This window comes from Epinephelus lanceolatus, chromosome 21, assembly GCF_041903045.1.
Source record: "Epinephelus lanceolatus isolate andai-2023 chromosome 21, ASM4190304v1, whole genome shotgun sequence".
Classification (NCBI taxonomy): domain Eukaryota; kingdom Metazoa; phylum Chordata; class Actinopteri; order Perciformes; family Serranidae; genus Epinephelus; species Epinephelus lanceolatus.
Window position 1 is genome coordinate 39,895,001 of NC_135754.1, and position 139,588 is coordinate 40,034,588.

Genomic DNA, 139,588 nt, shown 5'->3' on the forward strand with positions numbered 1-139,588 from the left:
GTCCGTCTGTCCGTCCATCCGTCCGTTTGTCCGTCTGTCCCTCTGTCTGTCTGTCTGTCGCTCTGTCTGTCTGTCCATCTGTCTGTCTGTCTGTTTGTCTGTCCCTCTGTCTGTCTGTCTGTCTTTCTGTCGTACGTCTGTCTGTCAGTCTGTCCCTCTATCTGTCTGTTTGTCCATCCGTCCGTCTCTCTGTCCCTCTGTCTGTCTGTCTGTCTGTCTGTCCATCCATCCGTCTCTCTGTCTGTCTGTCTGTCCATCTCTCTGTCCCTCTGTCTGTCCATCCGTCCATCTCTCTGTCCTTCTGTCTGTCCCTCTGTCTGTCTATCCGTCCGTCTCTCTGTCCTTTTGTCTGTCTGTCCGTCCGTCTCTCTGTCCTTTTGTCTGTCTATTTGTTTGTTGTTTTGATGATGAAACCTATTTAATGAGCTGCAGTCGTCATGGCAATATAACTCCACCTGTCAGCCAGCTGTGATGGTAAAATGTTTCCTAAAACACATTAGGTTATTTAACATTAGACTCCTCCCCCTCTCCCCTCCTCTCCTCTCTCCTCCTCCTGTCTCCTCCAATCTCCTCCTCCTCCTCTCGTCCCCTCTCCTCTCTCTTCATCCTCCTCCTCTCTTCTCGTCTCCTCCTCCTCCTTCTCCTCCTCCTCTTCTCCTTGTCTTCTTCTCCTATAGTGTTACCATGGAAACACAGCTGTTTCTAAAAGTATCACCAATGGCTGTCGTGGTGAGGACAGATGTGGGACTGAAGATGAGATGATGATGAAGGAAGAAGAAGAAGAAGAATTACAGTGGAAACAGAGCAAACACATGTCAGTCTCAGCTTTGTTTGTGTGTTTGTTTGTATGTATGATGTCAGAGAACAACCACAGAACATTCAATTCAATTCAATTTTATTTATAAAGCCCAATATCACAAATCACAATTTGCCTCACAGGGCTTTACAGCATACGACATCCCTCTGTCCTTATGACCCTCACAGCTGATCAGGAAAAACTCCCCAAAAAATCCCCTTTAACGGGGAAAAAAAAACGGTAGAAACCTCAGGAAGAGCAACTGAGGAGGGATCCCTCTTCCAGGACGGACAGACGTGCAATAGATGTCGTACAGAACAGATCAGCATAATAAATTAACAGTAATCCATATGACACAATGAGACAGAGAGAGAGAGAGAGAGAGAGAGAGAGAGAGATGCAGGTAATGACAGTAGCTTACAACAACATTAATGAAAGTAATAATATTATAGTTATAGTTCTGGCTACTGTGGTACAATATGTTGAAAGTATGTATTAATATCAGACAGTATACTTGTGTGACAATAGTCATATGTGTATAATAACAGTAGAAGTATGACTAATGACTAATGATGGCAGCAGCAGCAGGAGGCATCTGGCAGGACCACGGCAGCAGCACAACCACACACGTCACACTGTCCAGGCACCTGTGCGGTATGAGTTATTCTGAGAGACAGTGGAGCACAAAGGCTCCGGAGAAGAAGCCGAGTTAGTGACATCCAGAATGGCCGAGTTAGCAAGATGCAGTAATAGAATACGAGAGAGAGAGAGAGAGAGAAGGAGAGAGAGAGAGAGGGAGCCCGGTGTATTATAGGGGGTCCTCCGGCAGACTAGGCCTAAGTCAGCCTAACTAGGGGCTGGTACAGGGCAAGCCTGAGCCAGCCCTAACTATAAGCTTTATCAAAGAGGAAAGTCTTAAGTCTAGTCTTAAGTGTGGAGACGGTGTCTGCCTCCCGGACCGTAACAGGAAGATGATTCCACAGGAGAGGAGCCTGATAGCTGAAGGCTCTGGCTCCTGATCTGCTTTTGGAGACTTTAGGGACCACGAGTAACCCTGCGTTCTCAGAGCGCAGTGTTCTGGTGGGATAATATGGCACTATGAGCTCTCTAAGATATGACGGAGCTTGACCATTTAGAGCTTTATAAGTTAACAGTAGGATTTTAAATTCAATTCTGGATTTTACAGGGAGCCAGTGCAGAGAAGCTAAAACAGGAGAAATATGATCTTGTTTCTTAGTTCCTGTTAGTACACGTGCTGCTGCATTCTGAATTAGCTGGAGAGTTTTTAAGGACTTACTAGAGCTACCTGATAATAGAGAGTTACAGTAATCCAGCCTTGAGGTAACAAAAGCGTGGACCAATTTTTCTGCATCTTTTCGGGTCAGGATAGGCCTAATTTTCGCAATATTACGCAGATGAAAAAATGCAGTCCGTGAGGTTTGCTTTAAATGAGAATTAAAAGACAAATCTTGATCAAATATTACTCCGAGGTTTCTTACGGTAGTGCTAGAGGCCAGAGCAATGCCATCTAGAGAAACTATGTCATCAGATAAAGAGTCTCTGAGTTGTTTGGGGCCAAGAACAATAACTTCAGTTTTGTCTGAATTTAACATCAGGAAATTGGTGCTCATCCAATTTTTTATGTCTTTAAGGCAGTTATGGAGTTTAGTTAATTGATTACTTTCTTCTGGCTTCATCGATAAATACAACTGTGTATCAGCCGCATAACAATGGAAATTTATAGAGTGATTTCTAATGATGTTACCTAAAGGAAGCATATATAGAGTAAATAGGATTGGTCCGAGTACAGAACCTTGCGGAACTCCAAAACAAACTTTGGTACGTAAGGATGATTCATTACAAATGTCAACAAATTGAAAACGATCAGATAAATAAGATTTAAACCAGCTTAGTGCTGAACCTTTTAGGCCAATTAAGTGATCCAGTCTCTGCAGTAGAATTTGATGGTCAATTGTGTCAAACGCCGCACTAAGATCTAATAAAACAAGAACAGAGACTAGTCCTTTGTCTGAAGAAATCAGAAGGTCATTTGTAATTTTAACTAGTGCTGTCTCAGTGCTATGATGCACTCTAAATCCTGACTGAAATTCCTCAAATAAATTATTATCCTGGAGAAAATCACACAGCTGGTCTGCGACTACTTTCTCAAGGATCTTTGACATAAAGGGAAGATTAGATATTGGTTTATAGTTGGCTAACACCTCTGGATCCAGGGTGGGCTTTTTTAGGAGAGGTTTAATTACAGCTACCTTAAAAGACTGTGGTACATAGCCTGTTAATAGGGATATATTGATCATATCTAATATATGAGTGTTAACTAAAGGAAAGACCTCCTTAAGTAGCCTAGTTGGGATGGGGGCTAAGAGACACGTTGATGATTTAGATGAAGAAATCACTGCGGTCAATTCTTGAAGAGAAATTGGGGAGAAGCAGTCTAAATATATATTAGATTCTACAGCTGTGTTTGAGGTTAGATAGGTAGGCCTACCATCTGAGGGCAGGAGGTCATGAATTTTGCCTCTAATAGTTAGAATTTTGTCATTAAAAAAGCTCATAAAATCATTACTGCTAAGGGCTAAAGGAATACTAGGCTCAATAGAGCTTTGACTCTCAGTCAGCCTGGCTACAGTGCTGAAAAGAAACCTGGGGTTGTTCTTGTTTTCTTCTATTAATGCTGAGTAATAGTTTGCTCTGGCATTGCGGAGGCCCCTCTTATAAGTTTTGAGACTGTCTGTCCAGATTAAACGAGATTCTTCCAGTTTGGTTAATCGCCAATTCCTTTCAAATTTTCGCGATATTTGTTTTAACCTACGGGTTTGAGAGTTATACCAAGGAGCAAACTTTCTTTGCTTTGTTAACTTCTTTTTAAGAGGAGCTACAGAGTCGAGCGTTGTTCGCAGCGAGCCTACGGCGCTATCAACAAAATGATCAATTTGGGAGAGGTTAAAGTCGGCAGGGGAAACCTCTGTTACTGAAGGTATTGGTATTGAATTTAACGACAAAGTAATCTTTTCCTTAAATTTTGCGACAGCACTATCTGATAAACATCTAGTATAGTAACTGTTGCTGAGTGGCGTGTAATCGAGTAAAAAGAAATCAAAAGTAATCAGATAATGATCTGATAGCAAGGGATTCTGTGGAAAGACTTTTAGGTTATCAATTTCAATTCCATACGTCAGAACTAGATCGAGGGTATGGTTAAAACAGTGAGTGGGTTCATGTACACCCTGACTGAAGCCAATGGAGTCTATTAATGAGATAAACGCGGTAGCCAGGGAGTCATTATCAACGTCGACATGAATGTTAAAATCGCCTACAATAATAACTTTATCTGATTTAAGAACTAAACTGGATAAAAACTCTGAGAATTCAGATACAAATTCAGAATACGGGCCAGGAGCACGGTACACTATAACAAAAAAAAGTGGCTGCGAGGTTTTCCAGGTCGGATGTAAAAGACTAAGAACGAGGCTTTCAAATGAATTATAATCTAGTTTAGGTTTAGGGCTGATTAACAGACTAGAGTTAAAAATGGCTGCAACTCCCCCTCCTCGGCCGCTGCCTCGAGGAATGTGGGTATTATTATGACTGGGAGGAGTGGACTCATTTAGACTAACATATTCATCTTGACACAGCCAGGTTTCAGTGAGACTGAGTAAATCAATATGATTATCTGATATTAATTCGTTTACTAACACTGCTTTAGACGATAGAGACCTGATATTTAACAGTCCGCATTTAATTCTCCTGTTTTGTCTTTCTGTCACAGAAGAGGTTTTAATTTTTATGAGGTTGTTATGCACAACTCCTCTTTGTTTAATTTTAGATTTAAATAATTTAGGTGGTCGGGGGACAGACACCGTTTGTATAAAACTATGAAAACTATGGCTGGGTAACTGAACTAGAAGCTCAGAGAGGCGTTTAGGACTGCAACTCTCTGTCCTGGTCTCAACTCTGAGTTGTCAGGGATTTAAATTACTAATAAAATTTGCCAGGTTCCTAGAAATGAGAGCAGCTCCATCCAAAGTGGGATGAATGCCGTCTCTCCTAATAAGACCAGGTTTTCCCCAGAAAGTTTGCCAATTATTAACAAAACCCACATCGTTTGCTGGACACCACCTGGACAGCCAGCGGTTAAATGATGACATGCGGCTAAACATGTCATCACTGGTCAGATTTGGGAGGGGTCCAGAGAAAACATCTGATCTGTTTGTTGTTTTTATTCTGTTGGTCTCACCAGGTTCACGATTCTCATCATCAGCGACTCTGTTCACAAACACTGTGTTTAATTATGTTTATTAATGTTTGTTTGGAAAACACTCATCAATGTGCCTCTTCAAAGCCTGCCCAGTTACCATGGCAACCACTCAGTGTACCTTGGTAACCAGTGAGTGTAACATAGTAACGAGTGAGTGTACCGTAGTAACGAGTCAGTGTACCGTAGTAACCAGTGAGTGTACCATAGTAAGCAGTGAGTGTACCGTAGTAACCAGTGACTGTACCATAGTAACCAGTTAGTGTACCGTAGTAACCGGTCAGTGTAACATAGTAACGAGTGAGTGTACCGTAGTAACGAGTCAGTGTACCGTAGTAACCAGTGAGTGTACCATAGTAAGCAGTGAGTGTACCATAGTAACCAGTGAGTGTACCATAGTAAGCAGTGAGTGTACCGTAGTAACCAGTGACAGTACCATAGTAACCAGTTAGTGTACCGTAGTAACCAGTCAGTGTACCGTAGTAACCGGTCAGTGTAACATAGTAACCAGTGAGTGTACCGTAGTAACCAGTGTACTGTAGTAACCAGTCACTGTACAATAGTAACCAGTCAGTGTAACATAGTAACCAGTGAGTGTACTGTAGTAACCAGTGAGTATACCAGAGTAACCAGTCAGTGTACTGTAGTAACCAGTCAGTGTACAATAGTAACCAGTCAGTGTAACATAGTAACCAGTGAGTGTACTGTAGTAACCAATCAGTGTACCAGAGTAACCAGTCAGTGTGCCATAGTAACCAGTCAGTGTACAATAGTAACCAGTGACTGTACCGTAGTAACCAGTCAGTGTACCGTAGTAACCAGTAAGTGAACCATAGTAACCAGTCAGTGTACCGTAGTAACCAGTCAGTGTACAATAGTAGCCAGTGAGTGTACCGTAGTAACCAGTCAGTGTACCATAGTAACCAGTCAGTGTACCGTAGTAACCAGTCTTTGTACCATAGTAACCAGTCAATGTACAATAGTAGCCAGTGAGTGTACTGTAGTAACCAGTGAGTGTACCGTAGTAACCAGTCAGTGTACAATATTAGCCAGTGAGTGTACTGTAGTAACCAGTCAGTCTACTGTAGTAACCAGTGAGTGAACCATAGTACCCAGTGAGTGTACCGTAATAACCAGTCAGTGTACAATAGTAGCCAGTGAGTGTACCGTAGTAACCAGTCAGTGTACCGTAGTAACCAGTCAGTGTACAATATTAGCCAGTGAGTGTACTGTAGTAACCAGTCAGTCTACTGTAGTAACCAGTGAGTGAACCATAGTACCCAGTGAGTGTACCGTAATAACCAGTCAGTGTACAATAGTAGCCAGTGAGTGTACCGTAGTAACCAGTGAGTGTACCGTAGTAACCAATCAGTGTACAATAGTAACCAGTGAGTGTACTGTAGTAACCAGTCAGTGTACAATATTAACCAGTGAGTGTATCGTAGTAACCAGTCAGTGTACTGTAGTAACCAGTCAGTGTATCGTAGTCACCAGTCAGTGTACAATAGTAACCAGTGACTGTACCATAATAACCAGTCAGTGTACAACAACTCAGGGCTGAAATACGCTGATAGAAAATTTTGAAGCTGAACTGAAAAATGATCAATGGTTGGAATTACCTGAAGTCTATGTCCCTTCAGATCATAAAGCCAAACCCTGTTCTTTTCTCCTAAACCCAACCATGTCTGTCTCGAACAACATCTGTTGGTGGTGTTGTACTGACGTAGCGCTTTTATTTTGAAAGCGACTTGATCTAAACTACATTTCCTATGAAAACATAAGTGTATTTTGAAAACAGATACGATCTGATTTCTGGTCTCAATTAACTTTGAGTTCTGTGGCAGCAGTTGGTTTCACTTTTAGTGAGTAGTAGTAACCAGTGAGTATACCGTACTAACCAGTCAGTGTACAATACTAACTAGTGAGTGTAACATATTAACCAGTGAGTGTACCGTAGTAAACAGTCAGTGTACCATAGTAACCAGTCAGTGTACTGTAGTAACCGGTGAATACACCATAGTAACCTATGACTGTACAATAGTAAACAGTGAGTATACTGAAGTAACCAGTGAGTGTACCGTAGTAACCAGTCAGTGTACAATAGTAACCAGTGAGTGTACTGTAGTAACCAGTCAGTGTACCACAGTAACCAGTGAGTGTACCGTAGTAACCAGTCAGTGTATCATAGTAACCAGTGAGTGTACCGTAATAACCAGTGAGTGTACCGTAGTAACCAGTCAGTGTACCGAAGTAACCAGTGAGTGTACAATAGTAACCGGTCAGTGTACCATAGTAACCAGTGAGTGTACCGTAGTAACCAGTCTTTGTACTGTAGTAACCAGTCAGTGTACAATAGTAGCCAGTGAGTGTACCGTAGTAACCAGTCAGTGTACAATAGTAACCAGTGAGTGTAACATAGTAACCAGTCTTTGTACCGTAGTAACCAGTCAGTGTACCGTAGTAACCAGTCAGTGTTCAATAGTAGCCAGTGAGTGTACCGTAGTAACCAGTGAGTGTACCGTAGTAACCAGTGACTGTACCATAGTAACCAGTGAGTGTACCGTAGTAACCAGTGTACCGTAGTAACCAGTCAGTGTACAATAGTAACCAGTCAGTGTACCGTAGTAACCAGTCAGTGTACAATAGTAACCAGTCAGTGTACCTTAATAACCAGTGACTGTACCATAGTAACCAGTGAGTGTAACATAGTAACCAGTCAGTGTACCATAGTAACCAGTGAGTGTACCGTAGTAACCAGTCAGTGTATCATAGTAACCAGTGAGTGTACCGTAATAACCAGTGAGTGTACCGTAGTAACCAGTCAGTGTACCGAAGTAACCAGTGAGTGTACAATAGTAACCGGTCAGTGTACCATAGTAACCAGTGAGTGTACCGTAGTAACCAGTCAGTGTACAATGGTAGCCAGTGAGTGTACCGTAGTAACCAGTCAGTGTACAATAGTAACCAGTGAGTGTACCGTAGTAACCAGTCAGTGTTCAATAGTAGCCAATGAGTGTACCGTAGTAACCAGTGAGTGTACCGCAGTAACCAGTGACTGTACCATAGTAACCAGTGAGTGTACCATAGTAACCAGTGTACCGTAGTAACCAGTCAGTGTACAATAGTAACCAGTCAGTGTACCGTAGTAACCAGTCAGTGTACAATAGTAACCAGTCAGTGTACCTTAGTAACCAGTGAGTGTACCGTAGTAACCAGTGACTGTACCATAGTAACCAGTGAGTGTAACATAGTAACCAGTCAGTGTACCATAGTAACCAGTGAGTGTACTGTAGTAACCAGTCTTTGTACCGTAGTAACCAGTCAGTGTACAATAGTAGCCAGTCAGTGTACAATAGTAACCAGTGAGTGTACTGTAGTAACCAATCAGTGTACCAGAGTAACCAGTCAGTGTGCCATAGTAACCAGTCAGTGTACAATAGTAACCAGTGACTGTACCGTAGTAACCAGTCAGTGTACCGTAGTAACCAGTAAGTGAACCATAGTAACCAGTCAGTGTACCGTAGTAACCAGTCAGTGTACAATAGTAGCCAGTGAGTGTACCGTAGTAACCAGTCAGTGTACCATAGTAACCAGTCAGTGTACCGTAGTAACCAGTCTTTGTACCATAGTAACCAGTCAATGTACAATAGTAGCCAGTGAGTGTACTGTAGTAACCAGTGAGTGTACCGTAGTAACCAGTCAGTGTACAATATTAGCCAGTGAGTGTACTGTAGTAACCAGTCAGTCTACTGTAGTAACCAGTGAGTGAACCATAGTACCCAGTGAGTGTACCGTAATAACCAGTCAGTGTACAATAGTAGCCAGTGAGTGTACCGTAGTAACCAGTCAGTGTACAATATTAGCCAGTGAGTGTACTGTAGTAACCAGTCAGTCTACTGTAGTAACCAGTGAGCGAACCATAGTACCCAGTGAGTGTACCGTAATAACCAGTCAGTGTACAATAGTAGCCAGTGAGTGTACCATAGTAACCAGTGAGTGTACCGTAGTAACCAATCAGTGTACAATAGTAACCAGTCAGTGTACAATAGTAACCAGTCAGTGTACCTTAGTAACCAGTGAGTGTACCGTAGTAACCAGTGACTGTACCATAGTAACCAGTCAGTGTACAATAGTAGCCAGTGAGTGTACCATAGTAACCAGTCAGTGTACAATAGTAACCAGTCACTGTACCATAGTAACCAGTGAGTGTACCGTAGTAACCAGTGTACCGTAGTAACCAGTCAGTGTACAATAGTAACCAGTCAGTGTACTGTAGTAACCAGTCAGTGTACAATAGTAACCAGTCAGTGTACCTTAGTAACCAGTGAGTGTACCGTAGTAACCAGTGACTGTACCATAGTAACCAGTGAGTGTAACATAGTAACCAGTCAGTGTACCATAGTAACCAGTGAGTGTACTGTAGTAACCAGTCTTTGTACCGTAGTAATCAGTCAGTGTACAATAGTAGCCAGTGAGTATACCGTAGTAACCAGTCAGTGTACAATAGTAACCAGTGAGTGTAACATAGTAACCAGTGAGTGTACCGTAGTAACGAGTCAGTGTACCATAGTAACCAGTGAGTGTACTGTAGTAACCAGTCTTTGTACCGTAGTAACCAGTCAGTGTACAATAGTAACCAGTGAGTGTACCGTAGTAACCAGTGTACCGTAGTAACCGGTCAGTGTACAATAGTAACCAGTCAGTGTACCGTAGTAACCAGTGAGTGTACCGTAGTAACCAGTGACTGTACCATAGTAACCAGTCAGTGTACCATAGTAACCAGTGAGTGTACCGTAGTAACCAGTCAGTGTACAATAGTAGCCAGTGAGTGTACCGTAGTAACCAGTCAGTGTACAATAGTAACCAGTGAGTGTAACATAGTAACCAGTCAGTGTACCATAGTAACCAGTGTACCGTAGTAACCAGTCAGTGTACAATAGTAACCAGTCAATGTACCGTAGTAACCAGTGACTGTGCCATGGTAACCAGTGAGTGTAACATAGCAACCAGTGAGTATATCGTAGTAACCAGTCAGTGTACCGTAGTAACCAGTGAGTGTATCATAGTAACCAGTCAGTGTACTGTAGTAACCAGTCAGTGTACCGTAGTAACCAGTCAGTGTACCTTAGTAACCAGTGAGTGTACCATAGTAACCAGTGACAGTACTATAGTAACCAGTGAGTGTAACATAGTAACCAGTCAGTGTACTGTAGTAACCAGTAAGTGTACAATATTAACCAGTGAGTGTATCGTAGTAACCAGTCAATGTACCGCACCCCAGCCTCCCTACCCATTGCATCATGCTTTAAAAAAATAAAGAATCTGAATTTAAACTCAATTTGTCTGACTTACATTTCTTTCATATCATTAACACATCTATGCTTTTGATGTGATATGCAGCCTGCCTGACTACATACAGTAGCCTTGGCATCCAGGATGTTGTGTCCATCCTGCAAACCTTGCAGCCCCAAACCCGCTCCATGCTGTCGGAGGTGGAGAAGCTCATTAAGCTGTCTGGCCCTGCCCATATCTGTCGCGGCATCCGAGCGCTCTTTTTCAGCCTTGCGCAGGCTGAAAACCTGGCTGTGCAACACCTTGACGCAGGAGAGACTAACACATTTGGCCATTATGAACGCTCACAGTGACCTTATGGATGAAAGCGATGTCTTGACCCTGCTTAAAATCTTCTATAGTTGGTCAACTGAGAGAAGGTCCACTTTTGGAAATGCATGAAAGCCCTGAGTCAGGAGTGCAGACTTTTCTTTTTTGCATTCAAGGTTACAAATAATGTTATGTTCCTTAAATGGCTTGATTTAGTTATCAAAGTTTCATTTTCTTAACAATGAAGATGCCATGTTCATCCATTTTAGTTCTCTTATAACCGCATGTTATTATAAAATAACTTCAAATCAAATCCTTAATCATTGATAAGTGTGCGTGCTTCCCTCGCCCCTCCCAACAAAAATCCTGCCCTCCCCTTCAGAAAATAGTTCCGACGTCCATGCACTCAATGAGCACCTTGGAGGCGGAGATGGTTATCGTGAAGATTGAGGTTTAGATTAATAAAGAATGCTGTGAAGATCTGAGTCCTAGATCTCAGTGCTGCCCCCTTTGAATCATGGGAGTGAAGGAAAGCAAGGAGAACGGTGAAATAACGTCCCTCTTTGTTGCTAACCTGCTTAAAGTGTCACTGGTTCTTGAGAAGCCTCCACTCCTGGATCAAACTCACTGCAGCCTACGCAGCCAGCCAACCAATGAAAACACAACGCCAGGGGCAACAGAGATGAGGTGCCACTACTTCAGTGAAAAGGACATGATTTTTCAACAATGGCTGCTGACAAGATTTCCATCCTATTCAACCACACCCAGGCAGTAAGTAAATGGTGAGCAGCATTCAACGAGGTGAGATCTCTGCTACGTTTGTTACAGCCTCATTTACCCAGCTACTGAGAATTTTGGCCCTGGACAGGAGGGATGTCCGCTTTAGGAGTCCTTCACAGGCTAACGGTTTCATAACAAAGAATCTCACTGTGGGAGGAGACTAAACTGAAGGTGATGTGGCAGATGTAAATCACAGGTGAACACAGACAACATTGAATTTCCCCTCAGGGGGATTAATAAAGTGAATAAACTTAAAATTAAAAACTTAAACATGTCAGAGAGACAACCAGACTGATGCCAACAGTGACTGTGAGCCGGCTGGTAAAGGACTCGTCACACATGACCGTGGTTGCTTATGTAAAAACTTTGCGCCGTTCCTGAGTAAGAGTATGTGCTTTGGTGTGTTTCTGACGCCTATGTAAAACCTTCTCTGGACACCACCTGCTACCTGTCCTCCATCCAGGACTTCTCCACCTCCAGAGTTAGAAACAGGCAGGCACTGTAGACCACCACACCCTGGACACCACCTGCTCCGGCTTTCTCTACTTTGTGTAAATAATTGAATCTGTTACGTTAGTCATCAGTATTTATTGCTGTACTTGTTAGACTAAAACATTTCTGTTTACAACAACAGAATCAGCCTGTGTTATATATAGACATTATTTACTATTGTTTATTGTTGATTCTTGATCTATTGATCTATCAATTGATAAACAGATCATTTATATTTGTATTACTGATATTAAAACCTCTCTCTTTCTGACTCAAAGTAACAGGAGATACTACTTTAAAATGTTTAATTTAAAAACCTGATAAAAGCGAAATAAATAAATGAAGTACATCCTCTTCATTGTGGAGGAAACAGAGGTCGTTCTCTGGCTCAGAGTCTAAGTCATTAGCAAGCGTGACCGTTCGTTAAGCTTCCAGACTCTCGTTAACCAATCAGCGGCAAAACACAGACTGTCCAGCTGAAATTAGACTCGTCAGTAAAACTTCCTCCGAACAAAACATCATCTGAACTACTTTCAGCCCTGAAGAAAAAATTTCAGCAGAGCAGAAAGAATCAGCCAACGAGGTGAAATAATTATTCTGAGAGCAGCTTCTGTTGTTTCACAAAAAAACTGTTTCTGTAATGTCATTAAAATCTGAGTTTCTATGACGACGCTGCAGCGAACTGCTCCTTTAAAAGGTTGGTTTATTCTTTTTTTCATGACATCATCAGGCTCAGCTGCCTCTGACACACCTGTTTTTGACAAAGTGATCAAAGGTCCAATAACAGATTCAGAGCCGTTGGCCATGTCAGATCTGACACGTGTTAATGACACACATGTCGATATAAACCTCTGCAGAATATTTCTGCACTACAGTCAGGAAGTGACCACAGGGTGTGTTATAATGAGCAGCACACACACACACACACACACACACTGCTGTCTATTATTTTATGTTTTCAGGCAACACACACACACACACACACACTCCAGACATTGTTGTGGTGAAACAGTAAAAATATTATGATCAACAACTTTGACTGAATCACTTTGTGTTTATGGAGAGAAGACAGTAAGGGATCTGTACTTGTTTCTGATTGGTCCGAGGAGTTCAATCTGAACCTTCTAGATTTTACAGCCTCCAGGCGAAACTGAGCAGGGACAGGTGAACACACCACCGCAAAAGTAGTGAGTCCACAGACAGGTGAGTCCAGACAGTTGATCCACTGACAGGTGAGTCCACAGACAAGTGATCTACCCACAGGTGAGTCCACAGGCAGGCGATCCAAGACAGTTGAGGCCATAGACAGGTGATCCACCGACAGGTGAGTCCACAGACAGGTGATCCACAGACAAGTGAGTCCACAGACAGGTGAGTCTACAAACTAATGATCTAGAGACGGGTGAGTCCAGATAGGTGATCCACCGACAGGTGATCCATTGACAGGTAAGTCCACAGCCAGGTGATCTACCCACAGGTAAGTCCACAGACAGGTGAGTCCAGACAGGTAATCCACAGACAGGTGGGTCCAGACAGATGATCCACAGACAGGTGATTCCACAGACATGTGACAGGTGAGTCCGCAGACAGGTGGTTCACAGACAGATGATCCACAGACAGGTGAGTCCACAGACATGTGAGTCAACAGACAGGTGAGACAGCAGACAGGTGAGACAGCAGACAGGTGAGTCCAGACAGGTGATCCACCGACAGGTGACTCCACAGACTAATGATCCATGGACAGGTGAGTTCGCAGACAGGTAAGTCCACCAACAGGTGAGTCCGCAGACTGATGATCCACAGACAGGTGAGTCCACAAACTAATGATCTAGAGACGGGTGAGTCCAGATAGGTGATCCACCGACAGGTGATCCACTGACAGGTGATCCATTGACAGGTAAGTCCACAGCCAGGTGATCTACCCACAGGTAAGTCCACAGACAGGTGAGTCCAGACAGGTAATCCACAGACAGGTGGGTCCACAGACAGGTGAGTCCAGACAGGTGATCCACCAACAGGTGACTCCACAGACTAATGATCCATGGACAGGTGAGTTCGCAGACAGGTAAGTCCACCAACAGGTGAGTCCGCAGACAGGTGAGTCCACAGACTGATGCTCCACAGACATGTGAGTCCACAGACAGGTAAGTCCGCAGACAGGTGATCCACAGACAGGTGAGTTTGCAGACAGCTGAGTCCACCAATAGGTGAGTCTGCAGACAGGTGAGTCCACAGACAGGTAAGTCTGCAGACAGGTGATTCACAGACAGATGATCCACAGACAGGTGATCCACAAACAGGTGATTCCACAGACTGATGATCCACAGACAGGTGATTCACCGACAGGTGAGTCCACAGACAGGTGATCCACAGACAAGTGACTCCACAAACTAATGATCCAGAGACAGGTGAGTCCAGACAGGTGAGTCCACAGACAGGTGATCCACAGACAAGTGAGTCCACAGACAGGTGAGTCCACAAACTAATGATCCAGAGACAGGTGAGTCCAGATAGGTGATCCACCGACAGGTGATCCACCGATAGGTGATCCATTGACAGGTAAGTCCACAGACAGGTGAGTCCAGACAGGTAATCCACAGACAGGTGAGTCCACAGACAGGTGAGTGCACAGACTAATGATCCAGAGACAGGTGAGTCCAGACAGGTGCGTCCACAGACAGGTGAATCCACAAACTAATAATCCAGAGACAGGTGAGTCCACAGACAGGTGACACAGCAGACAGGTGAGTCCAGACAGGTGATCCACCAACAGGTGACTCCACAGACTAATGATCCAGAGACAGGTGAGTCCACAGACAGGTGAGTCCACAGACAGGTGAGTGCACAGACTAATGATCCAGAGACAGGTGGGTCCAGACAGGTGCGTCCACAGACAGGTGAATCCACAGACTAATGATCCAGAGACAGGTGAGTCCACAGACATGTGAGTCCACAGACAGGTGAGCCCAGACAGGTGATCCACCGACAGGTGACTCCACAGACATGTGAGTCCACAGACAGGTGAGTTCACAGACAGGTGATCCACAGACAGATGATCCACAGACAGGTGAGTTTGCACACAGCTGAGTCCACCAATAAGTGAGTCTGCAGACAGGTGAGTCCACAGACAGGTGAGTCCACAGACAGGTGATTCACAGACAGATGATCCACAGACAGATGATCCATAGACAGGTGAGTCTGCAGACAGGTGAGTCCACAGACTGATGATCCACAGACAGGTGAGTCCACAGACAGGTGAGTCTGCAGACAGGTGAGTCCACAGACTGAAGATCCACAGACAGGTGAGTCCATAGACAGGTGATCCACAAACAGGTGAGTCCACAGACTGATGATCCACAGACGGATGAGTCCACAGACAGGTGATCCACTGTGATCTATCCTCCAATCACATTCTACTACAAACTGCGGTGGGTGGGGCTTTGTGATGTCATAAACTTAAAACTGAGTGGGACATCATCAAGACAACATCTGTCACCGTAGTTACACCACATCCAGACCCACATCTACATCCAGCACTACAGGAAACGAAAAGCTAAGTGAGAGCGTGTGCTTCTGTGTGTGTGCATGAATGTGTGTGTGTGTCAGCCAATCAGTGTTGCTTTGTCTCAGAGGAGGAAGTGACATCACTGCTGTCTTATCACTCACAAACAGAAACAGAAACTGGAGCACGATGTGTTTTCATCTGTTTGGCAGCTCTGACTGTTAACAAACAAACAATAACTATCTGTTTTACAGAGCGTTTGTGTCTCTGTCTGTCTGTCTGTCTGTCCACCTGACTGTGTCTCTGTCTGTCCTCTCAGGACTCCTCAGACTGTTCGTCCTTCCCGTCATCTCTGCTGCAGTCACATATTCAGACGATGATGAATCCTTCGTGTGATGGAAACATGAAGCCATGAAGGATGATCCATGAAGACAACGCTGACACGTGTCTCTGTGACGATGTGGTGGCGGACGTTGTTGAGGTCGATCCTAAACTAAAATGTTCTGACGTTAAACTGAACATCATTATTATTATCATCATCATTTTTTATCAGTTTTATTTCTTTTATGACTTATCTGTTTTATTTTACTTTATCTGTAAAGTAGATTTTTAAAAGTGCTCCATAAATTAAGATCATTTTGATTATAATTATAATTATTATTTTTATAATAATTATTATTAGGAGCATCATTATCAAGTCATTAATATTAGATACTTGGATCTGTGTGTTCTTATTGTGTTATTTTATGCAGACTAAATAAAAAATATGACTATGACTGACGTTTTACTTTGAATATTAAGAAAAAAGAAAACAGGTTGTTGGTCTTTACTGGTCTCACTGGGCCTCAGGACCTGAGAACCAACCCAGGACATGTACAGGTTCAGGTCTTGGGTCTGCACATTTAAAACAAAATAGCAACAACATTGCGCTCATTCGCTGGAAGACAGCACTCATTTTACTATGCATGGCAGAAATACTGGTAAACAATGGTTAGCATAGCCAACAGTCAACACCACAGAGTAAAGACACACAGCTCACGCAAATACGGCCAAATCAACACAACACTGTGACTGGTAGCATTGCGTAAAGACACACAGTTAAACAGCAGCGTGGCCAAAAGCATCACATACAGGCACCAAAAACCACCACAACAACAGCTGTGTTCAGGCCGTCCAGTAACACAACACACTGATTAGACAAACACTAAAATCTACGGTGATGACTAACGGACATGAGATAAACATGAGAATAGTTTTCTCACCCTCCCAGTCAGTGCTGCTCTGCTCCTTGTTGATGCTAATAAAGCTGAAGATGCCATTTTCCTGTGGAATGTAAGCTTCTGAATGCAACACATGGTCTGTTAAGTTTACTCAGAATTACCTGAAACAGAGAGACAGGGTAAAGGTTTAACAGTTACTTCCTGAACCCTAACCTGGACAGAAGAGTCTAGGTGACCCCAACAGAACAGGTACAGTACAGGCCAAAAGTTTGGACACACCTGCTCATTCAATGCGTTTTCTTTATTTTCATGACTATTTACATTGTAGATTCTCACTGAAGGCATCAAAACTATGAATGAACACGTGTGGAGTTATGTACTTAACAAAAAAAGGTGAAATAACTGAAAACATGTTTTATATTCTAGTTTCTTCAAAATAGCCACCCTTTGCTCTGATTACTGCTTTGCACACTCTTGGCATTCTCTCCATGAGCTTCAAGAGGTAGTCACCTGAAATGGTTTTCCAACAGTCTTGAAGGAGTTCCCAGAGGTGTTTAGCACTTGTTGGCCCCTTTGCCTTCACTCTGCGGTCCAGCTCACCCCAAACCATCTGGATTGGGTTCAGGTCCGGTGACTGTGGAGGCCAGGTCATCTGCCGCAGCACTCCATCACTCTCCTTCTTGGTCAAATAGCCCTTACACAGCCTGGAGGTGTGTTTGGGGTCATTGTCCTGTTGAAAAATAAATGATGGTCCAACTAAACGCAAACCGGATGGGATGGCATGTCGCTGCAGGATGCTGTGGTAGCCATGCTGGTTCAGTGTGCCTTCAATTTTGAATAAATCCCCAACAGTGTCACCAGCAAAACACCCCCACACCATCACACCTCCTCCTCCATGCTTCACAGTGGGAACCAGGCATGTGGAATCCATCCGTTCACCTTTTCTGCGTCTCACAAAGACACGGCAGTTGGAACCAAAGATCTCAAATTTGGACTCATCAGACCAAAGCACAGATTTCCACTGGTCTAATGTCCATTCCTTGTGTTTCTTGGCCCAAACAAATCTCTTCTGCTTGTTGCCTCTCCTTAGCAGTGGTTTCCTAGCAGCTATTTGACCATGAAGGCCTGATTGGCGCAGTCTCCTCTTAACAGTTGTTCTAGAGATGGGTCTGCTGCTAGAACTCTGTGTGGCATTCATCTGGTCTCTGATCTGAGCTGCTGTTAACTTGCGATTTCTGAGGCTGGTGACTCGGATGAACTTATCCTCAGAAGCAGAGGTGACTCTTGGTCTTCCTTTCCTGGGTCAGTCCTCATGTGTGCCAGTTTCGTTGTAGCGCTTGATGGTTTTTGCGACTCCACTTGGGGACACATTTAAAGTTTTTGCAATTTTCCGGACTGACTGACCTTCATTTCTTAAAGTAATGATGGCCACTCGTTTTTCTTTAGTTAGCTGATTGGTTCTTGCCATAATATGAATTTTAACAGTTGTCCAATAGGGCTGTCGGCTGTGTATTAACCTGACTTGTGCACAACACAACTGATGGTCCCAACCCCATTGATAAAGCAAGAAATTCCACTAATTAACTCTGATAAGGCACACCTGTGAAGTGGAAACCATTTCAGGTGACTACCTCTTGAAGCTCATGGAGAGAATGCCAAGAGTGTGCAAAGCAGTAATCAGAGCAAAGGGTGGCTATTTTGAAGAAACTAGAATATAAAACATGTTTTCAGTTATTTCACCTTTTTTTGTTAAGTACATAACTCCACATGTGTTCATTCATAGTTTTGATGCCTTCAGTGAGAATCTACAATGTAAATAGTCATGAAAATAAAGAAAACGCATTGAATGAGAAGGTGTGTCCAAACTTTTGGCCTGTACTGTAAATAAGATCAGACAGCAGGTAATAAATCCAGAATCCAGTGAAACTCAGACAAACCTATGCATGGCACAGACAGGACTTTACTGCTTGGATTAACAGACAATATCTGCCAACAACACCCTGCAGAGCACACAGACACACTGACAGACAGGCGGACAGACAGACAGGAAAAAAACATGATATACAAGAGGGAAAAAGAAGGAGGAGAACTGTTGATGCCAATATGGTCCTTTCAGTCATCCTTATATTTCTGGGTCAAGTTCTTTTCCAAGCCAAGTTAAATGAGGTGTCAGTGGATGATGCATACTTCTTCTGTGATCTCTAGACACGTTTTTCAAGGTTCCCGAGCTCTCACATATGGCAGTGGAGGCCCTGAATGTTTAAAGCAGACTCAGACACCAACACAACTCTTGTCATTGCCTCAAGGATTTTGCTGAAGGTGATAAGAAGTCTTTACATGGTCCATTTACCTGGCATCGGTGGTCATGGTGGTAGCCAAAAAAAAAAAAAAACAGGTTGGGTTCAAATATTCTTAAAAGTTCTCGGGGCCATTAGTGTTGTTGTATTTGTCATTTTAGACCAATTAAGACTTCTGATGAAGGTTACCAGTCACGAAGATGAAACCAAATGGTTGTCACATCGTTGCTCACACTCATCCTCCTGTCTGCTTACATTTCTTGACATGAATCCCAATAAGTATGAGTGTCTGAAAACGATTAAGAAATTTAATCGAGATAGGCATTCCTCTTTTTTTTTGGTGAATGTCCAAATGGTGCGTTTCTTTAAGTGTTGCTGCCACAAGGAATCATAGGACATCACTATCTGCTGTCTCTTCATGACGGATGGACCGTGCTGTAGGAGACAGAAAATAAAGCCCCTTTTACACTGCCAGATTTTCCGCGAATGTTGGGCATTTTGCTGGCAAGCTGCAAGCATTTAGACACACAGAGCCAGATTGGCAAGTTGATCCGAGGTGCCTAATTTTCCACCTTGTAGGGTAGACATATTGGTGGAACCTTTTAGTTTAAACAGACCGAGGCAGCCTTCCACAATAGGAGGGGCTGTTGAAGACTTGTGGGAGGGGCTGTTGATGACTTGTGGGAGGAGCTGTTGATGACGCCGCACGTGCGAGCCACTGGCGGTAGATAAACAGGAAACAGCTGATAGCAGGAATTAGCGAGCAGCTAGTAGCAAGAGGGAAACACAGACCTGACAGACACTGTAAAGATGAGCAACTGGGGAGACAAGGAATTGTGCGCCCTCCTTGTCCTCGCAAACGAAGAGGCCATTAACCGTCAGATGACGGGGACGGTGAAGAACGGGCCGACTTACGAGAGAATCGCCGAAGGACTGACCAGCCGCGGCTTCCCTCCCACGTCACTGTTTACGTCACACGCTGAGCTACATGTTTTGTTACTTGCTCACGCCCCCCATTGCCCCGAAAAAGGCACATTCTGTATAAACAAAAGTAGGTAGGCGGCATTTTGCTGCACTCCCCGATTTTGTTTTTATACTGCCAATGCTGAAAAAAGACTGATTGGGCTTTCCTGCAAATTTGCACAACTCCTGTTTAAAAAGGGCTTAAAGCCCTGAAACACCTTTTCTTCATCAGTTAGAAAACATGACCAGGTTTGATCATGGCTGCTTCTCAGATACGCCCACAACATTCCACCCAGGTAGGAACCTTCCTAAGCAAAAACACTGATCATTGATCACAGTACCTTATTTCACATCCACGTTTCCCTCACTTGTGTCACTTCCTTGTGCCTTAGCTCCGCCTTCGAAAAACAAGTGGGACAGATACAAGGAGAGAGGAATCGAGGAAATATGTTATTTAGAAAAATGAATCTTTGTTTCTTCTGAAAATGTCACGTGAAGCAACGTCTGTTTCAAATGACGATGATAGTTGATAAGAGCTGCATCAGCTGTCAGTCAGCTTTACTCACAGCTGAGGAGACTTTTAATGGACTTTGTCTCTGCACGTGCATAATATGTGCGCGTGCACACACACACACACACACACACACACAGAAACAAAAGGCTGGAACACTGGACACACACCAAGTACTGTGGTAAGAGGAAAGATAAGGAGACACAGGTGAGGCTAATCAGGGCAAGACAAACAATCAGACACAGGTGAAGTCATTTAAAGGGCGGGAAAACACACAGAGACAGGAAGTGAAGTGATCTGAAACTAGAGGAGATGTGAGTTTCAAAATAAAACAGGAAACAACATGAATGGATGAATGAATGAATAAAATAAAAACATAACTGAAGAAAGTTCAAGCTGTGACAGCATCATTACCATAGACATATATACATAGACGCCGCATCGAGCGCTGAGCCGTACGTCAACGTCGCCGCCATATTGGATGTGGCAAGGCTGCGCTGTAAACTAATACAAGTGAATAGACTTAATTTCATAAAGCGCCTTTCTTCAAAGAGATTTACGTTAATGCCTCTCGTTTATTCATTCACACACGCACTAATATACTTGGGAAACAGTTAGGCACCAAAAACAATGTATTTGATCTTCTCTGATGGCTAAGATAAGAACTTTATTGATCCCACACAGGAGTAATTCACCTTACATCAGCTATAGAGAACAAGGTAGTGCTGAAAAACAATGCACAGTAGCCTATACATATATATATTTATATGTATACATATATATATGTATATATATGTATTGTAGCAACCCTGCAGTAAATGTTCTGTTATAATGTCAGTGTTCTGTGAGTTAATGGCATGTTTGGGATTGAATGAGTATAGGTAGGGGGCAGAGCATGTGAGCGGAGCAGAGCGGGTGAAAATTTCCGCTCCTCGCTCGCAGACCTGTCACTTTGCACTGCTCGTCCACTCTGTTTGGTTCTACGCATTCTTCACTCCGCTCCACTCCATCATAAATTTTATCCCGCTCCACTCGCTCACCACTCCGCTCAAAACAACTGCGTCATACTACCCTAACCTGTAATCTTCTATTCACAAATAAAACGGGGTCTGCCCATTTTTCCGACAGGCCATTGGTCTGACAGCCCATTGTTCCGACCATATTAAACCCATTGTTCATGATGCCCTGTGGTTAAGGTCTGGTTAGGTTTAGGCACAAAAACCACTTGGTTAGGGTCAGGAAAAGATCATGGTGTGGGTTAAAATGAAAAAGAAAGTGGCAAACACATAAGTCGTGAGCCTGCTTCACCTCAAGCCTTTCCCAGCTGACCCAGAGCCGGTCACAGAGCCGCCGCCGGGAGCCGTTCAGCACCGCGGAGAGCTCCCCACACAACCCCGACCCCAGAGTTAATAACAGGAGGTTATGGTGTTTCATTCTCTTCTCTCTATGACACTTGTATCTCGACCAGTAGCCTACTTTTGTTGCGTTGCTGATCCTCTATGGTACACAAATAGCTACAGTAATAATCACATATCAGAACAACGGGACGTCTGACTAATGAGAGATCGGAACAATGAGAGGTCAGAACAATGAGAGGTCGGAACAATGAGAGGTCAGAACAATGAGAGGTTGGAACAATGAGAGCTCGGAACAATGAGAGGTCGGAACAATGAGAGGTCAGAACAATGAGAGGTTGGAACAATGAGAGGTCGGAACAATGAGAGGTCAGAACAATGAGAGGTCGGACTAATGAAAGGTGGGAACAATGAGAGGTCGGAACAATGCTATGGCACCAATAAAATATGAGCTTGGTAGATTCTCCGGGGAAGCCCTCTCCCCACAGTTAGGGACCGTTCTCCACGGTACCGCTGTCGGCAGGGTGGAAATAGTCAAAGTGTAGAGGAGACGGACCGGGTTAAGCAGCCGACCTCCAAAGCCCTCTCGCCTCTCCCCGCAGTTAGGGACCGTTCTCCACGGTACCGCTGTCGGCAGGGTGGAAATAGTCAAAATGTAGAGGAGACGGACCGGCTCAAGCAGCCGACCTCCAAAGCCCTCTCGCCTCTCCCCGCAGTTAGGGACCGTTCTCCAAGGTTCCGCTGCTTCTCTTCTCAGTTTCTTTTCTGAAGTACACAGTAAACTCCATAGTTTTGAAAGAAAATAGTGTGGATGTGCGCAGGTGCAAAGATGCATTCTGGGTGGGGCATGAGCGACCGGAGCGAAATTGGAGCGAGAGATAAGGCTCCGCTCCACCTTTTAAAAAAATAGCCGCTCCTCACTCAACACAAAATCCTCCCACTCCCGCTCTGCTCTGCTCCCCGCTCTGGTAGGGGGGCGGGGTGTGAGTGTGATGGGGATGGGGGCAATGTGTGAGGGTGCTGGTGTGTGTAGGAGCGAGCTGGAGGAGAGAGCAGGAATGCACAGTTGGACTTACAACTAAGTTCTTGTTTGTTGGTTGTTTTGGTGTGGTTACGGCCAACAATAACCTGTACAGTTCAGTAATAAACGGTGGTTTGCCGAATAACTGCGTCATCCTTTCCACACGTCCTGGCGGACGCTACAGTAGGCCTATATATATATATATATATATATATATACAGTACAGGCCAAAAGTTTGGACACACCTTCTCATTCAATGCGTTTTCTTTATTTTCATGACTATTTACATTGTAGATTCTCACTGAAGGCATCAAAACTATGAATGAACACGTGGAGTTATGTACTTAACAAAAAAAGGTGAAATAACTGAAAACATGTTTTATATTCTAGTTTCTTCAAAATAGCCACCCTTTGCTCTGATTACTGCTTTGCACACTCTTGGCATTCTCTCCATGAGCTTCAAGAGGTAGTCACCTGAAATGGTTTCCACTTCACACGTGTGCCTTATCAGGGTTAATTAGTGGAATTTCTTGCTTTATCAATGGGGTTGGGACCATCAGTTGTGTTGTGCAGAAGTCAGGTTAATACACAGCCGACAGCCCTATTGGACAACTGTTAAAATTCATATTATGGCAAGAACCAATCAGCTAACTAAAGAAAAACGAGTGGCCATCATTACTTTAAGAAATGAAGGTCAGTCAGTCCGGAAAATTGCAAAACCTTTAAATGTGTCCCCAAGTGGAGTCGCAAAAACCATTAAGCGCTACAACGAAACTGGCACACATGAGGACCGACCCAGGAAAGGAAGACCAAGAGTCACCTCTGCTTCTGAGGATAAGTTCATCCGAGTCACCAGCCTCAGAAATCGCAAGTTAACAGCAGCTCAGATCAGAGACCAGATGAATGCCACACAGAGTTCTAGCAGCAGACCCATCTCTAGAACAACTGTTAAGAGGAGACTGCGCCAATCAGGCCTTCATGGTCAAATAGCTGCTAGGAAACCACTGCTAAGGAGAGGCAACAAGCAGAAGAGATTTGTTTGGGCCAAGAAACACAAGGAATGGACATTAGACCAGTGGAAATCTGTGCTTTGGTCTGATGAGTCCAAATTTGAGATCTTTGGTTCCGTGTCTTTGTGAGACGCAGAAAAGGTGAACGGATGGATTCCACATGCCTGGTTCCCACTGTGAAGCATGGAGGAGGAGGTGTGATGGTGTGGGGGTGTTTTGCTGGTGACACTGTTGGGGATTTATTCAAAATTGAAGGCACACTGAACCAGCATGGCTACCACAGCATCCTGCAGCGACATGCCATCCCATCCGGTTTGCGTTTAGTTGGACGATCATTTATTTTTCAACAGGACAATGACCCCAAACACACCTCCAGGCTGTGTAAGGGCTATTTGACCAAGAAGGAAAGTGATGGAGTGCTGCGGCAGATGACCTGGCCTCCACAGTCACCGGACCTGAACCCAATCCAGATGGTTTGGGGTGAGCTGGACCGCAGAGTGAAGGCAAAGGGGCCAACAAGTGCTAAACACCTCTGGGAACTCCTTCAAGACTGTTGGAAAACCATTTCAGGTGACTACCTCTTGAAGCTCATGGAGAGAATGCCAAGAGTGTGCAAAGCAGTAATCAGAGCAAAGGGTGGCTATTTTGAAGAAACTAGAATATAAAACATGTTTTCAGTTATTTCACCTTTTTTTGTTAAGTACATAACTCCACATGTGTTCATTCATAGTTTTGATGGCTTCAGTGAGAATCTACAATGTAAATAGTCATGAAAATAAAGAAAACGCATTGAATGAGAAGGTGTGTCCAAACTTTTGGCCTGTACTGTATATATATATATATATATATATATATATATGTACTTATTGTGTAATTTTTTCGGCACTACCTTGTTCTCTATAGCTGATGTAAGGTGAATTACTCCTGTGTGGGATCAATAAAGTTCTTATCTTAGCCACCTCAGAAGATCAAATACATTGTTTTTGGTGCCTAACTGTTTCCCAAGTATATTAGTGCATGTGTGAATGAATAAACGAGAGGCATTAACGTAAATCTCTTTGTAGAAAGGCGCTTTATGAAATTAAGTCCATTCACTTGTATTAGTTTACAGCGCAGCCTTGCCACATCCAATATGGCGGCGACGTTGACGTATCGCAGCAGCGGGCAAACCCACTCTACGTATATATGTCTATGATCATTACTACTCAGGTGTGTGTTGGGACGGTCACTCTAAAAGGTGACATTTTGTCACAGATAACACAGCTCATCGACTGACATAAGAAATACCTGTTATCATTTTCACTTTATTAAATATCATCCTGGTTATTAATAATATGAACTTTATTAAATTCTTGCAGTGACCACTGCAGCAGAAACTGTGCATACAAACATCAATTATGTTGAAACTAAATGTTTAGTTTTTCTTAGTCTGAAGTTCAGAGGACAGACAGTTATTGCATTGGGACTTTATTTATGATTTCCAGGTGACAAGCTGGGGATCAAGAAGAGAGGAAACTGAGAGGCAGAAAATATAGAAATGTGAAAGGCCTACTGTTTCATCACCCATGTCTGCATCACATGAAATTCTCCTCCTTACAGTATGTGCCACACCTCCCGACACTATTTGACATGGATGGTTTCTGAATCCTGGGATCAACACTGCTGAAGATAATCGCCATTTGTTCCCCTCAGTGTGGAGTCATGGTGGGTTCAGCCTGAGTGTGTGCAGAGACTCTTCATCACCTGATTGCTCCACCCATCTACTAAACAGGTGAGTAGTGTTTAGTGAGTGAGTGAGTGTAGTAATTAATGTGTGTTTAATGTGTGTTTATTGTGTGCCATATTTTGATTGATTGATTGATTTTATTTATTGAAGTGTTGTGCACCAAGTGGTGCCCAGCCCATATGGGCTTACAAGACACTAAAGAGAACAACAGCCTGGATGGCCACATGACAGATCAATAACATGAAGTCCACAAAAGGAAAAACAAATTTCCAAGCATTTTCTATAAATCTTGCCAAGGCAAAGGTCTCCTCATCAAAAAGCCAATGCAACATCTATATGGAATATATATATATTATATCGCAATATTCTGTATGGAACCCCACTTTGATTTGAACGTAGTTTCTGAGCTTTGGTTTGGACCAGATCTCATCTTTCCATTGTTCACTGTGAATCTTAACTAGTTTTTCTTTCACTATATTTATATTACACTGCAAATTGTTCCTAAATATATAATTCAAATCAGAAAACAAAAATAATACAGAAACCTCCTTTGCCCAAGGATGATTATGAGTTCTATCCCAGTTAAAATATTTTTGGTCAGCCTTTCCTCTGGCAATTGAACAAGGTGGTTCCACAACCGAACTATTTCACATCTCTGTTTCACAAGACACGACACCCATCTTGCGACCCCTTCAATAGTCCCTTTAGCAGTATATGTGTGAACCCAGAGAAAGCACCTCATGGCTCAAGTCTAAATAGCATTACTGTCAGGGCTATCTTTAAAACCCCACACACCTGCTGCATAAAATAAAACTGAGCCAACCACTGAGCCATAAAGTTTTGAAAATGTCAAAAAACCAAGGTCGAGGCACACTTTCATTTTACATATTATAGACCCTAAAGCTCTCCCTGCTGCCTGCTGACTCTGCCAATGATTTTCTTCCATCGGAGAGGGTCATATTTTCATTAAAAACAAGACCAAGATATTTATATTAAGTAACATACTTTCAGGGCCTTAATCCAAACTGAAATATGTGGTCGCTCTGCTGCTCACAAGGTCTTCTAAAATACATAATCTGAGTTTTTCATCCACCAACACTCCAAAGGACTCCACATAATTATTAAGTCTATTATTAAGGACACCCAAATATAATTTGTATACTGTGCTGATCAGACTTATGCCTCTGAAGTTTAATGGAATCCTGGGATCTGAGATTGCAGATTTAGGGATGGATTTGATTATGGATTTATTCCACATTGATGGAATAAATCCATACTGAAAACAGTTTTGAAATAAACAGTGTTAAATATTCAACATATTTGAGTTTTTGAGGACCACATTTGGATCCTCTATACCCACAGCTTTATTTAATTTAGCTTTATCTACTACCCTCTGCACCTCCTCTAAAGAGATATCACTATTCAGCATATGGTTCGGACAATATGCAGTGTTACTCATCCCACACTCAAGCTGATCTTTCAAGTTTTTGCTTTCAGTTAAAAAATGACTATCAAATAAAGAAGGATTTCTACAAGCATACAAACTAGTATAGTCCTGTTCTCTCTTCCTTAATATTTGGTCAGTCTCAAATGAAGATTCACCATTTTCCATTAGAATCCCCATAGGAATCAGCTTACTCTTTTTGGGACCAAGTTTATTTATTTTCTTCCAAAATTGCTTAGGATTGGTATTTTGCAGTTGTTCTAGCTGGAGAGATTGCCCTCTCCTAAAACGCCTCTTGAAGAACTTAAGTCTTCTATCAAAATCAAGTTGACAATGTTTAAATGCATTTTATAAATCCCTCCTCTTAAGCTGGTCCTTACATTTAAGAAATATTTTCTCTGCAGAGCGCAAATTAAGCCTCATTTAATTCGTTATTCCAGTATGGTCGCTTTGTTCTGTAAAACTCCTTCTCTACATCTTTTTTTTACTGCACCATATTTATCCATTTCCCTATGGAGAACATATCATCTACAACAGTATAATCTCTCAAATCTGCAATACAACTGTTCACTTCACCACACCCATAAACAGAGTCTACATCGGTGGAATATATCAGGGCCAATAAAGGGCTAAAGAAAAAAATCAGCGTTCAGACCCCACGTTGAGGATAAATAACAAGTGATTATAATGAAGGAATATTGTGAACCCCGGTGCTCAAAACGTAAACAAAGAATTCCATCATATGTTTTATCTACAGTGTTAACAGAGAGTTGGTCAAACACACGAAAATACCAACTCTGTCGGAGACTTGGACAGCTCTCCTGTGTGTGATGCAATTATGGTCAAACCAGGTAAATCCATCAAGTTAAAGTGAGTCACTGGCTGAATGAGTCTCATTTAGAGAAATGAAAAGAGAACAAAGCAGTACTTTTCTAAGTTCACAGTTTGTCGATGTCCATCCATTAACATTCCGATGGACTAACCGAAACTGCTGAGTACTTAAAGGCTGGGCCTGCTCCCCTCACCCCAGCCCACCTGATCCACCTGAGGCAACCCCGCTATTATCAGCGAGACATCCAGGTCAAATTGTTTCCTCTGAGTGGCTTTTTCGGCTATTTTCAGCTCAACAGCCTCCATTCTGAAGCTCAGGATGCCCACCTCCAGCTCCAAATTCAGACACATTTCTTTAGCTGTCTTTTCCAGCTCTCTTTTCAGCGCATTTTAATTCTCTGTGATTAGCCTCTCCAACAAACCACGCAGACTGTCAATTTTACTGTCCACGTTTTTCCATTGCGTCTTGTGTGTGATCTATTTTCACATTAAGCGTCTTCAGTTCATTCATTAGTACCAGAGTGCCGCTGCAATCAAACTCGGCATCCTTCAACTTTTGACTGCGCTGTCTTGTGTTATCTGCCACGATCTTACTCAGATGGAAATAGTTCACTCCTCACAACAAACATACAGGCTTTTACAAACCAGTTTACAAACTTTCAGTCCTACTTGATCAATATTTCTGAGTTATTTATAAATTTGCGCGGACACTACAGACAAAGGTGCACATGCGGCCATCTTTTTTGCATTGCAAAATGTGTGTTTAATGTGTGTTTTCAATCAACTAAACTTTACAGCACTTCACAGAATCCTCACTGCCCACTAGTGTTTTAGAGGTGTAACTGCAGAGTGACACAGACACACCACCGCACAAGTATAAATGCTCACAACGGCGTAGACTACTGATAGAGCTGGCGTACGGGTATAAATCCCTCTTTAGATGAGTCTACTTTACCCATACAGCTGCTGTAGCTGACGTCATGAGGTGAATTCATTTGTGGGGTGGCCCAGCACTGTTATCACCAGTCAGGACATTCATACTAGAAATAACTTGTTGAACTGTGTTTCCCACAGAATTAGATTATATTTGTGGTGATATCTGACAACTGTGGGGGACTTTCCTTCAGTTAGCGCCCTGTAACAACTTAGATTCAGCCACACACACACACATTTTTAGCATGGATCCTACACACTGTTTTATAAATGAGACCCTGATGTTTATTACAGACTGACTTACAGTTTTTGACACTTTTAATTCATTCAAATTAATTGCTGTCATAACCCAGAGAAGAATAAAGTTTCCAATAAAACATTTTTAATAAATATTTATTTGGGTTTAAATTGAGCTTAAATTTCCCAGAAATACTAAATTTATTGTTTTGAAACCTTTTTTGATGAGTTGTTACCTTCTTTTTCATGACGATGACCTCTGTACAAACTTTAATATTTATTCTTTTATTTAACTTTATACAAGCCTACATTTATAAAACAGAATATGGAGAACATATTTTGTCTGTTCTATACAGACCTTTATAACAAAACCAAATGTCTTTTGTCTGCAGTGATTTTTAGCCCTGAGAGTTCAAACATGTCGATGACACACACACATCTGATGTCACTACCGTTTTAAACATGAACAACAAACATTAACAAATCTATCTATCTACAGATACATCTACAGATTTTATTTCATAAATTCAGCTTTGGAATTCTTTTAAAAAAAGTTTCATGTAGCCTTCTATCTAACGTTCATGTTTGGAGTCTGTAATAAATAAAGCTGAAGCGTTGTGTGTTGTCAGTTCAGTCTGGTGATGTTTGGAGTCTGTTATGAAGGGAGTTGAAGTGTCGTGTGTTGTCAGTTGAGCGTCAGTCCCTCACTGACGGGCATGTTGATGTGGGCGGTCAGCAGCGGCGAGCTCTTTCCCTCGTGCAGGATGAACACCTTGATGATGTCAGAGATGCCCTTGTCGCTGGTGCACTCCACAAAGGTCTCGACAGGGTAGATGAGTCCGGGCACCAGCAGAGGGATCCTCATGTACGGGTTCCTCATCCTGTACAGGCTCTCGTCGTACAGGAAGCTGATGGCCAGGTTCATGACGGGCCTACACACCGCCGTGTTCTGGACGTTTAGGGTCAGTTTGAAGGACGGGCCCAGGCCCTGCACCACCGCGTTCATCTTGAGTGGCTCGGTGAGGCTGGAGGACATCGGCGTCAGGCTGGACTCCAACACCTTGACATAAGCTTTGGCAGCGGCCAGGCGCAGGCGGCTCAGGTCCATCTGGAAGGCCCGGTGCATGGCCAGGCCATTCTCGCGCTCCCTCAGCGTCTGGTCCACGTACAGCTTGGTCTTCTTGGGCACGTTGAGGCGGACGCTCTGGGCCAGTGGTGGCCCCGGGGCGCTGTCCCTGTCGTCAAACGTCGCCATCCTCTTCAGGATCTTCACCATCAGGCCCCCTCCCTTGGTGGTCATGATCAGGGTCCCATCCTCACGCCCGTACCGGCCAAAGCAGATGCTGGTGACAACATCTGATGTCTTGATGGTGCTCAGCAGGTTCTTGTCTCGGTACAGCTGGACCTCACAGTTGGCCAGACCCACCAGAACTGCCTGGAAGCCCCTGGTGGGGAGGTCCATGGCAGCCATGGCGGTGATGGGAGCGGGGAGGACAGCCGTCCACAGCTTCTTCCCCTGAAGACACAACAACAGTTTGACACAGCTTCCTCCTCGGACATCACTTCATCATCACGTGAGCTCAGTTTACCTTCTGTGTGAAGCCCTGCAGGCTCTCGTCAGTGCAGCCGACCACCACGTTCTTCCCAACTCTCACTAGACCCACCGGGTGAGACGACAGCTCGATGCAGTACTTGGGTTTGTCCGACTCCCTGAAGCAGCAGCACAAACATCAGTCAGACCTGAGTCTCCTTTCATGTTGTGTGATTGTTTATCTGAACCACCAGCAGAAGTCTCAAACAGGTGAGTTCTCTCAGCCAGGTGTGTGTCTCACCTGCGCAGGATGTAGATGTTGCCATTGCGACACGCCACTGTGATGCGAAACTCCACGTCAAACTGACCCGTCACGTCCATCATGGTGGGAACGGCCGGCAGCGACATCTTCAACAGAGACAGATAGATTAGATAGATAGATAGCCTTTATTGTCCCATGGGTAAATTTCTTTTCACAATCTGTCACAACATTTGGATACACAAAACACCGCCAACAAACACCATGCACAAACACCACCAGACATTGAACAACATATGAATACACACACAATGCACAAACACCACCAGACATTGAACAACCGACACATATCACACTCAGAAGGGCTGGGTCCATACAAGGTTACTGGGGGAGGTTACTGAGTGCAGAGATGGCAGAAGGGAGAAAGCTCTTGTTGAAGCGTGCCCGTCTCCACCTCAGGGTCCTGTATCTGCGCCCAGACGGCAGCAGTGTGAAGTGTGGGTTGAGAGGGTGATCCGAGTCATTGGTTATTGTTCATGCCAAACATGTGACAGCTCGGTGGTTGAGCTCTGTGAGGTTGGGTGTGGGATGGCTGATGATTTTGGATGCGGTGTGTGTTATTTTTGTTAGTTTGTTCCTGTTAGTGGTGGACAGCATGTTGTAGAAACAGGGGCAACAGTACAGAAGGATGGGTTGAATGATACTGGTGTACAGTAGTGACAGAAGGTGGGGGGCAACAGAGAGACACGTTTCTTACTGAAGTTTTCAGCCACATCTCATGACTCTCCTCAATTTCCTCAGTTGTGATGGAGATGGTTTCATTTGTAATCGTGATCTAATATTCATTTCTTATTAACAGTTATCACATTAGCAAAACTGCATACTTCTGTCACATGATAACAAGTAAACTATCTAGATGCAGAAAAATTGGTCCACGCTTTTGTTACCTCAAGGCTGGATTACTGTAACTCTCTATTATCAGGTAGCTCTAGTAAGTCCTTAAAAACTCTCCAGCTAATTCAGAATGCAGCAGCACGTGTACTAACAGGAACTAAGAAACGAGATCATATTTCTCCTGTTTTAGCTTCTCTGCACTGGCTCCCTGTAAAATCCAGAATTGAATTCAAAATCCTACTGTTAACTTATAAAGCTCTAAATGGTCAAGCTCCGTCATATCTTAGAGAGCTCATAGTGCCATATTATCCCAGCAGAACACTGCGCTCTGAGAACGCAGGGTTACTCGTGGTCCCTAAAGTCTCCAAAAGTAGATCAGGAGCCAGAGCCTTCAGCTATCAGGCTCCTCTCCTGTGGAATCATCTTCCTGTTACGGTCCGGGAGGCAGACACCGTCTCCACATTTAAGACTAGACTTAAGACTTTCCTCTTTGATAAAGCTTATAGTTAGGGCTGGCTCAGGCTTGCCCTGTACCAGCCCCTAGTTAGGCTGACTTAGGCCTAGTCTGCCGGAGGACCCCCCTATAATACACCGGGCACCTTCTCTCTCTCTCTCTCTCTCTCTCTCTCTCTCTCTCGTATCCTATTACTGCATCTTGCTAACTCGGCCATTCTGGATGTCACTAACTCGGCTTCTTCTCTGGAGCCTTTGTGCTCCACTGTCTCTCAGATTAACTCATATCACAGCGGTGCCTGGACAGCGTGACGTGTGTGGTTGTGCTGCTGCCGTGGTCCTGCCAGATGCCTCCTGCTGCTGCTGCTGTTATCATTAGTCATTAGTCATACTTCTACTGTTATTATACACATATGATTAGTGTCACACATGTATACTATCAGATGTTAATATATTATTATTAATTATAATATTATTATTTTCATTAATGTTGTTGTAAGCTACTGTCATTACCGTCTGTCCTGCATCTCTCTCTCTGTCTCATTGTCTCATACGGATTACTGTTAATTTATTATGTTGATCTGTTCTGTACGACATCTATTGCACGTCTGTCCGTCCTGGAAGAGGGATCCCTCCTCAGTTGCTCTTCCTGAGGTTTCTACCATTTTTTTCCCCGTTAAAGGGTTTTTTTGGGGAGTTTTTCCTGATCAGCTGTGCTAACATCAGCTGATGTTTAGCAGGTGTAATGTTTACATGTGTATCAAATTTCGAGCACGCCATCCAAATACTTTTTGAGATATTTGAGGGAAAAAAAGATTGAGTTTGTGCTGTGGAAAATGATATATTTACTACATTTAACAACAGTTTAACAGGTGAACATGGAGGAAGTGTTCGATCACATTAAAGGTCAAGTTTTTCAGATTCAGGGGAAATTTACAAAAGAGGCCATTCGGGTAAATAAATCTGCTGTGAATTATTTTAGGATTTATGGTACATTAAATAGAAAGGGGCCCGAGTTTTGAACCCTGTGGCATTCCACAAGTCAGGCTGACCAGCTTAGAGGTCAAACTAATTAGACAAAATAATATATTCCCGCTCTCCCAGTAGGACCAGTTCAAACCAGTTCCAGCAGCAGCAGTGTGTGATGGGAGTTTACTTTGGAGAGGATGATGAAGGCTTCGGGATCCAGGACGAAGACGTCGTTGCTCTCTGTACCAATCACCAGACAGCTGACGCCATCCTCGTCAGCTGTGCTCTTCTTCAGAGTCCCGATGCAGGTGATGACGGTCTGAAACACAGACGAGCATTGACCACCACGGTGTGAGTGAGGGACGGTACTACTTTGACCATGTGATGAAATACCCAAAAATAATGTCAGTTTTTTAGACTTAAAATCAGCTGTTCATAGGTCTTTGCTCTCACATTTGTTTGGTTGTGACATTCCATTATCTTCTTCTCATTATGCATCATTGTTACCATGGTAACTCTTTTTATATAAACTGTTCTACAGCATGATACTGATATTATAATGAGCTTTACCTGGCGCCTGATTGGTTGCTGTTTGTGCAGCTGGACAAACTCATCCATGTCGTTGGTCTCCAAAGACAGGAACCTGAGCGAGCGGATGGACAGCGGGACGTCGGCCTTCTTCCTGATGCTCTCCAACATCTCCTTAAGGGTCAGAGGGTCGATCTGACCCTCCCTCACCTGCTGCCACACGTCCTGACCAATCACAGTGCCACAACATGTCACAGGTGCAGTCAGCTTTATTTACAGCGCAGTCTGAACACATGGAAGGAATTCAAGGGTGATTCTGCTCTTTCTGCGTGTTGATGTCTGTTAACTGAGGCTCCTTCACACATCATCTCCCCGCTGATCATTTACAAATCAGCTGTCAGTATCCATGAGTGAAGTAGCTCAGATATTTTATATATATATATATATATATATATATATATATATATATATCACTTTATTCATCCAATAATTTAAAGATTGTGTGTTACTGACTTTGTTCTCTCTAATGTAGGACGTTGCATCACCTGACACTTTCTGATAGATAATATTGTTTTTTATTATATTCATTGTTACTTGGTGTCTTTTTTTTTGGAAAATATCAACTATATAAAAAATATTTTTATTTATTTTATTCAATGAACTTTAACTATACATATTTGCTTCTGATTTACACTCAGTGTCCACTTTATTAGGTACAGCTGCACAGTCTGATGCAGTTTGATCCAACAGCTGCAGCTGACCTTAATGATGCCTATAATGTTCTGTTTCTGTTAATTAGGAGTTATTTAATTATTTGTTTGTTGTATGCTTTATTTATCCTTGAAGGGGAATTCAGCCTCCAGCAGCTCATAAAAGACAAAAAAAAAAAAAACACACTTCCCCTCATCAACAATAACACAGTGGTATTAAAATAGACATAAAATAAAATGAGTGCATAAATAGAAAATAAATGAAAATAAAATTGCTCATTCCACCGTCATTATTGTTGTTTGTATATTTATTCTTATTTATTTCTTTATGTTTATGTACTCAATTATCCTTATTAAAATTAATTTACATTATTTGAATATTTATTTTATTTATTCATTCATCTTTCAAAGGAATTATTTCATATAATTTGAATATTTATTTTATTCATTTATTCATGTTTATGTATTAAGTTATATTTAAATTGTTTGACATTATTTGTGTTTGTACATTCATTTACTAATTTATTTTTTCTATCTGTCTTTAACAAAGATTACTACATTATCTGTATATTTATTTCATTTATTTATGTTTATCTTTAACAGGGATTATGTTACCATAATTGTACATGTCTTTTTCTAATATTTATTTATGTTTTCTGTATTTAGTTATATTTATAAAACTTATTTTACATTATTTGTTTATGTATGTGCATGTTTATTTATTTATTTCCTTTCTTAGTCTGAGTTGTATACCCTCTGAATGTTGTGATGGGTGGGGGAGGTGACTATCCATCAGTCATATAAACAAACATTACTAAATAAACTTTTTCATGTAAAATCATCCATCCTGAACTGACCAGTGTGCAGTCCAACCTGTGTGTGTCCTGACACAAACACACACCTGCTCCAGTGTGTTGACCTCCAGGCCGGGCAGCGTGAACTTGAAGTACGGCCGCAGGTTCTTGTAGACGTAGATGCAGGGTCCAGATGCCACGGCGACGGCGGGGATGCGCGGCTCGTGCAGGTCCATGAAGAAGGCGACAAGGCCGGTGGGCAGGTCCAGCAGGGTGCTCTCGCTCATCAGCGCCGTGCCCCGGTACACCTTCAGCTTCATGGCCGAGGAGCCAGAGCCCAGATCTCCGACCACCAGCCGGCTCTCCCCATCGCCGCTCAGGTCCGCCAGGTCCACGCAGGACGTGAAGGTGTACAGACCCGCCACCGGGTCATAATGAGCGTCCAGCCACTTCCCACCGTCACCGCTCGACTCCACAGACGACATGGTGACAGCAGAGAACACCTGCTGTGCTGCACAGGTGAACTCTCATTAAACACACATCAGGACTCAGAGCACTCTAGGACAGGACTTTAAATATGGCTGCTATGATCACATGACTCACTGAGCCACAACAATCAACGTGAGTGAATGAGAGTAAGCTGTTTCACAACATGTGTGACTGATGCTGACTGGAAGAACTCTACAGCCATTATCATCATGTCGGCTCTGACATATTTAACATTAAATATTTAGCTCATGTTTGGCTTTAATATATTCTATAAATTATACTTTATAATCTGTACATGTTTTATTGGAGTTACGAACAGCAGCTATATACTGACATGATTTTTTATTAGAATATTTCAAGTTGTTCATTTCACCTTAACTCAGCCGTACTGCATGTCACTAACTCGGCTTCTTCTCCGGAGCCTTTGTGCTCCACTGTCTCTCAGATTAACTCATATCACAGCGGTGCCTGGACAGCGTGACGTGTGTGGTTGTGCTGCTGCCGTGGTCCTGCCAGATGCCTCCTGCTGCTGCTGCCATCATTAGTCATTAGTCATACTTCTACTGTTATTATACACATATGACTATTGTCACACATGTATACTGCCAGATATTAATACATACTTTCAACATATTGTACCACAGTAGCCAGAACTATAACTATTACTATATTATTACTTTAATTAATGTTGTTGTAAGCTACTGTCATTACCGTCTGTCCTGCATCTCTCTGTCTCTCTCTGTCTCTCTCTCTGTCTCATTGTGTCATACGGATTACTGTTAATTTATTATGTTGATCTGTTCTGTACGACATCTCTTGCACATCTGTCTGTCCTGGAAGAGGGATCCCTCCTCAGTTGCTCTTCCTGAGCTTTCTACCTTTTTATTTCCCCCATTAAAGGTTTTTTTGGGGAGTTTTTCCTGATCAGCTGTGAGGGTCATAAGGACAGAGGGATGTTGTATGCTGTAAAGCCCTGTGAGGCAAATTGTGATTTGTGATATTGGGCTTTATAAATAAAATTGATTGAATTGAAATTGACCTTCATTTATTACACTCAAAAAAATATGTACATTTTATTATTGCAGATTAAATGTGTCTGAACAAATTTAACTTGTTTTACCAATTACTGAACTACTGCTATAGAATATTTAATTTATAAAATAGTTGATAGAGTAGCTAGTTCGTAGTTATAGCATATTTAATTTACAGATATAGAATAGTTGATTATTGATTATTATAGTTGATATTTACGCCCCCGACTATAGTTATTGATGCATTAATGTGTTCATCACTTAAATGTTGCAGCTGGAAAAGGTGATCATTTTAATGACTTTATATCCTGCTGGGTAAGTTCATCTACAGTAATACATCATTGTTTGTTTTATTGAGTATCAATAATCTGAATCTGAAACGTAACTAAAGCTGACAGATAAATGTGGTGGTATAAGAGATGTTGCCTGTAAAGTTGATACACTGGAAATACTGTGCAAAACATGTACTTAATACAATAACTGAGTAAATGCATTTAATTTCCACCAGCTGTCAGAGAGCTGTTGGAAAGTAGAAGTGTTAAATAATATAAAATACAAATACTCGTAAATTAAGAGTACGGTGAAATCAGGTAATATGGGACACTTTTTGGTAGAATTACCAAACCAACACCAAAAAAGTGGTTACTCACTCTAATAATGTTTTTATCAGTTATCATAGATCTCTACAATATTTCTGTTTTGAAATTATGTTGTAATGTATATTTATTTAGAAACTACAGACCTATAAACTCACTGAGACCCCCTTCTCTCCCCATTCTGCATGTTCAGGTAAAATGGGACAGGTATTATGGTAATATGGAACATTAATTTTCAGTCTAATTTTCTCTTCTTTATTTGAACATATTAGTGGTTCAGGTCAGTTTTTGAACATAGAAATTAATAACATAGTTAACAAACAGTACACCAAGGAATTCATCAATCAATTCATTATAATTAAAAGAACATTTGTTGAATACATGAATACTGTTAATTGCTTAAAACCTCTCTTTCCTTGGGAGAGGTAATACAGAGCAACCTAATCCCTAGATTCACAGTGTTAGCATTTGCTGGCCTATACTAGCCTACAGATTAATGTAACTGTGTGAGGCTAAATGTGTTCACAGTTGAAAATTATACAAAAACTACCTGTAACAGCAAAGCTTTTCAGCATAACTGCTTAAATCATGATTTTACCTTTTGGCAATATGGGACAGTGCCTCAAATGCTAATTCACAAAAAAACAATGTGTATTTGGCAAATGTACTCATGAAAATTGTAAGACTTCATAAAACACTTCATGAAAATACAAATTTTCAGATACTTAAATGGTTTGTTTTTTGTTTAGAAGTCATATTTTGCAAAAATGACATCCCACATGTCACTGCACTTACCATGTGAATTTCCCTCCAAGATCTCCTTCAAAGTTTCATCAACAACTTCCTGGTTACCAGTGACCAATCAAATTGATTGTTTTCTGTCACGGGGTGTTATAACAACAACTCAAAATCGTTTTTTGTGATTGGCTGCTAATAACGTTATTTGAATTGCAAAATACCTCAGACCTTAAATGCTCCGTATTAACTGATGTCCCATATTACCTGACTTCACCCTACTGAGTACAGTAATGAGTACAGTAATATAGCGTTACTTAGTTACTTCCACCGCTGGTACTCAGCGTGCCACAACATTAATGATCCTGGATTAAATAGTAACAGTACATCACGTGTTATTATTGATCTGTTATCAGCAGCTGATCGGCGATGACGCTCTCTCACCGTTGTCAAGGAAACCGGGTTACTGCGTCTCCTCGCGGTGAATCCTCTTCTCTCCTTTTATTTGTTGTTTATCACGTAGCACTATGACGTGTCTTCGATGTAAACAACACAAACAGTTTCGAGGAGTCAGATTTTATCCAGACAAAGTATTGAAGTGGCAGCTAGCTGCTCTCTGTGACGATATAATCCAACAAATCCGCTCCAAATCCTTCTTCTGCTCTCTGCTTCCGCTGTCGCCGGCTGATGACGTCAATCTCACACGACGGTATGCTTCTTCTTCTTCTTCTTCTTCTTCTTCTTCTTCTGTTTGTCTTTTAACGGCGGTTGGCAACCAGCGTATTAGGTATTTTTTTATTTTTATTTTTTTTTAATGATTTTTTTTTTACAGTCAAAAAGGACATATGACAGTTGAATACAGGTTACAGTATTACTGTGACTGAACCAACTGTAAAGTAGACATAATAATAAAAGATAAAACAAAAATAAAAAACAAAATATAAGTGATCACTCAGGAATAAAGTTACACAGATATTCATACAATTTTACAGCATTTCACACATTTTTATACAGATTGATCTCATTTAGAAATGTGGGAAAGGTGGAGCTAGTTTTCAAAAATATTATTATCATTATTATTATAATTATTATTATTATTATTATTAACAATACATACATACATACATACACAACAGATTCAGGGAGTAGTACACAAATAGAACAATAGGTAAAGAGAGGGGTATGTTACACTGGACAACAACAAATATATATATATATATATTTAAGCAATATCACACGAGAGGGAGTGAGATCGTGATGTTGTACTGTGATGATATAACAGTACAACATCACGAGCTCGAGTGTGATATTGCTTTTATACAACAGTTCAACAGTTAAATAAGCAAGGCTGATTAAGAAATGTTTAAAAATGAGGACAAAATAGATAAGTTAAGCATTTTATTTGTCTTCCGCCAACAAAAATAGTTCCCTCAGGACTCCGCTGTCACCGTTGCTATGTAACGCAGACATGGTGCACCAGGCACTTACTCTTTATACACATTTATCTGCACATTTCCATTAATTGTGCAGCCAGTGAAATAAGTCTCTGGTGACTGCATGGTGGACTGTTGCTTCACAGGCACAGCCGACTCTGCCTTCTGATCTGACAGTATGTTGCTTTTCTCCAAGTCATTGAGCTCTGCTGATAAAACGCTGACAAACCTGGATGTGTGCTCAGATGGATTCAGCTTCTCCTCTCCCTCATCTTCCTCTGATGACCATTCATAGTTCAATTCAAAACTTATTTTAGGAAATAAATCCATATTTCTGGCTGTTTGACAGTGGATGAATTAATTAGCCTACAACGCAACTGCTGACCTAACTGACACTAACCGTCAGTTTTGATTTGATTGTTGATTGCAATCAGCTGTGAGGCGGAGTGATACATACACAGTGAAATAACTGTGATGTTCTACTCCAATATCATCACGGTTTTACTGTCTCTCGACCAATCAGATTGCAGGGCCGGAACTAACTGTTGTATAAATATATATATATATATATATATACAGTACAGGCCAAAAGTTTGGACACATCTTCTCATTCAATGCGTTTTCTTTATTTTCATGACTATTTACATTGTAGATTCTCACTGAAGGCATCAAAACTATGAATGAACACATGTGGAGTTATGTACTTAACAAAAAAAGGTGAAATAACTGAAAACATGTTTTATATTCTAGTTTCTTCAAAATAGCCACCCTTTGCTCTGATTACTACTTTGCACACTCTTGGCATTCTCTCGATGAGCTTCAAGAGGTAGTCACCTGAAATGGTTTCCACTTCACAGGTGTGCCTTATCAGGGTTAATTAGTGGAATTTCTTGCTTTATCAATGGGGTTGGGACCATCAGTTGTGTTGTGCAGAAGTCAGGTTAATACACAGCCGACAGCCCTATTGGACAACTGTTAAAATTCATATTATGGCAAGAACCAATCAGCTAACTAAAGAAAAACGAGTGGCCATCATTACTTTAAGAAATGAAGGTCAGTCAGTCCGGAAAATTGCAAAAACTTTAAATGTGTCCCCAAGTGGAGTCGCAAAAACCATCAAGCGCTACAACCAAACTGGCACACGAGGACCGACCCAGGAAAGGAAGACCAAGAGTCACCTCTGCTTCTGAGGATAAGTTCATCCGAGTCACCAGCCTCAGAAATGGCAAGTTAACAGCAGCTCAGATCAGAGACCAGATGAATGCCACACAGAGTTCTAGCAGCAGACCCATCTCTAGAACAACTGTTAAGAGGAGACTGCGCCAATCAGGCCTTCATGGTCAAATAGCTGCTAGGAAACCACTGCTAAGGAGAGGCAACAAGCAGAAGAGATTTGTTTGGGCCAAGAAACACAAGGAATGGACATTAGACCGGTGGAAATCTGTGCTTTGGTCTGATGAGTCCAAATTTGAGATCTTTGGTTCCAACCGCCGTGTCTTTGTGAGACGCAGAAAAGGTGAACGGATGGATTCCACATGCCTGGTTCCCACTGTGAAGCATGGAGGAGGAGGTGTGATGGTGTGGGGGTGTTTTGCTGGTGACACTGTTGGGGATTTATTCAAAATTGAAGGCACACTGAACCAGCATGGCTACCACAGCATCCTGCAGCGACATGCCATCCCATCCGGTTTGCGTTTAGTTGGACCATCATTTATTTTTCAACAGGACAATGACCCCAAACACACCTCCAGGCTGTGTAAGGGCTATTTGACCAAGAAGGAGAGTGATGGAGTGCTGCGGCAGATGACCTGGCCTCCACAGTCACCGGACCTGAACCCAATCCAGATGGTTTGGGGTGAGCTGGACCGCAGAGTGAAGGCAAAGGGGCCAACAAGTGCTAAACACCTCTGGGAACTCCTTCAAGACTGTTGGAAAACCATTTCAGGTGACTACCTCTTGAAGCTCATGGAGAGAATGCCAAGAGTGTGCAAAGCAGTAATCAGAGCAAAGGGTGGCTATTTTGAAGAAACTAGAATATAAAACATGTTTTCAGTTATTTCACCTTTTTTTGTTAAGTACATAACTCCACATGTGTTCATTCATAGTTTTGATGCCTTCAGTGAGAATCTACAATGTAAATAGTCATGAAAATAAAGAAAACGCATTGAATGAGAAGGTGTGTCCAAACGTTTGGCCTGTACTATATATATATATATATATATATATATATATATATATATATATATATATATATATATATATATATATATATATGTTGGACAACAATATAAAACATAAAGATATTAAGGATCTTGATGCCTTTTTGTTGGTCAAATTATGTAGTTTCAAGTAATGCTAAACATTCTTCAGGAAAACAAGAAAATAGTTTTTTATTGCTAAATTTATATTTATGGATACAAATTTCATTGTCATTATCAAATTCATGAGACAATAATATTTGTCTTCTTTTCTTAGGTTTTTGTAGAAACCAAACACCAGCTTTTCCCACAATAACATAAAGCCTCTGAAGACATGGCTGATGACAAATTTGCATAAGTCTTGCCAGAATTTCTTAGTGTGAGAACAATAACAAATAGGTTTTAAAAAAATACCTTTGTTTTCTTTCATGGCAATAAATGCTCCACATCGGTAGAGGAAGTATTCAGATACTTTATACTCCACAGTGTAAAAGTAATAAAGTAAAAAGTAAAATTATTAATATCACAGTGTAAAAATACTCAAATAAAAGTAAAAATATGTAAATATAATCATAAAAGACTACTTACTGTTCCTTTTCAATGGAGCATGACACGCTTTGCATATAAAAATACAAATAAGGACAAATGTTATACATTCATGTGTTTGTGTGCATTTTTTCTGTTCTTCTCATTCAAGCCGCATAGTCTCGCGATATTATATCCGAGCTCTACGTGACGTCTCCCTGTGCCAGCCATCTGATTGGTCCTCCGATCCCAGTTTAAAAACTAGACCGCGTAGACTAGAGAAACAGCCAAAGCAAACGTTACTGAATGTCTATCGATGTTTCCTGTTTTAAATACTCAGTCTGGTGAATAAAACACGTCAGCAGTAAGTTGGAGTTTGATTAAATGTCGGTGTTAGTTGTAGAACTGTGATGCAATGTGAGTTTTTATTCTCAACGGACGTTAAAACTAAACAACTGACGCGTGTATGTGAGGGTTAGCTCGTGTGGCTAATGCTAACTACAAAGCTAACAGGAGTGTGATCTGTTCTGACTATTAACGTTAATCAGTCACTGCTAATAATGTAAATTATGTGTTCAGTGCCGATCTGATTGAACCCGAGTGGGTGTTTACAGCTAACTAGTCCGGACACGTTCTGTTCGTCATTGTTGGAAATCACGCTGAACCCCATTTAAATATTTAAACATTTAACGCTCTTGTGCTTATCTGCTCGCTACAAACGAGGTAGATCGTGATTGAAGATTTTCTTTTTAAATCATCAGGCTCCAATGTTAAAATCGGCATAGCTATAATGACCATCACACGTACGTGTTTGGAGATGTCAGCCTTCAGAATGAGTTCATCAGCAGTTGAGTAATAATGTGACTGATGTGTGTGTTCGCAGAAATGATGGAGTCATGTTTAGGTGGGAAGCCCGAGAGAGTCGGGCCGGTGGTGGTGGATGACATCAAGAGAGATCTGCTCGGCGAATTCGCAGCTCTACCTGCACAGGTCTGTCTGTCAGTGATGCAGTCAGGAGGATGTTGCTGAGGTTGTCAGGGTGACAGATGTTGATGTTGACTTCAGAGCAGAGAGTTTACAGATGTTTTGTCTTTCATCAGGAAAGTGTTCAGTCGGAGAACCTGCAGGTGTACCTGAGGGTTCGACCTTTCACTGCAGCCGAGAGCGACAATGGGTCACAGGTAACACACACACACACACACACACACACACACACACACACATTTAATCTGTGGGACTGATACTGATTTAATGTTAAACTGTTAAGCATTGTGTTTTTTAATGTTGATGCAGAGCAACTATTGTGATAAAGTCTTGGTCATAAAGGACATTTTTCCCTCTGTTAAATATGAGTAACACTCGTGGTCAACATCCAATAACATATGTGTTCAGTTCACTTTGAACTGGTGTGAGATGGAGGTGTTAATCACCAGAGACCCCCTGATATGACCGCGATATTTAGGTCATGATACAATATTGTACAGTGACATATAGTGCGATATATTGCGATTTATTAGCCTTTTTCAACTGCAAATTAAGATAAAACTTTGTCAACATCTGTTTTTTTCCCAATAAGTTGGTAAGTTTTCAGTCTGGTCATCTCACTCCAGTCATTTAAATTGCAGCAACATGTATCTAGTGGACTGAAAAAGCAACTGATGTTATCATTCTAGGAGGCAACCAAAGTTTAATTTGTATTTTCAGTATTAATAATTCATATGATTAATGATCTGATGCTCAGTATCCGTGTATTGATACAATAATGCCTCAGAAAATATCCCAATACTGTGCTGTACTGATTTTTTTCCCTACTCCTCGTGTGAGATGATGTGTGGAATATGATTTGTAGGCCGGGGTGTCTCTGTAACAACACAGTGCCTCATTTATAATGGCATGTTGTAACACATTTTAATTTTGTCAAAGAATTGCAGCTCCTGTGATCTGGATAGTGTGATTTCAATAACACAGTATTTTGAATAATTGTGCAGCCCTAAAATTATAATAAAAATAATGTAATTAGCTGCAGATCTGATGGTAAAGCTACAAATGAACAAATTATCAAAACTCCTCAATAATTCTCATCCTTAATTTTGATTATAATAAATGAAAAAAATTAATAATAATATGATTTGGCCTGTTAACAACTGTAGATGTGGCAGGATATCTACTGGTTGTTTTAATGCATTGGTTTCTTCTTCTTCTTTCCTCTCTGGGACATTACAGCTTTACTCTGCTGTACAGCGACTGTCTGATACTTTAAAGTCAGATATCTTTTTCTGTTTATTGATGAAACCTGCAGTTTTCATCATCATCTTTTATTGGTGTAAAAAAAAATCTGTTTGTGTATTTTGCTCTGCAGGAGTGTGTGACCATCGAGGGACCGGACACTGTGGTCCTGAAGGCTCCCAGGAGCTGTCAATCAAACCGACAGAGTGAGAAGTCCCTCCCACAGACAGCACAGAGGTTCACCTTCACACAGGTAACTCTGACATCACCTGTCTGTCATATCAAAGACTTGTTCCTTACCTTTACAAAGATACAACTGTTCATGTTATGTCCCGTTTATTGATTTTAAACCTGACGTTAATGTTAAGCTCTTGTCGTCGTCGTATTTTTGAGGTGTTTGATCCGGAGGCCAGTCAGAAGAAGGTGTTTGATGGTTCAGTTCGCGGTTTGGTCCGAGACGTTCTGGAAGGAGGAAACTGTCTGGTGTTCACGTATGGAGTCACCAACGCTGGAAAAACCTTCACATTCCTGGGTCAGAAACATCACCTGTTTCTCTGTCTGACCCTCTTTCTACCTTCCTCCTGGTCTCTCTCTGTCTGTCTCTATGACCATCGAGCCCTTCTTACCCATAGATGGCGCTGTAGTGCTGCTGCAAAGCTCATTCTTTATGCTACCTTTACATTTTTACACCGCACCAAACAACGGCCACATCATGCAGCTTCAGTGTGTGACTTTAGACAGCGTGCTGGCATCATGGAATCAAAGAGGTGTGACATGTAACTCATAGGCCTCTAGTGTGACATATAACATACGTGTCAGCAGGGCTTTGTAAACAATACCAATGGCATTAATATGTCAATAACTATCATTTACCATCTCTGTTATAAGGTGGCTGATCCCATTTTCTGGTCGGAGGGTAAGGCGCTGCCTTAAAACACTGTCCGTCTCTGTCCAAGCAGCGCTCAAACATTTTTTGAACTTATGAGACTGAATAAGTAACAGATTTTCAAAAGTTATCCCTATATCATTTCCACTGGCCTCCATCATTGACCCTGTTTTCCGGCGTGTTTGTGACATCACACCTGACACAACAGAAAAAACAGACAGACAAGTCTCTGGTCTACTGGCAGTGGGAAAGCAGCCTATCCCTGACTCTTGGCAGATTTTCCCGTGTTTTAAAAAACCTGCATACGTGTACTGATTTTGGTGAGAAACAGTATTTGACTGTCTGTCTGTCTCTCTGCCCGTCTGTCTCTCAGGTCCAGACCATGACTCAGGTCTGCTGCCCAGGTCTCTGTCAGTGATCTTTAACAGTGTTGAAGGTCGTCTGTACGGTCGGGCCGATCTGAAGCCTCAGCGCTGCAGAGACTTCAGCAGACTGACTCCAGACCAGCAGGCAGCCGAGTCCAGCAGCAAGAGGAACCTGCTGAGGCTGTTTAAAGAGGTCCCACAATATAAATACAACAACACCTGCGTACTGCTGTTGTGTACTACTGTGTACTAGTGTGTGTCTCATCTTTGTCTCTGCAGAGTGACAGAAGTCAGACGTCAGGAAGATCAACGTTTCTTGACGGTCTGTGACTCTGAATCAGATTATTTTAAAAAGTGAAAGTTTTACCCAAATTACTCAACATGTGTATGTTTTCTTGTGTCTGTATATTTGTGGGGTCCCCACACTGGGAACTTTGTTTGAATCAAAATATGGGACCCCACAAGAATCACTTTTGATCTTACCCGATAAAGATTTTTTAGTTATGTCTGACCCTTAGAAATGGTGGTCCTCACAAGTGACTGAAAAAAAACTGTGGACCCCACAGCTGATAAAAACAGGTGTGTGTTTTTTCAGGCTCTTCTCTCAGCACTGACAGCAGCGTGAACAGTGACTCCGAGGCTGACAGTTTCTGTCTGGACGTCGACTCAAACATCCGTTTCTCCATCTGGGTTTCATTTTGTGAGATTTACAATGACAACATCCACGACCTGCTGGAACAGGTAAGACACTTACTGCACATGTGAGGAGCCTGCGTGGTGTCATCCTCAGCCCTGACTTCAAGCCTTAAAGCTGAATTTGTAGCTGTGTGGTGGTCGATGGACTCTTTCTTTTGTGTATCTCGTGTCACTGTCAAATGTCTGTGAAGACCAGACAAAATGTCCTCTCTTGACTCAAACTGTCCAAGTGAAGAATAAGTCGTCCAGCTGTGACTGATCATGTGATTGATCGTGTGATGTTTAGGTTTCCAGTGGACACCAAAAGAGGACGGTGCTGCGTCTGTCTCAGGATGTCAAAGGAAACTCCTTCATCAAAGGTAACACAAATTTTAACTTAATAGATTCAGTATTATTATTTATTATTTTATGCACCATGTTTGCACAACCCAGTTACTAGAAGAAAATGTTGGCATTGTACGTTTCTGCAGATCATGTCACATTTGTACGTTAATATGTAGCAAATATGTTAACACTTGGTGTTTCTTTGTGTTTCAAACGTCATATTTTCTGCTATAACAGTGATCTGCAGTCATGTTTAGTTTTACGTGACAGAGTTTAATAACAAATATTTAGCATATAACAAGATTTAACTAATACATGAATGTAGGGCGTGGCGATATGGCAAAAAATATTACCACGATATTTTCCCTGTGTTGATCAATATCGATATTTATCACAATCTACAATTTGATAATGCTGCGAGTTTGAAAAGTATCCTGATGACGTCTGACACCTGAAGAAACCAAATGATTTTCCAGCTTCCGTCGCTCGTTGTAAAGCTGCGACAGAGCAGTTTGGGAAAAGTATTTCCTGCGTGGGAGCTCATACCTGTAGTCTCACACTTGTCTCTCCACGGTGCTCATGGGCATCACGTCTCTGGCTAGAAAGTACGACACTGCATCTGTTATATCTCTGCTCCTTTCTGAATGCTTCTCATACGAGGTTACGGTGGCAAAAACAGACACTATTGATTGGTGATTTGGTGCCACACCGCTAGCCCCACCCACAGCAGCAGAAGTGCTCGATCATTGAACACTTGTTGGTGGACGTCCTGCAGTTTGGGTGGATTTTCATGCTCTCAGTGTAGTCGCTGGGACGCCACCTTTTCAAAGGTTTGTTGTGTTTCCCGTCCTGGTTGGCACCAACCGACCACATATTATGCAGACTGTCTTTGTCTGTGTCGTCACCTTTCATTTTAGTTTTATTTATTTTATTTTTTTATATTTTTCATTTTTATTTCATTTTTTTCTTTTATTGACATTGTGTGACCTTTTTTACCCACAGTTTTGTCCGTTTATGAGGAGAACACGAGCTCTTCTTTAGCTTCACCGCCACTTTGCCCCTCACTTCCACTCATTTTCCCCTCTTTTTGTTACGTCCACGCTTCTTTCACTTCCTCCTCACCTCAGACAAACTTTGCAGTGAAAAATGGGCGTGTACAATGACTGATTGACTGACAGCTGTCTGTTAACTTCTGCTGTTTAGATCTATCAGGTCTGTCCACATCCAGAAAAAGTAACTATAGTTTATCATTGTCTTCAACGTACATATTTATTGCAATCCTGTTTTGAGATTGTTTAATCGCCCAGCCCTGTGTGGATGCAACATTAGAACCGTGTCTTAATGAGAAAATGAAGGTGCTAGATTTACTTCAGCCAATATAGAAATATAATTTGGCTGATAAACTTGGCTGTGCTGATGTCAGGCTGTAGTGTAGCTGCAGTGTGTGTGTTGATATATGTGTGCTCCATGTTTCAGACCTGCGGTGGGTCCAGGTGAACAGTTCGGAGGAGGCCTACAAAGTGATGAAGATTGGAAAGAAGAACCAGAGTTTCTCCTCCACTAGACTGAACCAGCTGTCCAGCAGAAGGTCAGCTGCTTCACACCATCGCTTTTTAAACCCTTGCACAAAATGCCTTAAGTTTTCTCCTTAAGTATGACACTTAAAGCTTAATTTCTCCTTGATGGACTTACAGAGCTGCACAGAATCCCTTAAAAGGTATCCTTTGTTAAGGAAAAATGTTAATTCACTAACTGGGTTGAAAGAGGTGTTACGGGGCTGCACGATATTGGGAAAAATTGACATTGCGATTTTTTTGCCCCCAGTAATTATATTGCGATTTATATTTTTTTTAAAGATGCATTATTTTCCACCAGATGACTTCAGTAGCTCTACTTGGTGAGAATTAATCATTCTGGAATTTTTAGGCTAATATTGCTTTGAATGCAACGGCATAAAATGTGCTGAAAATAGGCATTTGTTAAGTGAAACCACCATCTCTGTCAGTGTTTCCCCTATATACAACTAGCAGCGGCACACCATGCTGCTGATTGTTTATTTTTTATTTTTTTGTCTTAGCTCTTTAGAAACTGCCGTTATATTATTTGGCGCTACGGACGCTTCATATCCAGGTCAATTCACACACTTGTGAGTAAAGCATATAAGAGGAGAGGAGAGGGCTCCGTCTGATCTCTTCAAAACTAAAGTTATATTATTTTGCATAACGAATGCTTTATATAATAATATAACAATATTCTTATATTGTTTACACAACGGCATGTCATTTCTGTCTCTACATGGTCGCACCTCTACATTCTCCTCTGCTCTCTGTTTTGCGCACGGTGGAGTTAGGCCCCGATGCGCGTGCACGCATGCACACACACAAACACGAGCGCGCGCGCACACGCACGCACACACACACACACACACACACACACACACACACTAGAGTGTGGCTCGGGCTGCATTTTTCCGAGTCCAAGACATTTATAACCGAACCTGGCCCGAACCTGCAGCACACAGTCTGTGGAGCGGAGCCTGTGTTGTGTTCAGGCGTTGTCACATAAATAACAAATTCCAACAACTGAATAGGCCGTTTAGTCTTTATTCCACTAATTTAGACATCTTTTGTTGGTCAGTCATTAAAACGTAAGCGAGTTTTACGTGCATCACTCAGCAATTTAAATGTGCATGCTTAATTTAATTAGGTCAAGCCACATTGCAAGCCCCGCGATATAAATATTGCACAAGTGTGCATCGCGATGGCGATGCTTAAAAGATATATCGTTCAGGCCTAGGACAAGTAGAGTTGCAAATCCTAGTACAACCCAAGTCCCATGGGTTGTACTAGAGGGTCGCCGGTTCAAGTCCCTGTCCGGACCAAATGCGGAGCGTGGACTGGTGGCTGGAGAGGTGCCAGTTCACTTCCTGGGCACTGCCAAGGTGCCCTTGAGCAAGGCACTGAACCCCCCAACTGCTCAGGGCACCTGACCAAGGCAGCCCCCTCACTCTGACATCTCTCCACTTTGTGCATGTATAGGTCCTGTTTGTGCATGTGTGTGTATTTCGGACCTGTGTGTTAATGACAACGGAGTGAAAAAATTGAATTTCCCCTCAGTATATAAAAGTATATAAAATTAGAATTAGAAATTAAAATTATTGTCTCACAAACTTGGCTCATAGTTAGTGAAAACATGGCAGAAGAAAAGAAGACAAGAAAATCACACTGGTCAGAGGAGGAAAAGATTAAACTTCTGGAGGAATACAATCATAGAGAGCACAAAGTAAATCTGATCTTCAAATACCAGAAAACAATTCACGCTGAAGTGAATGAGGAGGTGTTGAACAGATCCTGTATCAGCTGTTTCAGTGTGGAAGTGAGAGAAGAGGAGTCATTGGGATTTTTGTATGTCTCTGCAGTCACAGCATCTTCTCCATCAGGATCCTCCGAGTGGATGATGTTGGAGTTCCCAGAGTCCTCAGCATAAGCGAGTAAGACTGACGCTTTATTCACACTGTTTATACTGTACATGCGTTTACAGTGTGCTCACATCAGAGTTAGATATGAGTAATAATTTAGTGTCTGTTAGGCTGTCTCTGTGCGACCTGGCCGGCTCTGAGCGCTGCTCTCGGACTCACAACACCGGAGAGCGTCTGAAGGAAGCAGGAAACATCAACAGCTCTCTGCTGACACTCGGGAAGTGCATCAACGCTATGAGACTCAACCAGCACGCCAAGTACGACAACACCGCCAGTCTGTGATGTTTGAATGTAAATCCAAGGCACCAGGATGACAGATGTAATCTGTTTTTTTGCAGGTTTCAGCACCACATTCCCTTCAGGGAGTCCAAACTCACACACTTCCTGCAGTTTTTCTTCTGTGGTGCTGGACGGGTTACGATGGTTGTTAACATCAATCAGAACTCTGCCTGCTTTGATGAGACGCTCAACGTCCTCAAATTCTCTGCCCTCGCCCAGAAGGTCAGCACACACAAACACACAGAGTCACCTGTACAGTGCTAGAGCTGAGTACTGGACTTCAGAGAATCAAACAATGTCAGTTACCAAAACATCAACTGTCAGCTTTTTCTATATAGTATAAATCCCGCATTACTCGATTATCAGAAATAGTTGTCAGGTATTTTTCTGTTGATAAACGAATCAATTAATTGACTGAACGGTTGTTGGTTGTTATATACCCCCCTCAGCTGTCAATTGGGGATACACCGAAATGAAAACTTGTGGCCAAAGCCAAATAATATTAAACGCTTGGCCGAATACCGAATACTGACTACCGAGTACCGAATACCAAATGCCGTTGTTTAGTTTTTCATTAGTTTCTGCAGATGAACCCTCCAGATTAGTGTTGTCATGGTAACAAAATTTGGACCCACGGTACGATACCAATGAAAATATCATGGTTCTGAGTAGTATCACGATACCACAGTGAAAATGAGGCAGATGTGCCTTTTGTCATTTATAAAAAGATAAATCACTTTTCTATAATACATCAATGATATTTCAATGGAATAAATTACTTATTGACTTATTCATACTTCAAAAACAGCATCAATAAGTGATTAACATAGGGGGGATCAAAATAAAATAAATAAAATAGAAATCAACCAGCCACCCTCCTCCCCTGACAAGTTAAGAACAGTCCCTTCATAAGTAAAGAACAGTCCCTAAAGTGCGGTGAGGTTTGTGGGCCGTTACCTGACACAAAGAGAGAAATGTGAACGGCTCGTTTCTCCTCTGACACGTCACATACCTGTGTGCCGCCACGGCTCGGCTGTTCAGGTATTTCTGGGCAGTCATGACACCAAGAGGAGGAAATTATTGGACCTGGAGCAGGGCTTCTCCATTGCTGGTAAGCCGTTATCTTCTTAAATTGGGACTTCTAAGTCTGATGGTCTTAAAAATTTCTGTGTCTCACTGAACTTGGGGATCTGAACTCAAATTGTGGATAGTCCCACCCGTCCTAATAATAAATTTCATGAAAAATCATCTTTAATTGATCTGATGTTAACAAATGTTCCTCACAAATACTCTACAGCTGGAGTATTTACTAATGATGTGAGTGACCACTGTGTTAAGATAAGATAAGATAAGATACACCTTTATTGATCCCACAATTGAGAAATTCCAGTGTTACAGCAGTCAAGGGGAAAGAGAGACACTTAAAAACTTAAAAAACCTAGGCATGCAAAATAAAATACAAAAATACAAGAAACAGCGATATATAACAATAATAATAATAATAGTAATAATAATAATAATAAAAATAATAATAATGATGATGATAATAATGAGAAGTGACTAAAAATGAGCAGTGGATTAAAGAGAGCACATCAAGTGCAAGTGATTGTATGTGCAAAAAACAGCAGACAGCTGTGGTGTTTATAAAGTGTCCATAGTGTCCCTAAAGTGTCCATGGTGCAGTTTACTGTGAGCAGTGCTGGTAATGTAGCCTGACAGCAGCATGCAGGAAGGACCTGCGATAGCGTTCCTTCTAGGGCTGTCAATCTTCCCCCACAATCAGATTAGAATTTTTAATGTTTTTTATGTTAAAAATTTGAATAATATTCAGATTTTTCCTTGGTATAGGCTATAGCCTAGGCCTACCACCGCATTTTTATATTTCTTGTGTTATAATGACGTTATTTTAATATTTTGCATCACATGCAAAAGTGAGCGTCTGCGCTTGTCAGCTGGAGACGTGTTGCTCCTCCTCACTTCAAGTCGCTGTCATTAACTTTAAAACTGCAAAGGCGGCAGTGCCGCAACATTGTAGGAATTTATGAAAGCCCTTGTGAACGTTTCAATAGTTACACATTAAAACAATATTTATTTGCAAATACTCTACTGAACGACCCCGAAGCATGAGCAAACGGGCTGTGTCACTTTGGATCAAAGAGATGCGCCCTTGGGGATGAGTGGTATGCCTCCTTGGTGTTGTCATAAAATAAATCCAGTGTTTTATTGTCTCTGGTGTGGCAGGAAATCGTGTCCGGTACTTCCGTGTTCAGCCATGTCTCTGTAAACACCAGCACGCTGCTCTGCCGGTACCCCCTCCAATGGCGAGTCAGCGCCGACAGCTTGTCCATCTTGTTGGGGAGCGATCTTACGTTCCCCATGACAACAGATGGGACGACGAGTTTGCGCGACATCCCTGTTTCCTTCTCCACAGCTCGCGGGGAATATCGCGCCTGTCCTCGGGCTGCACCGCCGTGTGATGCAGCGCCAACAGCTGGTCCTGGGTGTAAACAATGGAGCCACGGCTGGGCACTGGGTCCCTGCACTTGATCATGTCCGTGGAAAAATAGGAGACAGACCGCTATAAAGAGAGCAGTCTTCGTGTCCATAACAAAACAGAACATAAGTGCTAGGTAGCTAACTGAAAAAAAAAACTCCAAATAAGAGAGTTAAATGAAAAAGAAATTGAACAAAGCTCAGCTGTGAGCAGGAGCTACTGTAACAGGCGTCCGCACTGGGGGCGCCGTCTTGAAAAAAACAAAAAACAAAAACAAAGGAACAACTCGTAGCCACATGATTTGTTTCACTTTGATTGGGACAACATTTATTTGATAGATAATGTTGAAACCGCATGGATATATTTTTAAATGGTTTTAAGGAAAACATCGAGAGGAGCCAGTTGAGGTGGTTCAGGCATCTGGTAAGGATGCCTTCCGGACGCCTCCCTTGGGAGGTATTTCGGGCATGTCCAACTGGGAGGAGACCTTGGGGCCGCCCCAGAACATGCTGGAGGGATTACATCACCCGGCTGGCCTGGGAGCGCCTTGGGGTTCCCGCGGAAGAGCTGACGGAAGTGGCTGGGGAGAGGACTGTCTGGGCTTCTTTGCTGAGGCTGCTGCCCCCGCGACCCGGACCCGGATAAGCCGAGGACTACGAGTATGAGTACGGTTTTAAGGAAATAATAGATAGACATGCTCCTCTTCATAAATACAGGGTGAAGGGCCGGGATAACCCCTTGTTTGCTGCAGAGTTATTTAATTTCCTACACAAGAGAAACAAAGCTTTGGGCAAAGGCTAGAATGACAGGGTCTGAGAATGAGTGGTGCTGTTTTAGGCAGCTAAGAAATTACTGTACATCACAAATCAAAAGCTCAAATGCCAAGTCCTATCTTTCAGCTACTACTGAGAATTTGAATTGAATTTTTGAAAGTCATTAAATCTCTATCTGCCTCTGGAAGTTGTAATGAGTTACCCCCTTGCTTTTCCACTGCCTCTGGCACTGTCTCAGATAGGTCCTGTGGTTCATTGTTTGATTCTGTGTCAACGTCTACATATGCAAATACCGCAGGTTTTGATCTGAGCTATGTTGGTTCAAATCAAACATTCTGTTTTTCACCATTTTCTGTTGATGAAGTGTATGAAGCCCTAGGTAACTTGGATTCAAAGTAGGGAGGCACCGAATATTCGGTAACCGAATATGTTCAGCCGAATATTGCAAAAAAACACACATTCGGTATTGGGTGGAATAAGTTAAAAGCAAGGCTGAATAATAGCGGCGCGGTTTTGATAACGCAATCAAACAGCGTGCCGTGATGGGCGGATTAAAATGTCAGCAGTGTGGCGATCTATCCGTCACCGCACTCGCATTTGCGACTAAAAATAGTTTTGAGCGAGCAAAATAAATCATTCAGCACACTGTGCGAGTACAGATTTCAACCAGCAGCAGAAACGAAAGGGGAATCCTGCCGGTTGTGGGTTGAACGGGGGTCACAGACACAGACAGGAATACGTATTCCTGTCAAATACGGCGGCCATCGGCTTACCAGCGAGGAGAAGTCGGCTCCAATAATATCCTCTTCTTGGCGTCATGACTGCCCAGAAGTACCTGAACAGCCGAGCCAGCCGAACACAGGTATGTGACGTGTCAGAGGAGAAACGAGCCGTTAACATTACTCTTTCTGGCAGTAACGGTCCACAAACCTCACCGCACTTTAGGGACTGTTCTTTACTTATGAAGGGACTGTTCTTTACTTGTCAGGGGAGGAGGGTGGCTGGTTGATTCTTATTTTATTTATTTATTTTATTTGGATCCCCCCTATGTTAATCACTCATTGATGCTGTTTTTGAAGTATGAGTAAGTCAATAAGTAATTTATTCCATTGAAATATCATTGATGTATTATAGAAAAGTGATTTATCTTTTTATAAATGACAAAAGGCACTTCTGCCTCATTTTTGCTGTGATATCGTCATACTACTCAGAACCGTAATATTGTCACTGGTATCGTACCATGGGTCCCAATTTTGGTACCGTGACAACACTAATCTGGAGGGGGTTCATCTGCAAAAACTAATGAAAAACTAAACAACAGCATTCGGTACTCAGCCAAGCGTTTCATTTTAGTGTGGCTTCGGCCACAAATTTTCATTTCGGTGCATCCCTAATTCTAAGAAAGCTGCTGGTACTGACAACTTAGAACCATTCTTCCTAAAAGCAGGTGCAGAGTTTATTGCACCTCCCCTTACTTACCTTTTTAATCTTACATTAAGCACCAATGTGATTCCCAAAATATGGAAGTCAGCCTATGTCCTCCCTCTACTAAAAGGGGGGGAGGCCACTTTATTAAATGGTGAATGATATGATTGGCATACTGGATAAGAAGCAGAGTTGTGTAGCTCTATTTATTAACCTGTCCAAAGCTTTTGATACTGTTGACCATCTCATCTTGAAACAGAGTTTGACTAAAATTGGTGTGTCTGACCAGGCAGTGGGATGGTTTTTGAACTACCTCTCTGAAAGATCTCAATTTGTCCAGTTTGATGGGCTCTCCTTTGATTGTTAAGTGTTCCACTGTTATTTTCTATCTATATTAATAGTTTAGGTTGTAATGTGGATGGAGCCTATCTTCATTTTTATGCACTGTGATCTATTGTGCTGGTCCCTCCATTGCTGAGGCTCTTGCCAAACTGCAGGATGTTTTTAATATTATTCAGATGTTTTTAATATTATTCAGATTCAGCTTTCGCAACTAAAGCTGGTTTTGAATGTTGATAAAACTAAGGTAATACATTTTTCAAATGCTCATAAAAAGCCTGAGAAGACTGTTGACATTATTTCTGCTCAGGGAAGAAGTTGTCTACAGTTTTAAATATCTCGGTATTTGGCTTGATGACGGTCTTTATTTTAAACCTCATGTTGAAGATCTTCTTAAAAAGCTGAGACTGAAGTTGGGTTCTATTTCAGAGATAAGTCCTGCTTCTCTATGGAGGCCAGAAGGAGACTGATCTCTGTTACCTTCTTACCGGTTCTTGATTATGGTGATCTATTGTACATGAATGCATCCGCACACTGTTTGCACATGTTAGATACTGTATATGACAGTGCCCTGAGGTTTGTTACAAACTGTAAAGCCCTCACTCGTCATTGTACTCTTTACTCCAGGGATGGGTGGCCATCTTTGACAATGCGTAGGCTCAATCACTGTTATTTGTTTATTTATAAAGCCATTTTGGATAAACTACCATCGTACATTTGCACTTTGACCGCTCAGAGATCTGACTGTAGTTGTAGACAAGGACCACACTTAAGTTATTTAGATAATAACCTTTATTTCAGTGATGGCTGCTGCGTTGGTTTGTTTGATGAAGAGAGCTGAGCCTCCGTCTCTCTCCGTCCAGGTGGTGGTATTAAACTCCAGACCAGCGGTGCTGGACGACGCCCCCCACAGGTCGGCCATGGAGCTGTCAATGATCATTGACGAGGCAGACCGGCGCAGAAATGTATCAGGGCGGGTCAGGAAGAGCTCGCTGGTTGCCTGGGAGACGACCCTGGAGGACGTGCTGGAGGATGAGGGTGGTGAGGAGCGGGGGGAGGAGGATGAAGATGAGGAGGAGGAGATGGAGGAGAGTGGGATGGAGGGAACAGTGCTGGAGGCAGGAGGTGAGGAAGACGAGGAGGAAGGGGACAGGACCATGGAGGTAGAAGAGAAGGTAACAGGATTATTTTCATTTCTGAAGATGTTTTAGTTTTTTAATGAAGCTGAAGAAATGTTTAGTTAAACTCTGTGTGTGTGTGTGTGTGTGTGTGTGTGTGAGCAGTCAGACAGAGAGGCGGCACTGCGTTTGGTTTTGGAGGCTCAGATCAGAGAAGAAGTCAGCGCTGAGTTCATGGATCTCTTCAACAAGATGGAGAAAGACTACAGGTAACATGATCATGTGACCAAAACACAGTCTGCAGCGAGAAATGACAACAGACTGTACAAAATAACCGATCTGCCAGTGTGAAGTCAGCCATTGCTTTAGACTCCTGTTCTGAAACCTTTGGAGTTTGGCTTTTTGGCTGTCACCATTGTGGATTTTTGGAGCCACATTTGGACTATTAGCAGTAGATAACCCTCACGCTAATGTCAGCTACTAGCTTAGTTGGCACGGTGCATTTACAGCTAACTGCGATAATGCTAATGCTAATTTTTGTGATCAAAAATAGGCTTTAAACCAATAAAAAAAATATTACCAGCAAAACTGAATATCTGACTCCTTAGAAAGTGTTTTAGTACAACCAAAGACTGAGCAAGATTTTTTTAGCTGACAAAGACATTGCAATTAATTTTCATGAGCTGAAAACACACTGAAATAGTGACAGCTACACCTGTACTCTGCATCTGGGGTTACACCAGGGGGAAATAATCGATTCTTAAGTCCAGTTCAGACCAAAGACTGGTTTACGGTGTGAACTGTCGGTCTGACCTCAACTCAAGCCAACTGATGGTGTCACCTGACATTCAGCTGGCCAAATGGCCAGCGGCTGGTTTTAAAGCACGTCACCTGTTTCAACAGCCAATCAGCTTGTAGTGAAGTCAGCTGGTCAAGTCAAAATGACTGGCTATATTTGCTTATGCCCCGCCCACACACACATTCTCATTGACTGATGAATTGGCGCTGGTTATTTATATCAGTGGTTCCCAACCTTTTTTGTCTTGTGTACCCCTTGAGCCTTTTTGTCATACCATGAGTACCCCCTCACTCATACGTGTTCATGATTCTCCAAAAGTAGAACATAACACAACTGAATATTCAACGCAAGTCATTTTATTTCATCTTCTTAAATTGAATAATTAATATTCAGGCATTATCTTCTTATTTAACTCAAATTAAACATAAAATTATGTTGCCTTCAAGGCAATAAAAATGATAAATATAAGAAATAATATTATAGTAAACATTTGTATTTTTAATACTGTATTATTAATACTAATATATTATGATTATATTGTTATTAAAGAAAAATAATTAAGTTGAAATTAGAAAAAAATAAGAATAAATAAAAATAATAAGTAATATTAATAAATAAATAAATACAAAGCAAATAATTAACCTGCCTTTGTTATATATAACTTTTATGACATTTACCACAAAAGGAGCTTCTTTGAATATGTCCCCTTTAAACAGGCATTTAAACTTTAAAAATCAGGGACAAAACACTTAACAAGAATACTATTTAAACTCACTGTATCAGTTGTACTTTCTTTTCTTCAGTCATCTGAGATTTAATGAGACACTTGAGCTTGCTTGTCTTTCATAAGCTTTGATAGTTCTGGGGGCAGTGTGGAAACAGCTGTTACCAGGCTGTTCTTCACATCCAGTCTGCTCCTCTGCTTGGTTTTAATGTGTGTCAAAGCTGAGAAGGTCACTTCACACATATAAGTAGAACCAAAAGGCAAAAGCTCAATCAGTGCATGTTTTCCCAGCTCAGGATACTCCTTCTCCACATCACACCAGAACTCAGTCAATGTCTTCTCAGCATATGTCATTTTCAGTCCCTGATCAGATGATAAATCCATCAGATGCTCCTGCAGCCTTGCAGGAAGGTTGTTGCAGCTCTCACTCACAATAAATGGGTTCCTCACCCAATCCAGTCTTTCTGACTTTTCTTCAATGTCCTGAAAATACTGGCTGAAATCCGTGCAGAGTTTGGACAGATGTGCTTGCACCAGTTTGACCACTGGACCCCTGGCAACATCAGTGGTGGCAAGATGGGAATCAAGTAGTGGGAAACAGCTGACATCTCCCTCATCACATTTCTTCTCCCATAGTTTGAGCTTTTTTGTGAATCCTATAACTTTGTCATACATTTTCAGGATGTGTGGCTCCTTTCCCTGAAGTGACAGGTTGAGCTCGTTAAGTTTGGTAAACACATCAGCGAGATACGCCAGGCGCGCCACCCACTCAGCGTCCTCAAACACCACAGCAAGAGGATGCAGATGCTGCGTCAGAAACACCGAAACTTCACTGCGCAGTTCATAAAGTCTGAGTAGTGTTTTCCCACGGGACAGCCAGCGGATGTCCGTGTGAAGCAATAGCTGTTCGTGCTCTGTGCCGCTCTCATGACAAAGAGTTTCAAACAGTCTGTGATTCAGTGGCCGGGATTGGATGAAATTTATCACCTTCACAGCATCATCCATAACAGCACTTAATTCAGGGCTCATTCGCTTACTTGCCAGTGCTTCGCGGTGAATGATACAATGCATCCATTTAATGTCGGGATTTACCTTTTTTACGTGTCCAAAAAGTCCCTTCACACTTCCCGTCATTGCAGCTGCACCATCAGTACAGATGTGACTGCAGGTTTTCCACTGTAGATCGTGTTCTTTGAAAAAGCTGTCTATAATCTGGAACATTTCTTCCCCGGTTGTCTTTCCTGGCAGCTTTTTGCAAAATAAAATATGCTCGTTTATGTCCGACACATCTTTGTAACGAACGAAGGCCAGGAGCTGAGCATCACCACTCACATCTGTCATTTCATCCAGCTGCAAAGCGAACTGACCGGCTCGTTTCATTTTTTTCACCACTTGTCCAATAATATTAACCGACATATCATCAATCTGACGGGACACGGTGTTGTTCGACAGGGGGACTTTCTTGAGTGTGTCGGCTGCTTTCTTGTCAATCATAATTTCAGCCATAACCGCTGCTGCAGGGAGAATGAGCTCTTCAACAATTGAGTGAGGCTTTTTTGATTTCGCCACGAGCAGAGATACGGCGTAAGATGCCTCCAGTGCTTTGCTTGACACACTCGTGGCTTTCATCATTACAGTCTGTCTTGACTTAAATTCCGACAGCTTACGTTTGTAAAATTCCTTATTTTTACCGACACTTTCCGAGTGTTTGGTGCTCTGGTGTCGCTGTAAATGGGCTGGCTTCATGGAGTTATTTGCCAGGACTTCACCGCAAAAGAAGCACTGAGGCTGCGGTGGGTCCGCAGACGTAGAAGTGAATCCATATAAAATATAGTTTTCACTATACTGCCTTGGTTTAGGTTTGGCATCTTTCTTGCGTTTGTCGGCGGGCTCCTTTCCCCCTCCTGGATCCACAGCAACTGGACATTTCAGCCATTTATCCATATTTACCTGCAGGTAAACAGGTTCCCGCAGATTTTGGTATGGCTGTGCCACAGGTTATTGTCTCCCCAGGGACACAAGTCATAGCACACACGTACCATTTTATTGACGGACTTATGAAATGACGGAGAATATTTTTTATTATCTTGGAAATAAATTCTTAATTTTTCCACGTATCCCCTGCAATGTGCTCACGTACCCCTAGGGGTACGTGTGCCCCTGGTTGGGAAACACTGATTTATATTATTGTGGCGTATTGATTATGAATACAGACCATCTGATGCTGGTTTTGTTTCATCACTGTAGCCAGTATCTCACTATCACTATCCTCACTCAGATTTTAAGAAGCTACAAATTATATTCAGCCACAAAATAAGTCTGAAAAGCTGCAAATCAGAACGGAAGTACAGAGAGTTGTTGACTAGAGATGATACGCCGTCTCATGGCGGTCACTTCCTGTCAACGTTACAGATCAGAAGCACAGAGAGTTGTTGACTAGAGATGATACGCCGTCTCATGGCGGTCACTTCCTGTCAACGTTACAGATCAGAAGCACAGAGAGTTGTTGACTAGAGTTGATACGCCGTCTCATGGCGGTCACTTCCTGTCAACGTTACAGATCAGAAGCACAGAGAGTTGTTGACTAGAGATGATACGCCGTCTCATGGTGGTCACTTCCTGTCAACGTTACAGATCAGAAGCACAGAGAGTTGTTGACTAGAGATGATACGCCGTCTCATGGTGGTCACTTCGCTACGCACCTGTCACTCAAAGCAGACACGCCCTTAATTATGCACTATCCTGGAAGTTGCTGCTTGTTGAACACTGCTGCAGTTGCTGCTTGAATGAACACATCATCCCTGACACACAGTAAGAGTATTTATAGTGACACGGTGATAATGTTTTTCTGTGTGTGTGTGTGTGTGTGTGTGTGTGTGTGTGTGTGTGTGTGTGTCAGTGACCGCCTGGAGAAGGAGAGGGAGATCCTGGAGGAGCGAGCTGAGAAGAGAGTGGAGATCCTGAAGAACCTCGTCAGTAAGACTGTCGATCTGTCGACCGTTTACACTGACAACAGCAAGGTGATTTAAAAAGAACTCTTCATTAACAGTGTGTCCCATTGCTGGCAGTTATTACTGATTAATAACAGTATTGATTGATTACTGGTGATTGTTTGTCAGGAGGAGCAGTTGGAGGGACTCATCAGCTCAGTGGCTGAAGACCTGGAGAAGATTAAAGAGGATGCCCAGAGTGTTCACCGCTGTCTGACTGAGCAAGCACACACTGCAGGTACACACACACACACACACACACACACACACACTAGCCGCTTTTACACTGCCAGATTTTCGGCGTATGTTGGATCGTTTTGCCGGCCAGCTGTGAGCGTTTAGACACACAGAGCCGGATTGGCGAGTTGATCCGAGGTGCCCAATTTTCCTCCTCGTAGGGTAGACATATTGGTGGAACCCTTTTAGTTTAAACAGACCAAGGCGGCCTTCTGCAACGGGAGGGGCTGTTGATGACGCCGCACGTGCGAGCCACTGGCGGTGGATAAACAGGAAACAGCTGATAGCAGGAATTAGCGAGCAGCTAGTAGCAAGAGGGAAACACAAACCTGACAGACACTGTAAAGATGAGCAACTGGGGAGACAAGGAATTGCGCACCCTCCTTGTCCTCGCAAATGAAGAGGCCATTAACCGTCAGATGACGGGGACGGTGAAGAACGGGCCGACTTACGAGAGAATCGCCGAAGGACTGACCAGCCGCGGCTTCCCTCCCACGTCACTGTTTACGTCACACGCTGAGCTACACGTTTTGTTACTTGCTCACGCCCCCCATTGCCCCGAAAAAGGCACATTCTGTATAAACAAAAGTAGGTAGGCGGCATTTTGCTGCACTCCCCGATTTTGTTTTTATACTGCCAATGCTGAAAAAAGACTGATTGGGCTTTCCTGCAAATTTGCACAACTCCTGTCTAAAAAGGGCTATTGTCTAAGTCTCTGAGTGTTTTCATATGTGGAACGTTGACTTTTGACCTCTGTCCATTATGACGTGTACAGAGCTGGAAGCGCTGCGATTGGAGAAACAGCAGTCACATGACCAACTGCAAGAAGCCAGGGAGGTACTGTTGATCCGCTGTCTTCTTCTGTGGTGTCTGCTGTGTTGTTTTCTTGTTGTTGTTGTTGTTGTTGTTGTGGTGCACAGTGAAAAGTTTCTGCTGCGAGACAGTTTATTATGTTAAAGAAAATGCTTTGGAAAAAATGAAAGCTATTTACTGCTGAACAGCGTCACACTTTGTTTTCCAGAGTCTGGAGCAGCAGCAGCACAAGTTGTCGGAGCTGATGGAGATCTGTCAGCAGAAAGATGACATCATCAATAAACTCCAGGCAGCCATGGACGCCACTGTGGGGAACGCCACCAGAGACGTAAACACACACTTTTGTTTGATAAGTTAACATCAGAAGGAAACCTGAGAGATGTCTTGAGTCTTATTTGTTTTGTGTTTGTTTGTGAAAGTTTTTCATCTCTCTGGGGTCTTTTCCTGTCTCTTTGAGGTTGTTTCCTGTCTGTTTGAGGTTGTTTTCTGTCTCTTTGAGGTTGTTTCCTGTCTCTTTGAGGTCATTTTCTGTCTCTTTGAGGTCGTTTCCTGTCTCTTTGAGGTCATTTTGTCTGTTTGAGGTTGTTTCCTGTCTCTATGAGGTCATTTTCTGTCTCTTTGAGGTCATTTCCTGTCTCTTTGAGGTTGTTTTCTGTCTCTTTGGGATCATTTTCTGTCTCTTTGAGGTTGTTTCTTGGCTCTTTGAGGTCATTTTCTGTCTCTTTGGGGTCGTTTCCTGTCTCTTTGAGGTTGTTTTCTGTCTCTTTGGGGTCATTTTCTGGTTCTTTGAGGTCGTTTCCAGTCTCTTTGAGGTTGTTTCTTGTCTCTTTGAGGCCATTTTCTGTCTCTTTGGGTCTTTTCCTGTCTCTTTGAGGTTGTTTCCTGTCTCTTTCAGGTCATTTTCTATCTCTCTGGGGTCATTTCCTGTCTCTTGGGGGTCTTTTCCTGTCTCTTTCAGGTTGTTTCCTGTCTCTTTCAGGTTGTTTTCTTTCTTTGAGGTCTATTAATGTCCTCAGTGTCACACTGACAAACATCCCCTAATGGCAGATTTAAAGCTCTACAGAACAAATACCACCAGACCTTGTAAAATATGTAGGACCCCGTTCTCACAGTGTGACTGCTGTTAAAACCCACATCCTGGTCTTTCAGAGGGAGCTGGTGGAGTCGATCAGGTCGGAGCTGTTGGAGCTTCAGCAGACCTGCAGCTGTCTGAGGAGGACAGGAGGAGCGGAGGAGAGCAGGAAACGTCAGCGTGAAGCTCTGGAGGACGAGGAGGAGAGAGAACCAGCAAAGAAAAGAGGTGAGAGGAGGAGGAGCTGATGGAGGGATGGCGTTTACACTGTGTTACCTATTTTTAACTATTTTTTAATCTTTTTTTAGGCTCTCCAGTTTTGGAGGAGGAGATCTGGAGGTTGCAGGAGGAAAACGACAAGAAAGAGGAAACAATCTTGGAGCTGAGAGAGAGGGAGGGGAGGAGGAAGGGTCTGGAGGAGGAGCTGAGGAGACGGGAGGAGGAGGTGGAGGAGCTGAAGAAGGAGCAGGCTGTGCTGGAGCAGAAGATGCAGGAGCTGACAGGTAGGAGCTGAACCCTCACACAGAGTTTATGAACATGGACATGAACCAAACTTGACAGCATCCTCAAAACAGCCTTCAGTTTTACTTTGAGCAATTTGGGGACGCACTCATCAGCTGGTGCGCTCTTCCAGGTTACTATGAGGAGCCACACACACACATTCAGCTGGAAGTCACCAGTTAACACTTATTAGACTTTCTAGCAGTGAAATACAACTTTACTCCTCTTTAATGTAAAGTAAGAGAACTGAAACTATGATAACTGTCTGTCTCCTGTAGATCTGGACGAGTGTCCAAACTGTGACTCTGTGTTTTCGTCTCTGGAGTCGGAGCAGAAGGAAACATCCCGACTGATGAAGGAGAACAAAGCTCTGGTTAACGGCATCTTCCAGCTCCAGACAGAAGTACCATGTTTACCTACATGTTCCTCTTTCTGTCCCATTGTACAGAGTTTATAAAGATGGCATTAACAATAACTGATGTAGTTAATAATTGTCCGTTAAATGATGTTTCCAGGTGACTGATCTCCAGATGAAGCTCAAAGAGCAGACTGACATTTCTGACAGCCTATCAGAGCAGCTCAGCACTGCAAAGACCCGCCTCCAGGACCTGGAGAGCCAAGCAGAGGACAAGGGCCACACCATTCACAGTCTGACACAGGAAGTGGAGCATCTGAGACAGGAAGTCAAGGTTCTTACTTTTCCCTTAGTTTCTCTGTCTACTATGGCTGCAATGGTATGAAACTTTAACGGTAAGATAGCCGGTTTGACATTATCACAGTATTACTGAATCTTTGTTATCATCATCGGTCAGAATGACCCTTAAAGATGTGAAAACAGAAGGTTTTGTGTAGGTTCAACACACAGAAAACCTTCCAGAAAAATGCGTAGTTTTTTTGTGGTTGTTGCAGGCAAAAATCCTTGATAATGCGGCACGTTTTCTTAAAAAATGCGATGGAATATGCGGGATAATTATGCAATTTTATGCGATGAAATCACGGGAACTTACAAAAATTGCGGGAACTTGCAAAAACTGCGGTTTGATGAAAAAGAGAAAAAACGTGATTCCCCCAACACCCTGTTCTCACTAGGCTACTCCCTTAATGTAAAGAGTCATTTCTAATTACTTCCTATGATAAGCAAGCATACTATATCACAGAAAGTGCAGGGAATATTTAAGTTCTCATCTTGTTTTATTTCAGACCTTAATAAACACATGTCTCAAACTTACAAAACATTGCTGAAAACAAGTTCTGTAGCTTTACAAAAAGAATACGCTACAACTTCTGTAAAAATGAATAAATAAAATATAAAAAAATAAAATGTGTGCTTCCTGTTTTACAAAGGTAGCTATACAAAACATACATCTTCTGTTAAAATAAGTGCTTCCAATGCACAAAGTGCAATCTCTTACTGTAACGTAAAAGTACATACTACTAATATACTTACAACTGTAAGGCTTTTGAAACTAGTATGATTTAACCCACTGGTAACAAAAACGTGCAATCTTACAACTGTAAAGTTGCATCAACTCCTGAATGAAACTACAACAGTCCACTGTGAAAAATGAAAACTATAAATGCGTAGCCTCTAACACTGGCCAGTCATTTGCCATCCTCATCCTCCATCCCCTCTCCCTCAACATCCATCTCCTCCCCCTCCTCCATCTCTTCCTCCTCCACCACCATCTCCTCCCTCTCAAGTGCTCCACTTTGGACTCGTGCGGTTCGCAGCTTTTTGATGACGTTACTTCATAATGTTCCCAAGGCAACAGGGGGAAAGGGGCTGCTCTTGTGTGAAGTAAACGCAACATTTTTCAACTGTCTGCTAAGATATATGTGACTATTTTGCAACGAAAATGTGGGGATTATGAAATCATGCAAGCCCCGCATATTTCGCGCATTTTGCACGGAAATCAGCGATTTGTGCGGCGTCTTAGAAAAAATGCGGCCCCCACATAAATATGCGGATTTTGGCTGATTATGCGTTGAATTATGCGATCGTATAATCGCGTCTTTCTGGAGGGACTGACTATAATTGAAACTTGGAACCATTTTGTTAATGGAAGTCTCCTTTTTAAAAATAACTAATAAAGATTCTCCGTCCAGTAGCATTTGTTTCAATATGGTAGGTAAGCAAATGTACATCCTACGATAATTGTCATCTTTCATATCGCCGTGTACCATTAAACCGGTAAACCACTGCAACCCTACTGTCTGCAATAATCAGTTCTGTGATTGATATGTGATCAGGAGTCGTACAAGGTCCTTTGCTTGAATTTTGAAGGGAAAAAAAAGAACTACTGGAATAACAATAGAATAGCCACCTTTTTAACAAAGTGCTCAAAAAGTCCTTGAAATTAAAATAAACCAGAAAACGCTGTCATTTATTTTAATTAAAGTTTGGATTATACGGTCATAAAAATCAGAAATCGCTCAGTTTCTTTTTTAAATTCTGATGCATTAGCGGCGGCAGCACGCTCTTCCTCTTCTTTCTTCCCTTTATTTATGATATCCTACCAGACATTGTGGTGTATTTTTACTTCGCTTCCACTCTTAAAACTGTGGCAAAAGCAGTGGGCCTTTGTTGACATGGCAAAACTTAACTCATCTAAAGGAGCCGACTTTTCACAGTGATTGACTCTCTTTTCAGTGGTGTTCGGATGTTACAGCTCATCGTTTCCTTGGCTACAGATGGTTCTATTTAAACATGATTTTTCCTTTTCTTTATAACGTGTAGGCGACTCTTTTTGTAACAAGTTGATAATAGTTTGATATTAGACAGTAGGGATGCATGATAATAGTGGCACGTCATCGGTATCGGCAGATATTGGTTTTAAAATGAACTATTTGAATTGGCCAACTTGCTTTTTCTTATTTAGCACAATGAATATCACACACACTGAAAGGTTTCATGTCTCCATCTGCTGGTGGGCCGTCACAATGATAGTATACAAGTATAATATGATGTTAATTCCACTGTAGAAGAGACTTGATGATCACTAAAATTAGGTGGGAAAAAGTGGATATATTGATATCGATATCGGTTATCGCCCAAATGAGTTGTTGCATAAAGACATATCAGATATTGTCCAAAAAAGCCAATATCATGCATCAGTATTAGGCAGCGTGACGAAGTCTTGTGTCAGGCAGGCAGGAGGATGCTGGTGGAGTTCAGCTGTAGCGGGGTACACCCTAGACAATCCATCACAGGGCTGATCATTTATGTCTGTTTAATATATATATTATATTACATTTTGTTCTTTGCTAGTCACATGTCATTAGCTTTAGCATGTTTATGTTGCATAAATTAGCCTAGCAACTAGTGGACTGTTTTTTCCTCTGATCATAGCTCAACAAATCATATGTAACGTTAGTGGCTGCGTTTGCCAGATATAGTTAAGAAGATCTTATACCTAAGAGCTTCTTAAGAATTCTTAAGTCTACTGTGAAAGAAAAAACGCGTTTCCCAGATTCGCATTTAGCTTAAGATCTTTCACTAAGGAGTTGTAAGATCGAGCTGACCCACTCTTAACAGTCTTCCTAGCGACCAAACGCTGACAGATTTAGCCGCGTCAGGCACATTAATATTTCACTAAGCAAGGAGACGTTAAAACAGTGCGCACCGTATATATTTTATACTTCAGATTTATATTGTTTAGCATTAATTGGTGACAGAAAAGAACGAATTTCATTCTGCAGGGAAACACGTGTCCTTACTGTGCATATGACAATAAACACTTTGAATCTTGAATCTATATGTTTTATGAAGACCGTGTGTGAGCGCAAAGCTGTGGCACAAGTTATGCACCGAAATGTTTTTTTTGCTATTAAGAGTTTATTATTTTACAACAAGGCAACATACATACAAATCACACATACAGTACAGGCCAAAAGTTTGGACACACCTTCTCGTTCAATGCGTTTTCTTTATTTTCATGACTATTTACATTGTAGATTCTCACTGAAGGCATCAAAACTATGAATGAACACATGTGGAGTTATGTACTTAACAAAAAAAAAGGTGAAATAACTGAAAACATGTTTTATATTCTAGTTTCTTCAAAATAGCCACCCTTTGCTCTGATTACTGCTTTGCACACTCTTGGCATTCTCTCCATGAGCTTTAAGAGGTAGTCACCTGGAATGGTTTTCCTATGAACTATGAACTATGAACTCCACATGTGTTCATTCATAGTTTTGATGCCTTCAGTGAGAATCTACAATGTAAATAGTCATGAAAATAAAGAAAATGCATTGAATGAGAAGGTGTGTCCAACTTTTGGCCTGTACTGTACATACATACAGGACAAAACATACAACGAGAGGAGGGAGAAAAAAAAAAGGGGGGGGGGGGGGGGGTTGCAAGAGTGTCATGCAGTGTTCATATAAAAGAGAAGAAAGACATACAAATCAATTCATAAGGTTGTTGTAGACAATGTCCCAGTGATCTTCCATACTTTTATCAAAGTCTTTTAGCAAGCACGCTGCCCGTTCCATATTCAGGAGATCTAAAAATTCTCCAAGCCATGACTCTCTGGTGAAACAACCTGGTTTGCGAACTTTCCAATTCATAAGGATGAGTCTTTTAATTGTGAGACAGCCCAGAGACCAAAGCCGGTCCACTGTGGCTCCTAGAGTGTTGACTGGTCTTTTACCAAGGAGGCAGGTTATTGGACAGATAGGAAACTTGACCTTGAAAGGTGATGACATATATGATATAGCGTCTAGCCAGAGAGATTTAACTGCTGGACAGTCCCACAGTAGATGGAGCAGAGTCCCTCGAGAGCCACAGTTGTGCCAGCATGAATCTTGGGATTCCTTATTCATTTTGGATAATTTAGCAGGGGTGATGTAAGCTCTGCATAAAATCTTGTACTGTATAATTCTAAATCTCACACATTTCGAAGTATACAATGCAGATCTCCAGATATCATTCCACTGGGAAGGTGTTAACGATATGCACCGAAATGTGGCGGAAGACAAAATAATTATAAGACGAAAAATGAGTATGAGCAATAACAAGTGTGTTCCTGTATGTGCTGTGCACATCAGGCACACAGATAAAATGAATCATCATGACTGTATCATAATCATAGACTGTATAAATAATGGACATAGTCACCGTGACGTCACCCATCCGTTTCTGAAGAGTGGATTTGAAGCTCAAAATACTCGGCTATGGACGTCGCCATCTTGGCAGTGCCTGACTCCGCCCAACTCCCGGATAATCAAAAATGGGCAAAGAGGCGGGCCAAAGGAAGCCTGGTTGCCTAAACACGCCCACCTCGCTCGACGCTGCTAAGTTAGCTAAGGCTAACAAGCTAGGCTAAGAAGCTACGAGGCTAACAAGTTACGCTTCTTTGGCAAGCCCTGTGGTGTCAGCTTGGTGCCGCTTGGTGCCAGCTCCTTCACGAAACTTGAGGTAAGTTGAGTCTCCCTGAAACTAACATTATACAACAAATCTTGAAACAATGATTCAGCTGTTATTCAGATTACACAATCTTAAAAAACGCTTCAACATTTTTAAATATAGAACGCTAACGTTAATTATGGTAACGTGACATTGATAAAAGTCGAAGGGGACTGAAATGTATCTGTAACGTTAACGTTACTGTTATCAACAGCGCAATGCGAGATTATCATCTAGGAAATGATAAAGAAATGTAGAAATTGTGAAAGAAAAGCAGTGTTATAGTTGTTACAAGATGTTAATTTCTTTCAGTACATCACCGGTGTTGAGGTCATGGCCACTTGTTAACGTTACGTCTCCACCACACCTGCTACACACAGCAGAAACTGTAAGTACCAGTTTTGGCTACTTGACTTTAGACAGCTAATATTACATCTTCCAAGGACAAAAAGAAAGCATTTAAAAGACTGTCATCTACATTTTGAGGTGTTGCTCCCTGTTTTATTTTATCCTACAGATGTGACATAATAGTATTGTCAACAAAAAGAAGTGATTCACCCTTTATAGTTAACTTTCTGTTTTTAATTACCTAAAGCATTTATTACACTCATTTTACTTTCATATGCACAGTGTGGATCATTGGTGACAGCTATGTCCAGCGTGGTGTCCAGAGAGCTGCAGAGACTTTGGGAAGCACCCTCAGCATGCCAGGCGTCCGTGTCTGCTGGTTTGGCTGGGGTGGCCTGCAGTGGAGAGGCCTTTTCTCCTTCTTTTCCCACTTCCTGCGAGGAAGAGCAGCACCAGATGTCCTCTTCATCCACTGTGGCGGCAGTGACATGGGGAAGGTCAGCAGTGTCAAGCTGATCAGCATGATGAAGGAGGACCTGCACCAGCTTCACCTCCAGCATCCTGGCATTAAGATAATATTTTCTTCATTGGCCCAAAGGTGCAGGTGGGAGGCTGGTGGCAATCCAGCAAAGATTGATAAGGCCAGGAAATGTGTTTACAGTGTTATGGCTACATTTGTTCATAGTTTAAATGGTGCCATAATTGAGCACCCTCACATCAGACACATTCATCTCACACCTAGGAGAATTTATATGTTTTTAAGTAAATTAGTTAATTGTCTTAAAGACCACCTCCAAACGCAGTGAACTGCTTACTGTTGTCACTGCTTTTGAATTTGGCCTTTAGGACACATTTTGTTAGGCCTGAACATAGCCCAGGCTGTTATGGCTAATGTTGAGTTTTTGATATTCATCTATAACTTGTTTAAAGTTTCAATAAATTCTATTCATATTTGAACTCCTTTTGTCTTTGTTACTGACTGAATGTTGTATTTCACAATCAAATCTGACTGTCAATTGAAAGGACAAACAAAGCATACACTATAGATAAAACATTAAGCATTAATGTTTAACATTGTCACTGACAAAAAATTAAGCAGTCCATTTCTGTGTGGGCCTGATTATTTTAACTTTGTACTTGAAGATAACTAAGCACCTTACACCCAGCAGCAGAGCCTGAGAAGATTTTGAAGAGTAACCTTTGTTTGCTGCTCTTTTAGAAGTCTAGTTTTAACACAGAAGAATGAGACTGGATAAAAGGGCTCAAAGTGAAAAACAAAGAATTAGCTGGACACAATAGTTTTGAAGCCCCCAAGGAGGTATCACTTGTTGCTATGTTGCCAACTCTGAGAGGGTCTTCCTCAGGCAAAGGTATTGTGACATTTTTATAGTGAGGCAAACAGAAAGATAATCAGCCAATTATGTGTTACGTTTTTTTAGCCTCACTATATAAGCCTCAATACCGAGCAATACCCACAGAACCTTCTCATATGTCACAACGTCACAAATAAATAATACCTCCTATGGGACTTAATTAATAACTATTATATTTTGTTAATGGTTTAAATCATCACTATATTTCCAATCATCACAGGAAACTGATGAATGACAGCTTTCAAAAAATTAGCTTTTACTCTAAAGTAAATTTTGTCTGATCCATTTTATATAGTAAAAGTTATAAAAATTACACCAACAGTTTAACAAAATTAAGTCAAAGCTTGCATTTATGAAAACATCCATATTAAAAGGTTACAAAAAGTACATATGAAATAAATGAAAAGATTTATAACTAATTATAAAACCTATGAATTAGGACCCAGTGTCATAATTTGCAAAATCTTAATTTCTTGTGAAACAACCTCTTTACTGTGGAGTAAATATCACATTGGTCGAGGCGTTGTAACTTTCCTCAAGTGTCCTACATGAGAGAAAGATGACAGGTTAAAAACACAGGTAGAAAACATTGACACCAGCCTGTCTTGGTTAAAAGCCCACTCACCACCAAAATGATCTTATTGCTGAGCAAGTGGCTGTCATTCATAAAATAGTTTTGTGTTTAAGCTCTGTAGATATTTGACTTTATATCTGCATGTGATTTTAAATTTAACTGTACTATCAAGACGAGTGGAGTATGAATGAACAGTATGCAATTCATCCACATTAAAATAACTGTTGCTATCAAAAGGAAACTGAACTGTTATCAAAGCTCACTGCCACTGTGGAATCATGCTATGTCCGGCTGTCTCATTATGAGAATATTTCATTCCATTGGTTCTTCACAGACTGTGTGTGGGGGAAAAAGGTAGTAATTCTCACTTTGATAAAGGGTCTTTGCATAAAAGGCACTAAAATGTTAAAGTTGGTAAATACATGTCATGTTCCTTGATTGATAAAATCTTCATTTGGCCTTTTGCATCATGGGAACACTAGACTGCACTGGTGTGTCAGTAATTTCACCTTATCAGTAATAGTACAGAGCAAGCTGTGCCCTAATCGAGTACTTAGTAATGTATGATAATTAGTAATTTATGTAATCCATTTAAATGTATTATGGACAATAATTCATCATTTTAAACTAATAAGTTTCTTGACTCTTTGTGAGGTACTGTATAAAAAAAGGTGGCTTTATCCTGGAGTCAGTGCTGAAGTGATGACTCTCAAAGTGTTCACTGCACAGACAGGAAGTCTTGAGTGTCCACTGGTCCAGTCTCTCTGGGTCACCTAGAGAAAAACTTTACACAGACAAATAGATATTAAAAGTAATATATGTGTTAGGTTACCTACTTCACAGACACTTTTACATGCAAACAATACAACTTAAATTACTTCAATGTTCAACAGATCATAATCAATTTATTTTAGCAAAACAAAAAGGTGGTGGCCATCAGTCCTCATATTCTGTCTGTGCATTATCTATTGGGCCTATATCACAGGCCTACAGGCCTATATCATACACTAGTCTTCTTAATATTTTATATGTGACAGTCAAATGTCACATTAGTTTTTTTTAATTACGTTACACACCTTATTGTAATTTCACACAGTTCGCCACTTTTTAATTTACATAACGTTACACAAGTATAGCCTTAATGTTACGTTAACGTTACACTGCTCATATAACAACGTTGACATTGCATCATGTTAGCTAACTAACGTGGTGGACCTTTATTTTCAAACCTCACACAGCCTCAGCCTTTTGTTCAAAATATTCTCTCCCTAAATGCCTAAATCCTAACACTTCTCTATCAGGCTCTGACTTCGATGCATCCCCGGACTGGCGTCTTGCTCGAAGGCTAACCGTTAGCTGGCTGGTTAGCTAGTTAACGAGCTAAGCTTGTGTTGTATTATCTGTGGCTCTAACTTGATGTGGATGTTGCTGCTGTGATACAGGTCGCACTTGAAAATGAGACCTCTGGTATCAACGTGATTTTACATGTATTAAATAAAGGCTTAATAATATAATAAGCTGACAAGCTAGGTGGTGACCGCAGACACCGATACACGCTGCTGACAAGATAGGTGGTGACCGTAGTGACCGCAGACACCGATACACACTGCTGACAAGCTAGGTGGTGACCGTAGTGACCGCAGACACCGATACCCGCTAATTAGTGCTAACATATAAACATAAATAAAATAATACTAGAATTTCTGAATTTCACTTACCGAAAAACCTGGAGCACAGACTTCTTGGATGGTCTGTTGGTATAATTAATCGAACAACAAGCCATATTACTCCAATATTTGCCTGAAAAAATATCCAAAAGGCACAAACATGGCTGAGAGGACAGGTTCAATGCCTTGGACATGGACACGAATTGGCTGAGATGACGCCGAGCAGACGGCCGAGTCTGAGCTCAGCTCTGCCGAGCTCCGCGCAGCAGAGCCAGTGGCTAGTTAGCATGCTAGTTAGCCACCCGTGATGGTGCGACCTGTCACTCAAAGTGACCACGCCCTTAATTATGCGAAATTTCAAACATTAATAACATTTAAACGGAAGAGTTAGACAAAAATTCACCCCCCCCACAGTTGTCATAAAAGGGGAAATTAACTATAGAGACCAAAACCATTTTTTGTACCAGGCTGTAAACATGTTTATTTCTGCTCTAAAGTTGGGCATTTTAACATGGGGGTCTATGGGAATTGACTCACTTCCGGAGCCAGCCTCAAGTGGACAGTCAGTGAACTGCAGTTTTTGCCACTTCCACATTGGTCTCACTCATCTCCCCCGGAGGTTGGGGCTTGATCATAATTTGTCCGCACATATCCCACATCTGCATGCACATATGAGATAGTTTACAGCACCCAAAAAAATGCGTCAGGGCACAACAGAAACACATCCACCCTCCAAACCTGCGTGCGTTAGGTAGCAGTGCTATGTGTGAGTTATGGCTGATTAATCAATCAATTCAATCAATCAGTTTTATTTATAAAGCCCAATATTACAAATCACAATTTGCCTCACAGGGCTTTACAGCATACAACAATTATCTATAACATTACGTTATAAACGACCGTGGACCTCTCGCTCGCCCCCCCCCCCCCCCGACCCGTCAGGCCACACTGCCCGCGGAAGCGCTGCGAATAGCCTTGAAGCGCCTCGAAGCGAAGCCAGTTTCCTTTCGGCGCCCATGTTAACCGATTGTGTCATCCACACTGGCTGCGCTGCGCAGCTCCGTGGCCACTCCCACCTCCCACTCGCAAAGAGGACAGCTGCGGTGGTGTTTTTTTTTTTTTTTTCTCCACAATCAAATATCAATTTTGACATTCGAAGCTCTTTTTTTTTTTTTTAAAATTCGAATTTAAATTCTAATTTAGAATATTCGTTGACAGCCCTAGTTGTGGTACAATATGTTGAAAGTATATATTAATATCTGATAGTATACATATGTGACCACACTTTAAGTGGTGGGTGATCGATTTGCCTGACATTGATTGATTTAGTTTTAGCACCGCGGCAGTGGTCAGCTTTAAGACCTAGGCATTAAGAAGGCATTGGGGAAACACTTTTATCTTAGCGACCCTTCTTAGCTAAGACGTTCTTAACTGTGCTCTTAAGTCTTAAGATCAATCTTAACTGGGAAACCTGGCCATTATTTTTGTCACTCACTGTTGGTTTAAGTCACTGTATGTTTGGACAGAACAGTTTATTTGAATTTCTGCCTGCGTGCAGGTTTTTTCATCTGAACATTGTTAAAACAGAGCAGCTAATGTCGCTGTAGTGAGAAGTTAGCAGGATGAGATGCTGTCCAGGCAGCCACGTCAGATCTTATCTAATAACAGCATTGTTTACATACAGCATGTCCTTTGTCTCTTACCCATTTTTCCTCCATAATTGAAAATATTTCCACACTGCTGAGTTATTCCAGATTTAATACTGATATCCTCATCGTCTTCCTCCTGCTCGCCATCTGCCTGCTGCTGTTTGATGGTGACACAGAATTTCAAAATAAAGGTGTATCCTAAACATGATGGTTTGGATTGATGTTTTCAGTTTGCATCAATGATACTTGATGATTGAATATATTGATCCAGATCAATGGATAATTACACACACACACACACACACAATACATATATAGTTTAATAAAAAAAACTTTAAAATGAATTAGATGCCTTGAGTAAAGTCCTTGAAAATAAAAAGATAGTGCTTGATAAAGCAGGTGAAAGACTTTAAGTTTCATCTTCATCTAATTAATATGTTTAGAGTGATGAGTTGTGTTGTGACTTTAAGTCTTAACATTTAAAATATAGAGGGTAAAAAATAATTTTTGAAAATCTCAACTCAGTGTCCACTTCCTCCGATTATTTCAGGAGGAGGAGCAACGGAGCAGTAGCAGCAGCAGTGTTTTCCACACCGCCATGGAGGAGCTGAAGAAGGAGAGCCAAGCAGCGCTGGAGAGATCGGCTCAGAAATCCCAACAGATCCAAGATCTGCAGAGAGAGAAGAACCAGCTGGAGGAAGCTATGATGCACAGGTAGACAGAAGGAGTCATCAATACTGATATCAGTCACGTTTTATTAATATACAACAGAACTGAGCAGCTCATTTACTATCAGTACATACTTCATATCATCCACACTTCATCCTGCAGTGAGAGCAGGTGTATTGAGCTCAGCGAGGAGTTAGCCAATCAGAAAGCGGCTTTCACCTGTCAGCTCCAGAGCCTGAGGGCGGAGCTTGAGTCTGAGAGCGGAGCTCTACGAGGGAGACTGGAGGAGATGGAGAAATCAGAGGAGGAGAGGAGGAGGAACCAGGAGAGAGAGAAAGAAGGTGAGAACATGAATCTCAATCCACAAAAATATATTCAGTGGTTTTCTAGGGTTATATCCTGAACATGAATCAAACGACGAGCAGCAGAGCAGAACCACTGTTCATGATGAATGTTTTTATGTCTGTGTGTGTGTGTGTGTGTGTGTGTGTGTGTGTCAGAGCTGCATCAAGTCGTGTCGGAGAAGGAGGACCTCATAGAAGAATGTCACAGACAGACGGAGGCTCTGAGAAAAGGTACCTTCATCCTCTTCATCACCTGAAACAGTGGAGGACATTTCATTAATGATCTGATCAGAAGATCAAGCTGAACTCTTTGATTCCTCTCCATCAGAGCTGGAGCGTCTGAAGGAGGACCTGCAGAGGAGGGAGGAGGAGGAGGAGAAGGAGAACAGGGAGGCAGAGAAGAGGACGGTGCCAGTGGTGGAGGAGCTTAAGGAGGAGATCCAGAGACTCCAGGAGAGGAGGGAGAGGCAGCAGGAGGAGGAGGACGGGAGGGGCAGGGAGTTTGAGGCTGTGAGGAGAGAGATGGAGAGACTACAAAGACTGAAGGAGGAGAGAGATAACAGCCTGCAGGGAAACAGAGAGGTGAGTGTGTTTTATACCTCATGAAACAAACTGTTATAACGTTCCCTAAAACACCCTGCAGGTGGGGTGACATCCAATCACAGCACAGGCTGCAACTGTCACTTATTTTAATCATCAATAAATCCGCCAACATCCATCACAGTCTCCCAAAACACAAGCTGATGTCATCAAATGGCTTTTTTTGTCTGTCAGAAATATTTTAATTCACTGAGGTATGAAACAGAAAAACATTTTAGAGACTGAGCTGATAAATAAAACATTAACTGATAATCAGCTAATGATCAATAGATTGTTACTGAAACTATCCTGTGTGTGTCTGTGTGCGCGCATGTGTGAAGAGGTGTGTGCGTGTCCTTTCAGAGCAGGACTTTCAAATGTCTCCTGTGAGGTCCAACATGGCTGACAGGAAGAAGACCCCCAAAACAACAGGAAGGAAGAGAAAGAGTTGCGAGGTGCAGGTAGGTGAAAACGAGGATGTTTTCACAAAGCGTGGATGTTTTTCCATTGTGAGGACATTTTTAGATAAAGTGTGGACATTTTTATATTAGGTCTTTACATTGTGAGGACGTTTTTATTGTTGGGACTAGTGCTGCACGATTAATCTAATCGCAATTGCGATGTCAGGCTGTGCGATTACATAACCGCATAAAAGGCTGCGATTTGCGATTTAATGTAAATAAATGTTAACGTGTGTGCCTGTGAACGTGACTGCCTCTCCAGGGGGTATTCCATCAACGTAACTAAGAATATCCAGACTAAGGTGCAATCTTGAAGTTTGACTAAACTCCAACTCCCAATCTAGCTCCAACCTGTTCCATCAAGTGAAATCAGCTGGCTCCAATTGACACTAATTCAAGCCTCACCTGTTAAGCCTCAACTCATGCACGCGCCCAGGGAAAAAAAAAAAGCCCACACTAGTCAAGTGCCGAACATGTTGCAAAATGTCAAAAAGCAAAGGAAAGGAGCGAGTGGAGGCTTTTTCTACGGCGGAGCAAACGCTCCTTATGGAAGTGTATGAGGACTATAAGGACATGATTAAGAAATAGGCAATACATAGTTTACAATACATAGTTTACATAGGAATCAGTAGTTACAGTAATCCAGCCTTGAGGTAACAAAAGCGTGGACCAATTTTTCTGCATCTTTTCGGGTCAGGATAGGCCTAATTTTCGCAATATTACGCAGATGAAAAAATGCAGTCCGTGAGGTTTGCTTTAAATGAGAATTAAAAGACAAATCTTGATCAAATATTACTCCGAGGTTTCTTACGGTAGTGCTAGAGGCCAGAGCAATGCCATCTGGAGAAACTATGTCATCAGATAAAGAGTCTCTGAGTTGTTTGGGGCCAAGAACAATAACTTCAGTTTTGTCTGAATTTAACATCAGGAAATTGGTGCTCATCCAATTTTTTATGTCTTTAAGGCAGTTATGGAGTTTAGTTAATTGATTACTTTCTTCTGGCTTCATCGATAAATACAACTGTGTATCATCCGCATAACAATGGAAATTTATAGAGTGATTTCTAATGATGTTATCTAAAGGAAGCATATATAGAGTAAATAGGATTGGTCCGAGCACAGAACCTTGCGGAACTCCAAAACAAACTTTGGTACGTAAGGATGATTCATTACGAACGTCAACAAATTGAAAACGATCAGATAAATAAGATTTAAATTAGTGACAGACTATTTATCACATTTATCTACTGATTCCTATGTAAAGTTCAGATGATGCATTTAATCAAACTATTTTATGTCAATCATCACATTTATCACATAATTGATTGTAGATTATGACATTTCTGAAATAATCATTTTATAGGAAATAATCACATTACATTTATCTATTGATTGTAGAAAATGACATTTAGCAAATCCATCAGTTCAGTGGAGATGAGGAAAACTATTAAGTGAATGCAGGTGAGAGTGAATCAATTATCTATTTCTCATCATTTGGGAGTCAACTGTAAGCTCTGTTCCCTATTATATCAAAATAAGGAAAATCCCCTTAAATGTATGGCATGTGCTATAGGATGAGGAACAGACAGACCACAATGGTGTGTGTCCCATTTTAATGTGGTTGCTTTGTGTCATGATTAATTCATAAATATAAAAGATAACCATATGTTAATGTGAACAAATCAAGCCCTATGCATGATGTATGGTGATGCTAGAAATAATCAAAATGAATAGAAAAAACACCTTTTTACCTCTCTGTAAACAGTTGCCTTACTTAGCCTCTCAGCATCACCAACACTATACAGGAATGTACCGCTAGCAAAGAACTTCAGTGCAATACAGACTGACTGCACAGTGGTCAGAGACTGGCTGCAGCGTGTGACCTTTATAGTGTGTGGTTCCAGCAAACTGCATAGATACACTATGCTCTGCCTGCTGAACCGGTACCTCTCCACAGATAGGAGTCTGTCTGTATCAATGGGTTGGTCCTGTCCTGGAAGACCCTTGGGGCTGGTTGTGGTTGGAAGGCTCTGGACAATGTGGGCCTCCTCATCAACAGGATCCTCGATGAAGGGTCATGCCATTATTTCCTGATTTACTCTGTCTTGCTCTGTCTCTGTCTCTCTCTGGGTGTGTCCCTCTCCTTCTCTGGCCGGTGTCAGCTGACCTTAATTGGCTGTGAATTTGCTAGCCAATTGGAAACAGAGTGGGGTGGGGATGGGGGGCAATCACATATTCATGTACAATCTTTTTTTTAATGCCTCAGTTTCATTTTATTATAGTTTTGTTTTTATTAAATTGATTTTGGCTTTACTGTTGTGATTTTTTTTTTTTTAATTATCTTATTTTTTTATTAAATTTTAATTTGTTTTTTAATAGTTAATTTTTTATTAATTATGTTATATATTTTATGATCTACATATTATTTTATCATCACATGACAGTTGTGAGTGTGTAAAGCACTGGCAGAACTATCTTTTAGGTGTCTGTTCTTGTCTATTGAACATTTGTTGATCATAGATGGAGCTAATCCTCACCTTAATCCTGCTACACACCAGGATTGCCCGGCAGCATAAGTTACCATGGTTACTAGGCTGGGATTCAGGTTAACCACCTTGATGGAACGGAGTTGTGGCTCAGTTTGATGGAACGGAAACCAGAGTTTCGCTCCATGTGTCAGGCTTAGCCAGAACCATGGTTTCCATGGTTACCGATGTGAGGCTAATCTTAGCCACTTTGATGGAACAGAACTCTGGCTCACATTAGCCAGACTTGGCCATTTAAGCCTGGATTTGCCTTTAGCCTGCTTGATGGAATACCCCCCTGTAGAGTGTTGAGTTTGTTGACATCACGCCCACAAACTATCCTGGTGTGTGCAGCTGGCGTGCAGCAGTGACCAACACAGACACTGAAGAAGAGCATGAGCACGACCATGAACAGGCTGAGTTGGTGGCGAAAAAATGCAACGTCTATTACACGACCAATCTATATCAGCACTTGAGACAGCACAGGGAAAAGTAGGAAGAGTGCATGCGAGAGAAAGCTGAGCCGTGTAACGTTAAAGAGAAAGACACAACTGAAAGCCGCCAGAGCCTCATAAACAACATCCAAGCACAATTATGCAAACATTTGAAAGCGTCACAGGGAAATCATGGACTCCATAACAGGGCTCAACGGTGCGAGTGTTTAACTCGCATTTGCGACTAAAAATAGGTGTGTGCGAACTGTAAAAAATATTTAGGGGCACAAGTGCGCATAAAAAAAACAGCCGAAGCAGCCTATATTTTTGTCAATAAAAAAATATGATAATCTAACCGCAAATGTTGGAGGAACTCCAGCCGCCTTCCCTTTTCCCTATTCCCCGTGTGACACGGTTATGGGCGGTTTTCCAAGCCACTGTCAACACAATGAACATAAGTCCCACTGTCAGCTAGGTGGAAATAAGTCAAAGTGTGGCGGAGAAGAGGGACCAGGGACGGTTTTTGCTATGGGCAATGTGGGCGACTGCCCAGGGCGCAATCTATGTGAGGGGAAAAAAAACAAAAAAACAAACAAAACTCAGCAGTTTTCTAGGCTTCCGCTCATACCATACCATACCATACCATACCAGACCAACTTTATTTATAAAGCACTTTAAAAACCCAATGGACCAAAGTGCTGTACACAATTAAACATAAAGTGCACAATAGGCATAAGACATAAAATATACATAAAACAAAGCAAAATAAAAACAATAATGATAAAAACATAAAATTGCAATAAAATAACACAATATAAAACCAATAAAACATTTTAAGGCACAGCACATAAGTAAAATTAGTCAATAAAAAGAGTAATAGCAAATTAAAAGACATCAATTTATGCGGGATCAAAGGCCATGGAGAACAGGTGGGTTTTAAGGCGCTTTTTAAAAACATGCAGTGATGGAACTTGTCTGATGTTGAGAGGCAGGTCATTCCATAGTTTTGGTGCTACAACTGAGAAAGCGTGGTCCCCTCTGAGCCTGTTTGCCGTTTTGGGAACTTTCAGGAGCAGCTGGTCAGCTGACCTGAGAGGGCGTGGAGGAGTGTATGGCTCTAGCAGCTCAGAGAGGTATAGTGGGGCGAGGCCGTTAAGAGTCTTAAAAACAAATAAAAGAGTTTTAAAATGGATCCTAAAACGTATGGGCAGCCAGTGTAACGCGGTTAAAATAGGGGAAATGTGCTCATGTTTGTTTGTGCAACTTAAAAGGCATGCGGCGGCATTTTGCACCATCTGGAGGCGGGTGACGGCGGATGCGCTAACCCCTATATATAAAGCGTTGCAATAGTCTAGCCGACTAGTTACAAAGGCGTGGATTATCATTTCTAAGTGTTGCCTTGAGAGAAGAGGTTTTATTTTTGCTAGCAGCCTCAGTTGAAAGAAACTCGACTTCACAACTGCCCTAATCTGACTGTCGAGATTAAGCCTAGGATCCATTATTTGCCCAAGGTTTTTGATGGTTGGTTTAGTATATTGCGCTAATGAACCCAAGTCAACGGGTGGGGTCCTAACAGTACCATTAAAGACCATCACCTCTGTTTTGTTTTCATTAAAGTTTAAAAAGTTTAGTGCCATCCAGGCCTTTAAGTCATTAAGACACTTAAAAAGTGGTCCCAAGGAAGGTGCATTTTTCTTTCTAAGGGGCAAGTAAATCTGGCAGTCATCTGCGTAGCAATGGAAAGATATACCGTGTTTGCGTAAAATGGACCCCAGTGGGAGCAAATATAGAGAGAACAGAAGAGGGCCTAAGACCGAACCTTGTGGTACCCCACATGGGAGGGACACACAAGAGGATGCGAAGTCACCAATGTTGACACTGAAGGTTCGCTCTGCTAAGTAGGATCGAAACCACTCCAGTGCTGAACCCCTAATACCCACCCAGTGTTCTAGACGAGATATTAAAATTTTGTGGTCCACTGTATCAAACGCAGCTGTTAAATCTAAAAGCACAAGAATGGCATTGTCACCAGAGTCAGTAGCTAAAAATATGTTGTTAAAAACTCTCAGTAGGACTGATTGTGTGCTGTGGAGATTTTTAAAACCAGATTGGAAGGTTTCAAGAATATTGTGCTTTTCCAGAAATGCCATTAATTGAGTATAAACTATTTTCTCAAGGATTTTTGAAAGAAATGGCAGTTTAGAGATAGGCCTGAAGTTTGCAGGGATTGTGGGGTCCAGGGCTGGTTTCTTAATCAGAGGCTGGACCACTGCATGTTTAAACATTCTTGGGAAGACTGCAGAGTGCAGACTGCTGTTTATAACTGCAAGGACAGATGGACCTACAGAGGGAAAGACCTCTTTAAAGAGTCGAGGAGGGACTGTGTCACTTGGGGACCCAGAAGGTTTCAGGTGGCCAACAATCTCTTGTAGGAGGGACATAGTAACAGGCTAGAACTCATCGAAAATAGCAGAGCAGGGGACCAAGATGGAGGGGTCATAGGCAGGAAATGTGATTGAAGCTCTGGATGAGGAAACTTTTTCTATGAAGAAATTTAAAAAGGTTTCACAGATAGCAGGAGATGGTTCAATGCCTGCAGTCTGTGGGGGATTAAGGACTGAGTCAGTGATCTTAAATAATACTTGGGGTTGTTATAATTCATGTCAAGTTAGTGGAGTGGGCTCTGGGGCGCCCCTATTATCATGTTTTAACCAGCAGCAGAAAGGAAAGGCGAATCCTGGCGGTTGTGGGTTGAAACGGGGGTCACAGACAGGAATACGGCGGAGGCTCATAGTGCTCTGCGGCGCAAGATAACAGCTTACTGGCAACAGAGAAGTCCGACTCCAGGTCCAGTAATTTCCTCTTTCGTTGGTGTCATGACTGCCCAGTAGTACCTGGACAACCGAGCTGTGGCGGCACACAGGTATGTGGCGTGTCAGAGGAGAAACGAGCCGTTCACATTTCTCTTTGTGGCAGGTAACGGCCCACAAACCTCACCGCACTTTAGGGACTGTTCTTTACTTGTCAGGGGAGGAGGGTGGCTGGTTGATTTTTATTTCATTTATTTATTTTACTTTGATCCCCCCTATGTTAATCACTTATTCATAAGTTAATAAGTAATTTATTCCATTGAAATATCAGTGATGTGTTATAGAAAAGTGATTTATTTTTTTATAAAGATAGGGAGGGATGGTTCGCCCAGGGCGTAAAACTAGCCAGGACCGACTCTGAGAGGGACCGGGAAAAGCGGTGGACCTCCGGGGAAACCGGCTCCGTTCTCCCTGCAGTTAGGGACCGTTCGCCACGGTACTGCTGCTGGGCAGGGTGGAAATAAGTCCTGCAGAGTTTCAGAGGACCTGGAGAATGTTTTAGGATAGTAATAACCTTATATAAGATAATCATATTGCAAAGATAATAAATATAAGATAATAACATTAAAGACAAAATTAAATTGCAATACTTTTTGAAAACTTGATGATTTTACCTTTCTGTACATTTTGTATACAAATTCATTAAATAATTTTGCTTGTAAATGTCTATTTGCATCACGTTTATTACGGAAAACACATTATTTGATCAATTTACATTGTGCCTCTGAAGTTTTTTGTGCGCTCCTTACTTTTTCAACTTAGGAGCACATGAGCTGCTTGGGAAAAAAGTTAGAGTCAAGCTCTGCATAACAAATGAAAAATTGAGCAATTTTGCTTGGTCTTGGCCCACTTGACATGCTGCTGTGTTGTGCTATGGCGTGATGGAATTTGTCATTTACGTGACAACGCCTGAACACAACACAGGCTTGCTCCGCTGTGTGTACAGTTCCGTGCTGCGCTGCAGTAACTATGTCAGGTCAGTGACCCCCTGATATAATGTAGGGAAACACTGAATCAAGCAAAAAGACTCATGATACCATTTATTTATTACATTTTATTGTAATTATATTGTAATCGCAAATCGCGATATTGTCCACCATAATTGCAATCGCACATTTTTATCAAATTGTGCAGCACTAGCACTCCTACTAGGACATTTTGTGAAGCTGGAGCATTTTTACATGAGGACTTCTTGCATTGTAATGACTTCTTAAATTGTGATGACATTTTTGTGAGGTGTGGTGTTCTTACATCATGAGGACATTTTTTTGTGAGCTGAGTTGTGTTATCAAAGTGACATTTAATTAGTTTTAAATCAGCAAACTTCTGCTTATCTGCTAAACGTTTTTGTATCAGTCTTACAGGACATCGCACACCTGGTGTGTGTGTGTGTGTGTGTGTTTCAGGACCTGGTGTTCAGTGAGAACAAGAGAAACAGAGTGAGAAGAAATAATAGAACCACTAAAGAGGTGAGGAACAAACAATGCTTAAAGAAAGAAGACAGACTTCCTGTCATTAAGTATCTGAATATCTATCTACCTGTCTGTCATCCTTTCTGTCTACCTGTCTCTCACCCTTTCTGTCTACCTGTCTCTCATCCTGTTTCTGTCTCTGTCCTGTGGTGAAGGAGAAGAGAGATGGGGCTCTTCAGAAGATCGGAGACTTGATCCACAGTTCTCCCTCCATCCTGGGCAGCAAAGGTCAGTGTGACTTTAAATTTATATCAAACTGGTCTGTACTGGTTTTTTATAGTGGGGTGCATTATGTTGTGTTCAGTGCTGTGGTTGGTCACAACATCAGACAGCAGAGAGCGCTGCTCTTCTGTCAGTCAGTGTGGACTGTTGTCCTCTGACAGCAGAGGCTCTGTGTGAATCCGTGTTTAATCTGTGAGCTTTATTTGACATTTATTTTTTCATCAAACTGTATTTAAAGTTTGTCTTCACCCTTTTTTATCTCTGTTTTTTTGCAGCTAAAACCATCATTGGTCTGGTCAGTGGACATTCAGTGGAGAAGGAGACGGTTAACACGGCAACCAAAGCGAAACGAGGACGGAAGAAGCTTTTTAAGATGGATGCCCCGCTGCTTGACTCCCCAGACATGGTGAGGAAGAATGTGTGTTTGTTTGTAGACTGTCTTTTTGAGGACCAATTACAGATTCAGTATTGTAAAGTGATGACGTTTAACTAAAGTGGGAAGTTTTGACATTATGAAGACAATTTTAGAAAGTGAGGACATTTTTACCATATGAGGACGTTTTTGTAAAGTTAAGACTTTTTTTTACTGTGAGGATGTTTTTGTGAAGTGAGAATGATATCATTATGAGGAAATTGTAGTAACATCGGGGTGTTTTTACAATGTGAGGATTTTTTGTAATGCAAGGACATTTTGGAAAAAGGATGTTTTTGAAAAGCGAAAACATTTTACATTATAGTGACATTTTTGTAAAGCGAGGATGATTTTTTTGGAGTGAGGACATTTTAAGTTATGAGGATATTTTTGTGACGTGAGGATGGTTTAACAATGTGAAGATGTTATTGTAAAATGAGGACATATTTACATCTTTGTATAGCAAGGACATTTGACATGAGGATGTTTTTGTATAGCAAGGATGTTTTACATTATAAGGACTTTTTTTTAAAAGCAAGGACGTTTTACATCATAAGGATGTGATCGTAAAGTGAAGCGTTTTAGTTTCTGAGGACATTTTTGTCAAAGGGGACATTTTTACATTAAGGCGAGGACTTCTTATGTTATGAGGATGTTGTTGTAAAGCAAGGACTTCTTATGTTATGAGGATGTTGTAAAGCGAGGACTTATGTTATGGGGATGTTGTAAAGTGAGGAGTTCTTATGTTATGAAGACGTTGTTGTAAAGGAAGGACTTCTTACGTTATGAGGATGTTGTACAGCGAGGACTTATGTTATGGGGACGTTGTTGTAAAGCGAGGACTTCTTATGTTATGAGGACGTTGTAAAGGGAGGACTTCTTATGTTATGAAGACGTTGTAAAGCAAGGACTTCTTATGTTATGAAGACATAAAGTGAGGACTTCTTATGTTATGGGGACGTTGTTGTAAAGCGAGGACTTCTTATGTTATGAAGACGTAAAGCGAGGACTTCTTACGTTATGAGGACGTTGTAAAGTGAGGACTTCTTATATTATGAAGATATAAAGCGAGGACTTCTTATGTCATGGGGACGTTGTAAAGCAAACTTCTTATGTTATGAGGACGTTGTTGTAAAGTGAGGACTTCTTATATTATGAAGGCGTAAAGCGAGGACTTCTTATGTTATGGGGACGTTGTAAAGCGAGGACTTATTATGTTAGGAGGACGTTGTTGTAAGGTAGAATACACAGGTGTGTTTCTAACGTCCAGTGTTGTTGCTCTGTTTCAGGTGTCAGGCGGAGTGAAGGAGGAGAAGGAGAGTGACCACTTGATTATTAAGAGACAACTGCGCTCTAAGACCTGCAGGAAGTGACATCATCACCATGTGACAACACTGTGTATTTAAACCTGTAGGGACTCTGAGGGGGAGTTTGATTTTAAATACCTGTACATTTGTTTTTATTTCAGTGTAAAATTTTTTTTGTTTCTGGGGGTGAATAATAAACAGGACAACATTCTCCCTTCATGGAAAATAAAAAAATCATTCACCACCTCCTTCGTCTGATCAAACGCTCGTCTGTCTGCTTCAGTATCTACAGTGGCTGAGAAGGTCCAAACACAGTCTGCAGGTACAGGAAACACCAAATACAATTTGTGTTTGGCTCTTAAAAATAAAAGAAAAAATAATCCCACGTCACATTCATTATTTTTTTTTTTTCTGTCATGCCATTTATTTGGCCCGTCCCTCATGGGATTACATGACAGCACTTTCACAGAACGTACATCTTCTGGTCTTGCATACCAAACATGGAAAAAGAAAAAGAAACACAGACAATACATATGTTTATGTGTGTGTATATAAATATATATATATATATATATATATATATATATATATATATATATAAATAAAGCTGTCTCCACATACTTGGCTAATTTATGTTTCATATGTGAACAGCCAACTCAGTCTTTGTGCCTCGTCCATATTCATAAAATCAACGTCCATTCTTATCTTGCTAAACAAAACTTCACGCAGTTCACAATACAAACATAAGTCGAAAACAAAATGACACATTTTCTTTATCATTTAGACAACACATTGGACAAATCCACCTTTCTTCATTAATTTACCGTCCAGTTTCCACAGTCAAAGGTAAAATACCAGATCTCAGCAGGGCACATAAAGATCTCTGCTTTTTACAAGCCCTGGCAAAAATTATGGAATCATGAAAAACAAACAAACAAAAGAACAATTCAACACACCACTAGTACTTTGTTGCACCATCTCTGGCTTTTATAACAGCTTGCAGTCTCTGAGGCATGGACTTAATGAGTGACAAACAGTACTCTTCATCAGTCTGGCTCCAACTTTCTCTGATTGCTGTTGCCAGATCAGCTTTGCAGGTTGGAGCCTTGTTATGGACCATTTTCTTCAACTTCCACCACAGATTTTCAATTGGATTGAGATCCGGACTATTTGCAGGCCATGACATTGACCTTATGTGTCTTTCTTCAAGGAATGTTTTCACAGTTTTTGCTGTATGGCAAGATGCATTATCATCTTGAAAAATGATTTCATCATCCCCAAACATCCTTTCAATTGATGGAATAAGAAAAGTGTCCAAAATGTCAACGTAAACTTGTGCACTTATTGAAGATGTAATGACAGCCATCTCCCCAGTGCCTGTACCTGACATGCAGCCCCATATCATCAATGACTGTGGAAATTTGCATGTTTTCTTCAGGCAGTCGTCTTCATAAATTTCATTGGAACGGCACCAAACAAAAGTTCCAGCATCATCACCTTGCCCAATGCAGATTCGTGATTCATAACTGAATATGACTTTCATCCAGTCATCCGCAGTCCACGATTGCTTTTCCTTCGCCCATTGTAACCTTGTTTTTTTCTGTTTAGGTGTTAATGATGGCTTTCATTTAGCTTTTCTGTATGTAAATCCCATTTCGTTTAGGCGATTTCTTACAGTTCGGTCACAGACGTTGACTCCAGTTTCCTCCCATTTGTTCCTCATTTGTTTTGCTGTGCATTTTCTGTTTTCAAGACATATTGCTTTAAGTGGGTTAGGGGGTTAGGACGAAAGGAGTTGAGTCTCATCGTCGAAGACGATGAGACTAAAAGGCACAGTCCATCATCCCTCCTCAGAGTCCCTTCCCATAGTCAAAGGCGTGTTTGGGGTCAAAAGTCAAGTCCCAGTGGCAGTAGTGTAGAGCCAATTTGGGTTCAAATGAAAACCTAGAGTCCACCTTGTTCTGGTAGGGGTTAGGGTCCGTCAGGGGTGTATTTAGAGTCAGGGGTCACGTCCAAGTGGTGGTAGACTGGGGCCAGTTTGGGTTCAAATTAAGTACAGGAGTAGACATTGTTTTGGGTCAGTATAGGGTCCCTCAGGGGTGTGTGTGTGTGTGTGTGCGTGTGTGTGTTTTTTTCGGGGGATCAGAGGTCCCGTCCAGGTCGTGGTAGACTGTAGACAATTTGGGTTCAGATTAAAAAGTCGAGTAGGGTTGGGTTTGGTTAGGATGAGGGCCAGTCAGGGGTGTGGTTAGGGTCAGAGGTCACGTCCAGGTCGTAGTGGAATAAAGTCTAATTGGGTTCCAGTTAAAGGCCAGGGTCCTCCTTGGGTTGGGTTTAGGGCTCATGAGCAGGTCAGGGTTAGAACTGAAGCGGTAAGGCAGGTCGTGAACAGGTGTGTGGTTAGGATGAGGGCTGAAGTGGCAAGGTCACTTAATACACAATAAACATTAATAAACAGTAAACATTAATAGTAGAGGGACTGCCATATTATTTGGTTCCCTTCTTGATCTGGTCACTAGGTTCCAAAAGTGTCCAGGAGGTGGCTCCATTTCCTCTGTGTGATTGAGGTCTGGAGGCAGACCAAGATGAAGGGACAAAGGTCATGACTGGGTCTTTGGTCAGGGTGAGGGCTGAAATTGTACAGTCACATCACAAATCATAATAATAAAAAAATATATATACATATATATATATATATATATATATATATATATATATACATATATGAGAATGTAAGCAGTAACAGGGAAATTGCCTCATTGTTTGGTTTCCTTTGTTATCCCGAAGACGTGGTTGGAAAGTGTGGAGGAGGCGGATACGTGTTCCCTGTGAAATTAAAGGCTGGAGGCAAGCCCAGGTGAAGGGACAAGGGTCATGACCCGTAATTGTGGTTAGGGTGAGGGCTGAAATCATACAGTCACATCACAAATCATAATAAAACATAATAAGAGGGAAACCGCATCATTGTTCGGTTTCCGTTTGTATGTGGAAGATGTGATTGGAGAGTGTGGAGGAGGCGGATGCATGTTCCCTCTGAACTTAAAGGCTGGAGGCAGGCCTAGGTTAAGGGACAAGGGTCATGGCCTGTAGTTGTGGTTAGGGTGAGGGCCGAAATTATACAGTCCCATGATAAATAATAAAACATAAATAATAAAGAGACACCATAATTGTTTGGTTTCATGTTGCATCTCGATCATGTGGTGGGAGGGTGTGCAGGAGGCGGATCCATGTTCTCTGTAAAGTTGTTGGCTGGAGGCAGGCCTAGGTGAAGGGGCAAGGGTCATAAGCGGGCCTCGTGGTTGGGCTCAGGTCTGAAACAATAAGGTCACACAGTAAATCAAGAGAGAACACATCATTGTTGGGTTCCATTGTTCATTTTTCATTTAGGCCCTGTGGTTGGAGTGTGTCAAGGAGGCGGATCCATTTCCTTTCTGCCCTCCTGCGTTGCGACGTGGACCAGCGTGGGTTGGTCTCCAGGACAGTGGTCCTCAAAGCAGTCCAGCCATGTTGTATGAAATGCTGTATGACTGGTATTTGTGTGTTGTGTTGTTTGCAGATGTTGTATTTATATTGGTAAAATCTCACTCTGATTGTGTTTCCTGTCTCTCCAACATACTGCATGTGACAATTAGTGCAAAAAATTAAATATACACAGTTTCTGGAGCCAATGGTGGTTCCCCCTTGTGTCTTGAAAACATTATTATTAATTGTGTTGCATACCCAGAGGCGGTGCTGAAAAAATTCCCCGTGTCTCGTGGACTTAGGGTCCCCCAGTGGTTTTAATTTAGCTCTCACTAAATAATCTTGTAAATTTCTGTTCTTTCTGTATGCAGAAATAAGTCTATGATTCTGGAGCAGCTGAGAATCCCCAATCCCCTGGTAAAAATTACTCTTCACCTTCCGAATTAGTCTAACAGCAGATGTGGAATAGTTGGTGATAATTGGGAGGGGAGAGGAGGCCCAAATAGGCTTGGTCTGGTTGAAAGTCCTGAATGATTTTCTTAAGAAGGAGCGAGAGTACCCTCTAGTGGCCAAAGTGGAGAATAACACCTTAGTGGCTGCTCTGAAATCTTCCTCTCTGGTTAGGGTTAGGGTTAGGGTTAGGGGGTTAGGGTTAGGGTTAGGGATGGGGTTGGGGTTGGGGTTATGGGTTTGTGTGAAATTATTTTGCTCTGGCCTACTGTACTGTGCAAAGAAAAAGAAGAAGAGGGGGGGGAAAGAAGGGGAAGGAGGGAATAAAGGAAATTGAGATAAATGTAGCAGGGAAAGAAAGAAAGCGAGAGAAAGAGAAAAAAAAAAAAAAAAAAAAAAAAAAAAAAAAAAAAAAAAAAAAAAAAAATTGTTTTGTCTGGGAATTGAATCCTGGTCCAGTGGGTGATAAGCTGTGATGTTAACCTCTAGGCTAAGGGGCCTGTGCAAAAGAAGGGGAGGAGGGAGTTAAATGTAACTAAAAAGGGCAAGGAACAAAATAAAAGAATGTGGAGATGTATGGTGGGGTAAACTGGGAATCGAACCCTGGTCTATTGGTTGATAGGCCAGGGTATTAGCCTCTGGGCTAAGGGGTCTGGACTGAAAAGGAAGGGGGGAGTTATATTTACCAAAGCTGGGTAGAAAAATAAAAGTGAAGGAAAAGTGGAGATGTTTAGTGGGTACAACCGGGAAGCGAACCCTGGTCTGCCGTGTGAAAGCCATGGTTTTTGCCTCTAGGCCATATGGTCTGGATGATTTATGGGAAGGTGTATCTAAAAGAAGATAAGATGAAGAAAAAATAAATTAAAAAAAAAAAAAAAAAAAAATAAATAAATAAAGTAGAAGGAGAGGGTGGGTGGGAAGGTGGGGGTTGAGAAAGAAGGAAGTTAGTCATCGTTTAGGCCTCCGGGTACAGTTGTTGCAAGTTTGTGTATCCATATTTTTTCTGCTCTTTTCCTTTGTCCGATGGTCCAGTGGTCGTTGTTTTCCAGTCCGGTGATTATGAGGTGGGTGGGTGAGTGTAGTTGAAAGTGCTGTACCAAGGGGGTGGAAAGTCGACCTTCCCTAATGTTGTATAGGTGCTGAGACAGGCGGGTGTGAATGGAATGTTTGGTTTCGCCTATATAGTGTTTGTGACAGAGTGTGCATGTGATGATATAAATGACATTGGTAGTGGTGATGGAGAGGTGACCTATGGTGGGAGATGCGGTGTTGGTATGTGGGTTCTGAATAAATTTTCTATTTTTATAATGGTGGCTGTATTGAAGTGGGGGTGTGGGTCTATGGTCTGTGAATTTGGATCTGGTGAGAATAGACTGAAGGTTCTTGTGTTTCCTGTATGCTGAGATGATTTTATGGTGTTGAAAAGCCGGGTGTTGAGACTGAAAACTAGTAAAATTGTGTTTGATGGTACGGTGAAAAGCAGTAGTTCTATGGGAAAAGGTGGAGACAAGAGGTACCAGGTGTGGTGTGGAAGGAGAACTGTGTGTGGTTGTGTGTGTATGTGAGTGTTTCTGTGGAGGATTCGAGCCGCCTCCGTCTAGCGGGTTGGGGTTAGGGATGGGGGGTGAAGGGTGGTTGGGGTTAGGGGAGGGTGTGGGTTGTGGGTCGGGGTTGGGATTAGAGGGAGGATTCAAGCCCTGGTTAGGGTAAGGGGAAAGGTGGGGGGCATGGTTAGGGTTAGGGAAAGGGGGAGGAAGAGGATTCGAACCCTGGTTAGGGTAAGGGAAAATGTTGGGGTTGGGCGTGGGGGATTGGAGTTGGTTAGGATAGGGTAAAGGATCAGGTAAGGGGTTAAGGTGGGGGGAAATAGGAGGGGGAGGAGTGGGCTGAGGAGGCAGCTCGGGTCCTGGGACCTGGGGTGGAGAGGGGGAGGGGAGGGGAGAGCGAGTGGGAACGAGAGAGGCCAAGGTAGTAGATTTAATGTAACGGAGGAATCGTTTTGAATAGCCTCTGGGGCGTAAACTATGGAAGAGGGTATTGGTGGCTTGGTGAAAGTCTGTCTGGTTTGAACAGATACGGTGAAAGCGGATGAGTTGTGATTTGATGATGCCTTTGAAAGTGTGTTTGGGATGGTAGCTTGATTTATGGAGTAGTGCATGTGTGTCCGTGGGTTTGAAATAAACTTTTGTCTGTAATGCTTTGTGTGAAGTGTTGGTTTGGCTGAAGAAGACTGTGGTATCTAGGAAGTTGACATGTGTGGGACTTATTGTGTGTTTAACAGTAATGGCCGGGTGATGATTATTAAGAATGTCGATGAAGTCTATGAATGTGGATGGGTCATGGGGCCAAATACCGAAAATGTCATCCAGATATCTCAGGTAGAGTGTGGGTTTTAAGGGGCATTTGTTGAGGGCTTCTCGTTCCCACTCGCTCATGTAGAGGTTGGCGTATGATGGGGCAAATCTCTGACCCATGGCTGTCCCATGTGTTTGTAAATAGTATTGATTATTGAATAGGAAGTCATTATTGATGAGACAAAGTTTTATTAGTTCTAGGAGTTGTGAGTCAGGACGATGAGGGTCTGGGTTTCTATTGAAAATTGTGCGTAATGTATGTAAACCTAATTCTGTGTCAATATTGGTGTAGAGGTTGTCAATGTCAATGGTAAAAAGCTGGGATTGAGCAGGGACAGCCATGGGTCGGATCATTTGAATGAAATGGTAAGTGTCCTTAATGTAACTGGGGTGCTGAGTGGAGAGGGGGCCTAGGAAATGATCGATGTATTCTGAGACATGGTATGTAGAGCTGTTGCAATCTGAAACTATTGGTCTGCCGGGGGGAACTTCAAAGGGAATGGTCCAAGTGTCAGGTGGTTTGTGTATTTTGGGTAGTAGGTAAAAATAACGGGGTCTAGGTTGATCTGGTCCTGAGAGGTAAACTTTTTGTTTGGATGTGATGTATTTTTTATTGTAAAGTGTTTGTATAATGTTCCTGAGTTGGTGTTGAGTCCGTGGTTGGATGGTGTCTTGGAGTTGTTTGTAATAGGTGGTGTTATTGAGCTGACGGTTTGCTTCCAGCTGGTATTGTTGACGGTCCATAATGACGATTTTTGAGCCTTTGTCGGCTGGTTTAAAAATGATATTGGGGTTGGATCTAAGACTGTTGAGGGCCCTGCGTTCTGACCCCGAGAGATTGTCCGGGATATCTCTAGGGGGCCGGAAACGTTGCAGGGCCCTTATGTTTTGTTGAATGAGTTGGTGGGTGAGGGGGTGGAGATTGTCTGTTTGTGGTTCCCAATGAGATGGATGGATAAAGGGGGTCTGTTGACGGGTCGGTTGGAGGTGAAAGTAGTCTATGATCTTGAGTCGTCTATGGAAAAGGTGTAGGTCCCTTTGAAGTTCCTCCCGGTCCAAGTGACGGGGGCGAGGGATGAAGGAAAGCCCCCTCTCCAGGAGTTGGCGTTGGGGGGTAGAGGGTGTAAAGAGGGTGGCCAGGTTGAGGATATTGGAGGTGGAGTTCCACCCCAGGTCCTGATTTGATTGTGTGGGATGTGTATGGGTGTGAGGGCCTGGGTTGGGTTTGGGTGTCATTATAAATTTAATTGATTGAGCCAGTTTTCAAAGATTCGTTTTGCTGTGGAGGGGGTCCAGTGGATGTTATCCTTTTCTGTCTGAAAAGTGTCGTGGGGGATCTCAGTGAGGATAGGGAAGTGTGTGGCCATGGTGTTGTTGATCAATTTGAGATTGTTTTTCTGCGTGGGAGTAAGGTGGGGTGAATAATTCATTATGGGAAAATAAATGTCTGCATTAGGGAAGGTCGACTTTGCCTGGCGGAAAAGGGCTTTCAGTTGTTTGATGGATGTTTGTTTGGGATCCTGATCTTTGTTATTGATGCCGATGGAGATGACGAGAATTTTGACGTGGGGGTTGGGGAGAGCTTTTTCACAGACCTTAAGGAAATGATAGGTGTTTGCACCGGGGTAACTGTCCAGTTGTATGTTAAAGTGGGTGTGGCCGGGGATGCGGTTTATGTTTGAATCTCCAATGATTAGGACTGGCTTTTTAGCTTTAAAAAACCAGTCCTGGATTTTGCGGGTGGGTCTTGCGATATGGTAGTTGGGCCTGTGGAGGGTGAGGTCTGGGGATGTGGGAGTTGTAGCTGTGGAAGTAGGGTGGGGGGGAGATGAGGTGGTGGGGGAGGTCTCTGGTTCTTGGATGAGGGAAAGGAGGGAGGGGGAGTTGGATCTAAGAGGAGTGGAAAGATCTGTCGTGAGTGACTCTTGGAGGTCCAATTGGGAGGCTGAGGCAGATTGTGGAGGGGAACGTGGAGATGGGAGGGGGGAGGGGAATGGGTAGGTAAGGGTTGGGTGAGTGGGAGGAGGTAGAGTAGGGGAGGAAAAAGGGGAGGAAGAGGGTTGGGTGGGTTTTAATGGGTTAGAGGGAGGGGGTAAGGGTGGTGAGGTATGGTGAGGGGGAGGGAGGTGGTTGATAATGGGCGCTGTGGTGAGCGCATGGAGTGTGGGGGATGCCTTGGTGCCCGGGGAGATCAGGCCGGTATGCCCACCGACAACAGGTTTTTGTGGAGAGGGCTCAGATGAGGTTATGTTGGGGTCATGATCGACCTTATTCAACCCTATCATCATGTTTGCCGACTCTCTGGGATGTTTTGTGGTTTTTTTATCCGTTGGTGGTGCGCATTGTCCGGCCTGACTCACCCGGGCCTCATCGGCGTCTGCATAGGGGGAAGAGGGGAGAATGGTGTCAGTAATGTGGACCGAAACATTAGAGTGTGTGCTGAGGGTAACTGTGTGGAGTTCTATCTGGTTATGGGGTTGGGAGGTGGGTTGATAAACCTGAGCGATGGTCTGGATAGGGGCTGGAGGCTTGGGGGTCTTGGTGATAGGGGGAGTCGGGGGAAGAATGGGGGAAATTGGGGTATGGGATGTAGTGTGGTTGGTGTCTTCTGTTGTAGGCAGTGGTCCCCAGGTAACTCTTCTGGTTTTGGTAGTTTGTGGTGTGGATGTTATGGGAGCCGGGGGTGTGTTTTCCGGGTTCAGTTGTTTCTTGGGTGGTAGAGCGATAATCGTCGTGGTCCGTGGTGTTTTAATAGGGCCTCTTCTGATGGGTTTGGAGTTGTTGTAGCTGGCGGCGATATTTGTCTTCTGGTAGACAGGGTGAGGTGAAAGTAGAGGGATAGGAGTAGGCTGGGGGTTGGTATTGTCTTTGGGTTGGGGTGTAGTCTGGGTTTCTGCAGTGGCTTGCTGGGGTTGGGTGGGTGTTATGGGGTGGTGTTCTTGTATTTCTTCTGCGATGGATTTCCGGGGGCCCAGGTAGAGAGAGAGAGTGGAAGGGGTAGTTGATTTAGGCAGATGGGGGTATTCTTCTTCTTGAATGGTAGGTAAAGTATTGGATGCCGGTTGTCTCTGTCGGTGGTTCGGATAGAGTTCTGGTTGTGTGGTTGTGGTGGTTGTATGGGTTGGTTGTAGGAGCTGTTGCACTGCTTGTAGGGTGTTGGTTGTGAGCCTGGATCCGTAACGTTTTCTGGCCCAACCAGTGGCTATCTGTAGAGCTAGTGGGTTGTGGGAGGATGTATCTATGGTGTCTATGGTAGCTGTGTAGTGTTGCTGTAAAATAGAAATAGTGTTCTGCATCCATTGAGTCGTGTTCTCATATATTCTGTTCCGTGTTTCTATTGTGGGTGTGGATGGTTTGATGAAATCTGTGAGACGGGTTACTTGACGTAACATACCTGGTGGAAATGTTCCGGTGGCTAAAGCTGTGTCCATAATATGTTTATGATGCAAAGCCTGTATCAGTTTGAAATATTGTTTGCTAGCTTGTCTGGTTTCAGGATCTGGTGGATGAGTGAGTACCGGTGTGTGTATGGAATGTTGTTGGGTGGAAATAGGAGGTCTATGTGTTGGGGATTGTGTGAAAAGTGACATAAGTGGTTGTGGTGTAGTGCTAGGCTTAGATGTACGAGTAGGTGTAGGGGTGTATGTGTGTGTGTGTGTGTGGGTGGAGGAGGAGCCATTTTGAATTCCGCTCCTCTGTGTAGACTTCACTCTAAAATAATTATACATAGAAAGTGGAGGGCTCTTACCTTAAAGATGCAGATGGGTTGTTTCCGTGTAGTTGGATGTTTCTTGTTGCTGGGTTCCTGAGTTGTACCTGGTGGGTGTCGAACCCAGGTCTCCCGGGTGAAAGTCCAAACAATAGTGGCTGTTGCCACTAGTTGTCCGTGTTAGTGGGTGATGTTTGATGATAGATATGAAGTCTCCAGTAGGTCTTAAAGCAGGCGATGTTAGCAAAAGGAGTCTTTTTTGCCAAAAAAAAGGGAAGAGAAGGGGCTGGCAGAGCCCTCCACCGTAACTTAAAAACAACTTTATTTAGCCATAACAATTACACGTGAGTCAATAAAAAGTTTTAAAAAAACCCAATTGGAATAAACCTCAAAACAGAGGATTTAAAACAATTGTTAAAATAAGAGTAAAAGAATCTTACATAGAAGAGCGGGGTCCCGACGTTTCGCAAGTGTATTGCTTCCTCAGGGGAAAGTTCAAATTGGCTCCATATTCTGTTTAAATATCCTGTTGGAGGAAGGAGGTAAGTCCTTCCCCCAAGAGAATGTGTGTGTGTGTTGTCTAATGCTGATTGGAGGAGAGGGTCAGTAGGTATGCGAGATTTGGAGGGAAAGTGTCTGTCAAATTCTGATTTGTTGATTTTGGAGGGAAAGAATCCAATTGGAGGTTTGTAGGGTGGGGTTGAGTAAGGAGTTCTGAAGGGATTGTGTGGTATCTGATTGTATAGGTGTATGGCTGTACGGCTGTGTGGCTTAGTGGGTGAAGAATAGAGCTATCAAGCGGGAGGAGAAGGATCAAATCCCGCATCGACCTGTTGGTGTGCAAAATGTATGAGGAGTGTTGTTGGTTGATTTTGAGAGGAATGCAGAGTTAGCTCACTGGGTTGGTCCAGATTTTCCATTTAAGTTGCTTGGTAGGGGTTATTTTATTGTTTGTAGGGTGAGGTCTTGAGTCTTGAGGATCCAGAGACAAGTTGGGTTTTGGAATGCCAGATGATGACTAGATGGTTGATATGATTGTTCCATTGTAGAACTTGAGGAAATGAATACAGTACAGTGGCACGGGCTGGGTTAGGGATGGGGTTGGGGTTGGGGTTATGGGTTTGTGTGAAATTATTTTGCTCTGGCCTACTGTACTGTGCAAAGAAAAAGAAGAAGAGGGGGGGGAAAGAAGGGGAAGGAGGGAATAAAGGAAATTGAGATAAATGTAGCAGGGAAAGAAAGAAAGCGAGAGAAAGAGAAAAAAAAAAAAAAAAAAAAAAAAAAAAAAAAAAAAAAAAAAATTGTTTTGTCTGGGAATTGAATCCTGGTCCAGTGGGTGATAAGCTGTGATGTTAACCTCTAGGCTAAGGGGCCTGTGCAAAAGAAGGGGAGGAGGGAGTTAAATGTAACTAAAAAGGGCAAGGAACAAAATAAAAGAATGTGGAGATGTATGGTGGGGTAAACTGGGAATCGAACCCTGGTCTATTGGTTGATAGGCCAGGGTATTAGCCTCTGGGCTAAGGGGTCTGGACTGAAAAGGAAGGGGGGAGTTATATTTACCAAAGCTGGGTAGAAAAATAAAAGTGAAGGAAAAGTGGAGATGTTTAGTGGGTACAACCGGGAAGCGAACCCTGGTCTGCCGTGTGAAAGCCATGGTTTTTGCCTCTAGGCCATATGGTCTGGATGATTTATGGGAAGGTGTATCTAAAAGAAGATAAGATGAAGAAAAAATAAATTAAAAAAAAAAAAAAAAAAAAATAAATAAATAAAGTAGAAGGAGAGGGTGGGTGGGAAGGTGGGGGTTGAGAAAGAAGGAAGTTAGTCATCGTTTAGGCCTCCGGGTACAGTTGTTGCAAGTTTGTGTATCCATATTTTTTCTGCTCTTTTCCTTTGTCCGATGGTCCAGTGGTCGTTGTTTTCCAGTCCGGTGATTATGAGGTGGGTGGGTGAGTGTAGTTGAAAGTGCTGTACCAAGGGGGTGGAAAGTCGACCTTCCCTAATGTTGTATAGGTGCTGAGACAGGCGGGTGTGAATGGAATGTTTGGTTTCGCCTATATAGTGTTTGTGACAGAGTGTGCATGTGATGATATAAATGACATTGGTAGTGGTGATGGAGAGGTGACCTATGGTGGGAGATGCGGTGTTGGTATGTGGGTTCTGAATAAATTTTCTATTTTTATAATGGTGGCTGTATTGAAGTGGGGGTGTGGGTCTATGGTCTGTGAATTTGGATCTGGTGAGAATAGACTGAAGGTTCTTGTGTTTCCTGTATGCTGAGATGATTTTATGGTGTTGAAAAGCCGGGTGTTGAGACTGAAAACTAGTAAAATTGTGTTTGATGGTACGGTGAAAAGCAGTAGTTCTATGGGAAAAGGTGGAGACAAGAGGTACCAGGTGTGGTGTGGAAGGAGAACTGTGTGTGGTTGTGTGTGTATGTGAGTGTTTCTGTGGAGGATTCGAGCCGCCTCCGTCTAGCGGGTTGGGGTTAGGGATGGGGGGTGAAGGGTGGTTGGGGTTAGGGGAGGGTGTGGGTTGTGGGTCGGGGTTGGGATTAGAGGGAGGATTCAAGCCCTGGTTAGGGTAAGGGGAAAGGTGGGGGGCATGGTTAGGGTTAGGGAAAGGGGGAGGAAGAGGATTCGAACCCTGGTTAGGGTAAGGGAAAATGTTGGGGTTGGGCGTGGGGGATTGGAGTTGGTTAGGATAGGGTAAAGGATCAGGTAAGGGGTTAAGGTGGGGGGAAATAGGAGGGGGAGGAGTGGGCTGAGGAGGCAGCTCGGGTCCTGGGACCTGGGGTGGAGAGGGGGAGGGGAGGGGAGAGCGAGTGGGAACGAGAGAGGCCAAGGTAGTAGATTTAATGTAACGGAGGAATCGTTTTGAATAGCCTCTGGGGCGTAAACTATGGAAGAGGGTATTGGTGGCTTGGTGAAAGTCTGTCTGGTTTGAACAGATACGGTGAAAGCGGATGAGTTGTGATTTGATGATGCCTTTGAAAGTGTGTTTGGGATGGTAGCTTGATTTATGGAGTAGTGCATGTGTGTCCGTGGGTTTGAAATAAACTTTTGTCTGTAATGCTTTGTGTGAAGTGTTGGTTTGGCTGAAGAAGACTGTGGTATCTAGGAAGTTGACATGTGTGGGACTTATTGTGTGTTTAACAGTAATGGCCGGGTGATGATTATTAAGAATGTCGATGAAGTCTATGAATGTGGATGGGTCATGGGGCCAAATACCGAAAATGTCATCCAGATATCTCAGGTAGAGTGTGGGTTTTAAGGGGCATTTGTTGAGGGCTTCTCGTTCCCACTCGCTCATGTAGAGGTTGGCGTATGATGGGGCAAATCTCTGACCCATGGCTGTCCCATGTGTTTGTAAATAGTATTGATTATTGAATAGGAAGTCATTATTGATGAGACAAAGTTTTATTAGTTCTAGGAGTTGTGAGTCAGGACGATGAGGGTCTGGGTTTCTATTGAAAATTGTGCGTAATGTATGTAAACCTAATTCTGTGTCAATATTGGTGTAGAGGTTGTCAATGTCAATGGTAAAAAGCTGGGATTGAGCAGGGACAGCCATGGGTCGGATCATTTGAATGAAATGGTAAGTGTCCTTAATGTAACTGGGGTGCTGAGTGGAGAGGGGGCCTAGGAAATGATCGATGTATTCTGAGACATGGTATGTAGAGCTGTTGCAATCTGAAACTATTGGTCTGCCGGGGGGAACTTCAAAGGGAATGGTCCAAGTGTCAGGTGGTTTGTGTATTTTGGGTAGTAGGTAAAAATAACGGGGTCTAGGTTGATCTGGTCCTGAGAGGTAAACTTTTTGTTTGGATGTGATGTATTTTTTATTGTAAAGTGTTTGTATAATGTTCCTGAGTTGGTGTTGAGTCCGTGGTTGGATGGTGTCTTGGAGTTGTTTGTAATAGGTGGTGTTATTGAGCTGACGGTTTGCTTCCAGCTGGTATTGTTGACGGTCCATAATGACGATTTTTGAGCCTTTGTCGGCTGGTTTAAAAATGATATTGGGGTTGGATCTAAGACTGTTGAGGGCCCTGCGTTCTGACCCCGAGAGATTGTCCGGGATATCTCTAGGGGGCCGGAAACGTTGCAGGGCCCTTATGTTTTGTTGAATGAGTTGGTGGGTGAGGGGGTGGAGATTGTCTGTTTGTGGTTCCCAATGAGATGGATGGATAAAGGGGGTCTGTTGACGGGTCGGTTGGAGGTGAAAGTAGTCTATGATCTTGAGTCGTCTATGGAAAAGGTGTAGGTCCCTTTGAAGTTCCTCCCGGTCCAAGTGACGGGGGCGAGGGATGAAGGAAAGCCCCCTCTCCAGGAGTTGGCGTTGGGGGGTAGAGGGTGTAAAGAGGGTGGCCAGGTTGAGGATATTGGAGGTGGAGTTCCACCCCAGGTCCTGATTTGATTGTGTGGGATGTGTATGGGTGTGAGGGCCTGGGTTGGGTTTGGGTGTCATTATAAATTTAATTGATTGAGCCAGTTTTCAAAGATTCGTTTTGCTGTGGAGGGGGTCCAGTGGATGTTATCCTTTTCTGTCTGAAAAGTGTCGTGGGGGATCTCAGTGAGGATAGGGAAGTGTGTGGCCATGGTGTTGTTGATCAATTTGAGATTGTTTTTCTGCGTGGGAGTAAGGTGGGGTGAATAATTCATTATGGGAAAATAAATGTCTGCATTAGGGAAGGTCGACTTTGCCTGGCGGAAAAGGGCTTTCAGTTGTTTGATGGATGTTTGTTTGGGATCCTGATCTTTGTTATTGATGCCGATGGAGATGACGAGAATTTTGACGTGGGGGTTGGGGAGAGCTTTTTCACAGACCTTAAGGAAATGATAGGTGTTTGCACCGGGGTAACTGTCCAGTTGTATGTTAAAGTGGGTGTGGCCGGGGATGCGGTTTATGTTTGAATCTCCAATGATTAGGACTGGCTTTTTAGCTTTAAAAAACCAGTCCTGGATTTTGCGGGTGGGTCTTGCGATATGGTAGTTGGGCCTGTGGAGGGTGAGGTCTGGGGATGTGGGAGTTGTAGCTGTGGAAGTAGGGTGGGGGGGAGATGAGGTGGTGGGGGAGGTCTCTGGTTCTTGGATGAGGGAAAGGAGGGAGGGGGAGTTGGATCTAAGAGGAGTGGAAAGATCTGTCGTGAGTGACTCTTGGAGGTCCAATTGGGAGGCTGAGGCAGATTGTGGAGGGGAACGTGGAGATGGGAGGGGGGAGGGGAATGGGTAGGTAAGGGTTGGGTGAGTGGGAGGAGGTAGAGTAGGGGAGGAAAAAGGGGAGGAAGAGGGTTGGGTGGGTTTTAATGGGTTAGAGGGAGGGGGTAAGGGTGGTGAGGTATGGTGAGGGGGAGGGAGGTGGTTGATAATGGGCGCTGTGGTGAGCGCATGGAGTGTGGGGGATGCCTTGGTGCCCGGGGAGATCAGGCCGGTATGCCCACCGACAACAGGTTTTTGTGGAGAGGGCTCAGATGAGGTTATGTTGGGGTCATGATCGACCTTATTCAACCCTATCATCATGTTTGCCGACTCTCTGGGATGTTTTGTGGTTTTTTTATCCGTTGGTGGTGCGCATTGTCCGGCCTGACTCACCCGGGCCTCATCGGCGTCTGCATAGGGGGAAGAGGGGAGAATGGTGTCAGTAATGTGGACCGAAACATTAGAGTGTGTGCTGAGGGTAACTGTGTGGAGTTCTATCTGGTTATGGGGTTGGGAGGTGGGTTGATAAACCTGAGCGATGGTCTGGATAGGGGCTGGAGGCTTGGGGGTCTTGGTGATAGGGGGAGTCGGGGGAAGAATGGGGGAAATTGGGGTATGGGATGTAGTGTGGTTGGTGTCTTCTGTTGTAGGCAGTGGTCCCCAGGTAACTCTTCTGGTTTTGGTAGTTTGTGGTGTGGATGTTATGGGAGCCGGGGGTGTGTTTTCCGGGTTCAGTTGTTTCTTGGGTGGTAGAGCGATAATCGTCGTGGTCCGTGGTGTTTTAATAGGGCCTCTTCTGATGGGTTTGGAGTTGTTGTAGCTGGCGGCGATATTTGTCTTCTGGTAGACAGGGTGAGGTGAAAGTAGAGGGATAGGAGTAGGCTGGGGGTTGGTATTGTCTTTGGGTTGGGGTGTAGTCTGGGTTTCTGCAGTGGCTTGCTGGGGTTGGGTGGGTGTTATGGGGTGGTGTTCTTGTATTTCTTCTGCGATGGATTTCCGGGGGCCCAGGTAGAGAGAGAGAGTGGAAGGGGTAGTTGATTTAGGCAGATGGGGGTATTCTTCTTCTTGAATGGTAGGTAAAGTATTGGATGCCGGTTGTCTCTGTCGGTGGTTCGGATAGAGTTCTGGTTGTGTGGTTGTGGTGGTTGTATGGGTTGGTTGTAGGAGCTGTTGCACTGCTTGTAGGGTGTTGGTTGTGAGCCTGGATCCGTAACGTTTTCTGGCCCAACCAGTGGCTATCTGTAGAGCTAGTGGGTTGTGGGAGGATGTATCTATGGTGTCTATGGTAGCTGTGTAGTGTTGCTGTAAAATAGAAATAGTGTTCTGCATCCATTGAGTCGTGTTCTCATATATTCTGTTCCGTGTTTCTATTGTGGGTGTGGATGGTTTGATGAAATCTGTGAGACGGGTTACTTGACGTAACATACCTGGTGGAAATGTTCCGGTGGCTAAAGCTGTGTCCATAATATGTTTATGATGCAAAGCCTGTATCAGTTTGAAATATTGTTTGCTAGCTTGTCTGGTTTCAGGATCTGGTGGATGAGTGAGTACCGGTGTGTGTATGGAATGTTGTTGGGTGGAAATAGGAGGTCTATGTGTTGGGGATTGTGTGAAAAGTGACATAAGTGGTTGTGGTGTAGTGCTAGGCTTAGATGTACGAGTAGGTGTAGGGGTGTATGTGTGTGTGTGTGTGTGGGTGGAGGAGGAGCCATTTTGAATTCCGCTCCTCTGTGTAGACTTCACTCTAAAATAATTATACATAGAAAGTGGAGGGCTCTTACCTTAAAGATGCAGATGGGTTGTTTCCGTGTAGTTGGATGTTTCTTGTTGCTGGGTTCCTGAGTTGTACCTGGTGGGTGTCGAACCCAGGTCTCCCGGGTGAAAGTCCAAACAATAGTGGCTGTTGCCACTAGTTGTCCGTGTTAGTGGGTGATGTTTGATGATAGATATGAAGTCTCCAGTAGGTCTTAAAGCAGGCGATGTTAGCAAAAGGAGTCTTTTTTGCCAAAAAAAAGGGAAGAGAAGGGGCTGGCAGAGCCCTCCACCGTAACTTAAAAACAACTTTATTTAGCCATAACAATTACACGTGAGTCAATAAAAAGTTTTAAAAAAACCCAATTGGAATAAACCTCAAAACAGAGGATTTAAAACAATTGTTAAAATAAGAGTAAAAGAATCTTACATAGAAGAGCGGGGTCCCGACGTTTCGCAAGTGTATTGCTTCCTCAGGGGAAAGTTCAAATTGGCTCCATATTCTGTTTAAATATCCTGTTGGAGGAAGGAGGTAAGTCCTTCCCCCAAGAGAATGTGTGTGTGTGTTGTCTAATGCTGATTGGAGGAGAGGGTCAGTAGGTATGCGAGATTTGGAGGGAAAGTGTCTGTCAAATTCTGATTTGTTGATTTTGGAGGGAAAGAATCCAATTGGAGGTTTGTAGGGTGGGGTTGAGTAAGGAGTTCTGAAGGGATTGTGTGGTATCTGATTGTATAGGTGTATGGCTGTACGGCTGTGTGGCTTAGTGGGTGAAGAATAGAGCTATCAAGCGGGAGGAGAAGGATCAAATCCCGCATCGACCTGTTGGTGTGCAAAATGTATGAGGAGTGTTGTTGGTTGATTTTGAGAGGAATGCAGAGTTAGCTCACTGGGTTGGTCCAGATTTTCCATTTAAGTTGCTTGGTAGGGGTTATTTTATTGTTTGTAGGGTGAGGTCTTGAGTCTTGAGGATCCAGAGACAAGTTGGGTTTTGGAATGCCAGATGATGACTAGATGGTTGATATGATTGTTCCATTGTAGAACTTGAGGAAATGAATACAGTACAGTGGCACGGGCTGGGTTAGGGATGGGGTTGGGGTTGGGGTTATGGGTTTGTGTGAAATTATTTTGCTCTGGCCTACTGTACTGTGCAAAGAAAAAGAAGAAGAGGGGGGGGAAAGAAGGGGAAGGAGGGAATAAAGGAAATTGAGATAAATGTAGCAGGGAAAGAAAGAAAGCGAGAGAAAGAGAAAAAAAAAAAAAAAAAAAAAAAAAAAAAAAAAAAAAAAATTGTTTTGTCTGGGAATTGAATCCTGGTCCAGTGGGTGATAAGCTGTGATGTTAACCTCTAGGCTAAGGGGCCTGTGCAAAAGAAGGGGAGGAGGGAGTTAAATGTAACTAAAAAGGGCAAGGAACAAAATAAAAGAATGTGGAGATGTATGGTGGGGTAAACTGGGAATCGAACCCTGGTCTATTGGTTGATAGGCCAGGGTATTAGCCTCTGGGCTAAGGGGTCTGGACTGAAAAGGAAGGGGGGAGTTATATTTACCAAAGCTGGGTAGAAAAATAAAAGTGAAGGAAAAGTGGAGATGTTTAGTGGGTACAACCGGGAAGCGAACCCTGGTCTGCCGTGTGAAAGCCATGGTTTTTGCCTCTAGGCCATATGGTCTGGATGATTTATGGGAAGGTGTATCTAAAAGAAGATAAGATGAAGAAAAAATAAATTAAAAAAAAAAAAAAAAAAAAATAAATAAATAAAGTAGAAGGAGAGGGTGGGTGGGAAGGTGGGGGTTGAGAAAGAAGGAAGTTAGTCATCGTTTAGGCCTCCGGGTACAGTTGTTGCAAGTTTGTGTATCCATATTTTTTCTGCTCTTTTCCTTTGTCCGATGGTCCAGTGGTCGTTGTTTTCCAGTCCGGTGATTATGAGGTGGGTGGGTGAGTGTAGTTGAAAGTGCTGTACCAAGGGGGTGGAAAGTCGACCTTCCCTAATGTTGTATAGGTGCTGAGACAGGCGGGTGTGAATGGAATGTTTGGTTTCGCCTATATAGTGTTTGTGACAGAGTGTGCATGTGATGATATAAATGACATTGGTAGTGGTGATGGAGAGGTGACCTATGGTGGGAGATGCGGTGTTGGTATGTGGGTTCTGAATAAATTTTCTATTTTTATAATGGTGGCTGTATTGAAGTGGGGGTGTGGGTCTATGGTCTGTGAATTTGGATCTGGTGAGAATAGACTGAAGGTTCTTGTGTTTCCTGTATGCTGAGATGATTTTATGGTGTTGAAAAGCCGGGTGTTGAGACTGAAAACTAGTAAAATTGTGTTTGATGGTACGGTGAAAAGCAGTAGTTCTATGGGAAAAGGTGGAGACAAGAGGTACCAGGTGTGGTGTGGAAGGAGAACTGTGTGTGGTTGTGTGTGTATGTGAGTGTTTCTGTGGAGGATTCGAGCCGCCTCCGTCTAGCGGGTTGGGGTTAGGGATGGGGGGTGAAGGGTGGTTGGGGTTAGGGGAGGGTGTGGGTTGTGGGTCGGGGTTGGGATTAGAGGGAGGATTCAAGCCCTGGTTAGGGTAAGGGGAAAGGTGGGGGGCATGGTTAGGGTTAGGGAAAGGGGGAGGAAGAGGATTCGAACCCTGGTTAGGGTAAGGGAAAATGTTGGGGTTGGGCGTGGGGGATTGGAGTTGGTTAGGATAGGGTAAAGGATCAGGTAAGGGGTTAAGGTGGGGGGAAATAGGAGGGGGAGGAGTGGGCTGAGGAGGCAGCTCGGGTCCTGGGACCTGGGGTGGAGAGGGGGAGGGGAGGGGAGAGCGAGTGGGAACGAGAGAGGCCAAGGTAGTAGATTTAATGTAACGGAGGAATCGTTTTGAATAGCCTCTGGGGCGTAAACTATGGAAGAGGGTATTGGTGGCTTGGTGAAAGTCTGTCTGGTTTGAACAGATACGGTGAAAGCGGATGAGTTGTGATTTGATGATGCCTTTGAAAGTGTGTTTGGGATGGTAGCTTGATTTATGGAGTAGTGCATGTGTGTCCGTGGGTTTGAAATAAACTTTTGTCTGTAATGCTTTGTGTGAAGTGTTGGTTTGGCTGAAGAAGACTGTGGTATCTAGGAAGTTGACATGTGTGGGACTTATTGTGTGTTTAACAGTAATGGCCGGGTGATGATTATTAAGAATGTCGATGAAGTCTATGAATGTGGATGGGTCATGGGGCCAAATACCGAAAATGTCATCCAGATATCTCAGGTAGAGTGTGGGTTTTAAGGGGCATTTGTTGAGGGCTTCTCGTTCCCACTCGCTCATGTAGAGGTTGGCGTATGATGGGGCAAATCTCTGACCCATGGCTGTCCCATGTGTTTGTAAATAGTATTGATTATTGAATAGGAAGTCATTATTGATGAGACAAAGTTTTATTAGTTCTAGGAGTTGTGAGTCAGGACGATGAGGGTCTGGGTTTCTATTGAAAATTGTGCGTAATGTATGTAAACCTAATTCTGTGTCAATATTGGTGTAGAGGTTGTCAATGTCAATGGTAAAAAGCTGGGATTGAGCAGGGACAGCCATGGGTCGGATCATTTGAATGAAATGGTAAGTGTCCTTAATGTAACTGGGGTGCTGAGTGGAGAGGGGGCCTAGGAAATGATCGATGTATTCTGAGACATGGTATGTAGAGCTGTTGCAATCTGAAACTATTGGTCTGCCGGGGGGAACTTCAAAGGGAATGGTCCAAGTGTCAGGTGGTTTGTGTATTTTGGGTAGTAGGTAAAAATAACGGGGTCTAGGTTGATCTGGTCCTGAGAGGTAAACTTTTTGTTTGGATGTGATGTATTTTTTATTGTAAAGTGTTTGTATAATGTTCCTGAGTTGGTGTTGAGTCCGTGGTTGGATGGTGTCTTGGAGTTGTTTGTAATAGGTGGTGTTATTGAGCTGACGGTTTGCTTCCAGCTGGTATTGTTGACGGTCCATAATGACGATTTTTGAGCCTTTGTCGGCTGGTTTAAAAATGATATTGGGGTTGGATCTAAGACTGTTGAGGGCCCTGCGTTCTGACCCCGAGAGATTGTCCGGGATATCTCTAGGGGGCCGGAAACGTTGCAGGGCCCTTATGTTTTGTTGAATGAGTTGGTGGGTGAGGGGGTGGAGATTGTCTGTTTGTGGTTCCCAATGAGATGGATGGATAAAGGGGGTCTGTTGACGGGTCGGTTGGAGGTGAAAGTAGTCTATGATCTTGAGTCGTCTATGGAAAAGGTGTAGGTCCCTTTGAAGTTCCTCCCGGTCCAAGTGACGGGGGCGAGGGATGAAGGAAAGCCCCCTCTCCAGGAGTTGGCGTTGGGGGGTAGAGGGTGTAAAGAGGGTGGCCAGGTTGAGGATATTGGAGGTGGAGTTCCACCCCAGGTCCTGATTTGATTGTGTGGGATGTGTATGGGTGTGAGGGCCTGGGTTGGGTTTGGGTGTCATTATAAATTTAATTGATTGAGCCAGTTTTCAAAGATTCGTTTTGCTGTGGAGGGGGTCCAGTGGATGTTATCCTTTTCTGTCTGAAAAGTGTCGTGGGGGATCTCAGTGAGGATAGGGAAGTGTGTGGCCATGGTGTTGTTGATCAATTTGAGATTGTTTTTCTGCGTGGGAGTAAGGTGGGGTGAATAATTCATTATGGGAAAATAAATGTCTGCATTAGGGAAGGTCGACTTTGCCTGGCGGAAAAGGGCTTTCAGTTGTTTGATGGATGTTTGTTTGGGATCCTGATCTTTGTTATTGATGCCGATGGAGATGACGAGAATTTTGACGTGGGGGTTGGGGAGAGCTTTTTCACAGACCTTAAGGAAATGATAGGTGTTTGCACCGGGGTAACTGTCCAGTTGTATGTTAAAGTGGGTGTGGCCGGGGATGCGGTTTATGTTTGAATCTCCAATGATTAGGACTGGCTTTTTAGCTTTAAAAAACCAGTCCTGGATTTTGCGGGTGGGTCTTGCGATATGGTAGTTGGGCCTGTGGAGGGTGAGGTCTGGGGATGTGGGAGTTGTAGCTGTGGAAGTAGGGTGGGGGGGAGATGAGGTGGTGGGGGAGGTCTCTGGTTCTTGGATGAGGGAAAGGAGGGAGGGGGAGTTGGATCTAAGAGGAGTGGAAAGATCTGTCGTGAGTGACTCTTGGAGGTCCAATTGGGAGGCTGAGGCAGATTGTGGAGGGGAACGTGGAGATGGGAGGGGGGAGGGGAATGGGTAGGTAAGGGTTGGGTGAGTGGGAGGAGGTAGAGTAGGGGAGGAAAAAGGGGAGGAAGAGGGTTGGGTGGGTTTTAATGGGTTAGAGGGAGGGGGTAAGGGTGGTGAGGTATGGTGAGGGGGAGGGAGGTGGTTGATAATGGGCGCTGTGGTGAGCGCATGGAGTGTGGGGGATGCCTTGGTGCCCGGGGAGATCAGGCCGGTATGCCCACCGACAACAGGTTTTTGTGGAGAGGGCTCAGATGAGGTTATGTTGGGGTCATGATCGACCTTATTCAACCCTATCATCATGTTTGCCGACTCTCTGGGATGTTTTGTGGTTTTTTTATCCGTTGGTGGTGCGCATTGTCCGGCCTGACTCACCCGGGCCTCATCGGCGTCTGCATAGGGGGAAGAGGGGAGAATGGTGTCAGTAATGTGGACCGAAACATTAGAGTGTGTGCTGAGGGTAACTGTGTGGAGTTCTATCTGGTTATGGGGTTGGGAGGTGGGTTGATAAACCTGAGCGATGGTCTGGATAGGGGCTGGAGGCTTGGGGGTCTTGGTGATAGGGGGAGTCGGGGGAAGAATGGGGGAAATTGGGGTATGGGATGTAGTGTGGTTGGTGTCTTCTGTTGTAGGCAGTGGTCCCCAGGTAACTCTTCTGGTTTTGGTAGTTTGTGGTGTGGATGTTATGGGAGCCGGGGGTGTGTTTTCCGGGTTCAGTTGTTTCTTGGGTGGTAGAGCGATAATCGTCGTGGTCCGTGGTGTTTTAATAGGGCCTCTTCTGATGGGTTTGGAGTTGTTGTAGCTGGCGGCGATATTTGTCTTCTGGTAGACAGGGTGAGGTGAAAGTAGAGGGATAGGAGTAGGCTGGGGGTTGGTATTGTCTTTGGGTTGGGGTGTAGTCTGGGTTTCTGCAGTGGCTTGCTGGGGTTGGGTGGGTGTTATGGGGTGGTGTTCTTGTATTTCTTCTGCGATGGATTTCCGGGGGCCCAGGTAGAGAGAGAGAGTGGAAGGGGTAGTTGATTTAGGCAGATGGGGGTATTCTTCTTCTTGAATGGTAGGTAAAGTATTGGATGCCGGTTGTCTCTGTCGGTGGTTCGGATAGAGTTCTGGTTGTGTGGTTGTGGTGGTTGTATGGGTTGGTTGTAGGAGCTGTTGCACTGCTTGTAGGGTGTTGGTTGTGAGCCTGGATCCGTAACGTTTTCTGGCCCAACCAGTGGCTATCTGTAGAGCTAGTGGGTTGTGGGAGGATGTATCTATGGTGTCTATGGTAGCTGTGTAGTGTTGCTGTAAAATAGAAATAGTGTTCTGCATCCATTGAGTCGTGTTCTCATATATTCTGTTCCGTGTTTCTATTGTGGGTGTGGATGGTTTGATGAAATCTGTGAGACGGGTTACTTGACGTAACATACCTGGTGGAAATGTTCCGGTGGCTAAAGCTGTGTCCATAATATGTTTATGATGCAAAGCCTGTATCAGTTTGAAATATTGTTTGCTAGCTTGTCTGGTTTCAGGATCTGGTGGATGAGTGAGTACCGGTGTGTGTATGGAATGTTGTTGGGTGGAAATAGGAGGTCTATGTGTTGGGGATTGTGTGAAAAGTGACATAAGTGGTTGTGGTGTAGTGCTAGGCTTAGATGTACGAGTAGGTGTAGGGGTGTATGTGTGTGTGTGTGTGTGGGTGGAGGAGGAGCCATTTTGAATTCCGCTCCTCTGTGTAGACTTCACTCTAAAATAATTATACATAGAAAGTGGAGGGCTCTTACCTTAAAGATGCAGATGGGTTGTTTCCGTGTAGTTGGATGTTTCTTGTTGCTGGGTTCCTGAGTTGTACCTGGTGGGTGTCGAACCCAGGTCTCCCGGGTGAAAGTCCAAACAATAGTGGCTGTTGCCACTAGTTGTCCGTGTTAGTGGGTGATGTTTGATGATAGATATGAAGTCTCCAGTAGGTCTTAAAGCAGGCGATGTTAGCAAAAGGAGTCTTTTTTGCCAAAAAAAAGGGAAGAGAAGGGGCTGGCAGAGCCCTCCACCGTAACTTAAAAACAACTTTATTTAGCCATAACAATTACACGTGAGTCAATAAAAAGTTTTAAAAAAACCCAATTGGAATAAACCTCAAAACAGAGGATTTAAAACAATTGTTAAAATAAGAGTAAAAGAATCTTACATAGAAGAGCGGGGTCCCGACGTTTCGCAAGTGTATTGCTTCCTCAGGGGAAAGTTCAAATTGGCTCCATATTCTGTTTAAATATCCTGTTGGAGGAAGGAGGTAAGTCCTTCCCCCAAGAGAATGTGTGTGTGTGTTGTCTAATGCTGATTGGAGGAGAGGGTCAGTAGGTATGCGAGATTTGGAGGGAAAGTGTCTGTCAAATTCTGATTTGTTGATTTTGGAGGGAAAGAATCCAATTGGAGGTTTGTAGGGTGGGGTTGAGTAAGGAGTTCTGAAGGGATTGTGTGGTATCTGATTGTATAGGTGTATGGCTGTACGGCTGTGTGGCTTAGTGGGTGAAGAATAGAGCTATCAAGCGGGAGGAGAAGGATCAAATCCCGCATCGACCTGTTGGTGTGCAAAATGTATGAGGAGTGTTGTTGGTTGATTTTGAGAGGAATGCAGAGTTAGCTCACTGGGTTGGTCCAGATTTTCCATTTAAGTTGCTTGGTAGGGGTTATTTTATTGTTTGTAGGGTGAGGTCTTGAGTCTTGAGGATCCAGAGACAAGTTGGGTTTTGGAATGCCAGATGATGACTAGATGGTTGATATGATTGTTCCATTGTAGAACTTGAGGAAATGAATACAGTACAGTGGCACGGGCTGGGTTAGGGATGGGGTTGGGGTTGGGGTTATGGGTTTGTGTGAAATTATTTTGCTCTGGCCTACTGTACTGTGCAAAGAAAAAGAAGAAGAGGGGGGGGAAAGAAGGGGAAGGAGGGAATAAAGGAAATTGAGATAAATGTAGCAGGGAAAGAAAGAAAGCGAGAGAAAGAGAAAAAAAAAAAAAAAAAAAAAAAAAAAAAAAAAAAAAAAAAATTGTTTTGTCTGGGAATTGAATCCTGGTCCAGTGGGTGATAAGCTGTGATGTTAACCTCTAGGCTAAGGGGCCTGTGCAAAAGAAGGGGAGGAGGGAGTTAAATGTAACTAAAAAGGGCAAGGAACAAAATAAAAGAATGTGGAGATGTATGGTGGGGTAAACTGGGAATCGAACCCTGGTCTATTGGTTGATAGGCCAGGGTATTAGCCTCTGGGCTAAGGGGTCTGGACTGAAAAGGAAGGGGGGAGTTATATTTACCAAAGCTGGGTAGAAAAATAAAAGTGAAGGAAAAGTGGAGATGTTTAGTGGGTACAACCGGGAAGCGAACCCTGGTCTGCCGTGTGAAAGCCATGGTTTTTGCCTCTAGGCCATATGGTCTGGATGATTTATGGGAAGGTGTATCTAAAAGAAGATAAGATGAAGAAAAAATAAATTAAAAAAAAAAAAAAAAAAAAATAAATAAATAAAGTAGAAGGAGAGGGTGGGTGGGAAGGTGGGGGTTGAGAAAGAAGGAAGTTAGTCATCGTTTAGGCCTCCGGGTACAGTTGTTGCAAGTTTGTGTATCCATATTTTTTCTGCTCTTTTCCTTTGTCCGATGGTCCAGTGGTCGTTGTTTTCCAGTCCGGTGATTATGAGGTGGGTGGGTGAGTGTAGTTGAAAGTGCTGTACCAAGGGGGTGGAAAGTCGACCTTCCCTAATGTTGTATAGGTGCTGAGACAGGCGGGTGTGAATGGAATGTTTGGTTTCGCCTATATAGTGTTTGTGACAGAGTGTGCATGTGATGATATAAATGACATTGGTAGTGGTGATGGAGAGGTGACCTATGGTGGGAGATGCGGTGTTGGTATGTGGGTTCTGAATAAATTTTCTATTTTTATAATGGTGGCTGTATTGAAGTGGGGGTGTGGGTCTATGGTCTGTGAATTTGGATCTGGTGAGAATAGACTGAAGGTTCTTGTGTTTCCTGTATGCTGAGATGATTTTATGGTGTTGAAAAGCCGGGTGTTGAGACTGAAAACTAGTAAAATTGTGTTTGATGGTACGGTGAAAAGCAGTAGTTCTATGGGAAAAGGTGGAGACAAGAGGTACCAGGTGTGGTGTGGAAGGAGAACTGTGTGTGGTTGTGTGTGTATGTGAGTGTTTCTGTGGAGGATTCGAGCCGCCTCCGTCTAGCGGGTTGGGGTTAGGGATGGGGGGTGAAGGGTGGTTGGGGTTAGGGGAGGGTGTGGGTTGTGGGTCGGGGTTGGGATTAGAGGGAGGATTCAAGCCCTGGTTAGGGTAAGGGGAAAGGTGGGGGGCATGGTTAGGGTTAGGGAAAGGGGGAGGAAGAGGATTCGAACCCTGGTTAGGGTAAGGGAAAATGTTGGGGTTGGGCGTGGGGGATTGGAGTTGGTTAGGATAGGGTAAAGGATCAGGTAAGGGGTTAAGGTGGGGGGAAATAGGAGGGGGAGGAGTGGGCTGAGGAGGCAGCTCGGGTCCTGGGACCTGGGGTGGAGAGGGGGAGGGGAGGGGAGAGCGAGTGGGAACGAGAGAGGCCAAGGTAGTAGATTTAATGTAACGGAGGAATCGTTTTGAATAGCCTCTGGGGCGTAAACTATGGAAGAGGGTATTGGTGGCTTGGTGAAAGTCTGTCTGGTTTGAACAGATACGGTGAAAGCGGATGAGTTGTGATTTGATGATGCCTTTGAAAGTGTGTTTGGGATGGTAGCTTGATTTATGGAGTAGTGCATGTGTGTCCGTGGGTTTGAAATAAACTTTTGTCTGTAATGCTTTGTGTGAAGTGTTGGTTTGGCTGAAGAAGACTGTGGTATCTAGGAAGTTGACATGTGTGGGACTTATTGTGTGTTTAACAGTAATGGCCGGGTGAGGTGATGATTATTAAGAATGTCGATGAAGTCTATGAATGTGGATGGGTCATGGGGCCAAATACCGAAAATGTCATCCAGATATCTCAGGTAGAGTGTGGGTTTTAAGGGGCATTTGTTGAGGGCTTCTCGTTCCCACTCGCTCATGTAGAGGTTGGCGTATGATGGGGCAAATCTCTGACCCATGGCTGTCCCATGTGTTTGTAAATAGTATTGATTATTGAATAGGAAGTCATTATTGATGAGACAAAGTTTTATTAGTTCTAGGAGTTGTGAGTCAGGACGATGAGGGTCTGGGTTTCTATTGAAAATTGTGCGTAATGTATGTAAACCTAATTCTGTGTCAATATTGGTGTAGAGGTTGTCAATGTCAATGGTAAAAAGCTGGGATTGAGCAGGGACAGCCATGGGTCGGATCATTTGAATGAAATGGTAAGTGTCCTTAATGTAACTGGGGTGCTGAGTGGAGAGGGGGCCTAGGAAATGATCGATGTATTCTGAGACATGGTATGTAGAGCTGTTGCAATCTGAAACTATTGGTCTGCCGGGGGGAACTTCAAAGGGAATGGTCCAAGTGTCAGGTGGTTTGTGTATTTTGGGTAGTAGGTAAAAATAACGGGGTCTAGGTTGATCTGGTCCTGAGAGGTAAACTTTTTGTTTGGATGTGATGTATTTTTTATTGTAAAGTGTTTGTATAATGTTCCTGAGTTGGTGTTGAGTCCGTGGTTGGATGGTGTCTTGGAGTTGTTTGTAATAGGTGGTGTTATTGAGCTGACGGTTTGCTTCCAGCTGGTATTGTTGACGGTCCATAATGACGATTTTTGAGCCTTTGTCGGCTGGTTTAAAAATGATATTGGGGTTGGATCTAAGACTGTTGAGGGCCCTGCGTTCTGACCCCGAGAGATTGTCCGGGATATCTCTAGGGGGCCGGAAACGTTGCAGGGCCCTTATGTTTTGTTGAATGAGTTGGTGGGTGAGGGGGTGGAGATTGTCTGTTTGTGGTTCCCAATGAGATGGATGGATAAAGGGGGTCTGTTGACGGGTCGGTTGGAGGTGAAAGTAGTCTATGATCTTGAGTCGTCTATGGAAAAGGTGTAGGTCCCTTTGAAGTTCCTCCCGGTCCAAGTGACGGGGGCGAGGGATGAAGGAAAGCCCCCTCTCCAGGAGTTGGCGTTGGGGGGTAGAGGGTGTAAAGAGGGTGGCCAGGTTGAGGATATTGGAGGTGGAGTTCCACCCCAGGTCCTGATTTGATTGTGTGGGATGTGTATGGGTGTGAGGGCCTGGGTTGGGTTTGGGTGTCATTATAAATTTAATTGATTGAGCCAGTTTTCAAAGATTCGTTTTGCTGTGGAGGGGGTCCAGTGGATGTTATCCTTTTCTGTCTGAAAAGTGTCGTGGGGGATCTCAGTGAGGATAGGGAAGTGTGTGGCCATGGTGTTGTTGATCAATTTGAGATTGTTTTTCTGCGTGGGAGTAAGGTGGGGTGAATAATTCATTATGGGAAAATAAATGTCTGCATTAGGGAAGGTCGACTTTGCCTGGCGGAAAAGGGCTTTCAGTTGTTTGATGGATGTTTGTTTGGGATCCTGATCTTTGTTATTGATGCCGATGGAGATGACGAGAATTTTGACGTGGGGGTTGGGGAGAGCTTTTTCACAGACCTTAAGGAAATGATAGGTGTTTGCACCGGGGTAACTGTCCAGTTGTATGTTAAAGTGGGTGTGGCCGGGGATGCGGTTTATGTTTGAATCTCCAATGATTAGGACTGGCTTTTTAGCTTTAAAAAACCAGTCCTGGATTTTGCGGGTGGGTCTTGCGATATGGTAGTTGGGCCTGTGGAGGGTGAGGTCTGGGGATGTGGGAGTTGTAGCTGTGGAAGTAGGGTGGGGGGGAGATGAGGTGGTGGGGGAGGTCTCTGGTTCTTGGATGAGGGAAAGGAGGGAGGGGGAGTTGGATCTAAGAGGAGTGGAAAGATCTGTCGTGAGTGACTCTTGGAGGTCCAATTGGGAGGCTGAGGCAGATTGTGGAGGGGAACGTGGAGATGGGAGGGGGGAGGGGAATGGGTAGGTAAGGGTTGGGTGAGTGGGAGGAGGTAGAGTAGGGGAGGAAAAAGGGGAGGAAGAGGGTTGGGTGGGTTTTAATGGGTTAGAGGGAGGGGGTAAGGGTGGTGAGGTATGGTGAGGGGGAGGGAGGTGGTTGATAATGGGCGCTGTGGTGAGCGCATGGAGTGTGGGGGATGCCTTGGTGCCCGGGGAGATCAGGCCGGTATGCCCACCGACAACAGGTTTTTGTGGAGAGGGCTCAGATGAGGTTATGTTGGGGTCATGATCGACCTTATTCAACCCTATCATCATGTTTGCCGACTCTCTGGGATGTTTTGTGGTTTTTTTATCCGTTGGTGGTGCGCATTGTCCGGCCTGACTCACCCGGGCCTCATCGGCGTCTGCATAGGGGGAAGAGGGGAGAATGGTGTCAGTAATGTGGACCGAAACATTAGAGTGTGTGCTGAGGGTAACTGTGTGGAGTTCTATCTGGTTATGGGGTTGGGAGGTGGGTTGATAAACCTGAGCGATGGTCTGGATAGGGGCTGGAGGCTTGGGGGTCTTGGTGATAGGGGGAGTCGGGGGAAGAATGGGGGAAATTGGGGTATGGGATGTAGTGTGGTTGGTGTCTTCTGTTGTAGGCAGTGGTCCCCAGGTAACTCTTCTGGTTTTGGTAGTTTGTGGTGTGGATGTTATGGGAGCCGGGGGTGTGTTTTCCGGGTTCAGTTGTTTCTTGGGTGGTAGAGCGATAATCGTCGTGGTCCGTGGTGTTTTAATAGGGCCTCTTCTGATGGGTTTGGAGTTGTTGTAGCTGGCGGCGATATTTGTCTTCTGGTAGACAGGGTGAGGTGAAAGTAGAGGGATAGGAGTAGGCTGGGGGTTGGTATTGTCTTTGGGTTGGGGTGTAGTCTGGGTTTCTGCAGTGGCTTGCTGGGGTTGGGTGGGTGTTATGGGGTGGTGTTCTTGTATTTCTTCTGCGATGGATTTCCGGGGGCCCAGGTAGAGAGAGAGAGTGGAAGGGGTAGTTGATTTAGGCAGATGGGGGTATTCTTCTTCTTGAATGGTAGGTAAAGTATTGGATGCCGGTTGTCTCTGTCGGTGGTTCGGATAGAGTTCTGGTTGTGTGGTTGTGGTGGTTGTATGGGTTGGTTGTAGGAGCTGTTGCACTGCTTGTAGGGTGTTGGTTGTGAGCCTGGATCCGTAACGTTTTCTGGCCCAACCAGTGGCTATCTGTAGAGCTAGTGGGTTGTGGGAGGATGTATCTATGGTGTCTATGGTAGCTGTGTAGTGTTGCTGTAAAATAGAAATAGTGTTCTGCATCCATTGAGTCGTGTTCTCATATATTCTGTTCCGTGTTTCTATTGTGGGTGTGGATGGTTTGATGAAATCTGTGAGACGGGTTACTTGACGTAACATACCTGGTGGAAATGTTCCGGTGGCTAAAGCTGTGTCCATAATATGTTTATGATGCAAAGCCTGTATCAGTTTGAAATATTGTTTGCTAGCTTGTCTGGTTTCAGGATCTGGTGGATGAGTGAGTACCGGTGTGTGTATGGAATGTTGTTGGGTGGAAATAGGAGGTCTATGTGTTGGGGATTGTGTGAAAAGTGACATAAGTGGTTGTGGTGTAGTGCTAGGCTTAGATGTACGAGTAGGTGTAGGGGTGTATGTGTGTGTGTGTGTGTGGGTGGAGGAGGAGCCATTTTGAATTCCGCTCCTCTGTGTAGACTTCACTCTAAAATAATTATACATAGAAAGTGGAGGGCTCTTACCTTAAAGATGCAGATGGGTTGTTTCCGTGTAGTTGGATGTTTCTTGTTGCTGGGTTCCTGAGTTGTACCTGGTGGGTGTCGAACCCAGGTCTCCCGGGTGAAAGTCCAAACAATAGTGGCTGTTGCCACTAGTTGTCCGTGTTAGTGGGTGATGTTTGATGATAGATATGAAGTCTCCAGTAGGTCTTAAAGCAGGCGATGTTAGCAAAAGGAGTCTTTTTTGCCAAAAAAAAGGGAAGAGAAGGGGCTGGCAGAGCCCTCCACCGTAACTTAAAAACAACTTTATTTAGCCATAACAATTACACGTGAGTCAATAAAAAGTTTTAAAAAAACCCAATTGGAATAAACCTCAAAACAGAGGATTTAAAACAATTGTTAAAATAAGAGTAAAAGAATCTTACATAGAAGAGCGGGGTCCCGACGTTTCGCAAGTGTATTGCTTCCTCAGGGGAAAGTTCAAATTGGCTCCATATTCTGTTTAAATATCCTGTTGGAGGAAGGAGGTAAGTCCTTCCCCCAAGAGAATGTGTGTGTGTGTTGTCTAATGCTGATTGGAGGAGAGGGTCAGTAGGTATGCGAGATTTGGAGGGAAAGTGTCTGTCAAATTCTGATTTGTTGATTTTGGAGGGAAAGAATCCAATTGGAGGTTTGTAGGGTGGGGTTGAGTAAGGAGTTCTGAAGGGATTGTGTGGTATCTGATTGTATAGGTGTATGGCTGTACGGCTGTGTGGCTTAGTGGGTGAAGAATAGAGCTATCAAGCGGGAGGAGAAGGATCAAATCCCGCATCGACCTGTTGGTGTGCAAAATGTATGAGGAGTGTTGTTGGTTGATTTTGAGAGGAATGCAGAGTTAGCTCACTGGGTTGGTCCAGATTTTCCATTTAAGTTGCTTGGTAGGGGTTATTTTATTGTTTGTAGGGTGAGGTCTTGAGTCTTGAGGATCCAGAGACAAGTTGGGTTTTGGAATGCCAGATGATGACTAGATGGTTGATATGATTGTTCCATTGTAGAACTTGAGGAAATGAATACAGTACAGTGGCACGGGCTGGGTTAGGGATGGGGTTGGGGTTGGGGTTATGGGTTTGTGTGAAATTATTTTGCTCTGGCCTACTGTACTGTGCAAAGAAAAAGAAGAAGAGGGGGGGGAAAGAAGGGGAAGGAGGGAATAAAGGAAATTGAGATAAATGTAGCAGGGAAAGAAAGAAAGCGAGAGAAAGAGAAAAAAAAAAAAAAAAAAAAAAAAAAAAATTGTTTTGTCTGGGAATTGAATCCTGGTCCAGTGGGTGATAAGCTGTGATGTTAACCTCTAGGCTAAGGGGCCTGTGCAAAAGAAGGGGAGGAGGGAGTTAAATGTAACTAAAAAGGGCAAGGAACAAAATAAAAGAATGTGGAGATGTATGGTGGGGTAAACTGGGAATCGAACCCTGGTCTATTGGTTGATAGGCCAGGGTATTAGCCTCTGGGCTAAGGGGTCTGGACTGAAAAGGAAGGGGGGAGTTATATTTACCAAAGCTGGGTAGAAAAATAAAAGTGAAGGAAAAGTGGAGATGTTTAGTGGGTACAACCGGGAAGCGAACCCTGGTCTGCCGTGTGAAAGCCATGGTTTTTGCCTCTAGGCCATATGGTCTGGATGATTTATGGGAAGGTGTATCTAAAAGAAGATAAGATGAAGAAAAAATAAATTAAAAAAAAAAAAAAAAAAAAAATAAATAAATAAAGTAGAAGGAGAGGGTGGGTGGGAAGGTGGGGGTTGAGAAAGAAGGAAGTTAGTCATCGTTTAGGTTTAGGCCTCCGGGTACAGTTGTTGCAAGTTTGTGTATCCATATTTTTTCTGCTCTTTTCCTTTGTCCGATGGTCCAGTGGTCGTTGTTTTCCAGTCCGGTGATTATGAGGTGGGTGGGTGAGTGTAGTTGAAAGTGCTGTACCAAGGGGGTGGAAAGTCGACCTTCCCTAATGTTGTATAGGTGCTGAGACAGGCGGGTGTGAATGGAATGTTTGGTTTCGCCTATATAGTGTTTGTGACAGAGTGTGCATGTGATGATATAAATGACATTGGTAGTGGTGATGGAGAGGTGACCTATGGTGGGAGATGCGGTGTTGGTATGTGGGTTCTGAATAAATTTTCTATTTTTATAATGGTGGCTGTATTGAAGTGGGGGTGTGGGTCTATGGTCTGTGAATTTGGATCTGGTGAGAATAGACTGAAGGTTCTTGTGTTTCCTGTATGCTGAGATGATTTTATGGTGTTGAAAAGCCGGGTGTTGAGACTGAAAACTAGTAAAATTGTGTTTGATGGTACGGTGAAAAGCAGTAGTTCTATGGGAAAAGGTGGAGACAAGAGGTACCAGGTGTGGTGTGGAAGGAGAACTGTGTGTGGTTGTGTGTGTATGTGAGTGTTTCTGTGGAGGATTCGAGCCGCCTCCGTCTAGCGGGTTGGGGTTAGGGATGGGGGGTGAAGGGTGGTTGGGGTTAGGGGAGGGTGTGGGTTGTGGGTCGGGGTTGGGATTAGAGGGAGGATTCAAGCCCTGGTTAGGGTAAGGGGAAAGGTGGGGGGCATGGTTAGGGTTAGGGAAAGGGGGAGGAAGAGGATTCGAACCCTGGTTAGGGTAAGGGAAAATGTTGGGGTTGGGCGTGGGGGATTGGAGTTGGTTAGGATAGGGTAAAGGATCAGGTAAGGGGTTAAGGTGGGGGGAAATAGGAGGGGGAGGAGTGGGCTGAGGAGGCAGCTCGGGTCCTGGGACCTGGGGTGGAGAGGGGGAGGGGAGGGGAGAGCGAGTGGGAACGAGAGAGGCCAAGGTAGTAGATTTAATGTAACGGAGGAATCGTTTTGAATAGCCTCTGGGGCGTAAACTATGGAAGAGGGTATTGGTGGCTTGGTGAAAGTCTGTCTGGTTTGAACAGATACGGTGAAAGCGGATGAGTTGTGATTTGATGATGCCTTTGAAAGTGTGTTTGGGATGGTAGCTTGATTTATGGAGTAGTGCATGTGTGTCCGTGGGTTTGAAATAAACTTTTGTCTGTAATGCTTTGTGTGAAGTGTTGGTTTGGCTGAAGAAGACTGTGGTATCTAGGAAGTTGACATGTGTGGGACTTATTGTGTGTTTAACAGTAATGGCCGGGTGATGATTATTAAGAATGTCGATGAAGTCTATGAATGTGGATGGGTCATGGGGCCAAATACCGAAAATGTCATCCAGATATCTCAGGTAGAGTGTGGGTTTTAAGGGGCATTTGTTGAGGGCTTCTCGTTCCCACTCGCTCATGTAGAGGTTGGCGTATGATGGGGCAAATCTCTGACCCATGGCTGTCCCATGTGTTTGTAAATAGTATTGATTATTGAATAGGAAGTCATTATTGATGAGACAAAGTTTTATTAGTTCTAGGAGTTGTGAGTCAGGACGATGAGGGTCTGGGTTTCTATTGAAAATTGTGCGTAATGTATGTAAACCTAATTCTGTGTCAATATTGGTGTAGAGGTTGTCAATGTCAATGGTAAAAAGCTGGGATTGAGCAGGGACAGCCATGGGTCGGATCATTTGAATGAAATGGTAAGTGTCCTTAATGTAACTGGGGTGCTGAGTGGAGAGGGGGCCTAGGAAATGATCGATGTATTCTGAGACATGGTATGTAGAGCTGTTGCAATCTGAAACTATTGGTCTGCCGGGGGGAACTTCAAAGGGAATGGTCCAAGTGTCAGGTGGTTTGTGTATTTTGGGTAGTAGGTAAAAATAACGGGGTCTAGGTTGATCTGGTCCTGAGAGGTAAACTTTTTGTTTGGATGTGATGTATTTTTTATTGTAAAGTGTTTGTATAATGTTCCTGAGTTGGTGTTGAGTCCGTGGTTGGATGGTGTCTTGGAGTTGTTTGTAATAGGTGGTGTTATTGAGCTGACGGTTTGCTTCCAGCTGGTATTGTTGACGGTCCATAATGACGATTTTTGAGCCTTTGTCGGCTGGTTTAAAAATGATATTGGGGTTGGATCTAAGACTGTTGAGGGCCCTGCGTTCTGACCCCGAGAGATTGTCCGGGATATCTCTAGGGGGCCGGAAACGTTGCAGGGCCCTTATGTTTTGTTGAATGAGTTGGTGGGTGAGGGGGTGGAGATTGTCTGTTTGTGGTTCCCAATGAGATGGATGGATAAAGGGGGTCTGTTGACGGGTCGGTTGGAGGTGAAAGTAGTCTATGATCTTGAGTCGTCTATGGAAAAGGTGTAGGTCCCTTTGAAGTTCCTCCCGGTCCAAGTGACGGGGGCGAGGGATGAAGGAAAGCCCCCTCTCCAGGAGTTGGCGTTGGGGGGTAGAGGGTGTAAAGAGGGTGGCCAGGTTGAGGATATTGGAGGTGGAGTTCCACCCCAGGTCCTGATTTGATTGTGTGGGATGTGTATGGGTGTGAGGGCCTGGGTTGGGTTTGGGTGTCATTATAAATTTAATTGATTGAGCCAGTTTTCAAAGATTCGTTTTGCTGTGGAGGGGGTCCAGTGGATGTTATCCTTTTCTGTCTGAAAAGTGTCGTGGGGGATCTCAGTGAGGATAGGGAAGTGTGTGGCCATGGTGTTGTTGATCAATTTGAGATTGTTTTTCTGCGTGGGAGTAAGGTGGGGTGAATAATTCATTATGGGAAAATAAATGTCTGCATTAGGGAAGGTCGACTTTGCCTGGCGGAAAAGGGCTTTCAGTTGTTTGATGGATGTTTGTTTGGGATCCTGATCTTTGTTATTGATGCCGATGGAGATGACGAGAATTTTGACGTGGGGGTTGGGGAGAGCTTTTTCACAGACCTTAAGGAAATGATAGGTGTTTGCACCGGGGTAACTGTCCAGTTGTATGTTAAAGTGGGTGTGGCCGGGGATGCGGTTTATGTTTGAATCTCCAATGATTAGGACTGGCTTTTTAGCTTTAAAAAACCAGTCCTGGATTTTGCGGGTGGGTCTTGCGATATGGTAGTTGGGCCTGTGGAGGGTGAGGTCTGGGGATGTGGGAGTTGTAGCTGTGGAAGTAGGGTGGGGGGGAGATGAGGTGGTGGGGGAGGTCTCTGGTTCTTGGATGAGGGAAAGGAGGGAGGGGGAGTTGGATCTAAGAGGAGTGGAAAGATCTGTCGTGAGTGACTCTTGGAGGTCCAATTGGGAGGCTGAGGCAGATTGTGGAGGGGAACGTGGAGATGGGAGGGGGGAGGGGAATGGGTAGGTAAGGGTTGGGTGAGTGGGAGGAGGTAGAGTAGGGGAGGAAAAAGGGGAGGAAGAGGGTTGGGTGGGTTTTAATGGGTTAGAGGGAGGGGGTAAGGGTGGTGAGGTATGGTGAGGGGGAGGGAGGTGGTTGATAATGGGCGCTGTGGTGAGCGCATGGAGTGTGGGGGATGCCTTGGTGCCCGGGGAGATCAGGCCGGTATGCCCACCGACAACAGGTTTTTGTGGAGAGGGCTCAGATGAGGTTATGTTGGGGTCATGATCGACCTTATTCAACCCTATCATCATGTTTGCCGACTCTCTGGGATGTTTTGTGGTTTTTTTATCCGTTGGTGGTGCGCATTGTCCGGCCTGACTCACCCGGGCCTCATCGGCGTCTGCATAGGGGGAAGAGGGGAGAATGGTGTCAGTAATGTGGACCGAAACATTAGAGTGTGTGCTGAGGGTAACTGTGTGGAGTTCTATCTGGTTATGGGGTTGGGAGGTGGGTTGATAAACCTGAGCGATGGTCTGGATAGGGGCTGGAGGCTTGGGGGTCTTGGTGATAGGGGGAGTCGGGGGAAGAATGGGGGAAATTGGGGTATGGGATGTAGTGTGGTTGGTGTCTTCTGTTGTAGGCAGTGGTCCCCAGGTAACTCTTCTGGTTTTGGTAGTTTGTGGTGTGGATGTTATGGGAGCCGGGGGTGTGTTTTCCGGGTTCAGTTGTTTCTTGGGTGGTAGAGCGATAATCGTCGTGGTCCGTGGTGTTTTAATAGGGCCTCTTCTGATGGGTTTGGAGTTGTTGTAGCTGGCGGCGATATTTGTCTTCTGGTAGACAGGGTGAGGTGAAAGTAGAGGGATAGGAGTAGGCTGGGGGTTGGTATTGTCTTTGGGTTGGGGTGTAGTCTGGGTTTCTGCAGTGGCTTGCTGGGGTTGGGTGGGTGTTATGGGGTGGTGTTCTTGTATTTCTTCTGCGATGGATTTCCGGGGGCCCAGGTAGAGAGAGAGAGTGGAAGGGGTAGTTGATTTAGGCAGATGGGGGTATTCTTCTTCTTGAATGGTAGGTAAAGTATTGGATGCCGGTTGTCTCTGTCGGTGGTTCGGATAGAGTTCTGGTTGTGTGGTTGTGGTGGTTGTATGGGTTGGTTGTAGGAGCTGTTGCACTGCTTGTAGGGTGTTGGTTGTGAGCCTGGATCCGTAACGTTTTCTGGCCCAACCAGTGGCTATCTGTAGAGCTAGTGGGTTGTGGGAGGATGTATCTATGGTGTCTATGGTAGCTGTGTAGTGTTGCTGTAAAATAGAAATAGTGTTCTGCATCCATTGAGTCGTGTTCTCATATATTCTGTTCCGTGTTTCTATTGTGGGTGTGGATGGTTTGATGAAATCTGTGAGACGGGTTACTTGACGTAACATACCTGGTGGAAATGTTCCGGTGGCTAAAGCTGTGTCCATAATATGTTTATGATGCAAAGCCTGTATCAGTTTGAAATATTGTTTGCTAGCTTGTCTGGTTTCAGGATCTGGTGGATGAGTGAGTACCGGTGTGTGTATGGAATGTTGTTGGGTGGAAATAGGAGGTCTATGTGTTGGGGATTGTGTGAAAAGTGACATAAGTGGTTGTGGTGTAGTGCTAGGCTTAGATGTACGAGTAGGTGTAGGGGTGTATGTGTGTGTGTGTGTGTGGGTGGAGGAGGAGCCATTTTGAATTCCGCTCCTCTGTGTAGACTTCACTCTAAAATAATTATACATAGAAAGTGGAGGGCTCTTACCTTAAAGATGCAGATGGGTTGTTTCCGTGTAGTTGGATGTTTCTTGTTGCTGGGTTCCTGAGTTGTACCTGGTGGGTGTCGAACCCAGGTCTCCCGGGTGAAAGTCCAAACAATAGTGGCTGTTGCCACTAGTTGTCCGTGTTAGTGGGTGATGTTTGATGATAGATATGAAGTCTCCAGTAGGTCTTAAAGCAGGCGATGTTAGCAAAAGGAGTCTTTTTTGCCAAAAAAAAGGGAAGAGAAGGGGCTGGCAGAGCCCTCCACCGTAACTTAAAAACAACTTTATTTAGCCATAACAATTACACGTGAGTCAATAAAAAGTTTTAAAAAAACCCAATTGGAATAAACCTCAAAACAGAGGATTTAAAACAATTGTTAAAATAAGAGTAAAAGAATCTTACATAGAAGAGCGGGGTCCCGACGTTTCGCAAGTGTATTGCTTCCTCAGGGGAAAGTTCAAATTGGCTCCATATTCTGTTTAAATATCCTGTTGGAGGAAGGAGGTAAGTCCTTCCCCCAAGAGAATGTGTGTGTGTGTTGTCTAATGCTGATTGGAGGAGAGGGTCAGTAGGTATGCGAGATTTGGAGGGAAAGTGTCTGTCAAATTCTGATTTGTTGATTTTGGAGGGAAAGAATCCAATTGGAGGTTTGTAGGGTGGGGTTGAGTAAGGAGTTCTGAAGGGATTGTGTGGTATCTGATTGTATAGGTGTATGGCTGTACGGCTGTGTGGCTTAGTGGGTGAAGAATAGAGCTATCAAGCGGGAGGAGAAGGATCAAATCCCGCATCGACCTGTTGGTGTGCAAAATGTATGAGGAGTGTTGTTGGTTGATTTTGAGAGGAATGCAGAGTTAGCTCACTGGGTTGGTCCAGATTTTCCATTTAAGTTGCTTGGTAGGGGTTATTTTATTGTTTGTAGGGTGAGGTCTTGAGTCTTGAGGATCCAGAGACAAGTTGGGTTTTGGAATGCCAGATGATGACTAGATGGTTGATATGATTGTTCCATTGTAGAACTTGAGGAAATGAATACAGTACAGTGGCACGGGCTGGGTTAGGGATGGGGTTGGGGTTGGGGTTATGGGTTTGTGTGAAATTATTTTGCTCTGGCCTACTGTACTGTGCAAAGAAAAAGAAGAAGAGGGGGGGGAAAGAAGGGGAAGGAGGGAATAAAGGAAATTGAGATAAATGTAGCAGGGAAAGAAAGAAAGCGAGAGAAAGAGAAAAAAAAAAAAAAAAAAAAAAAAAAAAAAAAAAAAAAAAAAATTGTTTTGTCTGGGAATTGAATCCTGGTCCAGTGGGTGATAAGCTGTGATGTTAACCTCTAGGCTAAGGGGCCTGTGCAAAAGAAGGGGAGGAGGGAGTTAAATGTAACTAAAAAGGGCAAGGAACAAAATAAAAGAATGTGGAGATGTATGGTGGGGTAAACTGGGAATCGAACCCTGGTCTATTGGTTGATAGGCCAGGGTATTAGCCTCTGGGCTAAGGGGTCTGGACTGAAAAGGAAGGGGGGAGTTATATTTACCAAAGCTGGGTAGAAAAATAAAAGTGAAGGAAAAGTGGAGATGTTTAGTGGGTACAACCGGGAAGCGAACCCTGGTCTGCCGTGTGAAAGCCATGGTTTTTGCCTCTAGGCCATATGGTCTGGATGATTTATGGGAAGGTGTATCTAAAAGAAGATAAGATGAAGAAAAAATAAATTAAAAAAAAAAAAAAAAAAAAATAAATAAATAAAGTAGAAGGAGAGGGTGGGTGGGAAGGTGGGGGTTGAGAAAGAAGGAAGTTAGTCATCGTTTAGGCCTCCGGGTACAGTTGTTGCAAGTTTGTGTATCCATATTTTTTCTGCTCTTTTCCTTTGTCCGATGGTCCAGTGGTCGTTGTTTTCCAGTCCGGTGATTATGAGGTGGGTGGGTGAGTGTAGTTGAAAGTGCTGTACCAAGGGGGTGGAAAGTCGACCTTCCCTAATGTTGTATAGGTGCTGAGACAGGCGGGTGTGAATGGAATGTTTGGTTTCGCCTATATAGTGTTTGTGACAGAGTGTGCATGTGATGATATAAATGACATTGGTAGTGGTGATGGAGAGGTGACCTATGGTGGGAGATGCGGTGTTGGTATGTGGGTTCTGAATAAATTTTCTATTTTTATAATGGTGGCTGTATTGAAGTGGGGGTGTGGGTCTATGGTCTGTGAATTTGGATCTGGTGAGAATAGACTGAAGGTTCTTGTGTTTCCTGTATGCTGAGATGATTTTATGGTGTTGAAAAGCCGGGTGTTGAGACTGAAAACTAGTAAAATTGTGTTTGATGGTACGGTGAAAAGCAGTAGTTCTATGGGAAAAGGTGGAGACAAGAGGTACCAGGTGTGGTGTGGAAGGAGAACTGTGTGTGGTTGTGTGTGTATGTGAGTGTTTCTGTGGAGGATTCGAGCCGCCTCCGTCTAGCGGGTTGGGGTTAGGGATGGGGGGTGAAGGGTGGTTGGGGTTAGGGGAGGGTGTGGGTTGTGGGTCGGGGTTGGGATTAGAGGGAGGATTCAAGCCCTGGTTAGGGTAAGGGGAAAGGTGGGGGGCATGGTTAGGGTTAGGGAAAGGGGGAGGAAGAGGATTCGAACCCTGGTTAGGGTAAGGGAAAATGTTGGGGTTGGGCGTGGGGGATTGGAGTTGGTTAGGATAGGGTAAAGGATCAGGTAAGGGGTTAAGGTGGGGGGAAATAGGAGGGGTTAGGGTTAGGGTTAGGGGTTAGGGTTAGGGTTAGGGGGGTTAGGGTTAGGGTTAGGGATGGGGTTGGGGTTGGGGTTATGGGTTTGTGTGAAATTATTTTGCTCTGGCCTACTGTACTGTGCAAAGAAAAAGAAGAAGAGGGGGGGGAAAAGAAGGGGAAGGAGGGAATAAAGGAAATTGAGATAAATGTAGGAGGGAAAGAAAGAAAGCGAGAGAAAGAGAAAAAAAAAAAAAAAAAAAAAAAAAAAAAAAAAAAAAAAAAAAAAAAAAAAAAAAAAAAAAATTGTTTTGTCTGGGAATTGAATCCTGGTCCAGTGGGTGATAAGCTGTGATGTTAACCTCTAGGCTAAGGGGCCTGTGCAAAAGAAGGGGAGGAGGGAGTTAAATGTAACTAAAAAGGGCAAAGAACAAAATAAAAAAATGTGGAGATGTATGGTGGGGTAAACTGGGAATCGAACCCTGGTCTATTGGTTGATAGGCCGGGGTATTAGCCTCTGGGCTAAGGGGTCTGGACTGAAAAGGAAGGGGGGAGTTATATATACCAAAGCTGGGTAGAAAAATAAAAGTCAAGGAAAAGTGGGGATGTTTAGTGGGTACAACCGGGAAGCGAACCCCGGTCTGCCGTGTGAAAGCCATGGTTTTTGCCTCTAAGCCATATGGTCTGGATGATTTATGGGAAGGTGTATCTAAAAGAAGATAAGATGAAGAAAAAATAAATTAAAAAAAAAAAAAAAAAAAAAAAAAAAAAAAAAAAAAAAAAAAAAAAAAAAAAAAAAATAAATAAATAAATAAATAAATAAATAAAGTAGAAGGAGAGGGTGTGTGAGAAGGTGGGGGTTGAGAAAGAAGGAAGTTAGTCATCGTTTAGGCCTCCGGGTACAGTTGTTGCAAGTTTGTGTATCCATATTTTTTCTGCTCTTTTCCTTTGTCCGATGGTCCAGTGGTCGTTGTTTTCCAGTCCGGTGATTATGAGGTGGGTGGGTGAGTGTAGTTGAAAGTGCTGTACCAAGGGGGTGGAAAGTCGACCTTCCCTAATGTTGTATAGGTGCTGAGACAGGCGGGTGTGAATGGAATGTTTGGTTTCGCCTATATAGTGTTTGTGACAGAGTGTGCATGTGATGATATAAATGACATTGGTAGTGGTGATGGAGAGGTGACCTATGGTGGGAGATGCGGTGTTGGTATGTGGGTTCTGAATAAATTTTCTATTTTTATAATGGTGGCTGTATTGAAGTGGGGGTGTGGGTCTATGGTCTGTGAATTTGGATCTGGTGAGAATAGACTGAAGGTTCTTGTGTTTCCTGTATGCTGAGATGATTTTATGGTGTTGAAAAGCCGGGTGTTGAGACTGAAAACTAGTAAAATTGTGTTTGATGGTACGGTGAAAAGCAGTAGTTCTATGGGAAAAGGTGGAGACAAGAGGTACCAGGTGTGGTGTGGAAGGAGAACTGTGTGTGGTTGTGTGTGTATGTGAGTGTTTCTGTGGAGGATTCGAGCCGCCTCCGTCTAGCGGGTTGGGGTTAGGGATGGGGGGTGAAGGGTGGTTGGGGTTAGGGGAGGGTGTGGGTTGTGGGTCGGGGTTGGGATTAGAGGGAGGATTCAAGCCCTGGTTAGGGTAAGGGGAAAGGTGGGGGGCATGGTTAGGGTTAGGGAAAGGGGGAGGAAGAGGATTCGAACCCTGGTTAGGGTAAGGGAAAATGTTGGGGTTGGGCGTGGGGGATTGGAGTTGGTTAGGATAGGGTAAAGGATCAGGTAAGGGGTTGAGGTGGGGGGAAATAGGAGGGGGAGGAGTGGGCTGAGGAGGCAGCTCGGGTCCTGGGACCTGGGGTGGAGAGGGGGAGGGGAGGGGAGAGCGAGTGGGAACGAGAGAGGCCAAGGTAGTAGATTTAATGTAACGGAGGAATCGTTTTGAATAGCCTCTGGGGCGTAAACTATGGAAGAGGGTATTGGTGGCTTGGTGAAAGTCTGTCTGGTTTGAACAGATACGGTGAAAGCGGATGAGTTGTGATTTGATGATGCCTTTGAAAGTGTGTTTGGGATGGTAGCTTGATTTATGGAGTAGTGCATGTGTGTCCGTGGGTTTGAAATAAACTTTTGTCTGTAATGCTTTGTGTGAAGTGTTGGTTTGGCTGAAGAAGACTGTGGTATCTAGGAAGTTGACATGTGTGGGACTTATTGTGTGTTTAACAGTAATGGCCGGGTGATGATTATTAAGAATGTCGATGAAGTCTATGAATGTGGATGGGTCATGGGGCCAAATACCGAAAATGTCATCCAGATATCTCAGGTAGAGTGTGGGTTTTAAGGGGCATTTGTTGAGGGCTTCTCGTTCCCACTCGCTCATGTAGAGGTTGGCGTATGATGGGGCAAATCTCTGACCCATGGCTGTCCCATGTGTTTGTAAATAGTATTGATTATTGAATAGGAAGTCATTATTGATGAGACAAAGTTTTATTAGTTCTAGGAGTTGTGAGTCAGGACGATGAGGGTCTGGGTTTCTATTGAAAATTGTGCGTAATGTATGTAAACCTAATTCTGTGTCAATATTGGTGTAGAGGTTGTCAATGTCAATGGTAAAAAGCTGGGATTGAGCAGGGACAGCCATGGGTCGGATCATTTGAATGAAATGGTAAGTGTCCTTAATGTAACTGGGGTGCTGAGTGGAGAGGGGGCCTAGGAAATGATCGATGTATTCTGAGACATGGTATGTAGAGCTGTTGCAATCTGAAACTATTGGTCTGCCGGGGGGAACTTCAAAGGGAATGGTCCAAGTGTCAGGTGGTTTGTGTATTTTGGGTAGTAGGTAAAAATAACGGGGTCTAGGTTGATCTGGTCCTGAGAGGTAAACTTTTTGTTTGGATGTGATGTATTTTTTATTGTAAAGTGTTTGTATAATGTTCCTGAGTTGGTGTTGAGTCCGTGGTTGGATGGTGTCTTGGAGTTGTTTGTAATAGGTGGTGTTATTGAGCTGACGGTTTGCTTCCAGCTGGTATTGTTGACGGTCCATAATGACGATTTTTGAGCCTTTGTCGGCTGGTTTAAAAATGATATTGGGGTTGGATCTAAGACTGTTGAGGGCCCTGCGTTCTGACCCCGAGAGATTGTCCGGGATATCTCTAGGGGGCCGGAAACGTTGCAGGGCCCTTATGTTTCGTTGAATGAGTTGGTGGGTGAGGGGGTGGAGATTGTCTGTTTGTGGTTCCCAATGAGATGGATGGATAAAGGGGGTCTGTTGACGGGTCGGTTGGAGGTGAAAGTAGTCTATGATCTTGAGTCGTCTATGGAAAAGGTGTAGGTCCCTTTGAAGTTCCTCCCGGTCCAAGTGACGGGGGCGAGGGATGAAGGAAAGCCCCCTCTCCAGGAGTTGGCGTTGGGGGGTAGAGGGTGTAAAGAGGGTGGCCAGGTTGAGGATATTGGAGGTGGAGTTCCACCCCAGGTCCTGATTTGATTGTGTGGGATGTGTATGGGTGTGAGGGCCTGGGTTGGGTTTGGGTGTCATTATAAATTTAATTGATTGAGCCAGTTTTCAAAGATTCGTTTTGCTGTGGAGGGGGTCCAGTGGATGTTATCCTTTTCTGTCTGAAAAGTGTCGTGGGGGATCTCAGTGAGGATAGGGAAGTGTGTGGCCATGGTGTTGTTGATCAATTTGAGATTGTTTTTCTGCGTGGGAGTAAGGTGGGGTGAATAATTCATTATGGGAAAAGGAGGATGTATCTATGGTGTCTATGGTAGCTGTGTAGTGTTGCTGTAAAATAGAAATAGTGTTCTGCATCCATTGAGTCGTGTTCTCATATATTCTGTTCCGTGTTTCTATTGTGGGTGTGGATGGTTTGATGAAATCTGTGAGACGGGTTACTTGACGTAACATACCTGGTGGAAATGTTCCGGTGGCTAAAGCTGTGTCCATAATATGTTTATGATGCAAAGCCTGTATCAGTTTGAAATATTGTTTGCTAGCTTGTCTGGTTTCAGGATCTGGTGGATGAGTGAGTACCGGTGTGTGTATGGAATGTTGTTGGGTGGAAATAGGAGGTCTATGTGTTGGGGATTGTGTGAAAAGTGACATAAGTGGTTGTGGTGTAGTGCTAGGCTTAGATGTACGAGTAGGTGTAGGGGTGTATGTGTGTGTGTGTGTGTGGGTGGAGGAGGAGCCATTTTGAATTCCGCTCCTCTGTGTAGACTTCACTCTAAAATAATTATACATAGAAAGTGGAGGGCTCTTACCTTAAAGATGCAGATGGGTTGTTTCCGTGTAGTTGGATGTTTCTTGTTGCTGGGTTCCTGAGTTGTACCTGGTGGGTGTCGAACCCAGGTCTCCCGGGTGAAAGTCCAAACAATAGTGGCTGTTGCCACTAGTTGTCCGTGTTAGTGGGTGATGTTTGATGATAGATATGAAGTCTCCAGTAGGTCTTAAAGCAGGCGATGTTAGCAAAAGGAGTCTTTTTTGCCAAAAAAAAGGGAAGAGAAGGGGCTGGCAGAGCCCTCCACCGTAACTTAAAAACAACTTTATTTAGCCATAACAATTACACGTGAGTCAATAAAAAGTTTTAAAAAAACCCAATTGGAATAAACCTCAAAACAGAGGATTTAAAACAATTGTTAAAATAAGAGTAAAAGAATCTTACATAGAAGAGCGGGGTCCCGACGTTTCGCAAGTGTATTGCTTCCTCAGGGGAAAGTTCAAATTGGCTCCATATTCTGTTTAAATATCCTGTTGGAGGAAGGAGGTAAGTCCTTCCCCCAAGAGAATGTGTGTGTGTGTTGTCTAATGCTGATTGGAGGAGAGGGTCAGTAGGTATGCGAGATTTGGAGGGAAAGTGTCTGTCAAATTCTGATTTGTTGATTTTGGAGGGAAAGAATCCAATTGGAGGTTTGTAGGGTGGGGTTGAGTAAGGAGTTCTGAAGGGATTGTGTGGTATCTGATTGTATAGGTGTATGGCTGTACGGCTGTGTGGCTTAGTGGGTGAAGAATAGAGCTATCAAGCGGGAGGAGAAGGATCAAATCCCGCATCGACCTGTTGGTGTGCAAAATGTATGAGGAGTGTTGTTGGTTGATTTTGAGAGGAATGCAGAGTTAGCTCACTGGGTTGGTCCAGATTTTCCATTTAAGTTGCTTGGTAGGGGTTATTTTATTGTTTGTAGGGTGAGGTCTTGAGTCTTGAGGATCCAGAGACAAGTTGGGTTTTGGAATGCCAGATGATGACTAGATGGTTGATATGATTGTTCCATTGTAGAACTTGAGAAAATGAATACAGTACAGTGGCACGGGCTGGGTTAGGGATGGGGTTGGGGTTGGGGTTATGGGTTTGTGTGAAATTATTTTGCTCTGGCCTACTGTACTGTGCAAAGAAAAAGAAGAAGAGGGGGGGGAAAGAAGGGGAAGGAGGGAATAAAGGAAATTGAGATAAATGTAGCAGGGAAAGAAAGAAAGCGAGAGAAAGAGAAAAAAAAAAAAAAAAAAAAAAAAAAAAAAAAAAATTGTTTTGTCTGGGAATTGAATCCTGGTCCAGTGGGTGATAAGCTGTGATGTTAACCTCTAGGCTAAGGGGCCTGTGCAAAAGAAGGGGAGGAGGGAGTTAAATGTAACTAAAAAGGGCAAGGAACAAAATAAAAGAATGTGGAGATGTATGGTGGGGTAAACTGGGAATCGAACCCTGGTCTATTGGTTGATAGGCCAGGGTATTAGCCTCTGGGCTAAGGGGTCTGGACTGAAAAGGAAGGGGGGAGTTATATTTACCAAAGCTGGGTAGAAAAATAAAAGTGAAGGAAAAGTGGAGATGTTTAGTGGGTACAACCGGGAAGCGAACCCTGGTCTGCCGTGTGAAAGCCATGGTTTTTGCCTCTAGGCCATATGGTCTGGATGATTTATGGGAAGGTGTATCTAAAAGAAGATAAGATGAAGAAAAAATAAATTAAAAAAAAAAAAAAAAAAATAAATAAATAAAGTAGAAGGAGAGGGTGGGTGGGAAGGTGGGGGTTGAGAAAGAAGGAAGTTAGTCATCGTTTAGGCCTCCGGGTACAGTTGTTGCAAGTTTGTGTATCCATATTTTTTCTGCTCTTTTCCTTTGTCCGATGGTCCAGTGGTCGTTGTTTTCCAGTCCGGTGATTATGAGGTGGGTGGGTGAGTGTAGTTGAAAGTGCTGTACCAAGGGGGTGGAAAGTCGACCTTCCCTAATGTTGTATAGGTGCTGAGACAGGCGGGTGTGAATGGAATGTTTGGTTTCGCCTATATAGTGTTTGTGACAGAGTGTGCATGTGATGATATAAATGACATTGGTAGTGGTGATGGAGAGGTGACCTATGGTGGGAGATGCGGTGTTGGTATGTGGGTTCTGAATAAATTTTCTATTTTTATAATGGTGGCTGTATTGAAGTGGGGGTGTGGGTCTATGGTCTGTGAATTTGGATCTGGTGAGAATAGACTGAAGGTTCTTGTGTTTCCTGTATGCTGAGATGATTTTATGGTGTTGAAAAGCCGGGTGTTGAGACTGAAAACTAGTAAAATTGTGTTTGATGGTACGGTGAAAAGCAGTAGTTCTATGGGAAAAGGTGGAGACAAGAGGTACCAGGTGTGGTGTGGAAGGAGAACTGTGTGTGGTTGTGTGTGTATGTGAGTGTTTCTGTGGAGGATTCGAGCCGCCTCCGTCTAGCGGGTTGGGGTTAGGGATGGGGGGTGAAGGGTGGTTGGGGTTAGGGGAGGGTGTGGGTTGTGGGTCGGGGTTGGGATTAGAGGGAGGATTCAAGCCCTGGTTAGGGTAAGGGGAAAGGTGGGGGGCATGGTTAGGGTTAGGGAAAGGGGGAGGAAGAGGATTCGAACCCTGGTTAGGGTAAGGGAAAATGTTGGGGTTGGGCGTGGGGGATTGGAGTTGGTTAGGATAGGGTAAAGGATCAGGTAAGGGGTTAAGGTGGGGGGAAATAGGAGGGGGAGGAGTGGGCTGAGGAGGCAGCTCGGGTCCTGGGACCTGGGGTGGAGAGGGGGAGGGGAGGGGAGAGCGAGTGGGAACGAGAGAGGCCAAGGTAGTAGATTTAATGTAACGGAGGAATCGTTTTGAATAGCCTCTGGGGCGTAAACTATGGAAGAGGGTATTGGTGGCTTGGTGAAAGTCTGTCTGGTTTGAACAGATACGGTGAAAGCGGATGAGTTGTGATTTGATGATGCCTTTGAAAGTGTGTTTGGGATGGTAGCTTGATTTATGGAGTAGTGCATGTGTGTCCGTGGGTTTGAAATAAACTTTTGTCTGTAATGCTTTGTGTGAAGTGTTGGTTTGGCTGAAGAAGACTGTGGTATCTAGGAAGTTGACATGTGTGGGACTTATTGTGTGTTTAACAGTAATGGCCGGGTGATGATTATTAAGAATGTCGATGAAGTCTATGAATGTGGATGGGTCATGGGGCCAAATACCGAAAATGTCATCCAGATATCTCAGGTAGAGTGTGGGTTTTAAGGGGCATTTGTTGAGGGCTTCTCGTTCCCACTCGCTCATGTAGAGGTTGGCGTATGATGGGGCAAATCTCTGACCCATGGCTGTCCCATGTGTTTGTAAATAGTATTGATTATTGAATAGGAAGTCATTATTGATGAGACAAAGTTTTATTAGTTCTAGGAGTTGTGAGTCAGGACGATGAGGGTCTGGGTTTCTATTGAAAATTGTGCGTAATGTATGTAAACCTAATTCTGTGTCAATATTGGTGTAGAGGTTGTCAATGTCAATGGTAAAAAGCTGGGATTGAGCAGGGACAGCCATGGGTCGGATCATTTGAATGAAATGGTAAGTGTCCTTAATGTAACTGGGGTGCTGAGTGGAGAGGGGGCCTAGGAAATGATCGATGTATTCTGAGACATGGTATGTAGAGCTGTTGCAATCTGAAACTATTGGTCTGCCGGGGGGAACTTCAAAGGGAATGGTCCAAGTGTCAGGTGGTTTGTGTATTTTGGGTAGTAGGTAAAAATAACGGGGTCTAGGTTGATCTGGTCCTGAGAGGTAAACTTTTTGTTTGGATGTGATGTATTTTTTATTGTAAAGTGTTTGTATAATGTTCCTGAGTTGGTGTTGAGTCCGTGGTTGGATGGTGTCTTGGAGTTGTTTGTAATAGGTGGTGTTATTGAGCTGACGGTTTGCTTCCAGCTGGTATTGTTGACGGTCCATAATGACGATTTTTGAGCCTTTGTCGGCTGGTTTAAAAATGATATTGGGGTTGGATCTAAGACTGTTGAGGGCCCTGCGTTCTGACCCCGAGAGATTGTCCGGGATATCTCTAGGGGGCCGGAAACGTTGCAGGGCCCTTATGTTTTGTTGAATGAGTTGGTGGGTGAGGGGGTGGAGATTGTCTGTTTGTGGTTCCCAATGAGATGGATGGATAAAGGGGGTCTGTTGACGGGTCGGTTGGAGGTGAAAGTAGTCTATGATCTTGAGTCGTCTATGGAAAAGGTGTAGGTCCCTTTGAAGTTCCTCCCGGTCCAAGTGACGGGGGCGAGGGATGAAGGAAAGCCCCCTCTCCAGGAGTTGGCGTTGGGGGGTAGAGGGTGTAAAGAGGGTGGCCAGGTTGAGGATATTGGAGGTGGAGTTCCACCCCAGGTCCTGATTTGATTGTGTGGGATGTGTATGGGTGTGAGGGCCTGGGTTGGGTTTGGGTGTCATTATAAATTTAATTGATTGAGCCAGTTTTCAAAGATTCGTTTTGCTGTGGAGGGGGTCCAGTGGATGTTATCCTTTTCTGTCTGAAAAGTGTCGTGGGGGATCTCAGTGAGGATAGGGAAGTGTGTGGCCATGGTGTTGTTGATCAATTTGAGATTGTTTTTCTGCGTGGGAGTAAGGTGGGGTGAATAATTCATTATGGGAAAATAAATGTCTGCATTAGGGAAGGTCGACTTTGCCTGGCGGAAAAGGGCTTTCAGTTGTTTGATGGATGTTTGTTTGGGATCCTGATCTTTGTTATTGATGCCGATGGAGATGACGAGAATTTTGACGTGGGGGTTGGGGAGAGCTTTTTCACAGACCTTAAGGAAATGATAGGTGTTTGCACCGGGGTAACTGTCCAGTTGTATGTTAAAGTGGGTGTGGCCGGGGATGCGGTTTATGTTTGAATCTCCAATGATTAGGACTGGCTTTTTAGCTTTAAAAAACCAGTCCTGGATTTTGCGGGTGGGTCTTGCGATATGGTAGTTGGGCCTGTGGAGGGTGAGGTCTGGGGATGTGGGAGTTGTAGCTGTGGAAGTAGGGTGGGGGGGAGATGAGGTGGTGGGGGAGGTCTCTGGTTCTTGGATGAGGGAAAGGAGGGAGGGGGAGTTGGATCTAAGAGGAGTGGAAAGATCTGTCGTGAGTGACTCTTGGAGGTCCAATTGGGAGGCTGAGGCAGATTGTGGAGGGGAACGTGGAGATGGGAGGGGGGAGGGGAATGGGTAGGTAAGGGTTGGGTGAGTGGGAGGAGGTAGAGTAGGGGAGGAAAAAGGGGAGGAAGAGGGTTGGGTGGGTTTTAATGGGTTAGAGGGAGGGGGTAAGGGTGGTGAGGTATGGTGAGGGGGAGGGAGGTGGTTGATAATGGGCGCTGTGGTGAGCGCATGGAGTGTGGGGGATGCCTTGGTGCCCGGGGAGATCAGGCCGGTATGCCCACCGACAACAGGTTTTTGTGGAGAGGGCTCAGATGAGGTTATGTTGGGGTCATGATCGACCTTATTCAACCCTATCATCATGTTTGCCGACTCTCTGGGATGTTTTGTGGTTTTTTTATCCGTTGGTGGTGCGCATTGTCCGGCCTGACTCACCCGGGCCTCATCGGCGTCTGCATAGGGGGAAGAGGGGAGAATGGTGTCAGTAATGTGGACCGAAACATTAGAGTGTGTGCTGAGGGTAACTGTGTGGAGTTCTATCTGGTTATGGGGTTGGGAGGTGGGTTGATAAACCTGAGCGATGGTCTGGATAGGGGCTGGAGGCTTGGGGGTCTTGGTGATAGGGGGAGTCGGGGGAAGAATGGGGGAAATTGGGGTATGGGATGTAGTGTGGTTGGTGTCTTCTGTTGTAGGCAGTGGTCCCCAGGTAACTCTTCTGGTTTTGGTAGTTTGTGGTGTGGATGTTATGGGAGCCGGGGGTGTGTTTTCCGGGTTCAGTTGTTTCTTGGGTGGTAGAGCGATAATCGTCGTGGTCCGTGGTGTTTTAATAGGGCCTCTTCTGATGGGTTTGGAGTTGTTGTAGCTGGCGGCGATATTTGTCTTCTGGTAGACAGGGTGAGGTGAAAGTAGAGGGATAGGAGTAGGCTGGGGGTTGGTATTGTCTTTGGGTTGGGGTGTAGTCTGGGTTTCTGCAGTGGCTTGCTGGGGTTGGGTGGGTGTTATGGGGTGGTGTTCTTGTATTTCTTCTGCGATGGATTTCCGGGGGCCCAGGTAGAGAGAGAGAGTGGAAGGGGTAGTTGATTTAGGCAGATGGGGGTATTCTTCTTCTTGAATGGTAGGTAAAGTATTGGATGCCGGTTGTCTCTGTCGGTGGTTCGGATAGAGTTCTGGTTGTGTGGTTGTGGTGGTTGTATGGGTTGGTTGTAGGAGCTGTTGCACTGCTTGTAGGGTGTTGGTTGTGAGCCTGGATCCGTAACGTTTTCTGGCCCAACCAGTGGCTATCTGTAGAGCTAGTGGGTTGTGGGAGGATGTATCTATGGTGTCTATGGTAGCTGTGTAGTGTTGCTGTAAAATAGAAATAGTGTTCTGCATCCATTGAGTCGTGTTCTCATATATTCTGTTCCGTGTTTCTATTGTGGGTGTGGATGGTTTGATGAAATCTGTGAGACGGGTTACTTGACGTAACATACCTGGTGGAAATGTTCCGGTGGCTAAAGCTGTGTCCATAATATGTTTATGATGCAAAGCCTGTATCAGTTTGAAATATTGTTTGCTAGCTTGTCTGGTTTCAGGATCTGGTGGATGAGTGAGTACCGGTGTGTGTATGGAATGTTGTTGGGTGGAAATAGGAGGTCTATGTGTTGGGGATTGTGTGAAAAGTGACATAAGTGGTTGTGGTGTAGTGCTAGGCTTAGATGTACGAGTAGGTGTAGGGGTGTATGTGTGTGTGTGTGTGTGGGTGGAGGAGGAGCCATTTTGAATTCCGCTCCTCTGTGTAGACTTCACTCTAAAATAATTATACATAGAAAGTGGAGGGCTCTTACCTTAAAGATGCAGATGGGTTGTTTCCGTGTAGTTGGATGTTTCTTGTTGCTGGGTTCCTGAGTTGTACCTGGTGGGTGTCGAACCCAGGTCTCCCGGGTGAAAGTCCAAACAATAGTGGCTGTTGCCACTAGTTGTCCGTGTTAGTGGGTGATGTTTGATGATAGATATGAAGTCTCCAGTAGGTCTTAAAGCAGGCGATGTTAGCAAAAGGAGTCTTTTTTGCCAAAAAAAAGGGAAGAGAAGGGGCTGGCAGAGCCCTCCACCGTAACTTAAAAACAACTTTATTTAGCCATAACAATTACACGTGAGTCAATAAAAAGTTTTAAAAAAACCCAATTGGAATAAACCTCAAAACAGAGGATTTAAAACAATTGTTAAAATAAGAGTAAAAGAATCTTACATAGAAGAGCGGGGTCCCGACGTTTCGCAAGTGTATTGCTTCCTCAGGGGAAAGTTCAAATTGGCTCCATATTCTGTTTAAATATCCTGTTGGAGGAAGGAGGTAAGTCCTTCCCCCAAGAGAATGTGTGTGTGTGTTGTCTAATGCTGATTGGAGGAGAGGGTCAGTAGGTATGCGAGATTTGGAGGGAAAGTGTCTGTCAAATTCTGATTTGTTGATTTTGGAGGGAAAGAATCCAATTGGAGGTTTGTAGGGTGGGGTTGAGTAAGGAGTTCTGAAGGGATTGTGTGGTATCTGATTGTATAGGTGTATGGCTGTACGGCTGTGTGGCTTAGTGGGTGAAGAATAGAGCTATCAAGCGGGAGGAGAAGGATCAAATCCCGCATCGACCTGTTGGTGTGCAAAATGTATGAGGAGTGTTGTTGGTTGATTTTGAGAGGAATGCAGAGTTAGCTCACTGGGTTGGTCCAGATTTTCCATTTAAGTTGCTTGGTAGGGGTTATTTTATTGTTTGTAGGGTGAGGTCTTGAGTCTTGAGGATCCAGAGACAAGTTGGGTTTTGGAATGCCAGATGATGACTAGATGGTTGATATGATTGTTCCATTGTAGAACTTGAGGAAATGAATACAGTACAGTGGCACGGGCTGGGTTAGGGATGGGGTTGGGGTTGGGGTTATGGGTTTGTGTGAAATTATTTTGCTCTGGCCTACTGTACTGTGCAAAGAAAAAGAAGAAGAGGGGGGGGAAAGAAGGGGAAGGAGGGAATAAAGGAAATTGAGATAAATGTAGCAGGGAAAGAAAGAAAGCGAGAGAAAGAGAAAAAAAAAAAAAAAAAAAAAAAAAAAAAAAAAAAATTGTTTTGTCTGGGAATTGAATCCTGGTCCAGTGGGTGATAAGCTGTGATGTTAACCTCTAGGCTAAGGGGCCTGTGCAAAAGAAGGGGAGGAGGGAGTTAAATGTAACTAAAAAGGGCAAGGAACAAAATAAAAGAATGTGGAGATGTATGGTGGGGTAAACTGGGAATCGAACCCTGGTCTATTGGTTGATAGGCCAGGGTATTAGCCTCTGGGCTAAGGGGTCTGGACTGAAAAGGAAGGGGGGAGTTATATTTACCAAAGCTGGGTAGAAAAATAAAAGTGAAGGAAAAGTGGAGATGTTTAGTGGGTACAACCGGGAAGCGAACCCTGGTCTGCCGTGTGAAAGCCATGGTTTTTGCCTCTAGGCCATATGGTCTGGATGATTTATGGGAAGGTGTATCTAAAAGAAGATAAGATGAAGAAAAAATAAATTAAAAAAAAAAAAAAAAAAATAAATAAATAAAGTAGAAGGAGAGGGTGGGTGGGAAGGTGGGGGTTGAGAAAGAAGGAAGTTAGTCATCGTTTAGGCCTCCGGGTACAGTTGTTGCAAGTTTGTGTATCCATATTTTTTCTGCTCTTTTCCTTTGTCCGATGGTCCAGTGGTCGTTGTTTTCCAGTCCGGTGATTATGAGGTGGGTGGGTGAGTGTAGTTGAAAGTGCTGTACCAAGGGGGTGGAAAGTCGACCTTCCCTAATGTTGTATAGGTGCTGAGACAG

At 43.5% G+C, this 139,588-nt stretch overlaps 2 protein-coding genes across 4 annotated transcripts; one reads left to right on the forward strand and one right to left on the reverse strand.

Annotated features, from left to right (window-relative positions):
• Positions 1–27,655: 27,655 nt before the first annotated feature.
• On the reverse strand, positions 27,656–38,696 carry bbs1 (Bardet-Biedl syndrome 1). 3 transcript variants are annotated; one of them, XM_033610556.2, is made up of 7 exons: positions 38,429–38,696; positions 35,241–35,639; positions 33,672–33,854; positions 33,289–33,420; positions 30,828–30,934; positions 30,585–30,705; positions 27,656–30,511 (listed from the first exon to the last, which is right to left on the reverse strand). In XM_033610556.2, exons 2-7 carry the CDS (start codon positions 35,616–35,618, stop codon positions 29,681–29,683), a joined length of 1,752 nt encoding a protein of 583 aa, XP_033466447.1. In that variant the 5' UTR covers positions 35,619–35,639; positions 38,429–38,696; the 3' UTR covers positions 27,656–29,680. The 3 variants fall into 3 exon arrangements, with proteins under 3 accessions (XP_033466447.1, XP_033466446.1, XP_078019281.1); XM_033610555.2 differs by having other exon boundaries at positions 35,241–35,644; positions 38,429–38,695; XM_078163155.1 differs by lacking the exon at positions 38,429–38,696 and adding an exon at positions 38,045–38,397 and having other exon boundaries at positions 35,241–35,644.
• A 3,698-nt stretch (positions 38,697–42,394) lies between these two features.
• Positions 42,395–86,243, forward strand: LOC117246661 (uncharacterized). The gene is made up of 32 exons (XM_078163156.1): positions 42,395–42,504; positions 43,024–43,130; positions 43,241–43,321; positions 44,500–44,619; positions 44,760–44,898; positions 45,626–45,810; positions 45,897–45,939; positions 46,213–46,358; positions 46,600–46,672; positions 48,114–48,225; positions 50,056–50,127; positions 50,226–50,372; positions 50,454–50,616; positions 56,289–56,600; positions 56,709–56,812; positions 60,966–61,086; positions 61,186–61,294; positions 62,069–62,130; positions 62,315–62,434; positions 63,256–63,406; positions 63,487–63,681; positions 63,958–64,082; positions 64,195–64,368; positions 75,251–75,414; positions 75,532–75,710; positions 75,870–75,944; positions 76,042–76,295; positions 76,634–76,753; positions 83,989–84,051; positions 84,210–84,282; positions 84,552–84,682; positions 85,978–86,243. Exons 2-32 carry the CDS (start codon positions 43,026–43,028, stop codon positions 86,059–86,061), a joined length of 4,002 nt encoding a protein of 1,333 aa, XP_078019282.1. The 5' UTR covers positions 42,395–42,504; positions 43,024–43,025; the 3' UTR covers positions 86,062–86,243.
• The last annotated feature ends 53,345 nt before the right edge of the window (positions 86,244–139,588 follow it).

What these genes read in the sequence shown, in the direction of transcription:
- bbs1 (XM_033610556.2), bottom strand. Translation starts at nt 35,618, where the DNA reads ATGTCGTCTGTGGAGTCGAGCGGTGACGGTGGGAAGTGGCTGGACGCT. An exon ending in CCTTCATCATCCTCTCCAAA is followed by an intron (nt 30,935 to 33,288) that starts GTAAACTCCCAT and finishes TCTCTGTTGAAG; the next exon opens with ATGTCGCTGCCGGCCGTTCC. An exon ending in AACATCTACATCCTGCGCAG is followed by an intron (nt 30,706 to 30,827) that starts GTGAGACACACA and finishes CTGCTGCTTCAG; the next exon opens with GGAGTCGGACAAACCCAAGT.
- LOC117246661 (XM_078163156.1), top strand. Translation starts at nt 43,026, where the DNA reads ATGATGGAGTCATGTTTAGGTGGGAAGCCCGAGAGAGTCGGGCCGGTG. An exon ending in TCGCAGCTCTACCTGCACAG is followed by an intron (nt 43,131 to 43,240) that starts GTCTGTCTGTCA and finishes GTCTTTCATCAG; the next exon opens with GAAAGTGTTCAGTCGGAGAA. An exon ending in GAAAGAGTTGCGAGGTGCAG is followed by an intron (nt 76,754 to 83,988) that starts GTAGGTGAAAAC and finishes TGTGTGTTTCAG; the next exon opens with GACCTGGTGTTCAGTGAGAA.